The sequence below is a fragment of the Haliotis cracherodii genome, unplaced genomic scaffold (genome assembly GCF_022045235.1).
Source record: "Haliotis cracherodii isolate W230 unplaced genomic scaffold, xgHalCrac1.p SCAF_6, whole genome shotgun sequence".
In the NCBI taxonomy this organism is placed as follows: Eukaryota; Metazoa; Mollusca; class Gastropoda; order Lepetellida; family Haliotidae; genus Haliotis; species Haliotis cracherodii.
The window spans coordinates 57,612,535-57,756,713 of NW_027266319.1; the positions used below are offsets into that span (position 1 = coordinate 57,612,535).

The 144,179-nt window shown below is 39.4% G+C and overlaps 4 protein-coding genes and 1 pseudogene across 12 annotated transcripts in view; 1 reads left to right on the forward strand and 4 right to left on the reverse strand.

Annotated features, from left to right (window-relative positions):
* Positions 1–12,595: 12,595 nt before the first annotated feature.
* LOC139445783 (mesenchyme-specific cell surface glycoprotein-like) lies at positions 12,596–24,878 on the reverse strand. Its single transcript, XM_071227001.1, has 11 exons — positions 24,771–24,878; positions 24,072–24,265; positions 22,317–22,583; positions 21,086–21,290; positions 19,242–19,383; positions 18,810–18,924; positions 18,092–18,256; positions 15,240–15,296; positions 14,570–14,802; positions 14,260–14,483; positions 12,596–12,742 (listed from the first exon to the last, which is right to left on the reverse strand). The coding sequence occupies exons 2-11, from the start codon at positions 24,244–24,246 to the stop codon at positions 12,637–12,639; spliced, it is 1,689 nt and encodes a 562-aa protein (XP_071083102.1). The 5' UTR covers positions 24,247–24,265; positions 24,771–24,878; the 3' UTR covers positions 12,596–12,636.
* An 11,615-nt stretch (positions 24,879–36,493) lies between these two features.
* LOC139446527 (uncharacterized) lies at positions 36,494–63,807 on the reverse strand. The gene is made up of 3 exons (XM_071227830.1): positions 63,706–63,807; positions 37,402–38,196; positions 36,494–37,105 (listed from the first exon to the last, which is right to left on the reverse strand). The coding sequence occupies exons 1-3, from the start codon at positions 63,805–63,807 to the stop codon at positions 36,494–36,496; spliced, it is 1,509 nt and encodes a 502-aa protein (XP_071083931.1).
* Positions 63,808–81,702: 17,895 nt separating this feature from the next.
* LOC139446528 (testis-expressed basic protein 1-like) lies at positions 81,703–82,509 on the forward strand. Its single transcript, XM_071227831.1, has 2 exons — positions 81,703–82,249; positions 82,376–82,509. The coding sequence occupies exons 1-2, from the start codon at positions 81,703–81,705 to the stop codon at positions 82,507–82,509; spliced, it is 681 nt and encodes a 226-aa protein (XP_071083932.1).
* A 6,827-nt stretch (positions 82,510–89,336) lies between these two features.
* On the reverse strand, positions 89,337–116,210 carry LOC139446529 (uncharacterized; annotated as a pseudogene).
* A 12,661-nt stretch (positions 116,211–128,871) lies between these two features.
* Positions 128,872–144,179, reverse strand: part of LOC139444918 (neuroglian-like) — a 301,741-nt gene continuing 286,433 nt past the window's right edge. For 7 of the 9 annotated variants that reach the window (XM_071225929.1, XM_071225927.1, XM_071225926.1 and 4 more), the window contains 4 exons: positions 143,816–144,001; positions 137,300–137,422; positions 136,562–136,723; positions 128,872–134,276 (listed from right to left, as the gene is read on the reverse strand). In XM_071225929.1, coding sequence (XP_071082030.1) covers positions 134,167–134,276; positions 136,562–136,723; positions 137,300–137,422; positions 143,816–144,001 — 581 coding nt within the window. In that variant the 3' untranslated portion in view covers positions 128,872–134,166. The remainder of the gene's footprint in view (positions 134,277–136,561; positions 136,724–137,299; positions 137,423–143,815; positions 144,002–144,179) is intronic. The other 2 variants (XM_071225935.1, XM_071225934.1) reach the window with 2 other exon arrangements.

A 144,179-nucleotide genomic window follows, 5' to 3' on the forward strand; every position in this document is an offset into this window, starting at 1 on the left:
TATGACCAGCAGTTTCGACTTAGCCATGCTCACAATCCTCACGAACCATGGTCTGTCATCAATAATGCACTCTGGCTTATGTTTGCAACCCCATCATCAAGTGTTAGTATCAATCCAATGAATCCATACTACAGGCAAGGTCAAGGCCAAGGCCAAGATGTTAAGCCCAACATGCGGGCAAAACGCCAGCTTCCATGCTATGACTTCAATCTGACGAAATGTAGCCGCAGTGTGTGCAGATATGCACATGTGTGTACCAGTTCCGACAGAGACACGGTTGAATACCTATGGGGGGGGGGGGGGTTGGGGGTTGTTTCGGTTTTAGTTTGAATTATACAGGTCCAAGGGAATCATGTTATTCCCATAACTTGTAATCATGTACAGAACTACCAGAAGTAGTCAGACAGAAATTACAGAAAGAAATTACATCAGGTAGGATGGCAGGACCATTTTTAGTTTCCCACCACTTCCAAAATTAAGGGTGTCGCAAGGGTGTTTCAAGAAAGAACCAGGAGAATATCGGTTAATTCACCATTTGTCATACCCAGAGGGTACATCAGTCAGTGATTATATTGATGATGAGTATGCCTCAATTTCTTACACAGGTTTTGACGAAGCAGTGGACTTAGTCCACCAATTTGGCAAAGGGGCAATGTTAGCAAAAGCTAGACATTAAAAGTGCATTTCGATTATGTCCAATCAATAAGCAAGATTTTGATCTCCTAGGTATATATTTTCAGGATAACTATTATGTAGATATGTGCCTCCCAATGGGATGCCGCACCAGCTGTGCAGTGTTTGAAAAAGTAGCAAGTTTTATACACTGGGCTACTCAATGCAGGTTGAAACAAGGGGCATTACTTCACTATTTGGATGACTTTCTTTTTGGTAGCTCACCTAACCCTAATCATTGCCAAGACGCACTTGACACCTTTTTGTTGCTATGTTAGAAGTTGGGAGTTCCTATTGCTAGTGAGAAGACAGTACTTCCATGTACTTGTTTGACATTCCTTGGAATTGAAATTGATACAGTAACAATGGAATTGAGAATACCGACAGACAAAATCAATCAATGTAAAAACTGACTTCACGGGTTTGCAGATCGTAATAAAGTGAAATTGAGGGAAATGCAGTCACTTATAGGTTTGTTAAACTTTATCTCCCGAGCAATCCCCATGGGACGGCCATTTTCAAGACGATTTATAGATTCAACAAGAAATATAAAGAGAGCATATCATCATATCAGGCTGACAAGAGGGATGAAGAAAGACATTAATACATGGCTGGAATTTTTAAGCTGTCACAATGGTATTACAGTGTTCCCAGACCAATACTGGATGTCAAGTGACACTCTACAGTTATTTACAGATAGTGCGGGTGGAGAGCATTGTGGATTTGGTTTGTACTTCAAAGGCAGGTGGGCAACTGGATTATGGCCCAGGGAATGGAGACTCCAAGGTTACACCTCCGACATCACATTCATGGAGTTTTTCCCAATATTTGTGGCAGTTCATATTTGGGGGGAACATCTCACAAACAAGAAAGAGATATTTAATTCTGATAACCAGGCAGTAGTTCATATACTGAATAGGTTAACATCGTCATCACCGAGAGTAATGGTTTTAGTCCGTTTGTTTACTTTCAAATGCTTGAAGCTTAACATAATCATGAAATCTCAATATATAGTCCAGGGTGCTACAACAGCATAGAAGATTCTTTATCCCAATTTCAGCTGCAGCAGTTTCGGATTATAGCACCCAAGGCTCGTCCGCAGCCAACCCCAATACCAGATTCTCTATGGCAGATATGGAAGACGAAGCTAACAGGCTATTAAGTATGTCAGTATCTCAAAACACCAATAAGGCATTCAGGTATGCGTTGCGTGGATTTCAACAGTTTCGTTTCAGCAATAACCTAGATCAGACCTGGCCGGTTCCAGTTTCGCAGATTGCTCATTACATAGCCAACCTATCATTAGAGGGTAAGTCTCCAGCAACAGCTTATCAACATATCTCAGCTATCAGTAGATATCATAAATTAGCCTCATTATCAGACCCTACAGAAAATTTTGTCATCAAGAAGTTGTTACAAGGAATAAGAAGAGATGCTCAGAAGCCAGATACAAGAGCTCCTATCACCTTACCATTGTTAAAACAGTTAACGGAAGTCTTGCAATCTGTTTCAAAGTCGGTGTACGAGACTATTCTGTTTCAGAGTATGTTCTCCTTGGCATTCTTTGGATTCTTGCGTGTAGGTGAACTAGTGAGTAACAGAGGCCCAGCGTATCAGGGACTACTGCTATCTGATGTCATATTAAGTACATCAAGTATTGTTACAGTGGCATTGCTGAGATTGTGATTGGATATCAGACCCCATTCATCATCCCAAGAGAGTTTTTTCATACATATTGATGGTCTTCCAGTTACAAGATACCAGTTTTCTTCAATGTTATCAAAAACATAGGGGTTTGTTGGTCTGGAGCACAATAAATACAAGTCTCTTTTCGCATTGGTGCAGCTACCACTGCATCTAATGCAGGGTATCCCGACTGACGTCATCAAGTGTTGGGGAAGGTGGAAATCGGATGCGTTCAAACGATATATCAGAATAGCTTTAATATAAGAAACGGTTACAAATCATGTGTATGCTTAACCTGTCAACTAAGTTTTTCAGACATTTGGTTCGTCGGATCTTCCTATGTGTACTGGGCTCAGAAGAATTCACAGCGCTTAGGATTTGGGAAGAATTTGCGACTAGACCAGCTGGGTGCTGAGGTGAAGTGGCTTGGCAAGCGAGGAATGAAGGTGGACGACTTGAGACCATGCATCAAGAATAGACTCAAGACACATCCTCCTCCAAAGGTACTTGTATTACATCTTGGATCAAATGACTTAGTGAAGGATAGTTGTGTAGACTTAATTAAGAAAATAGAAAGGTTGGTTTCTGGTATCACAGAGTCTATGCCTGAAACACTTCTGGTGTGGTCGGAAATCCTACCTAGAAGGGTGTGGCATGGTGCACAGAACGGGGCTGCTATTGAAGGGAAGAGGAAGAGAGTAAACCGTTTCGTTACGAATCTAATATGCAAAAAAAGGGGGACGTCGAATTAAGCTTGATATAACAGCAAGCGATTCCAACTTATATGGCAATGATGACATTCACATTTCCGATGTGGGATAGCTATTTTCTTACAGGAAGTACTGGAGAGTATCTGTTTAAACAGTTCTACTTGACTTACATTTGTGGTATGGAATCGGTGGGGGGACCCTGGGGGACATGAATATGATTCAGGTAATTGTTAGGTTAGCAATCATAAGTATAGTGCTTTCACACCTGTCTATGCGATACCCTAGCAGGCCTAAAGGACTATTGTTATGATCTGAATTGGAGAATGGATTTGTTGATGTGAGGTCCCTCACAGATAACATTCTCGAATAAGGTAGGTTGGTGGTAGCCTGCGGCTGGCTGGGTGTGGCTTTACCGGCGGCTGGCCGGAGGGGTCTGTTACTGGCGGCTGGCCGGGTTGTGCATATTTACCAGATTGGAGTCGGCGGCTTGTCGACTCTAGCTCGGGGGGGGGGGGGGGGGGGGGTACTCATCTGTGGTGACCCCAGTGAGACAAGCCCCTCCTGTTTATGCTCTGAGCTGCTCACGTCTGATATATCGGCGCTCAGTTATTATTTTATTATTAGTCTTAAACCTCTCCCCCCCAGGGTTTCGTCACAAATGTTGTAATAAACTGCGCCCATATTCTATTCCACACAAATATTGCGTTTGTTGTTTTTACTGTTTATAGTGAAGCTTCACAAAGGACCATATGTTGCTCAAGGTTCAATATTTGTTAAGTTTAGCATATTACCTTGTCAGGATGATAATTTATTATGGTACTTGTCTTTAGGTTTTTAATGCCATGTACTGTTCAAATGGTGAAACTATAATAAACTATTTTGTATTGTATTGTATTGTATTGTATTGTATTGTATTTTATTGTATTTAGTGAGTTTAATTTTACATCGTATCGGCAATATTTCAGCCATATAGCGATGGGAACTAGGTATTAAATCTAAAATATCTGCCAACAAAGTACAGTAAAATAGTAAGGTATCACACAGTTTTTAATAAAACAAACTAGATCATAATTTCTTTTTAAAAACATATAGCTATAATAGATTAAGTCCTATCAATTGAAACAAGGCTATAGACCACTAATAACCAAAGTTAGACCACCTTCCTGGAGATCATGGGGACTTACAGTACCTATACTTCCTGCATGACTCCCCAGCAGGAGTTATGCCATCCCTTTGGTTACCAGTGTCTGTACCGTATGCTGGCCAATATTAAAAAAAGACAATACAATTTAAGTTCTAAAATACAAGTCAATATTATTTACCTTGATCAAAAATGGATTTAAGTGGCACTGGCAGGAGGACAATCTTTTTACTCTACTTTTACCACCCGAGTTGCACCACCATCAATAATCTCAGTTGATGATAATATGTAACTTAGTTAAAATGCATATCATCTATTCAAAATATATCCATTAGCTCTATCTGTCTTAAACATTCAAGCATTAAATGAGTACTGACATTATAATAAAAAAGATTCTTTAAAGAAGATGAATGATAATATTGTGAGAGAGAAATCGACATAATCAAGCAAAACATGCTTGACGGTGTTTCTCTCATCACAAGGGATACAGAATAGAGGATCTTCACCTTTTAACAAATAGTGAGTGAGTGAGTTAAAATTTTAAGTCACATCGGCAATATTTCAGCCATATCGTGACTATCGATAGTTAAGCATAATCAATAAAATTGAACTTATATAAAAACCTGCCAAGAAGGACAGTAAAATTACTAGACTTATCACAGAAAAAGTTATAAAACTAGTACGGAAGCATTAAAAAGAAAAGCACTATATATAACGATACAAGATAAAAACGGGCTATAGATCGCCAGGAATTGAAGGTAGATCACCATATTAGGGACCATGGGGACTTACAGTACTTTTGCTTCCTGCATGGACCCCAGCAGGATTTACATCATCCCTTCAATTGTTGGCGATTATTGGCAGAGTTAGCCTAACACATTAAAATGACACATATTCTACAATTAAAAACGTGGTAGTTCTAAATTTACTTTGAAAGATGTGGAACTTGCGTATCCTCTCAGGGGGACAATAATTTTACAGTACCTTAACCCCCTTCGAGGATACAGCCACTAACAATCGCAGTTGTTAATTTAATCTACCAAATTTAAAACATTGTGTTTATACAAACCATATCAGCCAAATTATTCATACAATTCAATATTCTTTAAAAAACCTATAATTAAACGAGAATTAATACTAGTAAAAAGATCCTTTAAAGAAGATGATTTGAAATATTGTTCCCTCGAGTTGGAAAAATCAATACAGCCAAGCAGGACATGCTTGACTCTGATTCTTTCATCACAAGGGATACAAAATGGAGGATCCTCGCCTTTCAATAAATATTCGTGAGTATATCTACTATGGCCAATACGACATCGTCACATAATAACCTCTTCAAATCTGGACTGATATCTCAAGTAGGTGTAACCGATATTTGGTTTAATTTAATGTAATTTATCGATACCTACTTGGGTGTCCCACTTTTTTCGCATCAGATCAAGAATATAAGATCTGATTACAGGTTTATAATCAGTGTATGGGATACGTAGTGGTGTCACAGATTTAGTGAGTGCTGCTTTTGCTGCAGCTTCAGCTATTGTGTTGCCTTTAATGCCCACATGACTGGGCAACCAACAAAAGACGATGTCGTATTGGCCAGTAGCAAGTTCATTAAATAATTCAATAATTTTGATTTAAAGTGGATGTTGACATATGTTATGGATAGCCTGCAGGCAAGAAAGAGAATCGGAAAATATGATACACTTTTTATATTTTGACTGTTTACTGATATATTGTAAAGCTGTTAAAATGGCATTGGCCTCTGCTGTGAGAATAGAACTATTATTGGGTAACCTGGAGGAGATAGTCCTGGATCCAAAGACAGTGGCTCTGGCAACAGCGCCACTATCCTTGGATCCATCTTTAAATATAGATTTGTAAGTATTATATGTGTTTCTTAATTCATTATATTTTTGTTGATAAATATGTTGATTTGATTCCGATTTCTTTAATTTAGTTAATGTCAGATCCACATCTGGCTTTATTAACTGCCAAGGTGGAGAAGACGAAAGTTGCGTGGGGGCTATATCTTCAAGATTAGTGAGTGAGTGATGAAGTAAGACGAGTTCTATGGATTTACAACTTCTTTATTACAATTAGTGCGACGTTTCGGTGTAGATCCTAACACCTTTATCAAACATTTGATGGATAGGGCTAAACAACATAGGTATATATACACTTATTGACATCTAAGTTGTTACAGTGACTAGTTGATGGACACAGAGAGGTGATTAAGCTAATTGGAAGCCACTGTATGACTAATGAACACAGAGTAAACAAGCAGACTGATGGAGATGATGGAAGCCACTGTATTAATTGGATGGAAAAAGGGATTTAACAATTAGGTGATGGTAAGCAGGCGGGATGTAATAGCCTTGGTCTCTGTTCATTGCTGGCTGGATCCTTTTGATGTAGGTGGCTTCTACGAGTTTCCTGATTTTGTAGTCTGATTGGTTGTTACTCTGAGATTGGTTACTCTGTGTTCATTATTCATCCACTGGCTTCCAATTAGCTTAATCATCTCTCTGTGTCCATCAACTAGTCACTGTAACAACTTAAATGTCAATAAGTGTATATATACCTATGCTGTTTAGCCCTAGCCCAGTTATATCCACACAATCTTACCGACTCCCTAACAACCAATCTATATTCACGGCCGAACTTATGGGCATGGCCTCAGCCCTGCATAACCAACAATCTAAAAACAACAAAAAAATCCTAATTCTCACTGACTCCCTTAGTGGACTACAAGCCCTCCAAAACAAAAATACCAAAAAACGACCTAAATTAATAAACCAAATACTTAAAAGCTCCAACGACCTAACAAAAGCAGGCAAACAAATAACCTTCTTGTGGATCCCCGCCCACGTAGGAATTTACGGCAACGAAAGCGCCGATAAAGCAGCTAAATTATCTCTCAAAATACCAGAAATAAGCCTAAACCTACCCATCTCAAAATCAGAAATTAAAAGTGTAAACAAACAAAAAATAACCAAAAAATGGCATAATCAATATCAAAACTCAAATAGCCAAATCAAAAAAGTGCTCAGAAAACCACTAGCCAAACCTAAAATCCTACACCCCTCTAAAAAAAATCGACAGATTAATTACAAAACTCCAAACAGGACACACTAACCTAAATAACCACCTAAAACAACTTAAAAGACACACCACAGGCAACTGCCCCCACTGCAAACAACCCGAAACCACAGAACACGCACTCATTCACTGCACCCACTATCAAACACACAGAACCACACTACAAACCACCCTCAATCTAAATAAGGTTCCTACTCTAGATGAAATACTAAACCCTCAAAATAAACTAGAAAACTTCAAGGCCCTAGGCGTATTCCTAATCAAAATAGATCTAATTAAGCGCATCTAAAAATTAATTAATCTACCAATCCAAAATCCAATAAACCTACAAACACCCACCTCACCCGGCTCCCTTAGTTCCCTCCTCCACCCACCTCGGCATTTATTCCAAATTTAAAAATTTCAAAAAATCAATATAAGCAACCCCTAAAAGCCCCCCCTTGGGTTGCACACACCACTTTCACCCTTCTCGGAATACACTAAATGGTCCGGCCAGGCCCGTGTGCGAAATACGCTGTAGTCGGAAAGCGCACGTTAAATCTTCTATATCTATATCTATATCTAGCCCTAGCCCTATTGCAAACAACTAGAAACCCCAGAACACGCACTCATCTACTGCACACACTACCTAACACATCGAACCGCATTACAAACCACCCTCAATCTAAACGAGGCTATCACTCTAGAAGCAATACTTAACCCACAAAATAAACTAGAAAACTTCAAGGCCTTAGGCGTATTCTTAATCAAAACGGAACTAATAAAACGCATCTAAAAACACTATAATCTACCAAATCAAAATTACATAAACAAACAAACATCCACCATACCCAGCTCCCTTAGTTCTCCTCCCCAACCCCATCGGCATCTATTCCAAATCTCAAAATTCCAAAATTCTATATAAGCAACCCTTAAAGCCCCCTCTTGGGTTGCACACACAACTTTCGCCCCTTTCGGAAACACATTAAATGGCCTGTCCGGGCCCGTGTGCGAAATACGCATCAGTCGGAAAGCGCACGTTAAATCTCCAAAGTAAGTAAGTAAGTAAGCCCTATCCATCAATTGCTTGATAAAGGTGTTAGGATCTACACCGAAACGTCGCACTAATTGTAATAAAGAAGTTGTTCATCCATAGAACTCATCTTACTTCATCACTCCAACTTCTAAATGCCACTGAAAGAAGTGAGTGAGTGAGTTACATTTTACATCGCATCGGCAATTTTTCAGCTATATGGCGATGGGAACTAGGTATAAAATCTAAAAAATATATAGCTATAATATATTAAGTCCTATCAATTAAAACAAGACTATAGACCACTAATATCCAAAGTTAGACCACCTTACTGGAGAGCATGGGGACTTACAGTACCTATGCTTCCTGCATGACTCCCCAGCAGGAGTTATGCCATCCCTTTGGCTACCAGTGGCTGTACCGTATGCTAGCCATTATTAAAAAAGACAACACAATCTAAGTTCTAAAACACAAGTCAATATTATTTACCTTGATCAAAAATGGATTTAAGTGGCACTATCAATAGGACAATCTTTTTACACTACTTTAACCACCCGAGTGGCACCACCGTGAATAATGGCTCAGTTACGGACAGGTGTGTTTGGATATTTCAACGATCTGGCTATGGAATGTATGTGCACAACTGCCTATTTTAGATTTCTTCATTGTGGAGAATTTATTCGTCGTTTGATCCAGATGTACATCTCACAGTGATCGATGTGCAATTTGAACAGACACACCATAAGTGCATCTTAACCTTAAAAGCTTCCAAAACAGATCCCTTCAGAAAGGGTGTGCAACTAGCGTTGTTCGCTACATCTAAGACTGTGTCCTTGCACAATCCTTGTGGCATGGCTTCAAGTTAGGAAGTTGAACGGAGCAAGACCCAGTGATCCTCTCTTTGTGGAATCGGACTCTAGAGCTATTACTAGAGCTGTCTTCTTGTCCTGGCTGAACATTGCTCTCACCAGGGCAGGCTTAGAATACAATGCTTATTCTGGACACTCGTTCCACATTGGTGCAGCAACTACAGCTCCTAGTTCCAGTGTGGAAGATCATTTGATTAAGACATTGGGCAGGTGGAATTCAGACTGTTTCACCAGATACATGAGAACACCAGGAGAGACATTAAGTAAAGCCTAACGAACATTATGCTTTGAGTGACTCGCTAGAGGCTTGACGATCTTGTGTGTTGTGACCTCCTGACTCTGTTCAATCTTGTTCTTCGACATTACCCGGATAATATAACTCATTGGACAATATTGGATTCAGTTTTTAATTCTCATATGTATTATATTTAACATTATCGTTTTATATAATCAATTTTATACTTTTCTTATCACTTTGGGGGCTCTCGGTTTTTACCTCGCTTTGGGCTATGCAAGTCAATCATTCTGTAAACTATCATTTTATGGCTTGCAGCCCCCAAAGTATTTTCATTTTCACTCATACCCGCAGGGTATCACTCTTTCTAATGATTTTCATTTCACTCACACACGCAGGGTATCACCCTTTCTACTGACCCGCATTGTCTCTAAATTACATTGCCCGCAGGGCAACCTTTATTTGGTATAACCTTTTTAGATCTACGCACATGTAGGTAAGTATGGGGTGGCCAGTGGTATGATCACTTAGAACGAGTTCATCTTTTGGCATGTAAAAGTTTTTTAAAGGTGGGAAAAACAAACGCCAAATGCCATTGGCTGTGGTGAATGTTGTCGCTACCCGCTTTGTGTCAATGCACAGGTCCGCATGATAAAGTCTTGGTTAAAATTAACCAGAATGCATGAAGGGCGTATCCCAAGAAAAGTATATAACATGTTGATGTATTTCAACGACATTGGTCATAATACTTGGGTAGCATCTGTTCGTAACCTTTTCGCATGGTTTGGGATTTGTATGGTTAAACCATTCTGTTGGGGACAATACAGCTTTCCCTGGGGTATTTAAAACGTGTCTTGTAGATGAATTTCGTCAAAACTGGATGTCAGCACTCAACAATAGTACCCGATATGTGATGTATAAAGAATAATAAAACACTGTTTGAACCAGAAAGATATTTGAGTATTTACAATAACAAACATGTACGCAGTGTTTTTTATTTAATTAAGATGTAATGTTTTGCCTTTATGACAGAACGAGGGTAGATGACAATCTATTGAATCATGTTTACATATGTGTCCTGTTTGCAATATGTCTGTTGAAGATGAATATCATTTCGTATTGATCTGTAAACATTAAAATGAACTTCGTAAAGTTTATTTGCCAGAATTGTATAGGAAATTTCCAACTATATAGACATTAAAAAATAATATTGTTTACAACTCGGGATGAGGTTTCAAAACGTCTGCAATATTATGAATATATTCATACAAACAAAGACATGAAGTCGTAAAATCCATGTAATGTGCTTCACACTGTATTACTGGCATTGTATTTCTTGTATATGGGCCAATGGCCTACACACAAAGAAACTAATTTTGACTTTGACTTGACTTGATACTTGCAAAGGGACACTCTGTTGTGGGTATGCCAGAATAACGGTGCTAGTTGAATTTGGCAACACTTTTGCCTGGTGTACAAAGACCCTGTCAACTCTGGCACTGGTCTTCCGTGGATGTCCTGAATTCTAATGAGTCGACTGATTAGCGAAAACGTGATCAAACAACACGGTGGCAATGGCCCGACATGACATGCTAGCTTGGTCCATGATAATGATTATCTGTAGTTTCTGTAATCAAATATGAATTTCTCTTTGCGACCCTTAAGTTGTGCATACGGCTCGCATAAACACACCTCATGGTTGGGCTGGTAAGGGGCTACCATTCCACGGGCAGATGATGTTACAACACACAGTGTACCATCTGATAACTTAACACATCTTCCCGAGGCAAGAGAGTTAACTGACTTTAAAAGTCCAGTTTTCCCCCTTGCCGAACTAGGCTGGTATTCCTGGGCTCGATCGTAGCGCCACCAGTGGCTGTTACGAGTTATGTCCTTTCTATGCCTCTCCTATTAACCAATCAGATTCAACCTCTCGTATCACTTGCATTTGCTTCAAGCAAAACGGTGGCGCCCAGTCAAGACGATCTGATCGAAAATCAAGATCTATATTGTGATAAAACGAGTCCTACAAAAGTGCATCAAATCACGTGAGCACCTTGATTAAAAACATCAAAAGATTTAGAAAATATCTGTTGACAACGAGTTAGCGGTTGACATGCTTTGCAAATCCTGCAGTCGACCGAAATCTGCATTACACTTTACGAACCGGATTTCAATTTCGATGAACGATTTTGATTGGACTATGCATTCTCCTTAGTCCAGCCAAAATGTAACTCCATAATACCAGCCTAGTTCGGCAGGGGTGGAAACTTGACTTTTTATATAGTCAGTTAACTCACTTGCCTCGGGAAGATGAACTTAACATTAAAAATGAACTCGCAATTACACTTCAAATTTGACGAGGTGTATATTAGTCTATAGGGATACGTGGATGTTTCTGGTAGACTATAGTGCAAGGATAGATGTTTCTGAGAAACAATAGTGTAGGTGTAGATGTTTCTCGTAGACTATAGTGTATGGGTAGATTTTTCTGGTAGTCTATAGTGTAAGGATATATGCTTCTGGTAGACTATAGTGTATGGGTAGATGTTTCTGGTAGACTATAGTGTATGGGTAGATGTTTCTGGTAGACTATAGTGTATGGGTAGATGTTTCTGGTAGACTATAGTGTATGGGTAGATGTTTCTGGTAGGCTATTGTGTATGGGTAGATGTTTCTGGTAGGCAATATTAGAGGGGTAGATGTTTCTGGTAGGCTAAAGTAGAGGGGTACATTCTTCTGGTAGATTATAGTTGGGGGTAGATGTTTCTGGTAGTCTACAGTCTTGGGTAGATGTTTCTGATGGACTATAGTGTAGGGGTACATATTTCTGGCTGGTTATAGTGTTTCTGGTGGACTAGTGAAGGGGTAGATTTTTCTGGTAGGTTATAGTATATGGGTAGATGTTTCTGGTAGACTATAATGTATGGGTAGATGTTTCTGACAGACTATAGTGTATTGATATATGTTTCTGGTATTCTCTAGGGTAGGGATAGATGTTTCTGGTAGAATAAAGTGAAAGAGTATATGTTTCTTGCAGACTTTTGTGTAGGTCTAGTAAGCTGTTGGGTGGGCATTTATGTTACTGGCAGGCTATTTTGTCGGGGTAGGTTTTTTTCTGGTAGACAATGATCATGTGGTTGGTGTATCTGGGAGTAAATTACAAGCAAAATCTGATGATATGTTTATTGTAAAAGTTGTACAATGAGGATTTACAACTCTCTTGCTGGCCATGTTTCGTCAGCTAGGGTATAGACAGACACGCTGCCACTGGCCTCAGATGTCACGATCACCTTTGGAGTTCCAGTACTCGAGAACCTGAAGAACAAAGCATTGTGACTTAATGGTAATATTAATGTCTCTGTAGTTCTACGTCCACTCAACTACAACTCAACGTGATATCTTGTGCACAATAAGAACGAACAAGTTCTGACCTTCTATACATAATTGGCATGCCATATGCGTGTTTGTGGGAATAATACAACCTTCTGTACAGAAAAGAGATGTAAATTGTGAAAAGACATTATAATAGGCGTCTTTAAACACATAAGCGCGATGCGTTGGCGTCTGGCGTCGCCTTTTTAACATGGAACGACACGTGGTCGCGAAGCATGAAATTAGCTGCAAGCAGATGATTTCTAATTTCTGGTTCTTAAACCCTTTTTCATTAAACGACCCCATACTTGTGTTGTTGACAAAAGGCGCCCTGTGCAGGGCGAACATTTCCAGAGACCTGTTCTAAAGATTGCAACATATTTGCTACCTCTCGCTGATTTCTACCAGTCTGATCACAATTACTGCATTAAAGCAAGTATCGTAGGCAGTTTGGGGGCGGTCGGGTAGCCTAGTGGTTAAAGCGTTGGCTCGTCACGCCGAAGACCCGGGTTCGAATCATGGGTACATTGTGTGAAGCCCATTTCTGGTGTCCCCCGCCGTGATATTGCTGGAATATTGCTAAAGGCGGCGTAAAACCATACTCACTGACTCGTAGGCAGTTTGGCAGGGTATAGGCTTTAACAGGGAGTTTATATATGTCTTATATATTCCCTGAGATAAGTTAGTAAAATATATCTATCTTAATATTCACAAGGCTGCCCAATACAAATTATTACGGCAGCGGGTCAGCGGCTTCTATTTAACACTAGAGGATGGCCGGTTGGCCACTGAAGCTTAACATTGTGAATGCCCGACGTGATGCAGGTTTCAGACGTTTACCACTTCGGTGCACGGGTTGGTGCTGACAAACCTAGAAACATAATTGGGGCGAACCGGGATTCGAACCATCATAGGTTTCTGGCGTGCCCAAGGGACGCAACTCTGCACAGCGGATGGCGGCGCCTTAGACGTCTGGGCCACCCGTGCCCCCGCCAGCACCACGAACACGGAGTCATGTGCGGGTCAGTGGCTTCTATTTATTACTAGAAAATGGCCGTGTGGCCACTGAAGCTTAACATTGTGAATGAGGTGCGGGATATTGCAGGCTGACAAGAGAGGTATCATATTCGATACGTGGCGGCTGGTCTGTGATTTGAAAAACTTTCTGTTGGTCGAGACCTGACCCTAGGACAGTGGCTAGGCAGGTTGGATCTCTGACGCCTTTGAGATGCTGCCTGGCCACGTCTGTCTCATCTAATCATGATTATATAGATGCTGTAGTTATCACATCACAAATAAAGTGATGTGGACCCATTGATGGACTCCTGTGATTGAAGGACAGATATCTCACACAACCAGCCCAGGATACAATAGTTAAAGCTTACGTGTTACTGTGGATAATGAACATCAATAATATTAATGGCTCCGATCGATTTGAGGATCTTTCACTTAAGGCTTACTTGATGTCAGATATAATGGCATCTCCCATGTCCTCCCTGGCGTACAGATTTGTCCAGGTTGCATCTATTTCCCCGGCTCTGTGCACACTCTGGAACTCTGGGGTGGGGGTGTTCACATTAGGCTGCAACGTATATACATACAGCATACCGTTCCTGCCGCTTCCTATCACCAACACTGTACGCCCATTGAAGTCGCCAACAGCCACTGAATTGGGTTCCGGGCCCTGGAATTGATATTTAATAAAATAAAACATAATTCTTTCCGATGTTTATAAATCATGTACAAAAGTACAGTGGTTGGTCCTCTCACCATCCATGGTGATCTGGTGTCCATCTCTTGCACAGGGGTTTCCAAAAAGGTAGCGCAGTTGCCATTGAATGTAGTCGGGAAGTGCTGCTGACTGAACCTCTCCAGCTCGTCACCGCTCTCCCAGGTTCGCTCCATCGACTGTGTGTTCCAAATTGAGAACCCACGTCCACCGAAAGCATAGGGAACGTTCGGCGTGTCATCAAACCCGTCAATGTTAGAGACGTACAGGCGACCTGCAAATATTGAAAAAACAAACGGCATACAAGCATAATAATCTGTTTGCACTGGACGGTACTTCTGAATCCTCCACCTTTGACACTGAACATCCCATTGCTGCTATAGCTAGAATCCCTCGAATAGTTTCGGCACTCTGTAAATCGAGCTTCAAATTAGTGTTGTATTTGACCTGCTGAGTTACTACATAACACATCACAATTGGTCAGAAATGGTCTTCAGTAAGAACCGCCTAATGAGGATCAGGTGGTCAGGGCCCGTGACATGCCCGACTATGTGGTCATCGTGTCCAGTGACGTGACCGTTACTCAATCTGTCACTGATTGTCTGGTTAATATTCAGTTATTTACAGGCCGCCGTGATATAGCAGGAATATTGTCAACTTGGGCGTCAATCCACTCACTCACGTATAATATAACCTTGCTATTGTCTATACCTAGTTCTGCGTTATTGGTCAACTCGGAGCCCAGGGTGGCGTCGTCAATATTCCAATCTGGAAACAAATAGAGACAAGATTATATCTGTGACATGAACACATAGCAATTTTCGTTCGTTAAACAGAACACCCGGTCACAATGAGAATCAGAAAAGAGAACAGTCATCTCCACACGGTGTTGTACGCTACAGCAGACACCAATATGGTTGGTTGGTGCGTTTGTTGTTTAACGCCGCACTCAGCAGTATTCCAGTTATATGACGGCGGTCTGTAAAAAAATCGAGTCTGGATCAGACAATCCAGTGATTGACATCATGAGCATCGATCCACGCAATTGGGCTCGATGACATGCATCAACCAAGTCAGCGAGCCTGACCACCCGATCCCGTTAGTCGCCTTTTACGACAAGCATAGTCGCCTTTTATGGCAATCATGGGTTGCTGAAGACCTATTCTACCCCGGATCTTCACGGGTCGACACCAATAGGGAATGTTAGTGTTCACATTTCTCCAAGGCTCGCATTTCGGTAAACCCCTGGACCCATCCTCGCAATCTCAAACTACCCGCCCTTGATTTCCATTTGCCCGTTTCATTGGCTACATTACTAGGTCTAACGGACCAATCCGAATGCGAGTTACAAACCAGCCTCCATGTTGGGTTGGCCAGTCTCACTGACTATGACCGAGTTTGCGAGAAATTCAACATTGAAGAACTGCCTGACATGCAATTGAATGAAAGCCCTCAAGGATATTTAATTGAAAGAATGTCTTCATGTCCAATTAAACTGGCGGTGGCTTTAGTTTCTAGGTAATACGAGTTACTTCCCTTACCCTTTCCCTTTCCCTTATCCCGACGTTTGATTGGTCGATAAGATGCTAATTATATCAAGGGCGGGTCATTTGTGATTGCGAAAACTACGGGAATGGATCCAGAGGTTTGGGTACGTTTACCGAAGGCTAACCCTGGAGATATAGAGGTGGCATGCTCACAGAGACGACGATCTCTCTGTAGTCGTACATGGCTGATGTAGATCTATGCAGAAGTAATAAAGACTGCAAAGCGATTTTTATACTTGTGACGATCTTGTTTGGTTTAAAAAAGTGTTAATCTCGAACAGTTTCGTATTTTTTTAGGAATGAAAAAAAAATATTCCGGCGTTACCTTTCACGAGGGACCTAAGCTATGTCATGGTTATCCAATCAAAACTAATAAAAGGTAGGTCAGCCTTGTATTACATGCGTGTGGCGTACGACTTTAGTATGTCAGCACCTGCCTCCACACCTGGTGAGCAATAGAACCATATACAGAACTGATGGAATACTGAGTGTGTACCATCTTCTCGAGGCAAAGGAGTTAACTGACTATGTCCAGTTTCCACCCCTGCAGAACTAGGCTGGTATTGTACATGTGGAGTTACATTTTTGGCTGGTCTAACGTGTCTATGCGTAGTCCACTCAAAATCGAAATCCGGTTCGTAAACTGTCGAGCAGATTTCGATCGACTGCAGTATTTGCAAGCATGTGCACCGCTAACTCGTTGTCAACAGATGTTATTCCAAATCTTTTCATGTTTTTAATCAAGGTGCTCACGTGATTTGATGCATTTCGCGATGTAAGACCCGTTTTATCACAATATAGATCTTGATTATCGATCAGATCGTCCTGACTGGGCGCCACCATTTTGTGTGAAGCAAACGCAAGTGATACGAGAGTTGGAATCTGATTGGTCCATAGGAGAGGCTAAGAAGGGGCATAACTGGTAATAGCCACTCGTGGCGCTACGATCAAGCCCAGTAATTTTAGCCTAGTTCGGCAAAGGTGGAAACTGGACTTTTAAAGTCAGTTAACTCCCTGTGCCTCGGGAAGATGAGTGTGTACATGGACAGACAACGTTTAACACAGGCTTCCCGAAATGTTTACTGGGACCATACAGCTACAACTTTATTGGTACATCACTGACAAGAAATCTGATGCATGGCATCGGCACGGCGGCAAAATCTTTGTTTGTAATATTATTTTACAATAAAATAATTTTCACACAATGTTTAATCAACACTGGTATGTTTAACACAATAAGAACCATATTGGTTTTAATTCATTCCCTAAATTGCATCTTACACATTGTTTTGACAACTGTGCGATTACCAGCTTTAAACTCTCAATTTGATAAACAATGTCTATCAAAAGTAAAGAAGGGCAGAAGCTTATTCAAATCGGAACTAGCTCAAGCCACATTCAGCTTGTGATGACCCGGCACATAACAGTATACCCTCTCATTGTTAATGTAAACGTTCAAACAAATGTCATGCATTTCAGGATGTAAATAAAACTTAACAACATATTGGTAATTTTAAGAATTAGTTGACCAAATATGACGTTATGAATAATTGTTAAAAAATAGAAATGCTTGTACTTTCTGTTCAGTTACCCATCAATTGAACATAATTTTTAGAAAACTGTCTCACTCTCATTATTATGGTAAACCGTCATAGAAATGTCCTGCATTTCAGGGTTTAAATAAGCAATAAACGGAACAATTAACAACATATCGGAAATATTTAGAACTAGAAGAAGGCATATGGCATGATATAAACAATTGTTTAAAAAAATATAGATAAACACCTTGTGGACACAGTGAGCGCATATGGTGATCAGTCAGTATCACCTATATTCGAGGTAGATAGACACCTTGTGGACAGTGAGCGCATATGGTGACCAGTCAGTATCACCTTTATTCGAGGTAGATAGACACCTTGTAGACAAGTCTTTAAAATAAAATACTGGTGCGAGTTTTTTTATGTTACGTTGACGAGTATCAACGGAAATATTGTTATTGAATTTTACTGTACATACTCAGTGATGCCGCTCTGGCGTAGTCTTGGAAGTTGACCCCGGGGATGGTTGATGGTCTCCCCTCGTCAATTGTCAGCAGGTAAGGTATATCATCCCCCCATGTGAAGAAGGCGACTTTGTCTGGCTGGTACAAGCTGCGGATTTTCCTCGATGCCATCGCGATACCTGCAATACCCGTGATATAAGTACAATATCCAGAAATCTTGCTCCTTGAGTGACTGTCATATACAAACATGTACAAGATCAGTGTATGTATACTGACTCCAACAACAGACAAGTTTGTGTCACCAATGTTGTATTAAAGTCACCGAGTTGGTGTATGCGATAATCAAACTACGACATTTCTCGACTGTAAATCGTTTATTTCATAAACTGTCAGATCCTTTGGGTCATTCCCAACCCGTATATATTAGAGAGATTGGCTATATGGGTTGTAGTCAGGATACAAATACATCCCTTGGGGGTTGGGAATCAGCAAATCAGTTGAGGAACAAGGGATGTATGTGTATCCTGACTAGAGCCCATATCGTCAATCGGGGTTCGCTAATAGCAGACGAAGTATGCTGCCAACTTAATAAAAACTAGTTTACATGTAGTCTTGTGTTAAACAGTTCTGGTATACTTATGTATGTAAGTTTTTAGTTTCACGTAAAGAAGAAATGTTGTGAGTAAGCCAAACGAAATCCAACACAATTTGAGTCTACGTCATTGTGCTCACCGTTGTCGCTGTCGCTTGCGTCCAAGGAGAGGAATTCCCAGGACTTGTTACCCATTGGGTAAAGGCTGGTGATCACCGAGTTCTCCAGGTCGATCCTCGCGATAGCATTATTTTCCTAGAATGATCTTCTCGTGTATCATTTCATGTTCCCATAATATCTATTCTATGTAACATAATATTACATGGCCATTTTATGATACGTCTGTTAGAACAAGCATTCTCCCAAAGGCATTCTCTACATGTGATGTGACGGGCGCATCAAAAAACAATAATCAAAACAGATGCTGAAATGTTAGAAATACGCTTCTTCGATATGGCCATTCTTATACAATCAAGATGCCACCACGTTCAAAGTTCTCTCACTCACTTAAACAAATGTACTTGTTTAGACACAGATATATACATTAATGGGGTTGTTACATGTTGACTTACCTGGAGGGTAATGTAAGCGAACCCATTGCTGGGTGAGATGGCCACATATTCCGGCTCCACGTTCTGGGAGAACTGGATGATGTTGCTAGCGTCAGTAGGGTCACGGCGAAGCCAGTAGCGGACGCCCCTATCAAGTATCGGGCTGAAAGAAGTTATCTTAAATTTAGTGAGAGACCATGTAATACGCACATTGAATCAGGTAATCCTCAAAATGCACCATATACAAGTGTATGTTAAATTCACTAAGAAAGGCTAGAACATACTAATATACTATTCTAAAAGTAGGGGATAGCCGGAAATAACTTAAAATGTCCCAAATTGTAAGATATATTAGCTTCTAGTAACAGTTGTATGAATGAATGAATTTGGAACACATACAACCATTAGTGTATGTAGTATGAGAGTTGAGGTCATGACCACCTACAATCTTGAATGATAATCGGGCTAAGATGGAAAATTTCAAAGTTGACACTTTCGGTTCAGTAGTGCGTAATACCACAATGATTTGTCAAACATTCATTCAGTCTCCCAGAAGCGATTTGAGAAAAAGGTCTTGGCTCATTGCTTGCCATGGCATGGTGAAATGGGGTTAAACGTCGCGTCCAAGATTATTGCACTTACATAGCTATGTGCATGTACGTGTGTGTGTGGCTGCTTGTACTAGTCCGGACTGATGCCAATTTATAGTGCTAGCTCACTGAGATACTATGCCGCAGTTTAACATAAATACCCCACTCAGACACAGTATACTGACTCCGAGCCGACCAGTCCTTGTTTTAGACCCTTAAGGCCGAGCGCCAGACAGGGTAACAACAAGTACCATCTTTTAACGTCTTTTGGTATGACGCGGCCGGGGATCGAACCCCGGATCTTCCGCTCCCCGGGCGGACGCTCTACCACTAGACCACGGAGGCGGTCTGTGCTGCTGGAGGTGAGCATTGATGAGTCGAGCATGGTGAGCATGGGAGTTGTCCTGGAAGACAAAACGTCGACCCACACAGCTTGCAAACGGGACAACAAAGGGAGTCCCGATAATACTGTCCAAAACTGACCCAATGTCAAATCTGACGTGGGTTCTCAGGTGGACATTGGTTTGACGCTCATTTCGACGTCCAGATACTACCACGCAATGAAGCGTAGAGTGTAAACATGACACGTGACCAGGGATCATTACCCCAGTTTCGAGGTTGTATTCACCATTGACATCTGTTAGCAAATGGCGATTTGTAAGGGATGCCACACCAAGTGGCCGTCGAGCATGGAGATAATGTGCATGTTGACGATTTCTAATCGTCTGACCCGTATCTCATATTCCAGTTTAAGTTTGCAGTAATTGGACTCGCGCTTTGAGCTCAGCTTGGTTTCCGATCAATCGATGTTTCACTCTTGTCGTTTAACTGAGACGCCCTTAACAGGGTCGATCGTCAACTATTTGGGTTTTTTTGGTACCTGTTCCATAGTCTGCTAATCATAGGCTATGAAACATTGAACGCATTGGCCATTGCACGCTGATTTCTGCCAGTTTCGTTCATGTCAGCAGCCTAAAGATTCTCCGCGCTTTGCAAACGCAACTTCGCTAGTTCATACACAAACAATGAATGAAATCAAGTAAATAACAACTGAATGATAAGCAGAATCAGTAAAATTGACAGAAACAATGGTCCACAGAGATTATTCGGCCTTCTGTCAAAATCAGAAATAAAACATTATGCACGTTCTTACACAGGATGCTTATCGTCAACACTTATCTTTGTTCTAACACTTGGTATTAGCATTTATAGTTCACGTTCCCCTACTTTTTTAAACAGTATATCAGTATAATGTCTTTTGCAGTATGAAATTACACAAGTTCACTCTGGTCGTCGAATTTTCTGAAGTCGATGGTTGCGACTGTTGGTATAGCGCCAGGCGTTGGGGAGAATGTAAGCACAGAAACTGTCCCCTCGGGGTCAAAGAAGGTGCCGTCGACGACCCGGGGCTCCCCCTCGTTAGATACGACCAGACGACGACAGTCGCTGGTGAACTTCATGTTGTCAGGATGGGCTCCCACTGGATGGGAACAGATCATATTACAGGTCACATCTATATCGATAGGATTATATTTTTTTATATCAAGCTCTTCAAAGTTATTACATTGACTGCTGATTTATTATGAAGAAGACCGCCTCCGTGGTCTAGTGGTAGAGCGTCCACCCGGAGAGCGGAAGGTCCGGGGTTCGATCCCCGGCCGCGTCATACCAAAAGACGTTAAAAGATGGTACTTGTTGTTACCCTGTCTGGCGCTCGGCACTAAGGGGCTAAAACAAGCCCTGGTCGGCTCGGAGTCAGTATACTGTGTCTGAGTGGGGTATTCATGTTAAACTGCGGCATGGTATCTCAGTGAGTTAGCACTATAAATTGGCATCAGTCCGGACTAGTACAAGCAGCTACACAAACACACACACGTACATGCTCGTCGCAATATAAGTGCAATATGCTTGGACGCGACGTTTAAACCCTTTTCACCTCACCTATTATAAAGAACAGCATTTATGACAAGAGGGAGACCCATCCGATTATTGTAGCTTATTATTGTGGACCTGAAGACTGGTTACCCAGGAGTCAGTGAGTTGGGTTTAACGCCGCTTCGAACTGTATTCCAATTTTATTACGGTGTGTCAGCTTAATGTGCGGGTGAAGCCCGAAGTGATGCAGGTCTCAGACGTTTACCACTTGTTTTAAAAGCCACGATAACGGGTATAGTGCTGACGGACCTAGAAACATAATAGAGGCGAACTGAGATTCGAACTCCCAATCAAAGGTTTCTGGAGTGCCAAAGGAACGCAACTCCTCACAGCGAATTGCTGTGCCTTAGACGACTGGGCTACCAGTGACCACTGATTACCTATAGGAGACGCACCAGGCATCAGATGTAGGCATGTCTGTCTATTCACATTACACTACGGCAAAGTCTATATTCGCATATATTGAGCGACTTTTCAGTGTTGATATGTTACGAAAATAGGTAAATCTGCATAGTATTCTGAAAATTGTGATGGGACATTCTACATTAAGTTACCAAGATATTCAACTGACCGATAATCCTGGGATCTGTTGGGTTGAGGGGAGTAAGTGTATCTGAGCTGCTCTCAAACAGATTGTAAAGAACCAAATGTCCCTCAAAAGCCACAGAATCTTGGCCGTCAAAGGTGACGGCCAGTGTGGGTGTAACCCCCGCGGCCCGACACAGCTCCACATCCAGAGGACGGCCGTCGACGGCGATGTCGAAATTGTAAGAGTAGACTTCCTGCGGGTTGGCGGGGTCAGCGAGGGAGATGATGTGCAACATAGCCGTGTCACGACCTGACAATACAAAACTGACATGTAAAAAAAGGGGCAGCTGTCTCTCGTGTTCTTTTAAATAAGTTAGCTTCGAGATAAATCGCAAAGAACAATAATAAAATTTTCGCTGTGTTCATTATAACTCTTGCATTGTGATTAGCTGAATTGGTCATTACATTCATTTCCCAATGTAAAATAATTAGCCACGCCCACCGAAGCGGACTACTTTTATTACTATGGATTGTCGGAGAATCCCAATATTACTGTCGAGGGAATTCCTTTTCTGCTTACCTGCATCGTTATGCACAGGCCTTTTTAGCGACATTTATTTACATTTAGTACTAACTACTAAATGACTTTATCGCGAGTATCCAAACCATTGGCTAATTACGCCCGTAACCTAATCACTTCTTGTAACTGAATCGTCCCCTGGTCAGCACCCTGCACCGTGCCCGGGGCAACAGATCCCGCGCAAGTGTCCCTCCTCCTTCGTTACATCCTAGAGTCCACAATTCGCGCACCGTCTGTATTCAAGTACACACGTGTTTCACTGTATCTAATCGCTTGTGGGCTACACTGCTAGTAACAAATTCACTTGCTTCCAAATTAATACTCGTGCTTAAGGCTACCTTCTTTTCAGCGGGAACCTTTCCGGGGTTACCTGCCTCTCAGTGGGAACATTGTCTTTCCCAACTTTTCAGCCGGAGAATCGTAAAATAACTTAGGTCGGGCAACCAATTGCCATGTATATGGGCCGTCTAGCGGTAGCAGTTGACAGTTGGGTCAGCGGCGGTAGTGGCGACAATGGTTTTACTAATGGGGCCAGGCAGTGGGAACTGCTTTGACCAGCTACCTATGTAGTCTGACTTAGGCCAGCAGCGTTAGCTGCTTTTGGCAGCGTGATAGTTGCCAAGCAATGGTAGCATTTAAATATGCTACGGTTGGGGCCGGACAGCGGTAGCGGTCTCAGGCCAGAAGCGCTAGCTGCGAATCGCCGTTGGCCACGCTAGCGGCCATGGCAACGGTAGCATTTTGGTATACAAAACTAGCAGCGTATTAGTCCACTAGTACCTGGACATCCTCGGCCATTTAATCCAATCTCATCTTGTGTTTTATTATTGGCACGGGAATCCACAGCTTGGTGGCCCGTGCCTCTCCTTGGCATATTGCGGGATAAGCATAGTCATGGTCCAAACCACCCATTGAGGCCGAAGGCCCAGTATGAATGGAAAAGTAGGATCGCTCCCCTGTTGTTGTTTTTCGCACGCTCATTCCAAAAATTTCATGTCAATTTCAAGTTTAATTTCTAACCTGCATCAAACCTGTGGTTTATATCACAATAAGCCTCGTTCTGTCATAACGTCATTTCTGGAGATTGGAATATGCCCGGTTATTTTATAAGTGTCTAGTAAGTTGTTGCCCGTAGATGTAGCTGGACTACGTAGATAAACGCAGTGTATCCAAAACTGCATCAGCAGAACAGCAAGGTATACAAAAAGCTTGACTCACCAACAACATAGAGGTAACTCCTGACATCATCATAGGCGCTCTCCCTGGCTGTTCTGCTGTCGACGACGTACTGGCCGTTACGGTCGGGGAGTCTCAGATAGGATGCCTCTTTCAGTACCACCACACCATAGGCCACGCCCACTAGGGCAACCATTCCCACCAAACACACGTGCATTGTGCTGATGTGTAAGAGTCTGGTATAAACAAGAGATGATAGATGTTGCATTCGAAACCACCACGGTATTATACTTCATTTCATTTCCGTCACAATTACTTAAAGAAACATATGTTTTCATATTTGCCTTTGCCCTCTCGCGTTAGGGGGTAATGGCAACAGCAAAAAAATATGCAGACCTCATAGCAAAATAAGCCATTGGTCCTCTGATGTGAGTGAGCGAGTGAGTTGGGTTTAACGCCGCTTTTAACAATATTCCAGTTATATCACGGCGTGTCAGCTTAATGTGGGAGGAAAGCCCGAAGTGATGCAGGTCTCAGACGTTTACCATTTCGGTGAAACCCACGGGCACGGGTATGGTGCTGACAAACCTAGAAACATAATCGGGGCGAACCGGGATTCGAACCCACAATCATAGGTTTCTGGCGTGCCCAAGGGACTCACAGCGAATCGCGGCGCCTTAGACGACTGGGCCACCCGTGCCCCCCCTCCTCTGATGTATTGTGGTAACACAAGGACCTCACCTGATCCGGACTTTAGTTGAGTGGACTGTACAAAGGTCTCACCTGGAAGAAGAAAGCACAGACTACTCCAACAATATGTTTCAAGTATGCAGCTGGACGTTCCCAGTGCACCCACGCCTTGAAATGTACAAACCTGCACGTCAGCCACCATCAGCTGTCACGGCGCCCCACCAGTCTACAAACTAGATTAAAGCCCCTATCTCACATACACGATTTAAGACATTGCAAACACGATTTAGGAAAAGTTGAAAAATCGTGTTGATTCGTGCTCGACCTTGTGGTTTATGCATATTTCTTAATGCTACCATCACACCAAAGTTGTTCTATCCCGTTCTACCACGTTCTATCGTGTTGATTCGTGCTCGACCTTGTGGTTTATGCATATTTCTTAATGCTACCATCACACCAAAGTTGTTCTATCCCGTTCTACCACGTTCTAAACAAAATACTAGAATGGGCTGTGATCACAGTAGAACGCATAGTTTTGCAAGTTCGGTCATAAGCAGTCCTCAATACGTCTATCTCATTCTTAGCCAGTCTGCAGTCCGTTTGCATCCAGTTCAGATCGTGTAAAAGTGCCCGTCCACCTTATCCCGACAACGTATCGAAGAAAAGAACGTCCATAGCCGTTCTCAACCCGATCTTAACCAGTTCAACCTCGTTCTACCTCGTTCAGAATTCGTCCAAGCCAGTTCTAACTAATTCTTTCGCGTCCTTGCCCTCCTGGCCCGTCATTCAAGTTCAGGGCTCCGAGCTGTACACATCATGCCTCCAAAGAGAAGTCGACCCGGTCGGTGTGCACACGTACTGAAATTTATGTCGGACTGCACCACGTCGTAACACGTCCCTAGTAGGTTCGAAGTACGGCAATTCCTTTCAAAGTACTTTGTCAATCCGACTAATTGAGGAACGGGATGGACGGGATAACATTTTGAGCAGACTCAAAGTTCTGGAGCACCCTCCCCGTCCGAGCCCGTCCATGAAGTTCGTAAAAAGACTGTCAATAGTTGCTACTACGTCCACTACGTTCATACACAGTTGGAGCCCGCTCGACAACATTTTCAAGAACGTATTGAGAACTAGTTTGGTGTGATGGGGGTATAACCAAACACGACCCTCATACGACCAAAAACGACCCTCATACGACCTTCATGCGACTGAACACGACATTCATACAACCGTCATAGGACCTTCATACGATGCAACACGATTTAACCTCATTTAACAAGACCCGAATACGACTGTCATACGACCAAACACGACTGTCACACGACGCCCATCCGACTTAACACGACCGCCATACGATTAAACCAGAATCATTACGATGTCCATACGACTACAAAAATAAACACGATCTCCATACGACTGAGCAAGACCTTCATACGACATATTTTTGTTTATTTTGGTCACATGGGACATGTAGTATATAAGCTGCATTGCTACAGCATTTCTGTGTCAGTCTTCACCATGTTCAACAATGAACAAGACCAACAAGACGCAGCTTTGGAGTAGGAGGAAGTACTTCTGGTAGCTATGGCTTTGATGGTGAGGGGTAGGAGGCAGCGTAGGCGTCGCAGAGTGAGGAACAGGAAGTGATTCTGGGTTCGACCATGGTTGTTGAGGAGACCTCTGTATGTGAAGTATTAACACCTAATGCAAGAACTGTATTTTGGTGGTGGTTCAGAGGTTTCAGCTGGCTCATCTTGTCCCTTTGTACCAGGTGGATGTTCATCCATGGTTGGTGGTGAAGGATGTTTCCATTTCGAAGGTTTTGCTTGGAGGAGCTTCCATTTCGGCCGCCTGGGGTTTGGCATGGCTGAAGAATGAGCTTTCACTTTCAAGGGGTTTCCCATGTACTCACTCAGTCACATGATGGACTCTTCAGGTCGTATGACAAACGTATGGATTTCGTGTTCATGCGTATGGGGGTCGTATGAAAGGCGTATGAAAATCGTGTTGAATCGTGTTAAAACGTATGAAGGTCGTATGAGTTTCTTCCCACGCTCCCCAACACGACTGAACGCGACTGAACACGATCTTCATACGACTGAACATAATCTTCATACGATTGAACACGACTGTCATACGACCTTCATACTACTGAACACGACTTTTCAGCTCGGCTTAAATCGTGTTATAAATTTTTTGTATTGCAAAAAATTATAACACGATTTACCGTATTTTCTTGAGTATAGCGCGCACCCATGTATAATGCGCACCCCACTCTAGCGGATTCAGTATTTTTGAGAAAAAAATCACCAGACATGTTTATTTACCGTTTAAATTGTATTTTTTGTTCTGCAAGGCATTGTTTTACATCCAGGGATTAAGATTACCTTGTGTATTTTCTCGTAAACTAAGCCGGAAACAGCAATCAGCTGTACACACGTTTTCTTGGAATCGACCGGTGATTCGTTCAAGACACACCCAATGATATAACTTGTATCTGAAACTATTTTTTTTATCAGGAATAATATATCCCAATATCTCGTTAATTAAGTTGCACCTTTACTAAACATATTTTAAATAATAATAACCCTAAGCGAAGCAGCTGATCGCTAGTGCCTGTTATCATTTTTCACATGGAACCAGTCTAACCAGCTAACGTCAAGGCTCACCTGCACGTGATCGCATGATCGCGATAACTACGTGTTGACATAGAATCGTCAAACTATAACAAGTATGACTTTTAACGAGTCAAAGTAACACGAATGAGTGCGCGACCTTCATACGTTCTAAACACGAGTTAAGGAAAAACGTTAAATCGTGTTCATTCGTGTTCAGACTCGTGATTGTGAGATAGGGGCTTGACTGAGGGTTGGGCACTGCTTAACGGAGTAGGTCAAGACCACCCATGTTTTAAGAATTGAAATGATAACAGTGGTAAACCTGAATAGGTCAGACTCATTTTAAACTTTACGGTTACGTCATAGCTACATGAGTACTGCCCCTTTGATGGTTATACTGGTGAATAGTTTGGCTAAGTGCAGTGTATGTCCTGCATCAGATCCTTACCACATGGGACTGGACTTGCGTCCGGCAATGAAACGGCCTGTCCTCATTTCGCCTACACCACATTTCGCCTACACCCTTATCAAAACAAATTTACAGCTGAGTGCACATAAGTCAAGTGCTGTGTTACCTCTAAAATAATGAACTGACCCAAAAGAAGGTTAAACAGACAAGACAATCTTGAAGCCTCATACATTGTTTAATAGCTGATATTTACATTATGCAGTAATGATAATAATGACTCATGATTACTGTAGCTTCAGTACATATCCAACGGCATCGAGAAATTGCATTACAGTTTTTCTTCCACTAAGAAGCTGTGTCTTTAGTCTTTCAATTCTTTCGTCCCTTTGTCTGTTAACACGAGCTCGGGGTCTGCATGATCCTCCAAGATCAATTTGTTTCCTGGAGCGGCTGTCTGCCTTTTCAATATTCTTATTCTCCTTCTAGAACTGATAGATGTTAGGGTGAGATCAGGGCATTCTCTTTTTTAGTCCACAGTGGAACCCTTCGAGATGGTTGTTGGATCGGAGACCGGTGTTGTCGTGCTGGTTCCAAATATGGCAGGGGAATCTAGCGTCGTCATCTACCCATCTGCTGGTGACATAGTCGTTAAAATCAACAATCTGTTGATCATCAGGTCCTTGCTCCATCACCCCAACCCATGCATTCTGTACCTGGTCAAATGAGAGAAGTGGCAGGGCTGCGGCACGTCGAACATGGGGCTGAATTGCTGGATTGTTCGTGTATTCTCGTACAAGACCTCTCTCAACTACCTGACGCCACAAAACTTCACTTTGAACCTCTATGCCGCTTGGATTAGATTAGAGCTTGGATTAGTAAACAGCCTGAGATGGACAATGCCCATTCATATAATAGGGGTGAGGCAATTAAGCATATGAATTATTGTAGGCGAAATGAGGTGTAGACGAAATGAGGGCAAGCCAATGAAACACCTGAGTTGTCAGGTTTTCTTTATCCGTTAGTTGGTTTGTACTAAAACGGTTTCGTCAATACTAGCCAGCTAACCCAGCTGGATGAAAATGACACGTGTTACTTGTTAGTGGGGCCTATGAACATGCCAATGAATCATCAGGCTTGAAGAAATTACTTAATAAACCTAATATATAGCTTGTCTTTTTTTCTATGCGTCATAACAACCTGTTCGTGACAACCTCATCGTCTCAATTGAGTAAAAAGTCTAATTACCATGGAGCAATGTCGTGTATATGTCCTGAATCACTCAACTGCCATTATTTGAAATAATCCCAAATGTTAATTACCACCTTACATTGTACATTGGCTATAATTATAGTTGCACGTAATCAGAATACAATGTAAACGTAACGAGAGTTTGTGACGCACACGCAGTGTGTGTGCGTGCGTGTGTGCGTGCGTGTGTAAATATGTAATTTTCCCCATTGTAAATAAGTATGGGCTGCTTAAGACCTATTCTACCCCGGATCTTCACGGGTGTTATGAAGTGGTGCGTCACAACTGGAGATGACACATGAGAGAAACCTAATTAAATGAAGTGGCGCATCACAACCGGAGCTGAAACATATGAGACTAACTCATTATACCAGGAAGTGGCAAGACTCATTAAAAGACTAAATCATCGTTACTGGAGGTGGTACATTTCAATATAGACTATAGAGTCTTGATTTTGTTTTCACAATGATCCTTTAGTAGTGATAGGCAAATCGTTATAAAACTCTACAAAAGTTACTTGCCGGAACGGGTATGCAGAACAGCGTTCCATAACTCCAAATATTTGCATTGACTATTGTGCTAAACTAATGGTCAAACGGAGACAGCGTATCTCTTCATTTTAACCTGAAGCTTAGAGCTTTTTAATATCTATCAGTATATGTGCTCTAGAGATCAGACTTCTAGACGACCTCAGTTGACACTACAACTGCCTTTCTACGGTAACTGGGGCATCATTGGGTGTGGACAGCACCCGCAACTCATTCTTACACTTCACCATGAATGCGGAAGGTTATACTTTCCCTACTACTCGGAACATTCGGACCAGCAAAATACACCCCTATATCTACTGACCACATTCTTCACGGGGAAAGTCCAGCATAACATGGCTTTCTCAGAATGGAGCCCACGTGACCACGGACAGTTGCAATGTGTAACCAATGTCCAGGCACCTTGGTCGTCTAGGTATAACGTACAATTGTAGAAGGACATGCTTACATTCAGTCACCGTGACTATGGAAACTATATGGAGCTAACGTGGCACCGAGTTTACACCATAATATTGAAAAAGATGATTCTGTCAAAAAATAATCTGATGCGTCTCAACTGGACATAAATCATAAAAAGCCCCAGGTCATAGTAGTAGGAAGTGGCGCGTCACAACTGGATCTGAAACATAAGAGAACAATTCATTATATGAAGTGGTGCATCGCAAATGGCGATGAAACATAAGAGAACAACTCATTATATGAAGTGGTGCGTCACAACTGGAGCTGAACCTGGACTGGACTGGATTTGGGGGTTTAACGTCTACTTCACATTTAATGTCTTTCGAAGACGGGATAGGTGGAGAATGATAAATATGAATAATATTATAAATATTGATAAATCACCATACCCTAAAAGCTTTAACTGAAGGGGAAAAACCTATTTTATAACACCTATGTCTATAATGTTTTCATATAATGTGTTTATACTTATGTATTATATCGTAAGTTATATACTATAATATATATACTGACACGCAAAAGAAACGTCACCCAAAGTAACATTGCTTTAAAAGTTGTCATTTAAATATCAGGTTAATTTTTGTCAAAGTTTCTGAAATTTAACGTTATCTTGTCCGGAAAAATATAATTTGATGATAAAAAACCAAAGCAGATGACGATAAAACCGATCGCCCAAATGCATCACGGCAACGGCCATGGTAACCCGATGCACGTGAGTTCCGTGCAAATTGAAATGCACATGCGTTCCCCCATTTCTTGCCCTATAAAAATCCAACCAGATCGGATAACATTCATTCGTTATTTAATTGCTACCACATGCCAAGATTGACAAGAAATCAGCGACTCCAAGCCCTTGGCTGATTGCAAGCTGGGCAAACCGCCCGGCAAGTAGCCAATGCATTTCAAGTCTACGTGAAGACCATATGCAGGCTCCAGCAACGGTACCAGACCACCAACACTACAGATGACCGACCACGTAGTGGAAGGCCAAGGGTCCACACCTGACGTCAGGATCGTCAAATTGTGCGACAGCATCTTCAAATCGCCTTGTTACAGCTGCAGAAACTGCTCGACAGACCATGGGGACACACCATCGACACATTAGTGCGGACACCGCGCGTCGACGATTTACGAGCAGACACCTCCACTGTCACATGCCACAACGAAGACCCATTCTGACACCTCGTCAACGCCGGGACCGTCTTCAGTGGGCAACAGCACCAACATTAGCGCCATCAGCAGTGGAGATCCGTTACTATATCTCAACAGCAGATGGCGGAGAGAGTGAGAGTCTGGCGCCGCCGTGGGGAACGTTATTCGGATAACTTCTTTGATAGGCATTTAGAAGTTGGAGTACAAAGTAAGGATAAGAATTTATGGATGAACAACTTCTTTATTACAATTAACAGCGACGTTTCGGTGTAGGTTCTAACACCGTTATCAAGCAAGTGATTTACAGAGTGTAGTTGACAAGTATATATACAAGTAGGAGGCAATGTTTATACAGTAGAGTAGATATTGTTAAACCGTTATTCGGATGCTAGTGTTATTGAGAGAGACTCATGGGCTGGTCCGAGCATCATGGTATGGGGTGGAATTGGTCTTGCACAGAGTCTTGCAGAACATCGGTCCAGGGAGAGGCAATGGTGTCACAGAAGCTCGGTACATTGATCAAGTCTTGAGACCATACGCCATAACTCATTTGCCACGTCGCCGCAACCACGAGTTTCAGCAAGATAACGCCCGTGCCCACACTGTGAGAGCAACAAGAGACTTCCTCCAGCAGAATGGCATCAGAACCGTGCAGTGGCCTGTCCTCGGTCCCGATTTAAATCCCATTGAGCACCTTTGGGACGAGATTCAAAGACGGCTGAATGACATCCGACCAAGGCCGACAACTGCAGCTAAACTGCACCAGGCGTTCCTCAGAATCCTCCAGTGCCTATGACCTTCATCAACAGCCTCATCCATTCCATGTATCGACGTTGCACGGCAGTCATCAATGCACATGGCGGACACACGAGATACTGACTTGTGATGCCATTTTCTCAAAGACTAGTGTTGTGTTTCACTTTAAGAACATTTGACACTTTAATTTCAACCCTGATGATCAGTTTTGCCAAGTTTCATCTTAATGATATATCTCAAAGTATGTTTACTGTTTTTTGACAAATAATGTTTCTCACATATATGTCCATGGTGACGTTTCTTTTCGGTTCAGTATATATATAACGTAAGGCATAATGGATTATAAATATTTTAAATATAGGTTGTAGTTAGAAATGTGGCCTACTAAAGAAAGAAAAGGAGAATAAGAGCCTAGCCTCAGTCTAGAATCGTTTGCGTGGGGAGTCGTGGTGGCGGGGTGGGGAGGCGATTGATGGCAGTGAGCGTTATTATTGTGTCCATTGACAGTTGGCTGGGTAATTGATGTTCTACGTTAGTGTTATGGATAAGTGGAATCGTAGAAGGGACTTCGCGCTGGATATTTCGATCCCGATCCTAAATGTGAAAATGTTTGTTCACATTATAAAATTTTGAAGCAGAGTTTGTTTGGGATGCTCTACAATTTGTCCGTGAGTTTAGAATTAAAAATGAAATTGATAATGGAAGCGTATATTGCTGGAGGGTTGAATGGAGTGAATAGTAAGGAAATACTGTGCTGATAGTGAGATGGGATAGAGTGATATAGTTGAGAGAGGACAGTGGTTAAAATGTTATCTAGATCTTCGGGAATGAAGCAGTTCGTACAGTTACCATTTAGATGTCTTTTAGGCTTCAATATGATAGTTAAGATTTGTATTACCACTGATAATACGGAATATTATGTCATCGAAAAACGGTCGAATTGTTAAAATTGTGGCATTCATGGATAGGTTTATGACATAAAGTCTTAATACAGGTTAACCCATTGAAATTTCGAATTTTGATGGATTGTTTTATTTTAGATTTCAGCTCGGCCTTGGAAGTGTGTGACTGGGGATGGATGAGTTATGGCTATTTTAGCTGCTATGTCTGCAATGTTGTAACCAGGTGTGTTGATTGGCCAGGTACCCATAGTAGACTTACAGATTTATTTTCTGATTTTAATTCTGAAATGAAATGGATGATGTTGTTTGTTTAGTCTGGTCGGGTTTGGGAATATTTGTTTTAAATTTGTTTTAATGAGCCAAGAGAGTCTGACATAATTAGAAAGTTGTTTTGTTTAGGGTTTTTACTAGATGGAGGGTTGTAAGTATGGCTAATAGTTCAGGAGTATTAGCATAATTTTTAGAATGATAATTAGGGGTTATTGGTTTGGCCTGGTCTACATAGATACCTAGTCCTGTGTCATTGTTCTCATCTTGTGAGGCGTCAGAGTATATATGTGTGTGGATGGCCAGTTGGTATGTATGTGGTTAAGTGTTAATGATGTTTTTCTTCTGTAGGGGAGATGTTGGGTAGTGTATGTAGTACACTGTGTAGTGAGGTGTGTGTTTCTGGTGCGGGTTGATCAAGTATATAATGATGGGATGGGAGAGTGTGTTTAATTTTGATGAGATTGTGGGTATGTAATAGTTTGAATAGGTGAGTAAGGTATGGGACTTCTTCTGAGTGGGTTTTGAATTTTTAGATTGTAGATTTTTTCAATGTTGTCATATTTTTGCATGAGTGTTTTGTATGATGGGTTGTGATGGCCCCCGGCCCAATAGTTTAAGCTAGATCGATGTCTGCGGTGTGTGAATGAGAGTGTGCCTTGTCATTAAAAATAGTGTATTGTCGGCCGTTCCAGTCCTGGTACCTGTGGCTTTTCTTAGGGCTTTATATTGTATATATTTTAGTTTATTATGATTTGTACTTGAAATGCCACTTATGACCAGAGTGGCATGATCTATTTTTGATTGTATTTGTGTTTTATATATACTAAAAGGGGTTTGTTTGTCTGATCCCCAGTCGGTGTCTCTCATGGCCCTCATTAGGTTTAAGCCTAGTTCGCAGTTTTGAAATATGGGGAGTCCAGGTGAGGTGTTGGTCAAATGTGACTCCTGGAAACTTTGCTTCTTTTTGAAATGTGATTTCTTCATTGTTTATTTGAAAACCCCACTTGGTAGACCATTATTGAATACTGTTAAGTGCAAACTGTATTTTGGTTTTAATTAGGTTTAATGAAGATGAGGATGTCCAGAAGGAAATGTCGTCTGCAAATTTGGCTGATGAAATATTATTGTTTTTAATAGTTTTTTGAAAAATGTCATCAATCATGAAATTAAATAATGCTGGCGACAATATGCTACCTTGTGGGGTGCCATTTTCTTAAGGGTGGGTATCTGATGTTTCATAGGATTTAACTGCGACATTTCTGTCTGAAAGAGTGTATCATATTTAAAATTCTCCCATTAATGGATATATTTTTTAATTTTTGAATGAGGCCATTATGTCAAACCATATCGAAAGCTTTGCTGAAGTCTATAAATGTGGCCAGTGTATATTGTTTTTGTGCTTGTGCTGTCTTCATGTCTTGTTCCTAATGTAAAACGTGGCCTAAAGTTTGTCTATGATTTGTGAAGCCACTCTGGTCTGGGCTAATAAGATTGTTTACTGAAATATGGTACTTGACCCTGTTATTTATAATGGATTCCCTAATTTTACATAAATGGGCAGTTAGTGAAATGGGGCGATTTGAGTCAGGCTCATTAGGGGGTTTTAAAGTACCTTTTATGGCTTTGAATTTTAAATTCAGAGCTCCACCAGGGGACAGGAGAATTGATGGGGCGGGGTCTGTCTTACTGATAGAATTGAAAGCTTGGAATTTTGAAGGCCATTTTAGGGGATAGTCGAGTTGCCTGTTAAGCTGTTACTAGCAGTCGGATTATATTTTGGCCATGAGGGCATCAAGTTCAAGCCCATTGGCTCGGAGATCATTGCACCATGGCTGATAGGGTAAGAAATGTACTTATAAATAATATGGTGGTGGTGGGTGGTGTGTGTGTGTGTGTTGGGGGGTAATTTTGATTTTTAGGCAATAAGAATTAAAGTTCGGTATTTAGTTAATTTTAAGCTTTAAGGTGGCTGTTTGGAGGGAGGAGAAGGACTTTTGGTAAACTTTGGACATGGTAGCCAGATTGTGTAAAATCTTTTTACAGTTGGTAGTTTCAAAAGGATTAAGGCAACTATACACTCAACTATTTTGTTCATGCTGCTGTTTAGTTTTTGTGGGGTGATGTTTGCAGAGGATGCTGTTTTCGTGTTTTGTATCTTGATGGCTAGATAGGTTTACCTTGTTTTGGTGATGTAGTGGGGGATGGGGCGGGGGTTGAGTATGGTTCCTGCCTCGGTTGTTATTTCGGGTTGTTGAGTTGGTTGGGTGGGTGGGGGTGGCAGAGAGGTGGTTAGGTTATAGTGTGTTTGGGACTGGGGGGTAATTGTGTCGGTTTCTGGTGTTGGGAGTAGTGCCCAGTGGTGGGGTGGGGTGTTATGTGGGGTGGATGTCAGCTGAGACCATTGTGTTAGGAGTAGTGCCTGGTGGTGTGGTGGGGTGGGTGGATGTCGGCTGAGACTATTGTGTTGGAGTAATGCCTGGTGGTGGGGTGGAGTGCGGTGGATGTCTGCTGAGACTATTGTGTTGGAGTAACGCCTGGTGGTGGGGTGGAGTGGGGTGGATGTCGGATGAGACTATTGTGTTGGGAGTAGTGCCTGGTGGTGGGGTGGAGTGGGGTGGATGTCTGTTGAGACTATTGTGTTGGGAGTTGTGCCTGGTGGTGGGGTGGAGTGCGGTGGATGTCAGCTGAGACTATTGTGTTGGGAGTAGTGGTGGGGTGGAGTGCGGTGGATGTCAGCTGAGACTATTGTGTTGGAGTAACACCTGGTGGTGGGGTGGAGTGGGGTGGATGTCTGCTGAGACTATTGTGTTGGGAGTAGTGCCTGGTGGTGGGGTGGAGTGCGGTGGATGTCAGCTGAGACCATTGTGTTGGGAGTAGTGCCTGGTGGTGGGGTGGAGTGCGGTGGATGTCAGCTGAGACTATTGTGTTGGGAGTAGTGGTGGGGTGGAGTGCGGTGGATGTCAGCTGAGACTATTGTGTTGGGAGTAGTGCCTGGTGGTGGGGGTGGGTGGATGTCTGCTGAGACTATTGTGTTGGGAGTAGTGCCTGGTGGTGGGGTGGAGTGCGGTGGATGTCAGCTGAGACTATTGTGTTGGGAGTAGTGCCTGGTGGTGGGGGTGGGTGGATGTCTGCTGAGACTATTGTGTTGGGAGTAGTGCCTGGTGGTGGGGTGGAGTGCGGTGGATGTCAGCTGAGACTATTGTGTTGGAGTAACGCCTGGTGGTGGGGGTGGGGTGGACGTCGGCTGAGACTATTGTGTTGGGAGTAGTGCCTGGTGGTGGGGGTGGGTGGATGTCTGCTGAGACTATTGTGTTGGGAGTAGTGCCTGGTGGTGGGGTGGAGTGCGGTGGATGTCAGCTGAGACTATTGTGTTGGGAGTAGTGCCTGGTGGTGGGGTGGAGTGCGGTGGATGTCAGCTGAGACTATTGTGTTGGGAGTAGTGGTGGGGTGGAGTGCGGTGGATGTCAGCTGAGACTATTGTGTTGGTAGTAGTGCCTGGTGGTGGAGGTGGGTGAATGTCGGCTGAGACTATTGTGTTGGGAGTAGTACCTGGCGGTGGAGGTGGGGGAATGTCGGCTGAGACTATTGTGTTGGGAGTAGTACCTGGTGGTGGGGGTGGGTGGATGTCGGCTGAGGCTATTGTGTTGGGAGTAGTGCTTGGTGGTGGGGTGGAGTGGGGTGGGTGGATGTCGGCTGAGGCTATTGTGTTGGGAGTAGTGCCTGGTGGTGGGGTGTGGTGAACGTCGGCTGAGGCTATTGTGTTGGGAGTTGTGCCTGGTGGTGGGGTGTGGTGAACGTCGGCTGAGGCTATTGTGTTGGGAGTAGTGCCTGGTGGTGGGGTGTGGTGAACGTCGGCTGAGGCTATTGTGTTGGGAGTTGTGCCTGGTGGTGGGGTGTGGTGAACGTCGGCTGAGGCTATTGTGTTGGGAGTAGTGCCTGGTGGTGGGGTGTGGTGAACGTCGGCTGAGGCTATTGTGTTGGGAGTAGTGCCTGGTGGTGGGGGTGGGGTGGATGTCGGCTGAGGCTATTGTGTTGGGAGTAGTGCCTGGTGGTGGGGTGTGGTGAACGTCGGCTGAGGCTATTGTGTTGGGAGTAGTGCCTGGTGGTGGGGTGTGGTGAACGTCGGCTGAGACTATTGTGTTGGGAGTAGTGCCTGGTGGTGGGGTGTGGTGAACGTCGGCTGAGGCTATTGTGTTGGGAGTTGTGCCTGGTGGTGGGGGTGGGTGGATGTCGGCTGAGACTATTGTGTTGGGAATAGTGCCTGGTGGTTGGGTGGGGGTGGGGTGGATGTTGGCTGAGACTATTGTGTTGAAGTAATGCCTGGTGGTGGGGTGGAGTGCAGTGGATGTCGGCTATGACAATTGTGTTGGGAGTAGTGCCTGGTGGTGGGGTGGGGTTCGGGTGGATGTCGGCTATGACAATTGTGTTGGGAGTAGTGCCTGGTGGTGGGGTGGGGTTCGGGCGGATGTGGGCTGAGACTATTGTGTTGGGAGTAGTGCCTGGCGGTAGGGTGGGGGTGGGGTGGATGTCGGCTGAGACTATAGTGTTGGGAGTAGTGCCTGGTGGTGGGGTGGGGTTCGGGTGGATGTCGGCTGAGACTATTGGGTTGGGAGTAGTGCCTGGCGGTGGGGTGGGGTGGTGTGGATGTTGGCTGAGACTATTGTGTTGGGAGTAGTGCCTGGTGGTGGGGGTGGGGTGGATGTCGGCTGAGACTATTGTGTTGGGAATAGTGCCTTGTGGTGGGGTGGGGGTGGGGTGGATGTCGGCTGAGACTTTTATGTTTGGAGTAGTTCCTGATTGTGGGGTGGGGTTAAAATGGATGTCGGCTGAGACTATTGTGTTGGGAGTAGTACCTGGCGGTGGGGTGGGGTGGGGTGGATGTTGGCTGAGACTATTGTGTTGGGAGTAGTGCCTGGTGGTGGGGGTGGGGTTGATGTTGGCTGAGACTATTATGTTGGGAGTAGTACCCGGCCGTGGGGTGGGGTGGATTTGGATGTCGGCTGAGACTATAGTGTTGGGAGTAACGCCTGCTGGTGGGGTGGGGTGGATGTCAGCTGAAACTATTGTGTTGGGAGTAGTGCCTGGTGGCTGGGGTGGGGTGGACGTCGGCTGAGACTATTGTGTTGGGAGTAGTGCCTGGTGGTACGGTGGGGTTCGGGTGGATGTCGGCTGAGACTATTGTGTTGGGAGTAGTGCCTGGTGCTGGGGTGGATGTCAGCTGAGACTTTTGTGTTGGGAGTAGTGCCTGGTGGTGGGGTTGGGTGGATGTCGGCTGAGACTATTGTGTATGTGACTGAGGATGAGTGTGTCTGGGCTCGATGGCGAGGTTTGTGTGGAGGTTTTTGTGGTTTGAGCTGAATGATGAGTCTAGGGTTTGGTCCTTGAGTGGGTACAAGTTGTCCTCTTGATCATCAGTTGTGTAATTGTATAAGGGGATGGTTGATGATTTTGGGAGATCTGCTTGTTTAATATATTTGTTGAGTTTAAGGATATGTTGTTGTTTGATGGGACGTGTATTTTGGTTGGGTGTGTGGCCTTCGTCATGGCAATTTATGCAGTAGGGGGCCTAAGTGCATTCTTGAATGGCATGATTTTGGGACCCACACTTGGGACATAGGGATTGATTTATGGCCGAAAGAGAGACAGTGTTGACATTGTGTGTTTTTTTCTGATGGGGTGGACTTTAAATTTTAGTGCGCTGAAGGTGATGTGATTTGGGAGTGTTGTTGTTTTGAAGGTGATGAAAACTGTTCGTGTGACTGTTTTACCTGGTGATGATTGTTTTTTGCTTGACTGCTTAAAAGTCTGTAATTTTGGGTTGTGTGTGGATTTGGTTGGCTAATTGTATGCATTCCTGGATGTCTTGTGTAGTGTCTTTGCTGTCTAGATATATAACTACCTGTATTTATGATTGCCAGCGAGGGGTTTGCAAATTTATGTTTCACCCGTTTATGATAGGGGATCTGGAAGCTGTATTTAGTGAGGTTTGATCAGGGAAAGTAATTTTGTTGGGAATGTTTCAAATGTATTTGTTGGGTAGGTTTCATTAAGTGGGGTGGATGAGTAAGCTAAAAAGGCAAGAAGGATTAGTAATTTGTTAGTAGTTTGAGGGGGAGTTTCTTGAGCACATGTTTATTTGGTGTTTTTTTTTAATGTCTGGGGGAGGGTTGTGTGTGTGATCTTTTGTTGTGTGGGGGGTGGGAAATCATTACTATTTGTGGTGGAGAAAACAGTCGTTTGAAAAAACCGAGTTGAGGGGGCTGTGTCCGTGGGCGGGTCAGGCGGAATAAGGAACTTTAGTGGTGTTGGATAATAGTAGCTTGAAGGTAGTTAAATGATGTTTGATGATTATGATACGCGCTAACAGGCTGAAGACTATGATGGAGAGAATATGAATGGGGAGCTGAAACATTACATAACAACTCATCATATGAAGTGGTGCATCACAACCGGAGCTGAAACATTACAGAACAACTCATCATATGAAGTGGTGCATCACAACCGGAGCTGAAACATTACAGAACAACTCATCATATGAAGTGGTGCATCACAACCGGAGCTGAAACATAAGAGACCAACTCATTGTATGAAGTGGTGCATCACAACAATGGAGCTACAACACCAGTGACCAGCTCATTATACCATTATATCGTTACTGGAGGTGGTACATTTCAGTATAGACTATATTTTTATTTTTGTTTTTGAAATGATCCTTTGGTAGTTATACGCAAATCGTTATAAAACTCTACAAAAGTTACTTGCCGGAACGGGTATGCACAACAGCGTTCCATAACAGGAAATCTTTGCATTGACTATTGTGCTAAATAATGGCAAAACGGCGTAAATGTATCTGTTCAATTGAACCTGAAGCTGAAAACTTTTTAATATCTATCAGTATATGTACTATAGAAATCAGACTTCCAGACGACCTCAGCTGACACTACAACTGCCTTTCTACGGTAACTGGGGTATCATTGGGTGTGGACAGCACCCGCAACTCATTCTTACACTTCACCATGGATGCGGAAGGTTATACTTTCCCCGCTACTCGGAACATTCGGACCAGCAAAATACACCCCTATATCTACTGACCACATTCTTCACGGGGAAAGTCCAGCATAACATGGCTTTCTCAGAATGGAGCCCACGTGACCACAGACAGTTGCAATGTGTAACCCATGTCCAGGCACCTTGGTCGTCTAGGTATAACGTACAATTGTAGAAGGACATGCTTATATTCAATCAAAGTCACTGTGACTATAGAAACGTTTTGGAGTTAAAGTAGCGACGAGTTTAAAGCACAATACTGAAAAAACGATTCTGTCTGGAAAAATAATCTACTTCGTCTATGTCATGCGTCTCAACTGGATACGAATCATACAAAATCAGCTCATAATAGTAGGAATTGGTGTGCCACAACTGGAGCTGAAACATTTGAGACCAACTGATATGAAATTGCACATCACACCTGGAGCTGAAACATTAAAGACCAACTCATTATATAAAGTGGTGTGCCACAACTGGAGCTGAAACATTGGAGACCAACTCCGTGTATGAAGTGGTGCATCACAACCGGAGCTGAATCATAACGACTAATTCATTGTATGAAGTGGCGCATTACAAACGGAGCTGAAACATAAGAGACCAACTCATTGTGTGAAAAGGCGCATCACAACTTGAGCTGAAACGTAAGAGACCAACTCATTGTATGAAGTGGGGCATCACAACCGGAGCTGAAACATAAGAGACCATCTCATAAAATGAAGTGATGCACCGCAACTGGACCTGAAACATTTGAGACCAACTGATATGAAGTTGCACATCACAATCAGAGCTGAAACATTAAAGACCAACTCATTATATGAAGTGGTGCTCACAACTGGAGCTGAAACATTGGAGACCAACTCATTATGTAAAGTGGTGTGTCACAACTGGAGCTGAAACATAAGAGACCAACTCATTGTATGAAGTGGTGCATCACAACAATGGAGCTACAACACCAGTGACCAGCTCATTATACCAGGAAGTGGAGCTTCTTAAATGGTTCTGAAACATTAAAAGACCAAATCATTAAAATAGGATTTTGAACGTCTGAACTGGATCCAAAACATTAAAAGACTAAATCATCGTTACTGGAGGTGGTACATTTCAGTATAGACTATATTTTTATTTTTATTTTCGAAATGATCCTTTGGTAGTTAAACGCAAATCGTTATAAAACTCTACAAAAGTTACTTGCCGGAACGGGTATGCACAACAGCGTTCCATAACAGGAAATCTTTGCATTGACTATTGTGCTAAATAATGGCAAAACGGCGTAAATGTATCTGTTCATTTGAACCTGAAGCTGAAAGCTTTTTAATATCTATCAGTATATGTACTATAGAGATCAGACTTCCAGACGACCTCAGCTGACACTACAACTGCCTTTCTACGGTAACTGGGGTATCATTGGGTGTGGACAGCACCCGCAACTCATTCTTACACTTCACCATGGATGCGGAAGGTTATACTTTCCCCGCTACTCGGAACATTCGGACCAGCAAAATACACCCCTATATCTACTGACCACATTCTTCACAGGGAAAGTCCAGCATAACATGACTTTCTCAGAATGGAGCCCACGTGACCACGGACAGTTGCAATGTGTAACCCATGTCCAGGCACCTTGGTCGTCTAGGTATAACGTACAATTGTAGAAGGACATGCTTATATTCAATCAAAGTCACTGCGACTATAGAAACGTTTTGGAGTTAAAGTAGCGACGAGTTTAAAGCACAATACTGAAAAAACGATTCTGTCTGGAAAAATAATCTACTTCATCTATGTGATGCGTCTCAACTGGATACGAATCATACAAAATCAGCTCATAATAGTAGGAATTGGTATGTCACAACTGGAGCTGAAACATTAAAGACCTACTCATTATATAAAGTGGTGTGTCACAACTGGAGCTGTAACATAAGAGACTAATTCATTGTATGAAGTGGCGCATTACAAACGGAGCTGAAACATAAGAGACCAACTCATAAAATGAAGTGATGCACCGCAACTGGACCTGAAACATTTGAGACCAACTGATATGAAGTTGCACATCACAATCAGAGCTGAAACATTAAAGACCAACTCATTATATGAAGTGGTGCTCACAACTGGAGCTGAAACATTGGAGCCCAACTCATTATATAAAGTGGTGTGTCACAACTGGAGCTGAAACATAAGAGACCAACTCATTGTATGAAGAGGCGCTTCACAACCGGAGCTGAAACATAAGAGACCATCTGATTGTATGAAGTGGCGCATCACGACTGGAGCTGAAACGTAAGATACCAACTCATTGTATGAAGTGGCGCATCATAACGGGAGTTGAAACATAAGAGACCAACTCATTGTGTGAAGTAGCACATTACAACCGGAGCTGAAACATAAGAGACCAACTCATTGTATGAAGTGGCGCATTACAACCGGACCTGAAACATAAGAGACCAACTCATTGTATGAAGTGGCGCCTCAGAACCGGAGCTGAAACATAAGAGCCCAACTCATTGTGTGAAGTAGCCCATTACAACCGGAGCTGAAACATAAGAGACCAATTCAATGTAAGAAGTGGCGCATCACAACTGGAGCTGAAACATAAGAGACGAGCTCATTCTATGAAGTGGCGAAACATAACCAGAGCTGAAACATAAGAGACCAACTCATAAAATGAAGTGGTGCACCGCAACTGGACCTGAAACATTTGAGACCAACTGATGTGAAGTTGCACATCACAATCAGAGCTGAAACATTAAAGACAATCTCATTATATGAAGTGGTGCTCACAACTGCAGCTAAAATATTGGAGCCCAACTCATCATATAAAGTAGTGTTTCACAACTGGAGCTGAAACATAAGCGACCAACTCATTGTATTAAAAGGCGCATCACAACCGGAGCTGAAACGTAAGAGACCAACTCATAAAATGAAGTGGCGCCTCAGAACCGGAGCTGAAACATAAGAGACCAACTCATTGTATGAAGAGGAGCATCACAACTGAAGCTGAAACATAAGAGACCAACTCATTGTATGAAGTGGCGCATCACAACCAGAGCTGAAACATAAGAGACCAACTCATTGTATTAAAAGGCGCATCACAACCGGAGCTGAAACGTAAGAGACCAACTCATTGTATGAAGTGGCGCATCACAACCAGAGCTGAAACATAAGAGACCAACTCATTATAGAAAGTGGCGAAACATAACCCGAGCTGAAACATAAGAGACCAACTCATAAAATGAAGTAGCGCATCACAACCGGAGCTAAAACGTAAGAGACCAACTCATTGTATGAAGTGGCGCATCAAAACTGGAGCTAAAAAAAAGAGACCAACTCATTGTATGAAGTGGCGCATCACAACTTGAGCTGAAACGTAAGAGACCAACTCATTGTATGAAGTGGGGCATCAAAACCGGAGCTGAAACATAAGAGACCATCTCATAAAATGAAGTGATGCACCACAACTGGACCTGAAACATTTGAGACCAACTGATATGAAGTTGCACATCACAATCAGAGCTGAAACATTAAAGACCAACTCATTATATGAAGTGGTGCTCACAACTGGAGCTGAAACATTGGAGACCAACTCATTATGTAAAGTGGTGTGTCACAACTGGAGCTGAAACATAAGAGACCAACTCATTGTATGAAGAGGCGCTTCACAACCGGAGCTGAAACATAAGAGACCATCTGATTGTATGAAAAGGCGCATCACAACTGGAGCTGAAACATAAGAGACCAACTCATTGTATGAAGTGGTGCATCACAACAATGGAGCTACAACACCAGTGACCAGCTCATTATACCAGGAAGTGGAGCTTCTTAAATGGTTCTGAAACATTAAAAGACCAAATCATTAAAATAGGATTTTGAACGTCTGAACTGGATCCAAAACATTAAAAGACTAAATCATCGTTACTGGAGGTGGTACATTTCAGTATAGACTATATTTTTATATTTATTTTCGAAATGATCCTTTGGTAGTTATACGCAAATCGTTATAAAACTCTACAAAAGTTACTTGCCGGAACGGGTATGCACAACAGCGTTCCATAACAGGAAATCTTTGCATTGACTATTGTGCTAAATAATGGCAAAACGGCGTAAATGTATCTGTTCATTTCAACCTGAAGCTGAAAGCTTTTTAATATCTATCAGTATATGTACTATAGAGATCAGACTTCCAGACGACCTCAGCTGACACTACAACTGCCTTTCTACGGTAACTGGGGTATCATTGGGTGTGGACAGCACCCGCAACTCATTCTTACACTTCACCATGGATGCGGAAGGTTATACTTTCCCCGCTACTCGGAACATTCGGACCAGCAAAATACACCCCTATATCTACTGACCACATTCTTCACAGGGAAAGTCCAGCATAACATGACTTTCTCAGAATGGAGCCCACGTGACCACGGACAGTTGCAATGTGTAACCCATGTCCAGGCACCTTGGTCGTCTAGGTATAACGTACAATTGTAGAAGGACATGCTTATATTCAATCAAAGTCACTGCGACTATAGAAACGTTTTGGAGTTAAAGTAGCGACGAGTTTAAAGCACAATACTGAAAAAACGATTCTGTCTGGAAAAATAATCTACTTCATCTATGTGATGCGTCTCAACTGGATACGAATCATACAAAATCAGCTCATAATAGTAGGAATTGGTATGTCACAACTGGAGCTGAAACATTAAAGACCTACTCATTATATAAAGTGGTGTGTCACAACTGGAGCTGTAACATAAGAGACTAATTCATTGTATGAAGTGGCGCATTACAAACGGAGCTGAAACATAAGAGACCAACTCATAAAATGAAGTGATGCACCGCAACTGGACCTGAAACATTTGAGACCAACTGATATGAAGTTGCACATCACAATCAGAGCTGAAACATTAAAGACCAACTCATTATATGAAGTGGTGCTCACAACTGGAGCTGAAACATTGGAGCCCAACTCATTATATAAAGTGGTGTGTCACAACTGGAGCTGAAACATAAGAGACCAACTCATTGTATGAAGAGGCGCTTCACAACCGGAGCTGAAACATAAGAGACCATCTGATTGTATGAAGTGGCGCATCACGACTGGAGCTGAAACGTAAGATACCAACTCATTGTATGAAGTGGCGCATCATAACGGGAGTTGAAACATAAGAGACCAACTCATTGTGTGAAGTAGCACATTACAACCGGAGCTGAAACATAAGAGACCAACTCATTGTATGAAGTGGCGCATTACAACCGGACCTGAAACATAAGAGACCAACTCATTGTATGAAGTGGCGCCTCAGAACCGGAGCTGAAACATAAGAGCCCAACTCATTGTGTGAAGTAGCCCATTACAACCGGAGCTGAAACATAAGAGACCAATTCAATGTAAGAAGTGGCGCATCACAACTGGAGCTGAAACATAAGAGACGAGCTCATTCTATGAAGTGGCGAAACATAACCAGAGCTGAAACATAAGAGACCAACTCATAAAATGAAGTGGTGCACCGCAACTGGACCTGAAACATTTGAGACCAACTGATGTGAAGTTGCACATCACAATCAGAGCTGAAACATTAAAGACAATCTCATTATATGAAGTGGTGCTCACAACTGCAGCTAAAATATTGGAGCCCAACTCATCATATAAAGTAGTGTTTCACAACTGGAGCTGAAACATAAGCGACCAACTCATTGTATTAAAAGGCGCATCACAACCGGAGCTGAAACGTAAGAGACCAACTCATAAAATGAAGTGGCGCCTCAGAACCGGAGCTGAAACATAAGAGACCAACTCATTGTATGAAGAGGAGCATCACAACTGAAGCTGAAACATAAGAGACCAACTCATTGTATGAAGTGGCGCATCACAACCAGAGCTGAAACATAAGAGACCAACTCATTGTATTAAAAGGCGCATCACAACCGGAGCTGAAACGTAAGAGACCAACTCATTGTATGAAGTGGCGCATCACAACCAGAGCTGAAACATAAGAGACCAACTCATTATAGAAAGTGGCGAAACATAACCCGAGCTGAAACATAAGAGACCAACTCATAAAATGAAGTAGCGCATCACAACCGGAGCTAAAACGTAAGAGACCAACTCATTGTATGAAGTGGCGCATCAAAACTGGAGCTAAAAAAAAGAGACCAACTCATTGTATGAAGTGGCGCATCACAACTTGAGCTGAAACGTAAGAGACCAACTCATTGTATGAAGTGGGGCATCAAAACCGGAGCTGAAACATAAGAGACCATCTCATAAAATGAAGTGATGCACCGCAACTGGACCTGAAACATTTGAGACCAACTGATATGAAGTTGCACATCACAATCAGAGCTGAAACATTAAAGACCAACTCATTATATGAAGTGGTGCTCACAACTGGAGCTGAAACATTGGAGACCAACTCATTATGTAAAGTGGTGTGTCACAACTGGAGCTGAAACATAAGAGACCAACTCATTGTATGAAGAGGCGCTTCACAACCGGAGCTGAAACATAAGAGACCATCTGATTGTATGAAAAGGCGCATCACAACTGGAGCTGAAACATAAGAGACCAACTCATTGTATGAAGTGGTGCATCACAACAATGGAGCTACAACACCAGTGACCAGCTCATTATACCAGGAAGTGGAGCTTCTTAAATGGTTCTGAAACATTAAAAGACCAAATCATTAAAATAGGATTTTGAACGTCTGAACTGGATCCAAAACATTAAAAGACTAAATCATCGTTACTGGAGGTGGTACATTTCAGTATAGACTATATTTTTATTTTTATTTTCGAAATGATCCTTTGGTAGTTAAACGCAAATCGTTATAAAACTCTACAAAAGTTACTTGCCGGAACGGGTATGCACAACAGCGTTCCATAACAGGAAATCTTTGCATTGACTATTGTGCTAAATAATGGCAAAACGGCGTAAATGTATCTGTTCATTTCAACCTGAAGCTGAAAGCTTTTTAATATCTATCAGTATATGTACTATAGAGATCAGACTTCCAGACGACCTCAGCTGACACTACAACTGCCTTTCTACGGTAACTGGGGTATCATTGGGTGTGGACAGCACCCGCAACTCATTCTTACACTTCACCATGGATGCGGAAGGTTATACTTTCCCCGCTACTCGGAACATTCGGACCAGCAAAATACACCCCTATATCTACAGACCACATTCTTCACAGGGAAAGTCCAGCATAACATGACTTTCTCAGAATGGAGCCCACGTGACCACGGACAGTTGCAATGTGTAACCCATGTCCAGGCACCTTGGTCGTCTAGGTATAACGTACAATTGTAGAAGGACATGCTTATATTCAATCAAAGTCACTGCGACTATAGAAACGTTTTGGAGTTAAAGTAGCAACGAGTTTAAAGCACAATACTGAAAAAACGATTCTGTCTGGAAAAATAATCTACTTCATCTATGTGATGCGTCTCAACTGGATACGAATCATACAAAATCAGCTCATAATAGTAGGAATTGGTATGTCACAACTGGAGCTGAAACATTAAAGACCTACTCATTATATAAAGTGGTGTGTCACAACTGGAGCTGTAACATAAGAGACTAATTCATTGTATGAAGTGGCGCATTACAAACAGAGCTGAAACATAAGAGACCAACTCCTTGTATGAAGTGGCGCCTCACAACTGAACCTGAAACATAAGAGACCAACTCATAAAATGAAGTGATGCACCGCAACTGGACCTGAAACATTTGAGACCAACTGATATGAAGTTGCACATCACAATCAGAGCTGAAACATTAAAGACCAACTCATTATATGAAGTGGTGCTCACAACTGGAGCTGAAACATTGGAGCCCAACTCATTATTTAAAGTGGTGTGTCACAACTGGAGCTGAAACATAAGAGACCAACTCATTGTATGAAGAGGCGCATCACAACCAGAGCTGAAACATAAGAGACCAACTCATTATAGGAAGTGGCGAAACATAACCCGAGCTGAAACATAAGAGACCAACTCATTGTATTAAAAGGCGCATCACAACCGGAGCTGAAACATAAGCGACCAACTCATTGTCTGAAGAGGCGTAGCAGAACCAGAGCTGAAACATAAGAGAGCAACTCATTATATGAAGAGGCGCATCAACACCAGTGACCAGCTCATTATACCATCAGGTGGAGCTTCTTAAATGGTTCTGAAACACTGAAAGACCAAATCATTAAATTTAGGATTTTGCACGTCTGAACTGGATCTAAAACATTTAAAGATTAAATCATCGTTACTGGAGGTGGTATATTTCAATATAGACTATAGTTTTATTTTCGTTTTCGAAATGACCCTTTGGTAGTTATACGCAATAGTTATAAAACTCTACAAAAGTTACTTGCCGGAACGGGTATGCAGAACAGAAGTCCATAACACGAAATCTTTGCGCTGACTATTGTGCTTAATAATTGCCAAACGAAGTCAATGTATCTGTTCATTTGAACCTGAAGCTGAGAACTTTTAAATATCTATCAATATAGGTGCTATGGAGATCAGACTTCCAGACGACCTCAGCTGACACTACAACTGCCTTTCTACGGTAACTGGGGTATCATTGGGTGTGGACAGCACCCGCAACTCATTCTTACACTTCACCATGGATGCGGAAGGTTATACTTTCCCCGCTACTCGGAACATTCGGACCAGCAAAATACACCCCTATATCTACTGACCACATTCTTCACAGGGAAAGTCCAGCATAACATGACTTTCTCAGAATGGAGCCCACGTGACCACGGACAGTTGCAATGTGTAACCCATGTCCAGGCACCTTGGTCGTCTAGGTATAACGTACAATTGTAGGACATGCTTATATTCAATCAAAGTCACTGTGACTATAGAAACCATTTGGAGTTAAACAAGCGCCGAGATTAAACCATAATACTGAAAAAAATGCGGAAATGGTAGTCATACAACCACAATCCCTGATCGCCAATCCCAGGATAGTTTCGACATAGGACAGTTGCTACTGTACCCGTTCCGGAGGCTGGGTTACGTATATTCCTATGAAGATGTGAAAAGCCGTCGTCCACGCTCTTACGCCGAGATATTTTGGTGCTTGTAATTGAAATGGTTTAAATATAACCTAGTCTGAACTATCCGATACTAACCTCAACAGAATTGGCAACCGTGAACTGAAATCAACATGCTCACCATTAATTATCTTTTGTCGAAGGGCGTCCTTACCCACTTGGTGCCACGGGACCATATATGGTCCCTCTTTTTTCACACCCTCTTGTTGCCACGGGTGTCCCTTTTCAACTGTAAATTAAGATGTCAAAGAGTGAGTGTGCACAATCAAAATTATAACCATCATCACCCTAATCATCTGTGCTTTAGCATCGTATAACTCATATTTTAGACAGTGCTACGGATTGCGAAATATGGCGAGATTTGTATGGTCTTTTTTCTGCCATGTTGAACTTCATGCGAACGAATTTATTATGCACCCATGTCATATACACGTAACTATTATTATATCAGACAGCCTATTTGAAAAAAAATATATCAACCTGCCCAGGACAATTTGCTGTTCCCCACTGTACAGTTATTGGCGTGAGACTACCAACGTTTAGTCGGCAACGGAAGTTATCGACTCTGTACGTGTCATGGCGATTTAGCACAGCACTAGAGACGAAACGACAGAGCAGATTGTCTTTCTGTTTATGATGTTGATTTACAGAAAATATTCAAACCTAAGATATGGAATGGTAGCTATACTCGTTAATATTACGGTCGTATTGTGTATATTTATGGGCAGCAAGTCCATGATCAAAACGTAAACCTTGAATGGACAAGCCCCAAGTCATCGACAGGGCAAGTTCGCATCATAGCAGCGATTTCTTGTCTTCCAGTTGTCCTACATGCTCGCCCGTTTCGACAAATAACTGCTGCTTTTTTCATATAAAATGACTAACAGTTATGTGGTATTGCTCCAACTACCTGCCCGTACGAATGAATTGCCCTAACCGTTTCACATTTTGTCGCAAAAGGAGATTTCAAAAGTGTGGCCACGACATCTAACGTTAGTCGACGCCATTTTGTAAACAAATACGTGGTAGCTCAGCCCTCGTTTCTGTCCATGGTACAAGCGATACAAACATAAAACAACTATTGAGTACATCGACATAACTTCTAAAATGATGACAGCAATACCTTTTTTTGCATTTGGGTTAACCGCTTAAGGATACGATGTGCTGTAAAGTTCGATTTCAATTTGTTTTTCCTTTCATTGAAACTGTGATAATATGGCGCTATGATTGGTTTGCTGAAATAGTGTTTTCTGTGAGTCATGGTACATGCTGTGATTGTACAAGATAATTGATAACCAATTATGTATGTATATACATCATAAAGTATACATTATAAATCTCCTCAGAAAATGAAATATATTATCATACGACGACTGCTCGTATTTCCAACATTCTGCCATGGATATTAGATCCGATTTATATCAAATTTTCAAATTATTGATGTAGACTGTCCTCTCGATTAACGTATGATAATCTGTTTCAAGTCTTCAACTCTAATTTGATATGTTATCTGAAAGTCAGCAGTGATTAAACGCTTTATTTTATTTTTTGGGGTTCACTGACGTTACAATCTTCAATTTTATTTGTGTAGGCTAAATAGACGGTCGTTGATTTCCCGCCGCTGTGATTTTGTCCTCTGGTAATTGCGCGTGATTTCACCTCGCGTGTTTCGACGTGGATGGCGTCACGTCAAACATCTGATCTAATGTTGTGGTCGTATAATGGATACACGTGGTTTCAGTTTCCAAATAATAATATATTCTTTTTGACAGAACTAGAAAGTAGACCAGTACATCACGAATGGGAAGATTGTCCCACGAATGAATGAGACCGTTTATACCTATACTAACACTGTTCGAATATTTTCGTTTTCTAATTTTGGTATGTTGACGAATGTGCTTTTCATATCTGTTTAAAGGTTTGATATTCCAAGAAAATAATGTGCATTTAGTTGAGTAAGGGAATGGAATATTTTACAGTGAGAAAGCTTTCGAAATGGACCCTATATTAAAACAACATTATATTTGATATGAAAAGACAAGAGGTTGAGATTTTATTTATCATCCAACATCATTCATTTCACTTTTTCAGTCTGTAGACAGTAATAAGCAGTGTCTTAAGTGTAAAATGTACTGCTAACAGCTTCAGTAGCAGAGCCATTAGTGATGTCATTTGAATGTGACGTCATGGTAACATTGACGTCATTATTCCAGCGATATCTACAATGTAGATATCGCTTGATCTCATCCAAGCGATATATCCTGTGGGAGCCAGTTTTGGATGATACATCTACATTTCAGTGTAGACTAACTGTGATTTCGTTTTGATGTTTACAATAGTTTTCGTTTAGTTGTTTTTTTCACTGTGCATATATAAACTATAAAATACTTCGATCAGTGACATACGTATTTAGTAATAATAACTTTGTTTTGCATCCTTAGTAAGAAATAGAAAATCTTGTCTAAGAGCAAGATGAATGCGTTCTTCTGGTTCTTTTTTTTCACATTTTTAAATTGGGTATGTTCCCTTCAAGCTGTAGTTTAGCTAGGCCAAAAGAAAAATAGGGAAAACATAATAACAGGAAAAAAAATAATTATTAAAGATTGTCTTCCCGCGCGCAAAGGTGTTAACTGACTTTATGAGAAAGTCCAGTTTCCACTGTCAGTTAACACCTTTGCCGCGTGAAGATGCAAGAATATACGACAAATAATTCCATTACTTTCATTCACCAACGATCATTATCTATTTCAAACTTTTCCGTCTGTAGAATGGGATGCAGTGGAAAACTGTACTGGAAAATAACAATCACGAATGTCGTTGAATGCGCATGTACATACCTAGGTGTAAAATACTCTTCTAAAGTCGTATTTATAAAACAATATGAACAAAGGTTGTATTTTAAGGACTGACCATACAAGTATATTTTGAGCAAAGGTCTAAGAGAGACAACCAAATTCGAAATACATGCTGGGACGAGAATGTACGGTTTCTAGTGGTCATTGTTTTGAGCACATGAACTGTATATATATTGAACACTACTTCAATCGAAGTAATTCATATTTTCGTAATTTTCTCTTTTACATGATCTAGATATTACTAATAATTGTACCGACAAAAAAGAATATTGCCTTCTTTCAGCTGTGCAAGTTATCGTTTCCTTGTGTAAAATATAGCCTCTATATACTCTCCTTGTGCTTTCAAATTCAAGTATTAAAGTTGTCCAATTACATATTGTTTCAAGCTTTTTGCAAGGTAGATTTAAAAATTAACAATACATCATAACATCCGAAGTATAATTAAACGGTCTGTGTGATTGCATGGCGAAACAATATGCTTGTAAGACATACAGCGCCCAAGTTACGAGTGATCGAAAATAGGTTTGTTGAATAGATTTGTTGCCCATGAAAACGTTTCAACGATTTTGATTGAATCTACATGTACTTACTCTTGGGTGGCAGTAAGTTAATAATTAAGAAATAATAATGATGTCAGATATTGACCGATGTCAATTTGAGTATTTTTAGGGCTGTTTAGCGATCTGTCCTATGAAAATGTGGGATGCCAATTACCTCGAAGCTGTTTGTATCACTAATACAAGAGCACGGACACTTAAACCTACATGGACGTAATCGGGATTTCTTCAAGAAATACATTCCAAATTGTCAGTCGTATTGTAACATTCTCTTTGACAATCTGCGTACAAACTAATAATGACCACTTCCGTCAATTTTGTTTTGATTAAAAGAAAACACGTCAAATTTCATCGGGATTTTATACCGTTACTGACCAGTTATCGCTGAGGACCAGCTATCGCCAGCTCCCCGTTATAGCGCACGTGATCGCATCTCATTTTACTGTTACTCATTTTCATTAGAAGAGAGAAATATTTACCGAAAATGATGAATAAAGTGGACTCTTGTGAAGAAATAATTAGAAAAAAACACCATAATCACCTTGCTGAAATACAACTTTAGAAAAGACGCGTGGACTGTGTCAAGTGAGTATTTCATTCGAAAATATAAATCAAACAACATGAGTGACAGTACGTTCAATGCCACATACATGTATGTCCAATATGTAGACGTTTTGTTCTTATGATAAATGATACCATGACTACCAGAACACAAATGGCATTCGTGTGTCATGCAAAGTGAGTGAGTGCGTGAGTATGGTTTTCCGCCGCTTTCAGCAATATTCCAGCATTATCACGGCGGGGGACACCAGAAATGGGCTTCACATATTATACCCATGTCGAGAATCGAGCCCGGGTCTTCGGTGTGACGAGCGAACGCTGTGCTATGCAAAGGCATTTTTCAAACGCGATAAATTTTATAATCAAAAAGTGTAGTGTTACCACATTATAGTTACTAGGATTGAAATATATATAATGTGCAAAAAAGATACTTCACTAGTTTACCTTCTAATGACCCTTTCGCGAGCGCGCAGACCTTTATGTAAACACATCGCGTACAAAGTCAAGGACGAAAGTAATTAAGGAACGTTATTCTAAATGACAATGATGAGACCTATGATCGAATAGCAGGCGTTCAGCATTTAAGATGCGTGTTCAGGTCCGATGTTACTTGATTTTTGCTGGGTCAGTTTCACAATACTGTTTGTTTCTTGTGTTTATGTCAAAAGTCAAGTTTATAGAGCAATCACAAACATTATACCTGGAAACACTTAAAACAAACATTTTCAGGAAACAGAGCACCCACGAGCGAGTTATAATGACAATGTAAGTTTCTTTTGTGATTTACATATCCAATATATTTCACGAATAAACAAAGGACTCAGATACAATACCAAGCTATTTGTATTTAGATGATGTAAAATTCTTAAAAACTTATCTAGATCCATAATTCTTATGAAAATTTGAAAGTGACACTTTCGTTCACAAAGGAGATTATTTAGGAATTGTCAAGTTATGTTGTCTCATGGAACACGCCACAAGTTAACGTGAACATAAATATAATGTAGTCCTTTTTTATCCTTTCAAATTAAGTAGAGCTAATAAATTGATTTGTCTGATTTGATTTAGATCTGGCTGAGGGATGAAATATCTACATGGTCAATGTGTTAAATCTATTCCAGAACGTAGTTTGATGATTGCTGAGGGTCGATAAATAGAATTTGTCCGTTGACCCTATCCTTTACAATGATATTATTGTTGGAATGGTCTCAAGTATCTATATTTTGGGAACATAAAACGGGTAAATGAACACTTAAATTTTAAAAACACCAACATCAATTATAATTTAAAAATCGGTCCATTGAATGCAAAATTCAAAGATTATTGTGGTGAAAATATCTATTTTATATTGATTTTCTGCGAAAGTATATTGGGAAGTGAATTTTGGTCAATGTTAAAAAAACTTACTTCTTTACGACATTTTAAACCCAAGTGAGCAGGGGAACCCATTTTTTACTTGATTTTTCAAATCGCCATTCTCGAAAATGCGATACGAAAATATGTGTTTAACTTTTGATTTCAAAATATCAATAAATTGCTTTATTTAATGGAATACATCTATGTCGTTAATCACCTGTTTTTAAAGAATGCAATTATTCAATAGACAATATTTAATCACTTAATAAAATAAAATAAACAAATATTTGTCTTTCAGTAATAGAGATAACTTAGGTGTTGTTTTTGTCAACAAAACCAAACAAAATTATATTTTGCCAGAAAAAACATTAAATGTACTCTTTATACAAATTCACTATACGCATATTTGATCTCATGTATTTGCTTGTTAAATCAATAAGATTAGCTGCCCCTGAGTTTTCAATGAGATCACGGTCATTACTATAGAGCCTGTCGACACCTTCCGTTTTAATCCTTCCCAAATTCTAGAAAAGTTATGTTGTTTCACACTTCTTCAGCATGGACTCGGACTGAAATATATTGTAAGCTATCGTTGGTTGGTTTTTTGTTTAACGCCGCACTCAGCAATATTCCAGCTATATGACGCCGATCTGTAAATAATCGAGTCTGGACCAGACAATCCAGTGATTGACATCATGAGCATCGACACACGTGTTTTTTCGTGTGAATTTGAATTACAAAGTTTAACAAAATGAAATGTCAATCTTTGAACGTAAAGCAGATTATTCGTTTGAAAAATATATATGGCAAAGTATGCCGCCATCTTGGATGAAGATAACATAAACTTACGACAGGTGTGGGGCTATCTTGGATTTATGACAATCTTACGATATCTTAAGGCTACGATAGTTTCGAAAAAAGGCTACGATAGCCTACGATTTTCTTACGACAACTTTACGATAATTTTAGGGCTACGATCGTTTCGCAAAAAGTCTAGCTCATTATAATAGTTGGAGCTAAAAATGATACACTCAACTTAATAAAAAATGGGGCGCCTCAACTTTGACTGACACATTAAAAGACCAATTTATTTCAATAACCATACAATTGAAACTGATAGTGTCTGTATGTGCATCGTCTAAGAGATCTAGATGGATCTCAACTTGAGCTAAAACACAAAGTACAACCCATTTTGATAGGAAGTGGCGCCTCCTAAATGGAACAAATACATTAAAAGACTAACTCGTGGGATGTCACAACTTAAGCTAAGACATACGAGACGAACAGATCATAATAAGGTTTCACGCATCTGAGCCAAAACATTAAAAGATGCTCTCATTATGATTCATTCATTCACATAATTTCATGGTATAATCGGCTGTAGCAAGTACTATCAGCGACAGCGACAGTAACACCAACATCAGCAGGTCCGATTCGGCAACAGCTTAAAAACCTCCACCACCAAAGTCTCCATCTAAAGCCTCCGACCCTACTACAATCCAACAAAAGTCCTGCCCCGTTCTTTTTCAAATATATAAAAGCGACAATTCCCATACCTCACATTCAATAGAAATCGATTGTACGATTCCGACTGTCATGAGCATGTGTTTATGAATCACTCGAGAATATTGATGATACCAGATGTTCGCGAAAAGGTGAGCGTATTCTGCACCACCGGTGGCACCCGTCACAAACACATGCAAAGGCAAGTTAATTGTTCACCTGAAACAACACGGGAATATACCCCATGCAGCCATCGCACCAGCCTCCACTGCTGGTGCCAGTCGAGCTCCGACGTTCATTCAGTTTGGACCACTCTATGAGTGAGTGAGTGAGTGAGTATGGTTTTACGCCGCTTTTAGCAATATTCCAGCAATATCACGGCGGGGGACACCAGTAATGGGCCCATACTCTATGAAGGTTCATACTTCAATGAACTCACACAAAGTGAAAGTCCATTCTTAAGTAATTAAGTAATTCCTAAAGGTAGCAAGAGGGCAAGAACAGGAACCTTCCTTAACACATTACTTATATTATCTGACCTATTATCTGCCCCGCCAACTCTAAAACTCTTTAACTTAGCAAGTGGATCAAAACATTAATATAAATTTGCATCTAATTTCAAAATTTCAAAATTTATATTCCAGATTGTTAATCTATATGAACATAAATCCCTTCACACTAAAAGTATTACTAAATGGCACATTCTTTTTTAACTCGACCCATCTAGACATAATAAGTTCAAGAATTCACAGAGCCATTGCAGATCTAAACTCTGCAACTAAACACCACAGCGATCAATGTACAAACTGCAAAACAACCCATTACCTTGACAACTGATCTTTATATCCGATCACTAACAAACTTCTGATCAAGCTCTATACATCAACATATATAATCAATTCAAGCAATTTAATGCATCGACAGTATTCTCGGCAATTTCAAATTCCATTATAATATACAGCAAATATTTTAGATTAATCTATGACAGATAAAATTTCAAACAAACCAATTGCCATATATATTGAACCTATTTCAGTTATTTTATTTAATCTGTATATGCATGTAGATGTCGGTCAATGGGTGCAGGGGTTTAGCAAAGTACCACCTTGTCAAGATTTGTTGATACAAAATTCCGAAGGAAAAAGTGACGCCTAACCTCACCCTCCCTATTTAGACACTGGTACTAAGTTTGCGGTTGCTTACAGCGGACCAAACAACTACCCTCGTCCAAGTAAGACTGCTGAATCGACGGAGCTAAACTCGTTTGTATTGCAATTAATACCAAGTTTTACTGATATTAAACCAACAGTTTTCAGGTGTCACAAAGAAAACAGCATGTATTGATGTTACTACACCTTTCATAGCTGAGCTGGACAAGATAGAGCTGCAATGAATGGTTAGAACATACTCTGTATGTATGCATATGTTGTTGGCCAATGTGTGGAGGCGTTGGACAAAATTCTCCTTGTGAAAATGTATTGAAAAAATAATTCGGCGTGTGTATAACGTATTAAAAAATAATTCGGCGTATGTATAGTGTGGGTTCGATTCCCGACATGGGTACAATGTGTGCAGCCCATTTCTGGTATCCCCCTGATATTGCTAAAAGCGGCGTAAAAAACCATACGCATTCTTTTATTCATTATCTAAAAATACTGATAAATGATATACCACTTGTTCGTACGGGTGGAATTTAGAAATGGTACATTAACACTTCATAATTGTGTTGAGCAAGCAGGTATGACGGCAACGAAACTGTTTTCTCTTTACGGCACTGGTGTTGTATTGAGAAACCATGAACATAAACAGAATTTAGAATCAATATGTTTTATGTACATGCTGTATTCTTACGTTAAATAATATGCTTCATTCATTGACGACATGGGACATTCTCCCACACCCCTCACACACACACACACACACACGCACACGCACACGCACACACGCACACACGCACACACACACTCACACGCACAAACAAATTGACAGAGAAACGCTCTTTCCGGCCTGGTGCCCTGGTTTTGTATCAAATAAAACATCACATAATCTGTGAATCGTTACAGCCACAGCGATTATTCGTTAACATAAATATATGTTCACCAACAGATTGTTTAATTAAATATTTCTGCACTTACCATGTCGTTCAACGTCCTTTCCAGAGTGAAAACATACGTCAGGGCAGGAAATCACGCTGAAAAATGTTTCTTCTTGAAAAGTCTTCATAATGCACATGACATACTAAAGTTTTAAACGCAGCGTTCAAAGTAGCGCGTGAATAATATAAACATGAGAAACAGGGGTCTAAGCCCATTGTAATCTCGATTTTAAATGAATTCGAAACAGCTTGTTGAAATTAATTTAACATGCACCGGTGCATTTGATAAAGTAAATGTCGTCTGCTTCGATCCATAGAGTTTTGATTACGCGCGTGCACCGGAAGTGTTTTCCGATCGGCAAAACTCGTAACCTTGACATCACGTGACTATTCTGGTGAACACCTGCATGAAATATACAACACTTCTAACCTGATTTGACATTTGTTTATATAATTCATCGTAACTTACAAAGCCATTGGCGGTGGGGTTTGACTAGCGAGGCGTTGGCTCGGCACACCAATTCACCACATGGATACACCATGTAGAGCCGTAATATGGCTTTGTTCCAAATTTCGCAAATGATTTTGTAAACCTAAAAGGTAATTTTTAGCAGTATTCATCATAATAGAATGGAGATGTAATACAGTGGATGGTCGACCAAGAGTTGCCAAGTGAATACCGCCTCCGTGGTCTAGTGGTAGAGCGTCCGCCCGGAGAGCGGAATGTTCGGGGTTCGATTCCCGGCCGCGTTGTACCAAAAGACGTTAAAAGATGATACTTGTTGTTACCCTGTCTGGCGCTCGGCATTAAGGGGATAAAACATGGACTGGTCGGCTCGGAGTCAGTATACTGTGTCTGAGTGGGGTATTCATGTTAAACTGCGGTATGGTATCTCAGTGAGCTAGCACTATAAATCGGCATCAGTCCGGACTAGTACAAGCAGCCACACACACATACACACACACGTGCATGCACGTCGCTATATAAGTGCAATAATCTTGGACGCGACGTTAAACCCCATTTCACCTCACCTCACCTCACTTCATGCAGGGCTATGGCGATACTCATCAGCTGATCATTGCAGTATGGAGCAGATCTCATTGAAATCAGATCTAAGTTCTCGCTGCCATGGAGCTAATTCATGTTGGTGGAGTAAGTTGTGTCACATAATTTCCATGTTTTTGTAGCGTCTGAAATTAACACAAACCATCTTCTCATTTCGGTAATTAATAAACTTCATAATAACAAAAGTAATTTTTTATATATATTAAGGGTGGTGTGTGTCTGTGGTGGTGGTGGTGATGCAATTTACACACATATACAACTTATAGTACATTGATACATGAAATAAATTAAGTTACCATTTTTTATTTTGTGATAGTGAGATATAGATGACAAAAGTGTTAATGTTTCTATGTTGTATCTTTCAAATATGTAGTTTTGAGCCAAGTCACACCATACACTGATGCCCAGAAAGTACAGGTGCCCAGAAGACCCGTCCCCACCAGTCCATCATGGTACAGTCGCTGTCCAATGTACACCAGAAGCATGGCTTCACAGTATGAGGTACAAAATAATATTCTGACAATAAATAATCACACAATCTAAACACTATATGCAAATAATTTATATTCTACATTGTAACATGATTGCCTTTTGGTTTTTGGTTTTGTTTGTATGTTTGTTGTTTAACGCTGCACTCAACAATATTCTGTTAATAATCGAGTCTGGACCAGACAATCTAGTGATTGACATCATGAGCATCGATCCATGCAATTGGGATACAATGACATGCATCAACCAAGTCAGCAAGCCTGACCACCCGATGCCGTCAATCCCCTCTTACCACAAGCTTAGTCGCCTTTTATAGCAAGCATGGGTTGCTGATGTAAAAGTGTAGTGTGGATGACATATAAAAGTATAGATCTGATACAATTTGTACACTGTAAACTGATGACATTTGTATTTAGGCACCCAGTGAGGCCGGAAGTAAACCTGACACAGCTGATAAATATTACCGCCTTTTTTACAATTATTTAGTCAGTGTACATATCATTTTGACAATCAATATTACAAAATTGTTTTATTTTTCAGATTCCTCAATGATTATATGGAAGAAAATAAAAGCGACAAAACCCTTTCCATATTCATAAGAGATCTCTGTCAAAAACAGAGTCGATTGTGCTATTCTGACTAAATCATGAGCATGTGTTAATGAATCGCTAGCAAATAGTGATGATTCCAGGTGTTTGCGAAAGGTGGGAGTATCCTGCCCCACCGGTGTCAGAAGAAATTCCTGGTGTTGAGATCCATTTTCATTCTGTGCAAACTGTGTTTATTTTCATGCAGAGTTACAAGTCACAAAATATTAAAGTAACTTGTGAGGTACAATGCTTCAGACAAGAGAACTATGCTTTTGAAATAGTAAACCAGTGCACTAACAAGTTGCGCTATTTTCTTCAGTCTTTTCCCCCAGCCTTCATTCTTGGCAAAAACTCTCTCATCCAGCATCAACCAGCCTGTATTACAGAAACTTATGAAAAGAAACTTCAAAGGCTGATTGTTGTCAGAGACCATAAAACAAGATTTCAATGAAAAAAGTTTATTTTAGTGAGCATAGAGAAAAACAGTACATACATCAGATGGAAATCGTTCACGAATCACCACGACAACACAAGATGGAATATCCTTCTCTGATTCTTCAACTATGTCTGCAAATCCCAAAAGTGCACCGCTTGTTTATGAGGTGTAGATAGATTCTGAAATGAACAGGTGTCTTTTATTAGTTGCAAAATACAAAACATTACAAAAATATCTTACCATCTAAGTATAGATTTTTGTCATTTAATCTGGAGCAATGCCTATATAAGAAGCAACTTGTATCGATGACATACCGTATTTGACGTATTAAGCGCCTCGCTCTAATAAGCGCCCACGGCGATATTGGCTAGCGAACAATCCCTTTCCGATTGAGTGAAGTCCATTTCTGGTGTCCCCCGCCGTGATATTGCTGGAATATTGCTAAAAGCGGCGTAAAACCATACTCACTCACTCACCCTTCCGATTGATCAATGTACACGTCTTATTTCTTCGTGTATAATACGCACTCGCACTCGTGTGTTATATGCATCCTTAATTATGGGCAATTAAATTCTGGAAAAATATATCTGTCATATATAATAATTTCAGGCAGTCAGCATAAACCACAAAATTTACGATCTTTGAACTCTGTTTTTTGTCACCCTCTTTCTAATTTTGAGAGCGCCCTGGGCACTTATTGCATCGAATACGGTATGCATAATTTTTATATCACGTTAATCATTCAATAACAACCAAAAAATAGTATAGTTTTCTGTCATGTTGACATGATATGTGTATAACTATTGGTTTGAATACTTCTTGAAATATTGTTGACATGTTTAAATATCACTGATGTAATTCAGTAACCTTACAAGTTACATATGTTTTCATAACTGTCTCGCAAATAAATATTTAGGTTACTGGAGATTTATTTTACTTGTCAGATTTGTTTGTTTTGCATGATAGATCTTCAAATACACAATAAAATAAATTGAAGAAAATAAATCGTATTATATGTTTTCTAAACTATATTTCAAGTATTCAGATAAACAAGAGACCCATAGGGCCTGTATCGCTGACCAGGATATCTACACAATCATGGCAAAATATACATTTGCATTGTACATGTATATAATACTGCAATTATTTCGTAATTTTGACTCTGACAGCATTTAAAATGGGGGGATGGCAAATTTGACAGCATGAACATGAATTTCTCTGGATACAAATGTTGCATAAAGATCTGAACCGTTTCCAGAGGCAAGGCTGGATCCCAGGGTGAATCCTGTTGGCATAAATGTATTATTTTCGTCATAACAAACAAATGTATACAATGTATCTGTTTATTATGGTATGGGGATAATATCGGTTTGCATGTTATGGTCAAGGTTCTAACTCCTTTGGGAATGCCGGGCAGATGAACAGTAGGTCCAGTCCTGGTAGCATATGTGCATTCCTCTCATTATACTCAGCAATTGTACATATGGTTGTACGGCGGGGATCTTAACTGTGTTAACATTTGTAAAATTTTGAATCCTCGCCACTGGAGAATGCTTCCAACCAAACATGATTGATATCTATCTCTTAGTGCCATCGTTTAAAGCAATGACGCCAAATAACTCCTATTTGGACCCGCCCCTGAGCCCCTCCATTTGTACAATTCTGTATCCTCGCCACGGGATAATGCTTCCAACCAAACATGATTGATATATATATCTTAGTTCCAAAGAAGAAGTCGCTTAAAGCAATGAAGCCAAATTACTCCTATTTGGCCCCGCCCTTCAGCCCCTTGGGGGGTCATCCCCTCCATTTGTACAATTGTGAATCCTCTTCAACCGAGAATGCTTCAAACCAAATATGGTTGATATCTATCACTTAGTTCCACAGAAGAAGTCGTTTAAAGCACAAAAGGCAAATTACCCCTATTTGGCCCCGCTCCTCAGCCCCTTGGGGGGTCAGCCCAACCAGTTGTACAATTTTAAATCCCTACCACCTAGGGATGCTTCCAACCAAAAGTAGTTGATATCTATCTCTTAGTTCCAGAGAAGAAGTTGTTTAAAGCAATATAGCCAAATTACCCCTATTTGGCGCCGCCCCTCTGCCCCTTGGGGGGTCAGCCTCAGCATTAGTACAATGTTGAATCCCCACCACCGAGGGATGCTTCCAGTCAAATACCATTCATTTTTAATTGGTGGTTCAGAAGAAGAAGTCGTTTGAATAAATTGTTTGCGTACCGACGACGGACACCATAGTGTGGCATAAGCTCACCTTGGTCCTTCAGACAGGGTGAGCTAAAAAGGGTGGTGGAGTGGCCTTTTGTTTTAAGCGTTCGATCCTCACGCTGAAGACCCAAGTTCGATTCCCCACATGGGTACAATATGTGAAGCCCATTTCTGGTTTCCCCCGCTGTGATATTGCTATAATATTGCCAAAAGCGGCGTCACACACTACTCACTCACTCATAAAAAATGATTGCATATTTCATAAATCTGAACTGATTGAAGATGCAAAACCATTTTAATCTGAAACTGTTCCAGATGATTGCTGAAGGGAACACCACCAAAGAATTATAATTATGATTTACTCATTCCTTGATTGTGGGGTTCTAAGGTAATTCCTTTGAGACATATACATCTGCTTCCACCTTTCCTTAGTATTTGATTCCTGAAAACTTCATTTGGAGCCACAGCAATACATTCATAAAGCAAAGAATTTTATCAAAGATTTCAGGGCATATTTTCATATGACATTTGAGCTCTGGTTTATCTCCTACTGGTCCACTGATTGGTGTTGTTGGTGTGTTGTTTAACGCTGTACTCAGCAATATTCCAGCTATATGATGGCGGTCTGTAAATAACCGCGTCTGGACCACACAATCCAGTGATTGATATCATGAGCATCGATCCACGTAATTGGGACCGATGACATGCATCAGCCATGTCAGCGAGTCTGACCACCCGATCCCGTTAGCCGCCCCCGACAAGCACTGGTGTAAACAACTCATTGCATAAGACCTACATACTGTATTTGCTGGGGGAGGCCTCATGGTGGCCCAGGTGAGTGATGATGCAGCCGTAGCAGTCAGAGGTTCTTGTATCAAGCTTGTTGCTGATGGTAGCGACATCCAGACAGCACAGCTAATCTCCCTTGGAGTGCATACCCTCACAGTAACAAGTGCAGCAGTAACATTGTTGCATCAGGATAATAATATAGCATTCAATATATCATATATCACACAGTTGATCCTAATAACCACAATAGTTTCATTATGTAAAAGTACATATATAACAGATTTATACTCTACACATACTGTATTTTGTTATGAAATTGAATTTTTATCACATGATATAAGGTATGTTAACATTTAGAACACACTGAACACAGGTAATGGGGTTGATCTGCATGTGATTATTTCCAGTCAGTTAGGACAGAGTTTTAGGGGGTGGTTGTTATAGATGTTTTGCCCAAAAAGTCAGGTCAAGAGGTCCAAATTTCCAAACAAATATTTACATTTTCAAATATTTTTTATATATTTTCAACAAGTTTTAATTATAGTTTCTTAAATAATTTATATGTATTGATAGTGACAGTAAATGTGATTTTTGTAAACATTTTACATATCTTTGGTTCACTCAATTAAAGAACCTACTGTTTTAAATAATTAATTATATATTAAACATTTCATATATTTTTTAGTTACATGGTCTAAAAATCTGGCCTCATAAAAGATGATAAATAGTTTCCCGGCAAAGTTGCAATGCATTTTCTTTGAATAGTTGTCAGAACAAACCAATAACCAATTATCTATTAAAAAGACATAAGCCAACTGTAGTAACTGGTTCAAAACACTAAACATATCCATGAAGTGATCTATCGTTTCACTTTCAAATGAGGACGGTTTTGTTCGGCTGGTGCTGGTGTGAAGTTACTTATCCATAAAATATGACAGTAATTTTGAATGCGGATAGAAGAAATCAAAGAGAAACGCCATAACCCCCCCCCCACCCCCCCCCCCACCCCCCACCCCCACCCACCCCCACCCCCCCACCCCCCCCGACACACACTCGGCAACAGACTTTCGAAACGTACTGGGACGTACCCCTTTTTTGTGTTACTCAAAGCATATGCTCTCGTAATCAGCTGGTAATGTGTAATCTTGTTGCGACAACCTTTGACGACAGATCGTATTTGTTTCTTGATATTGCCAAGTAGCACTGATCTGTAGTCTATAGGTGGTGGCAAGAGTTATATAACTATTCCCCTATATATAGACAAACGTAGATTGACGACAATGCCGATGCCGGCGATAGGGTCGTAACAGGCAGGATGGGACGGACAGGATGAATAGCCCAGCTGACGAAGCATGCGGGTTACCAGGCGTGACAAAAATGTCTTAGAATATTCCGTGTCCGCTTCTGAAAATGTAATAATGAGCAAATACATACACACATCAAAGTGTTATTCTTACCACGTTGTCATGGGTGATTGTGTGGACACATCAGGAATCTTGTTTCCACTTGATTTTTATCGTTTCCATACCGCGAAACTTCCTCTGTTGGTTCATTAGCGTATGGTTTTCCGATTTCTTGACGGGTCAAGGGAACTTCTTCGGATCAGGCAATATATCGGATGCCATATGTTGTCTCGTCATAAACTGGTACTTGATATCTCTTGCGTTATGACAAGACAGAGACCAAGTTAAATTGGCACCAATTACGTCATCATCATCAGGCCTGTTTAGCTCGGAAACCGAAGGCCTCATAACCGTGTGATATTTTCACACTAATTGTGAGCTTCGTCCTTTCACTGTGAGAAAAATGAGGGTATATTTTGAGACACTGATACAAGCTAATTCCAAAATAGCGTTTTGTTCAAAATAAAGAAAGAAAATGATTGTTGCGTGTAAACGTCCCCTTTAAGCCTCATGTCCGTTTTGCTCGCATGCCATTGCAGTTCCTTTGTAGTATCGCCATACTGAGAAAAGGTTATGAAAAACATGGTCAGGGGGCTAATGTGGAGAGACGTTGACTTAGTAGAATTATTTAGTTGATTTCAAGGCTGTGGGTGGCAGTTAGGAAGCAAGCCAAAGATTTTTGGCACAGTTTTGACCTGTGAGCAAGACTGGTCATTTTCGTATTTGGTTTTATAATGAGTAGGGCAGCTGCTTTATTCCATGAGTTTGTAGATATTGTTTAATTTGTGTTTTGTTATGGTTGCTGAGGGTGCTGTTTTAAGATTTTGTATTTAATTAGCGAGAAAGGCCCTCCTCTATTTTGTTGAGTAGTGGAGGAGGGGGCGAGTTTGTGCAGTAGTTTGGGTGGTTGTGCCTGCTGTTTGAGCTGTTGGCTGTGTCTGGGTGGTAGGGGGATGGGGGAGGGCAGACTTAAATGGGTTTCTTTAGCACATGCCTTTTGGGCTTTTGTTGTAACTTTGATGGTGAAATGTAAGATCCCTTGTTATTTCTGTTTGTTTTAAGTTGTGCGTTTTGGTGTATTTGCAGGTGAAGGTGTATGGTGTGGGTTTATGGGTGGGGCTGGAGTTAGTATTTCCAGGTCTAAGCCCAAATTTAGGGGATTTATATTGATGTTTTTTTTGTGGTTTGGACACCTGGAAATTTGTTTTTGTCTGAGGTGAAAAATAGGGATGTCCAATGTAGGGGGAGGACATTATTACCATTATGATGAAAAAGTTGAAACCAAATAAAGAAAAAGCAGGAAAAAACTCTACTCTCCATGGTATAACCAATTTCCTTTACTATTAAACTTTTTCCTTTGGTATCCCCATAGCAGCAATACTCAGTATATGCACATTGGGCTATCGTAAAACGCCTAAACCCTAATGAGATTATGATAAGTTAAGATAATATTTTATTTGCGTGTCACGCAGTATAAAAATCATACATTCAAAGTACATAACAAAATATAAAATATACCACCCGGCCAGTTGGCCTATGAGACACGAGAGATAAAAAATAACTCCGTTTTATGTAAAGAGATTATACTAGTATCGTTTAGTGAGATACAAATGCAAAATATATACGAACGTGAGGTAACAGAACTATTTTTATACATACTTATTTGAAAATGTCCAATTGTTAATATCTTTTGTAACTGTTGAGGAATCCTTTAAGGAAGAATACCATTAAAACTGAATATATATAGACTTGTATAAACATGTGGTTAAATCCTATAAGGAAGAATAACAATTACTTATGGATCAGAAGTGCACTATTTACAATGCAAATTGAAATTTTCTTCTTTTATACATAGCAGTAACAACTGCGGCTAGGGGAATAGCTAGACTATCATTCTGCATAACATATATAAATTGGTCTTCTGGGGTTAAACTTCTTAGACAAGTATGTATTGGAGGAAACAAATGAGAATAGTCATATCGTAGATCAGAGTAGTATTCACATTCTGTTAGGAAATGTACTTCTTGTTCGACACACTGGCGGTCACATAACCTACATAAACGGAGGTGTAGTGGTGTCTTTGGACGGGAGTACCGACCAACTTCAACCTCCAAAGGGAGAGAACTGCAGCGAAGTTTTGCCAAGGTAATACGTTGCTGTCTGTCTAAAACATGTCTAAAACATTATGTCTGCATGCTCACACCTATAGTGATTGTTAAGATCACAAATTCTATCTACAACCAGACAACATGGTAGTTTATGTTCATTTCCAATATCCTCAACAATACTTCCCCTTATTGATTCTTACAAAAACAAAACACAAAGTGAGGCTTGGGGAAAGGAGGATATCCCTACGTGTGATAAATATAGAATACTAAACGAGCTCCCGTGTAATACCAATTTTATGAAACGAGTGAATAGTTCTGGTATCTGACGAGCGAAAGCGAGTCAGATACCACAACTATTCACGAGTTTCATAAAAATGGTTTTACACGAGAGCGAGTTTAGTATTTTATTTATTACTTGTCATTTATAATGTTTTTAGAATTATACTGTTGAGTGTAAATAGGCCGACACCTACACGATCCATGGCATAATCCAATTGAGTTTAACAGAATAATACTTCAAACACGTCAAAAGTTGAAACGTATGAATTTAATATCATACAATGGTCCACCTTTAGAATTCAGGCGTTCGTCCCACAAAATTATCGTAGTGCTAAGGCTATCACAACTCACATAATTTAACTTAGACTAAAGACTCTCGTTGCGCTAGAGTACGATCGCCTTGTGGAACGGGGCCTTGCAGCTCAAAGTTTACAATCACGTCACAGTACCCGATGACGTAATTTGTTGAATTTTGTTGCAAGATCCATCGGCGAGTCAAAGCAATGTGACGTCAGCCTAGCAACAAGGTTGCTGGGGTCATCGAGTGTCCATTAGCTCCTCCCAGTGATCTATCATCTCCACACGCAATGTCGTTGAATACGCCAAGGGATGTTGAGAGCTTTCAATATTTGTTCGTGAAACGTGTTCCGAGAGTACATAAGCACGCGTTTTGGTATTACACAATGTGTAATAAAGCTGTATGTTTATTAAACGGGTGATCTCTTCACGGGCAAGTAATAATAGGACATTAGTGGTGGTGATTGCTCTATCATAATTGTACCATCTGGAGCATAAATGCGGCGGATGAACATCATTATATTTGCAATCACCTGGAATCACTCACACAGGCAAAATTTAAACAAAAATTACCGCAATCCACAAACACAAACACTACATGCAATTAAAATTGCGAACATTTAGTAACCGGCGACAGTCGTGTCCCGAAGCAATGAACGGGCATCTTATTTCACTACTGTTCTAATGTCGGTTTGTCACAATGGCTATACTGGACCCTGGTGAAATGGCTCGCGCATATAAGCCCAGCAAACGAACACTAATAAAGACGGGCCGAATTGTGTTTATGGTCTGTTGAACGCAGGTCAGTGGCCACTCATTAACTCAAGATTTACATGTCATTTTTCTGTTTCATCTCACTATTCATTTGATCTATTTGTCAAATTCAACTTGGTCGTTAGCACCTGTTCTCAACACGTGTAATGGGAATGTGCTTCTAGGCAGTAGCGTACCTTTGATAAATTAAAGCCATGCCAAAAACAAATTAATTTCATTTTATATTTTATCATTGAAACTTGTTCCCTGATTTAACACTTCCGCCTAAATTGGCTTCAGAGCGGTAAAAATACAGATTTCACAGCAAAAGTTTCTTTGAAAGACAAATATACCATACTGCAGATTTTATGACCAACGTTTTGCACTTAAAAGTAACATGAAAATTAACGCGTCTGTCCTCGATTCCTGTATCAATTGAAATGTCTTCAGAATTGGTGAATTCCCAGATTAGTGGTCCTGGTGACATTTTTTATCAGTCAAGAAAGTATATTTGCAGGAATAAAGCTTTCCATCAACAAGCAATTTTTCACCCGTGTCTATGATAAAATCGTGCTAGAAAGTTTTGAGGAGTGTTATCTACTTCCACTTACCACAGCTGCAGTCGCTTGAATCACACCACTGGACAATGTGGTGCTAAATATCTTGCTGACATTGAAAACATCGCGTTTTGCACGAGCAGTTCATGCAAAGCGAGATATTCAGCGGTGCTCCTGATAGAAAGGAGTGCTGGCGTCGCCTGACACGGTTTGGGAGGCAGCACGTGTATATCACAAGAATCATAATATACTGTTATCCAACTACCATCCATTACTTCATGCAGCTACCGTATTTGCCATATTAATCGCTGCACCGATCAACTTTTCTAAAGACGATTTGCAAGTAAACTGTATATGCGCCACAATCACATGACACACAAGTCCGCGCAACTCACGCATGTATTTGAAACATGATCTTGCCCTGTTGAAATGAAACAACAAACTGGGCGTCCACAATGGCTGACATGACTGGGTGTGTAATGGTGTATATACCCGCCGTAGACACCGGGTGTTGTGCTTTTAGTGATATACATCGCAGACACCAGGTTTTACAATAATTGTAGCGCTAAGATCGCTTTGTGCAAGAGGACCCAGGTGTTGTTCTTTCAGTGATATACACCAATCGTAGACACCAGGTGTTGTTCTCTCAGTGATATACACCAATCGTAGACACCAGGTGTTGTTCTCTCAGTGATATACACCAATCGTAGACACCAGGTGTTGTTCTTTCAGTGATATACACCAATCGTAGACACCAGGTGTTGTTCTCTCAGTGATATACACCAATCGTAGACACCAGGTGTTGTTCTTTCAGTGATATACACCAATCGTAGACACCAGGTGTTGTTCTTTCAGTGATATACACCAATCGTAGACACCAGGTGTTGTTCTTTCAGTGATATAAACCCGCTGTAGACACCAGGTAGAGTGCTTGCAATGAGTGAGTGAGTGTGTGAGATATAGTACACAGAGAAGCCATTTGGTCATGTTGAGGGAGAAATAGGGAGTTGATGGCAACAATGCCTCTATATAGAGGATATTTAATGTGTTTTCTCAAATACCACTTTTATCTCATCTCGTTAATTGGAGAGAGTCTAATATTTTCACTCGTGATTGCTTTGCGTCACGAGTGAAAATATTAGACTATCCCCACTTCACTCGATGAGATAAAAGTGGTATTTGAGAAAACACATTGAATTTTCTATTTATTATATACATGTTTTATTTTTATTACTTGCAATTTATATATTTTTTCGAAAACAGTGTCTGATAAATTACTAAGTTCTCCCTGTCGCCCCTTTACCACCGCCGTAGAAAGGGGGTTTGCGTAAAGAATATAGTTCGTGAATAAAACTAGCCCTGTTAATATATGTTATGCGAAATATATTTTTTCATATCGAGTATTAAGTTCCGTGGACATTTTTGTTTGTCATAATTAAACATTCCTGTTTAAAATGGATAACTCTTTATGTTTTGATTCAAGAGAAAGTAGTTCCGGCACCTTGTTCATATCAGTCACTAGTGACTGATAACTTGATCTATCGTCACTGATAAATTCCAGTATTTCATTCATATGTATATAATAAATGGTATTTCTATATCATTGGCTAGTGTATCTGGAGACCTGTAGGGATCGGGGTAGAATAGGTCTTCAGCAACTAATTTTTGCCTTAAAAGGCAACTATGCTTGTCGTAAGAGGCGACTAACGGGATCGGGTGGTCAGGCTTGGTTGATGCTCATGATATCAATTTCTGGATTGTCTTGCCCAGACTCAATTATTTACAGACCGCCGTCATATAGCTGGAATTTTGCGTGTATCTGACGCAGGCTAGATTACCTACAACATTACCTTTTATCAGGTGGATGAATCATTATGTTTTATTCCATGTCTGCAGTATTGACCGAACTGTTCTCGGGAAGTAATCAGTATGTCTACTGGTTGTAAAAGAAGGTTCGTTTGTAGTTCGACCGTCGCTGGAGTCGTGAAGCCGATAAGGCAGGGCGGGACAACTTAGGAATGGCCAGGAGTCCGAACTTGACCACACAGAAGGAAGCGAGCTACAAAAACATGTTTTATATCATTGGAAAGATCTCGAGGAGACAAATCCAAATAATGTGTGTCCCGGTGTGTACACATGTTTACAAGCTCAAAAATTGGCTCAGAAAATGCATTACTGCAGAAATTTCTGGCAGAATTTTGTTTTTCTGCAGAAATTTCTGGCAGTATTTTTTTTTTCTACAGAAATTTCTGGCAGAATTTTGTTTTTTCTACAGAAATTTCTGGCAGATTTTTTTTCTGCAGTAATATTTAGCAGGATTGTTTAAATTCAGGAGAAATAAGGTTCAATCATTGGATAGTTTAATCTGGAGTTGCTTTCAATGACCTTTTTCTACAGAAATTTCTGGCAGATTTTTTTTTTGTACAGAAATTTCTGGCAGTTTTTTTTTTCTGCAGTAATATCAAACATCAATCTTTGGAGAGTTTAAATTGAATTCAGCAATTGAATATATTTATCTTGGTATTATATTTACCAAATTTATCAGGAAAAGTTGACGTCACTCGAATTAAACAATGGAACAATATGTTGGCCTCATACCTTTGTATACTAGACAGATGCAAATCCTTGAACCTTGAGCTTACCATATAATTATCTAAATTATTATGAGAATTTCAGTGACCATCTTCAATGGCCTTTTTACGACTTTGAAGTGTACAACATTAAAGGATGTTGGTGTGGCCCAGACAGTAGATGTGGAGATACAACGTCTGTTGTAAGGGCCATACAGTCTTCGGCAAGTCATCGCCCTAGATACAGTATGTTTGTATTACAGATTCATGGGGCCAAAGTGGTATTTTCTTGTGTATAGTGTGCACTCGAGATAACAAACTTGGTCAATGAAATGTTAAATTTGCGCTACCACACCAACAGACATGATGATTTACAATTTGAATTGTATTTATTGTGTGCCTGGCCATGTTTTTATATGAAGAAATTAACATGAAGATGTCTGTAAATATATTTATTACTTGCCCGTGAAGACATGACCCGTTTAATAAACATACAGCTTTATTACACATTGTGTAATACCAAAACGCGTGCTTGACAATGTGTACTCTCGGAACACGTTTCACGAACACATATTGAAAGCTCTCAACATCCCTTGGCTTATTCAATGACATTGCGTGTGGAGTTGATAGATCACTGAGAGGAGCTTATGCACACTCGATGACCCCAGCAACCTTGTTGCTAGGCAAACGTCACATGGCATTGTTTCGCCGATGGATCTTGCAACAAAATTCCACAAATTAGGTCATCGTGTATTGTGACGTTTTTGTAAACTTTGAGGAGCAAGGTCCGTTCCACAAGGCCATCGTATTGTAGCGCTCGTCAGATACCACAACTATTCACGAGTTTCATGAAATTGGTATTACACGGGATCTCGTTTAGTATTCTATATGCCATGAAATCACTCTCCTACCCAGAGTTCCATGCGGCCGGCAGCCAGCCAGCATAGTACCTCTGCCACAGGCCAGCGCCATGTGACGATTCGTCACATCTTTCACAGTCCATTCAAGACATTGAATATGCTTTTCATCCGTTTCATGTTTGACAAGTCAACTCATTTTCATAAACAAACGTCGAAGAATGGTTAAGGTTCATTAAGAAAGTATCCTAATACGTGAAAATATATTTGTTTTTGCGTAGTTATTCTTTGTTTACATTGGTTGTAAGGCTCCACGTGCTGACATCGAAGCCCAACGGAGAGCTTGCGATACGGTCACTTGATGTATAAATATATATTGTCATGCAACTCACTGTCGCAGTTGTAGTAGCATACCTATATAATTATGCAAAACAATATATTAAGCGACCCCAAATACTTTAAAGGAGTCCGTTTTACGCTGATTTCTGAAAAAGGGCATTTGTTTACAAACAAGTGAAAAGTCCGGTCACGTGATATGCAAATTAGCCTGTGGCAGTGGTGTTATGCTGAGTCACCACTGACCCGGAGTTCGGCCTGAAATAAGCAAGCAGCTGTACACACGAGAACAGGCGGTATTTTAGTATTGTTAGCCAAATATCTAAAGAAACAATCAGTGAAAAATCAGTTTCAGTGAATCTGTAATACAAACAAAAACGTTGGTTTGCCTTGTTATTGTTGGTGGTTGTTGTGGTGGTGTTGTTGTTGGTGGTGGTTTTGTTGGTGGTGGTGGTGCTTTTCTACCGCGCCGTTGACAATGCACGGTAGTCTTGTAAGTTTCCATCCATTCATTACGTTGTACGTTTCATAGTTTCATGTTATGGTGCCTTCTTGTTTCTGTCCACATGCGCTGTACGGAGCTTGAAAGAGGGCACCTCATGGGTTGAAAGCAGTATAGCAACAGGCGCCCTCACATAAGGTATAGTCAGGGGCTCAAATGTATCAGCATGCAAACTTGATATACAAGTATTATATAAAAATGCTGAAAGAGACTTGCTATGTATTCTATATCTAACCTTCTGTTTTATCTTTGAGATTAACTTATTTCTTTACCTAAATTTGAATTTAATTTCAATTTTTGTCATGTAATTTCATTTATCCAGTAAACAGCACGCCATGCAACACGCGTTGACCAGCCAATAAGTATGCAGTCCTTTAATTTGACAGGCGTAACTGAAGAAACAACCAGATCTCCCGGCAGCCCAAGTACCTTCACAGTGAAGTTCACGGCATATAGCAATGAGTTATGACGTGTTTATATAGTGCGCCAAGGTATCCAAACTTAATGCAGCTGGTTTTGTATTCCGAAATTTGTTACGCAATGTTCTAACTTACTTAAATTCATCTTCGATTGGGGTCAAACTACCAACCCTCACATTTTCTAAGTTTCTAGATTTTTTATCTACTATATATGATCATATCAAACTGATCACAATATAGATTAACTTCCGTTTTTTTACATCTGTGGATGACACGCCATCCATTCCTGAAAGTGTACGCAAGTCTTCTTCTCGGAGTTATAAACGCAGTGTGTGTCGTGTTTATTGTGAAATTGTCAATAAAGTGTTGCAAGCTCACTCACGTTTCAGTGTTAATTGATATCTGGATAATCCTGGAAGTTTTTAAACACCTTAAGTGTATGTGTAAGCGGGTGGTAATATGTTGTAACACTTCAAACACTGTTACACATTTTGAAAATAGTAGACACTGGCCACTGAACTCCCAGGGTTGAGGAACACATCCCTTTAGTCGCCTCCTTCCACAAGTGCAGTCGCTTCTTACCACAAGCATAGGTTGCTGAAGACCAATCCTTGCCCAGATCTTCATCGGTCTCGCGATGATTTATTAACGAAGATAGCTGCATGTGTACAAGCGGTAGAAACTAACATTTATAGTCCACTAGTCCTTATAATCATAACATATAGCAAACCCCTTATAATGGCAAATTTCTAAATTTCGATTTCTATTGGTCAGTTTTGCCAGGGCCTAGATTTTCGAAACAATCGTAGCCCTAAAATTATCGTAAATTTGTCGTAAGGAAATCGTAGGCTATCGTAGCATATTTTCGAAACTATCGTTGCCCTAAGATATCTTAAGATTGTCGTAAATCTAAGATAGCCCCATACCTGTCGTAAGTTTATTTTATCTTCATCCAAGATGGCTGCATACTTTTCCATAGATATTTTGTCAAACAATTAGTCTGCTTTACGTTCAAACATTGACATTTCATTATGTAAAACTGAGTGATTCAAATTGACACTTCGAAAACACAAAGAACGCATCAAGGATTTCACGTTAAAAATGTTCTTAATCGCCACAGCGATCCACATAACTGTGGAGTCGATAGCTTACAATATATTTCTATCCGAGTCTATGCTGAAGAAGTGTGAAACAACATACCTTTTCGATATTTTGGGAAGGATAAAAATGGAAGGTGTCGGCAGGCTACAGTAATGACCGTGACCTCATTGATAACTCAGGGGGAGCTAATCTTAGTTCAAACGCTAGTTGAGAGTGGTTTCCCTTTGTATTCGCCCGGGATACCTTCCTCAATGTTACAGTTTTCATAGTTATATTTCGGCAGAGTTCCACTGTTATATTTTCTGGATCGCATTTATCTCAATGCTTTAGTCTTTATTTTCGCAGTTTATAAAATTATATCAATCTCCATATATAAAAAACAATAAAGTTTTCGCATAAGTTTTTACATCTAAAATCGTGTGGGACGGGTGGTTTTAATAATTGAATTTTAACTATACAGTGTAGTATTTATTGACTTAACAAGGAAATACATGTGATCAAATATTTGTATACAATATCTAATATTTTTGTTGCTGTAATTGTAATTTGTTTCGGGCTCGCGTGTGGAGATGGTCATGAATATGCATGAGGGCGTCTATTTTTAGATACGGACTCCTGTGTATAAACACATCGCGTACAAAGTCAAGGACGAAAGTAAGGGACGTTACTCTAAATGACAATGACGAGACCTTTGATCGAACTGCATATGCGTTCAGCATTTAACATGCGTGTTCAAGTCTGATGTTAAGTGATGTATACTGTATATTTTTGTGTTTATGTCAAAAGTCAAGTTTATGTTAGTGTAAACACCAACATTATGCGTGGAAACACTCAAAACAAAAATTGTTCAAGAAGCAGCGCACCCACAAGCAAGTTTTATAACAATCTAAGCTTGTTAAGTTTCTTTTGTTACTTATGTATCCAATATATTTCACGAACTAACCAACGATTTAAATACAATAATAAGCTATCAGTATTTAGATGATGAATTTTCATTTTTTTTATCTATCTGGATCCATAATTATTTTCAAAATTTAAAAGTGACACTAATTTTCATTCGCATAGAGAGATAATTTAGGAATTGTCAAGTTATGTTGTTTCATGGAACACGCCACAAGTTAACGTAAACATACATGTAATGTAGTCATTTTCTATCCTTTTAAATTAAGTAGAGCTAATAAACTGATTTGTCTGATTTCATTTAAATCTGGCTGAGGAGCGAAATACTTTGTAATGTGTCAAATCTATTCCAGAACGTAGTTCAATCATGTTTGGCTTGTCTGACAGAATTGCTAAGTATTTACTAGTATGTGTCCGTTGACCCAATACGTTACAACGATTTTATTGTCTGAATTGGCTCAAGTATATCTATATTTTAGAAGATGTAGACTTAAATATTAAAAGACAAAAAATATTTTTAAACCGGTTTATTGAATGCAAAGATTATTGTGTTGAAAATGTTTATTTTATATTGATCAGTAAATTTCATTAAATAAACTTTTGCAATAAAATTAGCAAATATTGTATACAAATATTTGATCACATGTATTTCCTTGTAAGTCAATAAATACTACACTGTATAGTTAAAATTCAATTTTTAAAACCACCCGTCCCACACGATTTTAGATGTAAAAACTTATGCGAAACCTTTATTGTTTTTTTATATATATAGAGATTGATATAATTTTATAAAATGCAAACCTTCATTGTTTTTTTGACATATGGAGATTGATATAATTTTATTAAATGCGAAAATAAAGACAAAAGCATTGAGACAAATGCGATCCAGAAAATATAACAGTGGAACCCTTTCGCTTTATGAAAACTGTAACATTGAGCGAGGTGTCCCGGGCGAATACAAAGGGAAACCACTCTCAACTAAGTTTGAACTAAGATTAGCGTCCCCTGAGCTATCAATGAGGTCACGGTTATTACTGTAGCCTGCCGACACCTTCCATTTTTATCCTTCCGAAATTATCGAAAAGGTATGTTGTTTCACACTTCTTCAGCATAGACTCGGATAGAAATATATTGTAAGCTATCGACTCCACAGTTATGTGGATCGCTGTCGCGATTAAGAACATTTTTTACGTGAAATCCTTGATGCGTTCTTTGTGTTTTCGAAGTGTCAATTTGAATCACTCAGTTTTACAAAATGAAATGTCAATGTTTGAACGTAAAGCAGACTAATTGTTTGGCAAAATATCTATGGAAAAGTATGCAGCCATCTTGGATGAAGATAAAATAAACTTACGACAGGTATGGGGCTATCTTAGATTTACGACAATCTTAAGATATCTTAGGGCTACGATAGTTTCGAAAATATGCTACGATAGCCTACGATTTCCTTACGATAAATTTACGATAATCTTAGGGCTAAGATCGTTTCGAAAATCTAGGCCCAGATACGTATAAAACAGGCACTGGCATCACTGAATAAAAAACAAAGTTAGTCGATATCAGTTTTATCTAAGCGATTCCCCACCCATTTTGATTTTGAGCGTTGTTAAGTGACTTATTCATAATCAGCTGGAGAATTTCACTTTGTAATTTTAGAACTTCTTTTTATTATTATTGTATACACTAAGTCTAGAATAGCATTCACTAGGTTTAATTATGAATAAGTTACATATGAACGCTCAAAATCAAAATGGGTGGGGAAGTGGGGTAGGACCCCTGGGTGGTGGGGGAGGGGGACCCTGGGTGGGAGTGGGACCCCTGGAGTGCTGGGGGGGGGGGGGGGGGTGACCCTGGGCTGGGGGAGGGGGACCCTGCGGGTAGAAATCAGCCAGTGAGAGGGCTGCAATTAAAAAACGGGCATAAGTGCACTATATACTACTCATAGCTGTTATTTTTATTTTCATACCTCTGCCGCTCTGATCAGTTTTAGATGAGCGTAAACGTACAGTTATCTGACCTATCTGCTGCCACATGCATATCAGACAACAGACACGCCTTATGCGAGAAATCCTTGGCTGACTCTGCCACCAGCTCACTGATTCTAAAAAATCCAAAAATGCAAGCAAGTATGCAGCTGTGAAAAGAGACGTTTCGTAAGTTGAAGCACAAACTACCGGTAATGCTGTGACAATAACAGGCAATAAGTCAATTGTAATGTGGAGTCAGGTGTCAGCTTTCTTTTTCTGTCTGACAAATACGATCAAGGCTTTCTGAATAAGAAAATGGGATGTTAGGTCAAGCATACCATGTAACTTTTGCCATGTTGTTAATGCCGATGTATACGACTTTGCCGTGCGAGGAGATTTTCCTGTTAAGGAGAGATGAGCGATAAAATGCATTAAGTGATCAACCGGGGCGGGCCAAATGTGTGGCAGGCTGAAAGAGATGCGGAAAACATTATGCCTTTAGTGCAGACTCATACAGGTTCCATGTGTTTAGTGCTAGAGAAGACTGCACTAGACGTTGCACCTCTGTCGTCAGATCTGCCATATGTCCTGTGGTATATGCTGGTATCTCGTCTGCCCGCGACGCTGCTTCCTTGAACCTGGACCACTGAAATCTCGAAAGTGCATCAGCTATAACGTTTGCATTCGTGGGAATACACGATGCTTTGAACACGATATTATGTCGTAAACAGAGAAGTATCAGGCGGCTAAGCAGCGGCATAACTCGTGGTGGTTTTGCTGTTTGTTTATTGATAATTGCTACCATTGCTTGGTCGTCACAAACAAACAACACTCGTTTGTTTCGTAGATGTCCGCCCAACAGTCTTACTGCCAATACAGTTGGAAAAAATTCCAGCATATGTCCTTAGTCCATCCACTCTGCACCCAAAGAAACTATCATATCGTGAAATAGTGGTGCTGTAAATGGACCTGCAATTCTACCTAGATCAATTTCTTTTTGTAACATTGTTGCCACCATGTTTGGATGTTGTTGGGCGGATTTTAAATTGTGATTGTTTCGATGAAGGCAAGCAGGTCCTGTATCTTATCTCTGTGTTTTCTATGTATACGCCCATGTAGACCTTAAACGCCCACGTCCATGCACCAATGACTAATGGAAGCATTTGTTGTTGTTTGGGTTTAACACTCTGGATGCCGAGGGTTTTTTTCTGACGCACATTTTCCTAAGATCGGAAAAGTGAAGGTTGTTCGAGAATTGCGCTCACGCGGCACTGGATCTACCTCTGGCTATAAAATTACGCAGAGGTGGCGAAAATCAGATATCCTATTTGATGGTGTAAATTTAACTGCAAATATTAAACCGGTAACCGGCTTTTCACCGATCATTTTTTTATTACTTAGGAGCTTTACGGAAACTGTGAGCGAACAAAATACTGCGTAATATCTGAGCGACATAACTATATATCAAATGGAGTTATATGCGTATGTATAACGACATACATTCAATGCCAAAAATAGCATGCCGTAAATGACGAAAACTGATTTTTCTCTATGACGTCAAAAGGCGACAAACGAAAAATATTATCCATTTTGTTAAAGTAATATATTCAGTTTTAGTTATAAAATAAAATGAAACGGCTATTCATGGACATTGGTTATTTATAGAATAACCCATGAGGTACGAGTGATTACGGAAAATATGTCACGAGTTAAAGGGGAAGTGTACACGCAAAAATCACTTTCTTTCTTTTTTTAAACAAAACGGAATTTTAGAATTAGGTAGTATCAGTGTTTGAAAATATACACTCATTTTCCTCACAGTCAATGTAGCGAGCTCACAATAAGTGTGAAAATGTCATGCCGTTATGAGGCCTTCGTTTTCCGAGCTAAACAGGCCTGAGTTATCCCCCTTAGATTATGACGTAATTGGTGCCAATTTAACTGGGTCCCTGTCTTGTCACAACGCAAAAGATATCAAGTACCAGTTTATGGTGAGACAACATTGCATCCGATACCTTGCCTGGTCCGAAGATGTTCCCTTGACCCTTCAAGAAATCGCAATACCATACGATTTTGAACCAAAACGAGCAAGCTTCGCTGTATGGAAACGATGAAAATCAAGTGGAAACAAGAGAAGACCCACATCACCTAATTTTAGTAATTTGTCACCCGACCTCGACATCTACACAATTAGGCCTACCAGTGACAACGTGGTAAGAATAACACTTTGATGTGTGTATACCTAAATTACCTATATGCTCATTATTACGTTTTCAGAAGCGGAGACGTAATATTCTAAGAGATTTTTGTCACGCCTGGTGACCCGCATGCTTCGTCAGCAGGCATATTCATCCTGTCCCACCCTGTTACGATCCTATTGCCGGTCAATCTAAGTTTGTCTATATTAGGTATAACTATTCCCACCACCTATAGGCTACAGATCAATGTTACTTGCCAATATCAAGAAACAAATGGGTCATTCTAAAAAAAAGTGAAAATTTTAGTCCGAGTTGAATAATAATTAAAATATTTATTTTAGATATGTTTAAACACTAGTGTTTTTCGTAGAACATACCATGGTGTCTGAAAGTTAAGTTTCGGTAATTCTTATTTTAATTAAAACTGCTTAATTGCGGTTAAATTGAGCTGAACAGTGTGTTCGTAACCCCCAGTTTGCACATCAACATTGTTTAATGTTGCTAAAAATTAAAAATATTATGTAAAAAATGTTTACATATTGTACATTACCTTTCTAACTCATGGAATAAAATTATCTTTTAAAGATACACACTTTTATTTATATTGGTTTTTGGTAAGAAACACTTGTACATAAGAAAGTGTCTGTCCTGTTACCAGGATGGATCAAAACTGAAAAATAAATAATCCTTCAAGATTCCCATAATTCAAAATATACAGAAATACAGCTTACTTCCTGTGCTATCATGGCAGCAGTGTCCTTCAAGTGAGAGAAGACCTTGGATAATTCTGCTTGACAGGGAAGTTTATTCCTATCATGAATACCCTTTTCTTATGTCTGTGCTGTTACTGCTCATTTTTGCCAAAACAAATATTTTTTTCTAAAACCATTTTTTCAGAATCTTAGAAAATATGAACTGTTCACAATGTCATGTGGTCTCAACATTTCAAGAGAGGTCTCATTAAAAAAAACTGTAATTAATGTCAATTTGTCTATGCTGTTACTGTCTGTGCTGTTACCTTCAAACATGTAACAGGACAGACACTGGTGGTAAGTGGTAACAGCACAGACTTATCATCATCTTAAACTGTCTTTCCTTGTTTAACCAATCAGTAATATAATTACCATAATAACTCAAATAATTCCTTTTGAAATAACACAGACATTCAAGAGGCTATAGTTGTACAAAGATGAATAAAAACAAGTTGCTCAAGACTTAAAAGTAACAGCAGAGACAAATATTGGTAACAGCACAGACATTTGGTCAGCTTTTTCTAACTATTCTTGTCCATTCACTCAATATTCAAATTTTATGAATTATTAAGACTTATGTTTTCACATTTTAGAAGAAAACATATACATAAAAAATAGACTACTTTGTTGAAGATGTTATCTGATGAAAAAGTAACAGCACAGACATTCCGTGATAACAGCACAGACTTATCATCACCTTAAACTGTCTTTCCTAGTATAACCAATCAATAATATAATTACCATATTAACACAAATAATTCCTTTCAAATAACACAGGCATTCAAGAGGCTATGGTTGTACAAATCTTCCAAGCTAAATAAAAAAAAGTTGGTTAAGATTTAAAAGTAACAGCACAGACATTTTGTCATCTTTATCTAACTTTTCTTATCCAATCACTAAATATTCTGATTTTATGAAATATTAAGAGATATGTTTTCAAATATATCACAGTTTAGAAGAAGACATATATACATAAAAAATAGACTACTTTGTTGAAGATAGTTATCTGATGAAAAAACAGCAGAAGGGTGAGGATGAGAAAAGCGTGGAGAAGACAGGTGATGTGGTTGAGAAGGGTGAGGATGAGAAAAGTATGGAGAAGACAGGTGGTGGGGTGGAGAAGGGTGAGGTTGAGAAAAGTGTGGAGAAGACAGGTGGTGTGGTGGAGAAGGGTGAGGATGAGAAAAGTGTGGAGAAGACAGGTGGTGGGGTGGAGAAGGGTGAGGATGAGAAAAGTGTGGAGAAGACAGGTGGTGTGGTGGAGAAGGGTGAGGATGAGAAAAGTATGGAGAAGACAGGTGGTGGGGTGGAGAAGGGTGAGGTTGAGAAAAGTGTGGAGAAGACAGGTAGTGTGGTGGAGAAGGGTGAGGTTGAGAAAAGTGTGGAGAAGACAGGTGGTGTGGTGGAGAAGGGTGAGGATGTGAAAAGTGTGGAGAAGACAGGTGGTGTGGTGGAGAAGGGTGAGGATGAGAAACGTGTGGAGAAGACAGGTGGTGTGGTGGAGAAGGGTGAGGATGAGAAAAGTGTGGAGAAGACAGGTGGTGTGGTGGAGAAGGGTGAGGTTGAGAAAATTGTGGAGAAGACAGGTGGTGTGGTGGAGAAGGGTGAGGTTGAGAAAAGTGTGGAGAAGACAGGTGGTGTGGTGGAGAAGGGTGAGGTTGAGAAAAGTGTGGAGAAGACAGGTGGTGTGGTGGAGAAGGGTGAGGTTGAGAAAAGTATGGAGAAGACAGGTGGTGTGGTGGAGAAGGGTGAGGTTGAGAAAAGTGAGAGTGACATTTTAATATCGGTTCCAGATGATACAGAAGAGTGTCTTTGAAAATGTGTGGTTGTGTTATATGATGGTTTTCCATATCCTGGATACATAGATGTTTCTACCTATGATATATATGGGCAATGCATGCACAAGCCTGGCAAAAAATGGGATCAAAAATGATTCTTCTGGCCAAGACTCCTGAACGAAAGAAGATTGAAGGCACTGCTTCCCACTTCACTTTTGAAAATTTTTACTGGGAAGCTATTACAGATAAGATAAAACAAGAAACAATAAACAACCTGTGGTTTCTGGGTGAATGAAAGGCATCATTTAATTCTGTCACTAATCAAAGAATCATAGATACAAGTGAATTGTACTTTTAAGGAAATTATAATTCACCCATTCAGACCGTTTATTTCAGTATTTGCTAATACAATTGCAAAAGAATACAGCTTCAACAGGAAATCTTCTGACAAGTTTTTTTCTTCAGATTATGTTGATTTTTGTCTTTGGCGTTACTTCCGTCTGTGCTGTTACCTACCAGTATCCTACATTCAAATTACATAGAAGAACATTCAGTTTATAACATCCATATGATCAGATACTGTTAAACACATGAATTAAGCAAAACATTTTCTTATTTGTCAGAGTTCAAATCTTTGAACTTCTGAACAGATTATTTGACTGCAAACATAAGTTTGTCCGTCCTGTTACTTTCAATTGTCCGTCCTGTTACCGACCGGTTTCTATAGTTCAGATTACATACAAGAATATTCAGTTAATTACACCTTATATGTTCAGGTGTAATCAATTGCACTTACTTTTTTCGTATTTGTCAGATATTTCAAAATCTTGAAACTCCTGAACGTTATAGTTATCTGCAATCAAAGCCGATTGTCCGTCCTGTTACTTTCAATTGTCTGTCCTGTTACTACGTTGTCTGTCCTGTTACCAGCACTTAAAATAGAAATATACTGATTTTTTTTTTTTTTTTCAGAAGAACATATTTGAATTCAAACATATATCATCTAATGTCGATATGTGTCAAATAAATGATGCAATACTCAGGGTATGTTTGTCATATTGGATTTGAATGAATTCAAATGTTTTCATTTGACTCAAATGCTGGACAAATCTGTCCATAAAATAATGTATCCAATCTCTTTTTAATTGTATTCATTGAAATATTAAACAATACATTTAAAAACAAGAACTGCCATGATTTGTGTTGAACTTTGAAAAATATTGTTTCAGAAAATATAATTGTTAACATGGTAACAGGACAGACATTTTTCCTATTCAGTGTTAATTAATTATCATAATTAAGACATCATTGATTATTAAGGTGTCATTTTGCTTAATATTGTTATTCAGAAGTTACTTTGTGTACTGAGTCGATGAAAAAGGTATTTTACAAAAGACAATTTTGATGTTTTTGCTTAGTTGAAATTCTGAGATTTTTTGAGAATGACCCAAATACGATCTGTCGCCAAACGTTGTCTCAACAATATTACACATTAGGCCCACCAGCTGATGACGAGACCATATGCTTAGAGTAACACGAAAATGGGGTACGTCCCAGTACGTTTCTAAAGTCGGTTGCCGAGTGGAAACGTACTGGGAAAAAAAGAAGATTCTCTTTGATTTTTTCCCATCCGAGTTCAAAATACCTGCCATATTTATTGATAAGAAATTGGATGTCGTACTTCACACTTCACACCGTCCCCATTTGAAAGTGAAAAGATGGATCACTCAATTGATTTGTTTAGTGTTTGAAACCAGTTACTGCAGTAGGCCTACAGTATCTTATTCTATTTAATAGATAATTGCTTATTGGTTTGTTCTGACAACCATTCATAGAAAATGCATTGCAACTTTGCAGGGAAACTATGTATAATACTATTATGGGGCCAGATTTTAAAAAAAATGTTTAGAAACTATAAAAAGAAGAAGAAATATCTAATATATAATTAATTATTAAAAACAGTGGGTTGTTTAACTGAGTGGAACAGATATATGTAAAATGTTTACAAAAAGCAAATTTACTGTCAAAATCAATACATATAAATTATCTAAGAAACTATAAGTAAAACTTGTTGATTATTAGTGAAAAATATTTGAAATTGTAAATCTTTGTTTGGAAATTTGGACCTCCCAACCTGACCTTTTGAGCAAAACGTCTGTAACAACCACCCCCTAAAATGCAAATGCTTTTAGCAATATTCCAGCAATATCACAACTGGGGGACACCAGGAAAGGGCTTCACATGTTGTGCCCATGTGGGGAATCGAACTTGGGTCTTCAGTGTGACGATCAAACGCTTTCACAACAAGGCTACCCCACCACCCTTTTTTATATGAACACTTGAAATTAAGTTCAAAACATGTAATACGATTTATTTTCATCATTTTATTTTGTTATGCATTTTAAGATCTATCATGCACAACAAACAAATCTGACAAGTAAAATAAGAGACTCGAGTACCATAAATGTTTATTTGCCAGCAAGTTGTGAAAGCATATGTAACTTGTAAGGTTATTAAATTACATCAGTGATATTGAAACATGCCCACAATATTTCAAGAAGTATTCAAACCTACAATAATAAACACATCATGTCAACATGATAGAACTGTCATAGCGACTGATTTACGACATCCATTGTCTGAAGAACATTTGATTGCAAAGGCTTATTACCCTGGATCCATGACATCTATATGCCTTGAAACACTTAATTGCTGTTATTTATTAGATGCTAATCCTATTTGTTAATCCCCATTTTAGTGTACATCGACCGTCTGCCATCCTGAACAGGATGTGCAATTCAAGTATGTCACTGATGATTTACTGTTTACATTTATATTTATTACTTACTAAATATCAGGTGACCTTGGCTATATAAGCCTTGGTCCAGAGAGATTGATAAAGGAGAAAAGAAAAGAGAAAGGTCTTACCCTTAGCCTAGCTAGGGTTAGGCTGGGTGCTCCGGGGCACCTAGACAACAACCACTACCACTATGTGCTGACCTGGCACATAGTGTCTTTTGTATGTCTATATCTACATGTATAAAGTAAAACTGTATATACCCCAAGCCATCGTCTCCAAGTTGTCACTTCCTACTGAGAACCATACGTCGGCCTCTTGCATATACGAGTATGCAAATTGTTCATTAATCAACGTCAGACCGACACGCGTTGTTAGAACGATAAACTGTTTTGGTATTTATTGAATCATTAACATGTAATAAAAATTATGCATATATCATCAATACAAGTTACTTCTTACATAAGCATCCCTCCAGATTTAATGACAAAAATATATATGTAAATGGTATGATATTTTTTTGTAATGTTGTGCATAGCTTGACAAATAAAAGACACTTTTTCATTTCAGAATCTATCTACACCTCATAAAACAAGAGGTTCACTTTGGGGATTTGCAGAAATAGTTGAAGAATCAGAGAAAAGTTATTCCATTTTGTGTTGTCGAGGTGATTCATGAAAGATTTCCATCTGATGTATGTAATGTTTTTTCTCTATGCTCATTAAAATAAACTTTTTCATTGAAATCTTGTTTTATGGTCTCTGACAACAATCAGCCTTTGCTGTTTCATTTGATAAGTTTCTGTAATACAGGATGGCTGATGCTGGATCAGGTAGTTTTGGGCAAGGGCGAAGGCCGGGGAAAAGAACATATCACAAGCACTGGCTAAATGCTCAGTGGCAACTTGTTAGTGCACTGGTTGATTATATCAAAAGTACAGCTCTCTTGTTGTCTGAAGCACTGTACCTCACAAGACACTCTAATATTTTATGACTTGTAACACTGCATGAAAATAAACACAATTTGCACACAATGAAAATGGATCTCAACACCAGGGATTTCTTGTGACACCGTTGGGGCAGGATACTCTCACCTTTCGCGAACACCTGGACCCACTTGCACAAAGCGAACTTAGCGCTAAGATGGTCGTAACTCCCATACTTTAACATAGGCTTACAATAGTCTTAGCGCTAAGATCGTTTTGTGCAAGTGGGCCCTGGTATTATCACTATTTGATAGCGATTCATTAACACGTGCTCATGATTTAGTCAGAATCGTACTATCAACTGTTTATTACAGAGATTTCATATGAATATGGAAAGGGTTTTGTCGCATTTATACTCTTCCATATCATTGTGGGACCTGAAAAATATATAAATAATTTTAACATAGATTTGTCAAAATAATATGTACACTGACTAAATAATTGTAAAAGAAGGTGGTAATAATCTTCAGCAGTGTCAGGCATGTCACTGGGTGCCTGAATACAAATATCATCAGTTAACTGTGTACAAATTAATTGTATCAGATATAAACTTTCATATGTCATTCACAGTATACGTTCATTTGTCATCCACACTCCACTTTTACAACAAAAGACAACAATATAGAATATAATAGATACACAAAATAGTTCAATACAGAAATTATTTGCATATATTATTTACATTGTGTGATTATACATTGTCAAAATATTATTTTGTACCTCATACTGTGAAGCACGGTGTGCCATGCTTCTGGTGTACATTGGACAGCGACTTTACACCATGATGGACTGGGGACCTGTACATTCTGGGCATCGGTGTCTGGCATGACTTGGCTCGAAACTTCATATTTGAAAGATACAACATAGAAACAGTAACAATTTTGTCATCTATATCTTACTTTCACAAATTATAAAATGGTAACTTGATTTTTTTCATGTATAAATGTGCTATAAATTGTATATGTGTGAAAATTGCATTGAACATGAAATTTGAATATTTTGGGTGGTAGGTGGGCGATGATTTTGGATAGTGACTGGATATTTTGTCAGCTACAAACCAGCAAAACCAGATATCTTTTTGAATAAAAAATATATAAAGCCTAAATATAAAAAATAAACATGTTGCAACAATGTATTTTTGCGGATTTTTGCTTCAACTGTCTGAATCAAAATTATTGTACATGATTATTTAAACATTAGGTACACACACAAACACACACACACAGAATTTCAATGAGTTTATATAATTAATCATTTGTTTTCCTGTGTTATTATAAAGTTTATCACCTGCAAGAAGACTCGTCCCCCTATCGATGCATGTTATGTGCGAAAATACGACAAACCAATCAGAATGCGCGTATGATTTCAAGTTCTTCGTCAAACAATCCCTCAGAAATATTTTTTGATTTTACATATGTCTTGCATCTAAAAATATACCCAAGATACAGTTCAATGTGTTCAATCATACTGTATAATTATGCATTATATATAATATACGGGGAAATATATGTGAACCATTTCACAACGAGTTGACAATTGTCTTAGGTATGCCCGTTTGCGGTAAGACGGAACCCGGTCGCAAAAATGGCCACGAGAGGGGCACGAGTCGCTAATCATTCGTGACCAACTCGTGTTATTCTGGGACAAGCCGAATAGCAAAATAGCGAAATGGTTCACATATATTTCCCCGTATACTATATATATTTCAGATGGAATTTAAAGCACATCGGGACATGCATAATTATACAGTATGATTGAACACATTGAACTGTGCCTTGGGTATATTTTTAGATGCAAGACATATGTAAAATCAAAAAATATATCTGAGGGATTGTTTGACGAAGAACTTGAAATCATACGCGCATTCTGATTGGTTTGTCGTATTTTCGCACATAACATTCATCGATAGGGGGACGAGTCTTTTTGCAGGTGACGGAAAGGGGCGAATGGTGACGAATGCGCTCAGCGCCCTACTTTGCAGACGTCGCGGTTACGAAAATGTATGCATTGTATATAAAAAAGTGTCACGCTCTTATTTCTTCACACAACGTTACAAAATTGTACGAAATATTGTATCTTTATGATGTCTTTCGGAAAGTCTAAATGTTGTTGCAAAATGAATTTGTTTTTATTCTCATGCCATCGTTGAAAGTGTGAGTAGTCATATTTTTCGTGCTTTCTTGATTTGATTTGCGGAAAACCAAATGGATTTGGACACAAGTGACACACTTACGATGCCTTCTCCTATGTATACAGTATTACACACAAACACATATACCTACATACTCTCACACATACATCTACATATATACATATGATGAATTTACATTTTTGGTATACAATTGTACATGACATATTTATAAAATAACAGAGTAGTTAATAAACTACATGTAATAGACATTTTAAATTTATGTGAAGGGCGGGAAATCTAGAATGTAACTAAGGTGTGATAGTTACAGGGAATGCTATTGTTTTACATCAAAATCAGTGTGTATACAACCATGTATTATATGTGCCAGTCCCAGACACAGATAATTTGAAAGTAGCTTGTGAAATATAATTCTTGTTATAATTCTTGTTGTATTAGGATACAATTTAAAATCTGTTTGTTTCTACAATAAATTTATGGACATATTTAAAAATTAAGTTATTTTGTTCTTCAGATAGATTTTTGTTACCACAAAGAATTGTTTCTAAATTTGGCTGAGTCCCTATATTCCCTAATGTTGATAAACAAAGATTCTTATTAAAGAATATTTTTTACATTCAAGAAAAAGCAGTTGAAAAGCATTTTCGCATGGGGAACCGCAAAGGCAAGAAATAGTGTCTGACAAATTAACCCTAAATAAATCATCATTTAGATTAAAATTGCTACATCTATGTTTAAGTCTTGTGTGGATAATATTAATTTGACGCTTACCATAACTGAAATAATTTGGAGATTTAATAACAATTGGATAAATTTTAGTTTTTAATTCAGCTACAGAGATACTATTTTTAATATTTTCTTTTTCTTACCTGTACACATTTGTGAACTAAGTTCATGTTAACTAAGTTTAGTCTTTTCCATTGTGTTTTCATTTTCATTGGCAGTTATCGATGTCATCATCGTTCACAAAGGCAAACCTGTCTATACGAAGTCCGGTTTTGGGATTCGGGTGGTAGAAAAATTCATCAAACAGCAAACCCTCTAACACAGACGCAAACCCGGACTTGGTGGTGATGATCTTGGCGCCCTAGAAACAGTATCTGGCAACATCACAATCTGAATCTTGGAACTTCAATCTGGCCATATGCAGTTTTGACAACAAAGACATTAAATGTGTTCAGAGGTTGAATTATACGAATAACTTTTCATGTCAGTCAGATCTCCGTCCGCTTTAACGAGGTCATTTACTTTGACAGGTCTCAACCCCCTGGATGCCAGAGGGACATATATGTCCTTCATCTACAACCCTCACTTTGAAGTCGAATATAATTCAAAATACATCACCCACACAAATACACTTCACAGTTTTGAATAAGGTGGGAAATTCCGTGTTCTGTGATATCATCCACTGGCATTTTAGGCCAAGCAAAAGTACTGAAAGTGATCTCTGAAAATTAGGTACATGGTACATGTCGCCATTTTTTACACATAATGGGATTATCCTTACCCACAGTTACAATAAACTAGTGCTAAGCTTAGCGGAGTTATGCCCCCTTTTCATTGTACGTGTGTAACCTCTCTGTCGCCTTTTGACGTCATAGAGAAAAAGTAAGCGTAAGCGTCACTGAAGAGGTCAGAGAGAAACGTAAAGGAAACAAGATGTTACATTTGAAGCGAACGATTATACGGAGAGAGTCAGAAATATAAGAGCGGGGCTTATCCCTTATATGGTGGGTGCACGTAAAAATGATAAGACTGCTTACCTCTCCTATTGACGTAGCGAAGTGTGAAAAAGGTCAGTGACAAGATAGTGATAAACGGCGAAGTCTATGTCCTTGAAAATGATGACCTCAGAAAGATCAGTAATCGACCACCAACAGGGGGTCACCTAGTCGTAATTGTGGGGCACATGGAGGGACGCCTCATGGGACCAGGGGGAGCGGCGGTGGGGGTTCTCATTGGGGAGTCTGTTACAGCCTAGAAAGACGGCCGTGGCCCAATTTCAAAGACCGATACATATCTACATGTACGGACACAACACCATCTACACTGCTCAATCTTAATGTGTGTGTGTGTGGAACATACAAGAAATACACTCCCATCTGCAAGACAACACCTTCATGGCATTTTGTGTTCAATTCTATGTGGCAGAGTAATATTTTGTACATACAAGTTAGGTTTTAATTCTATTTTAGCTATAGTTTTATACACATTCTTTTTCATATTTGAATTAAGTACATAGTTTATTTACCTGCCTTACTTTTGCCATATAATTGTATTTCAACTTAAACATTAATACCATAGCTTATCTGTTTCATTCAGTCTATTATTTATCCAACCTTGACTAACCATACCACTGCATGCTTTTCACCCACAGCACTTAGTATCCCACCCCGCGCATAGAGCACTCTATTGTTCTCTGTGGTCACTCACAGCTGACCACAGGTATTCCTTTGTTTGCTTGTGATCTGAGGCAGTTGCCAGATTACACTTGATGTATGTACATCATAGTCATTTTGTATATATTGTGAATGGATCTTGAATTCATGGATCTAATCATGCTAATGGATGTGAATATTTCATGGATTTGAAGGTTAGTCATAGTATATTTCTTGTGTGATACTTTATATGTATTTGTGTATTTCTAATTCTTAAAGTTAGAAATAAGTTGTGCTTGGTTTATTTCTAATCAGGTTGTGTATTGAATCCACAGTTTAGTGTTTTCTGATCATGATTATTTTATATGATAAAGTATTATAAAGCAGTTTCTTTAATTGATAAATAGCTAATTTATCCTAGGCTATTATCATCTTAACTTGAACAATAACTAAATAAAACTAAACCCTAAATAAACTGTAGTAATTCTATACCTCATACCACATTAAGGTAATTGTGTCAATTGTGTACAAGAATGTATGCGTATGTGTGAAAGTGCATTATTTAAGTAATTTGATCAATCCTTATTTTAAATACCTATTTTACTTGTGTGTTGTGTATAATTATAGTGTAAATAGTATCTGCATTAGTTTATACTTTGTCAATGCAGATGTAACTGGCACTATCTTAGAAGCCTTGGTGACACGGCACAGGTTTCACCAATCTGGTATGTATTGTCTATGTGTTATTCATGAATGTATAAATGTATGTATCTATATATATGCTGATATATCTTTGTAATTACCATGTATACATAGTATTATACCGTCTAGTGTTATGACAGTAGACATGGTTTATGTTTAGTTTAAACTGATTATAGGGTCATAAGCAGATATAATATATATATCATTGTACAGGTTACTTCCTACATGAGTAACATTGGTTTCTTGCTAATTGAATGTCCATTAGATGTAAGACCATTATGTATATTAAAACAATGTCAATGTTCTATGTCTTGTATGCAGTATGTCTCATTATTTATACATTGTTGCAGGTCGTATTTATTCACCATTCTCTTCTAAGAGAATAAACAGCCATCAGCTCACACCCTGTTTGTTGTGTTTACCACCCCGACAACTACCGCTACTACATAGTATTTTCGGTTATGTCGAAACTATGCAGAGTGACACTAGTAAGCTAGTAAACTTATTTCCTGATTATTTATGTTATGTAACCCCAGCAAAGAGAAAACGGCAGTTTGGTCGGTTTTCCGGTGTTTTTGCTGTTTATATACGCACGACATTTGAACACTTGTTTGAGAGACTATTTCCAGAACAGCAAATTGTATATTTTTTAAAGTTAAGGAAATTTTCATCATTGGGTTTCTATACATACTCCCTGAAATCCCCGTTATACGAGGACCCTGAGACTGATGGTATTGAAGAGTTGGACTAAAAAATATCAGCTATTAAATCACGATATTGTAGTGATATTAGAGGATGTCAATGCCAGAGTCGGGTTGAATGACGATTTTTTAATTGAAGATGACTTTAACGAGACAAGATCAACGCAAGACCTTGTAGTGAATAAGTATGGGTTAGCTCTATGGGAAGTATGCAAGTTGTGGGGAATGCACATTGTAAATGGTAGGAGAAAATGTGATGAAGTTGGTTCAGTCACGTGTATTACAAGTAATGAATGGATCAAGCCTAGATGACTATGTACTAGCAAATACTAACTGTTTTCAATCTGTGATAGATATCGTTGTCCATTCCAGAATGGACTCGGGCCATCTTCTAATATATTGTATTTTACAAGTTAAATTAAATTCAAGTGCTGTTAAGGAGCACCTTTAGAATACAGTACCACAACTTCTCGTGAGGACGATCTCTGCCGTAGGTCACATGTCTCAAGACATGCAACCAGTTGTTGCGAGAATCCGTTGAACGCAAACCCGCGACCTTCGGATTGTTAGCCTGACAGCTAACCGACTGAGCTACGTCCACACTGTTAAACTTAGTGCAAAGTTACCTAGTCATGCCTATGACGTTACGGAACTGAACGAAAAGGGTCGAATAGGTGACGGACACTTACGAAGGTTACGGGTAGGCATTGTGTCTCGTGCCTCTAGTCTACGGACACTTACGAATGATCCCGATGCCATTTGGCACACTCGTACCATTCTGTAATCTACAAGATACCAAGTGGTGAGGAATGAGCCGATATGCCGGGAACTGAAAACGGCTCCAGGCGTCAGACGTCAGACGTCGATCTCGCGAGTAGGCATGAATGATATGGTATTTAATAATTCGTCGGGTGATTTTTGTGACAGAAAAGTGTGGTAGGGAACACTGTAGTGAGTGAGTATGGTTTTACGCCGCTTTTAGCAATATTCCAGCAATATCACGGCGGGGGACACCAGAAATGGGCTTCACACATTGTACCCATGTCGGGACTCGAACCCGGGTCTTCGGCGTGACGAGCGAACGCTTTAACCACTAGGCTACCCGACCGCCCCAGGGAACACTGTAAGGATGATGTGGATAATAATAAGGAATGAGGGAGGAATAAGCATGACTAGTGACGACGCAACGGTGAGTTAGCTTTTGAATCAGTACTGAAAAAATGTAGCCGGTGAAAGTCGCTTGTGTGAATGCCCCAGGATAGTTTCCAGTAGCCAAAATATTCGACACAAAACCATTTCATCCTTTGTACTCGACGTTTTTGTGTTTTCATATAATCTATAATAGCCACTAAACGAGTATCTAACCCTAATGATCGTAAAGGGGTGATGGATCGTAAAGGGGATCCAAGGGTTAAGGATAGACTTAGGGTGATCTAAAAGCGACTAAACGGGTTCCTAACCTTAATGATCGTAAAGGGGTGATTTATCGTAAAGGGGATCCAAGGGCTAAGGATAGAGAGTTCGGGGTAACCTACCCTAACACTGGAGACATTAATAAACTGCATTCTTGTGCATAATAATGAAAATTGATGAACTGGAAAAAAATATACGTATTTTATTAGTTCCCATTTATCCACTTCAATTACGAGAAAAACGAAATAAAAATTATACAAAACATAAAAGTGCTTTCGTAAACTAGCGTTTGCTCTAAAATGCGCAGGCTATAATCAGTAAACAAATACTCAAAACTCACAACACCGCAGGGCGTATTCAATGACATTGCGTGTAGAGATGATAGATCACTGGGAGGAGCTTATGCACACTCGATGACCCCTGACGTCACAGGGCATTGTTTCGCCCGTGTGACTGGCAACAAAATACTACAAATTACGTCATAGGGTATGATCACGTGTTTGAAAATTTTGTGGTACTGTACTTTAACCCTCTGGATGCCGAGTTTTTTTTCTGACGCACATTTTCCTAAGATCGGAAAAGTGAAGGTGGTGCGGGAATTGCGCTAACGCGGCACTGGATCTACCTCTGGCTATAAAATTACGCAGAGGTGAAGAATATTAAATTTCCTATTTGATTGTGTAGCTTTAACAGTAAACATCAAACCAGTTTTAAAAATAGACACTCTTAAGTGTTGTCCGAGAATATATTCTGCGTTGAAAAACAGTAAATTTCTCCGCTTTTTATCGTACACCGATAAAAGTACTGTGCGACAATTTTTTTAATTAAGAGGCTTCACGGAAACTGTGAGCGAGCAAAATACTGCCTAATATCTGAACGACATAACTACATATCAAATGCAGTTATGTGCGTATGTATAACGACATACATTCAATTCCAAAAGTAGCATGCCGTAAATGACGAAAACTGCTTTTTCTTTAATTCAAATATGAAAAAGAATGTGTATAAAACTATAGCTAAAATAGAATTAAAACCTAACTTGTATGTACAAAATATTACTCTGCCACATAGAATTGAACACAAAATGCCATGAAGGTGTTGTCTTGCAGATGGGAGTGTATTTCTTGTATGTTCCACACACACACACATTAAGATTGAGCAGTGTAGATGGTGTTGTGTCCGTACATGTAGATATGTATCGGTCTTTGAAATTGGGCCACGGCCGTCTTTCTAGGCTGTAACAGACTCCCCAATGAGAACCCCCACCGCCGCTCCCCCTGGTCCCATGAGGCGTCCCTCCATGTGCCCCACAATTACGACTAGGTGACCCCCTGTTGGTGGTCGATTACTGATCTTTCTGAGGTCATCATTTTCAAGGACATAGACTTCGCCGTTTATCACTATCTTGTCACTGACCTTTTTCACACTTCGCTACGTCAATAGGAGAGGTAAGCAGTCTTATCATTTTTACGTGCACCCACCATATAAGGGATAAGCCCCGCTCTTATATTTCTGACTCTCTCCGTATAATCGTTCGCTTCAAATGTAACATCTTGTTTCCTTTACGTTTCTCTCTGACCTCTTCAGTGACGCTTACGCTTACTTTTTCTCTATGACGTCAAAAGGTGACAGAGAGGTTACACACGTACAAAGAAAAGGGGACATGACTCCGCTATGCTTAGCTCTAGTTTGTTGTAACTCAGGTCACTTGGCGAGAATTAGCTGTGGGTAAGGACAATGTATTATCGTGGTGTTTTGTTCAGGAGGAACCAAACTATTCCAAAACAAATATCGATATTGAAACTGTACACGTTTAGTTATAAAATATACCCATAAGAAATTTTGAAATCGTTCTTCATAAAAAGGAGGTAATAGAGAAATGGATGGCCCTATCTAACCTATAACTTAGTCCTTAGATTCCAACATTCTCCTGATTGTGTAAGTGTAATTTGGCTAATGTTGCATCATTATTAATGGAGCACTAGCCTTATCATCAAATGTAATGAAATACCCTAAAAATAACACCATTCCTTTTGACGTCATGGCTGGTTTTATGTCTTTGATAACGTCGGAAAAAGACGACACTGGTATTTTGATTAATATCTATCTCCCCTAATTTTCTTGCATGGTATGGAAAATCTGGATGTGTGGAACCGAATTTGACGCTTTTTCGACACAACATAAAATGACTGCTCTCACCTAGTAAATAATGTCTTGAATATGTAAACAATTAGATAGTTCAGGTGTATCTTAATTGGACAAGACATGCACCTGTTTAGCATTAATTTACGTAATAAAATTCCCAAATAAAAATATTTCAAAACAACCAAACTTATTTTCGATATCGGACAATTATATTTGTTCATTATTATGTTGTTATTTCTTACACAACAAAAGATAGGAAGAAAGCTCTATTGGTATAGAATTATGAGGATAGTCGTATAGTCGTTTGAACCAACGGCCGGGTTACCTGGCATGGGTTATATTTGTATACATTTTACAATTCCTGGAGGAATAAAGTAAACTGTTTACTATCCTGTGATCACAATATTGAAAAAAAGAATGAAACCATTGATTATATAATGCAAAACGAGAGGAATAATTCGTAAATTGTTTGTGACTAACGCGCACCTGGCGAATCGTTAGATATCACTGTTCTCTGTATCCAACGACATAAAAAAAACAATTCCAAGACCAAGACATTTCAGAAATGTGTGCATATATTTACCGAAAAATATTATCCATTTTGTTAAAGTAATATAGATCTATTCAAGTTTAGTTATAAAATAAAATGAAACAGCTATTCAAAGACATTGGTTATATGAACTTATGATATTGATTATTACACATCCCAAGAAATACGTACATGCTGCAGTTACCTTTACGCTTCATCTTGTAACACTTGTCCAAAGGAAAGAAACATCGTAATTGACACTAAAAACCTATCAATTTGTTATGTAAACAATGTTCAAACAAACAGAAGATTATCAAAGTTTCGATCATATATGTTGTGGCTTATATTTGCGTATGATATAATTTTGAACATTGACAAATATCCAAAGGGAAATTAATAGTGTGAAAAAATGTATAAAACATATGCAAAATCTACATCATTACTGAAACTGTAAACAGCATGATACAGTGATTGTGTGCACTCTCATTCAAGGACCTTCACCTCAAAGAAATTACCAAATATGTACAACAATGTTGACGTATGACATCACTACCTGTGACCGACTTTTACAAAATGGCGTGTTCACTGTCAACAGTACGCGGGATTTTACGAGGGGACTTTCGTTGATTCAGGGATCGCATATACATAAATGTGACATGTAAGTAATCAGAAACATTCTGACAATCTATGTACTGTTATTTTTTGTTATAACTTTCATTGAAAAGAAACGAAATAGGCAGAAATTCCGATAAATACCGTTGTCGTTGTGCGTGATTTTGCGTCAGTCATGGCGTCACACAGGACGGTAACTTTGACAATTTCTGTTGAAAATATCAAATCATTGCAATGTATCTATTTTTGTTTCCCTAATTCTTCCTACGATTCTCTTCCCATGCATATTCTGACAATGTTGAGCCTATATCTTGAACGAATAGACGAATGGATAGCTCAAAATAGGAGGAAATGCTACACTGTGTAAAATCTGAATTTTGCTTTGTTTACATTTCAAACAAGTGCAGTTTTTCGAGCACAGCGTTCGTTTTCACACCTAACATATTTTGCTTGATTTAATCCAGCCACTTTGTATTGGTGACAAAGACCATTGGTCATTTGATTCTAAAATGTATGAGGAATTCAAGGATGTAGGTATCGCAGCTAAGTTTGAAATATACGCGATGTTACAGGCGCCTCATAACCGGTCTACCTGAAACGTGATTTTGTAAACACTAGCCAATATGGCGGAAAGTTCACTTCGGCGTTCGTGTTTGCGTCTTTTCCAAAACATTCGAAACGATTCTCAGGTTATCGGAGACGTTTTGGAATGATAATTGGTGATTTCATAAAAGACAGATACCCGTGATCACTAATATGCTATTTTTGAAATTCATTTCTCCGAGTAAATATCCTAAATATAGATTTCAAAACATTCTGTAAATAACGCCGTGAATGGTGATTTAGTAATGTGTAAAAAATGGCGACATTTACAATGTACCTAATTTTCAAAGGTCATTTTCAGTACTTTTGCTTGGCATAAAATGCCAGTGGATGATATCACAGAACAGGAAATTTCCCACCTTATTCAAAACTGTGAAGTGTATTTGTGTGGGTGAAGTATTTTGAATTTTATTCGACTTCAAAGCGAGGGTTGTAGAGGAAGGACATATATGTCCCTGTGGCATCCAGGGGGTTAAAGGTAGGCCAAATATTGTCGTCTAAACACGTTTCAGAGATGTCGAACAAATGATAATTTGACCAGGTATATTCAGTCTAAGAGACACTTCCGCCTTTTGTGCAAAGAGAAATGCCAACATTTCAACAATATGATCGCGGACGAAATTCGTACAGCAGTTGCAGATGGCGATTGTAAGAAGTTTTGGTTTATAATAAAAGCACTGCTGCAGAACCGTAATGAGAAGATACATATCTCGGCAGAGAAGTGTTATACATTTTAAGGATTTACTAAACCGAACTGGTTGTAAAAGCAGTGATGGGTTTGATGCAACTGTCAATGATTATATGACACATCTCGATGATGAATGTACTTATTGTAACAGTATGGATAATCTGTCAAAGTATTACCAGAGAGGAGATTGAGAAATCAATCAAGTCACTTAAAATGGGCAAATCCCCGGGTATTGATGGCATACCATCCGACTTTTTTAAACACGCTAATTCAATTTTACCATATTTAGAAATATTATTCAATGCTATATTGGATAGCGGTGTTTTTCCCGATAGTTGGAATGTCGGCATGATTATCCCATTGTATAAAAAAGGGGACGTTTATGATCCAAATATTAACCGTGGTATCTCTTTGCTAAATTTAATGGGTAAAATATTCACATCTATCCTTGAATCCAGAATAAAAATATGGCTACAGGTTCATAAAGTATTACATGAATGTCCAGCAGGTTTTAGACATGACTATTCTACAATTGATAATGTATTTGTCCTACAATCTTTATGTCAAAAGTATTTGAGAAAACAAAACACAGATTCCATGCAGCTTTCATAGATTTTCGTATAGCATTTGACTTTGACAGAAATAAGCTATTGTATGTACTTCTCATGAAGGGTGTATATCGGAAAATGTTTAGAATTCTAAAAGATATGTATGACAATCGGACATAATGTATTCATACGCACGTTTTTTTGTGAAAAAGCTTATTATATTTGAAAGGGGTTTCCGTAGAAAACATTTTAACCAATCAGAATCAAGCATTCATCAATGACATGGTAGAATTGATTCTAAAATGTATGAGGAATTCAAGGATGTATGTATCGCAGCTAAGTTTGAAATATACGTGATGCTACAGGCGCCTCATAACCGGTCTACCTGAAACGTGATTTCGTAAACACTATCCAATATGGCGGAAAGTTCACATCGGCGTTCGTGTTTGGGTATTTTCTAAAACATTCAAAACGATTCAAGGGGTTATCGGAGACGTTTTGGAATGATCATTGGTGATTTCGTACAAGTCAGATACCTGTGACTACTAATATGCTATTTTTGAAATTCTTTTCTCCGAGTAAATATCCGAAATATAGATTTCAAAACATGCTGTAAACAACGCCGTGAGTGGTGATTTAGCAATGTGTAAAAAATGGCGATATTTTTCCCCACAGTTGCTGGGAAAAGATTGATCTGATGTGTTCCGCTCTAACATCTGATTTGCTTGATTTAATCCAGCCACTTTGTATTGGTGACAAAGACCATTGGTCATTTGATTCTAAAATGTATGAGGAATTCAAGGATGTAGGTATCGCAGCTAAGTTTGAAATATACGCGATGTTACAGGCGCCTCATAACCGGTCTACCTGAAACGTGATTTTGTAAACACTAGCCAATATGGCGGAAAGTTCACTTCGGCGTTCGTGTTTGCGTCTTTTCCAAAACATTCGAAACGATTCTCGGGTTATCGGAGACGTTTTGGAATGATAATTGGTGATTTCATAAAAGACAGATACCCGTGATCACTAATATGCTATTTTTGAAATTCATTTCTCAGAGTAAGTATCCTCAATATAGATTTCAAAACATGCTGTAAATAACGCCGTGAGTGGTGATTTAGCAATGTGTAAAAAATGGCGACATGTGCCATGTACCTAATTTTCAGAGATCACTTTCATTACTTTTGCTTTGCCTAAAATGCCAGTGAATGATATCACAGAACAGGAAATTTCCCACCTTATTCAAAACTTTGAAGTGTATCTGTGTGGATGATGTATTTTGAATTTTATTCGACTTCAAAGTGAGGGTTGTAGAGGAGGGATATATATGTCCCTGTGGCATCCAGGGGGTTAATATGTATCTGGCTTGTTAGTCTTTGTGGCTTCGAGCGCCAATGTAAATGCCGACATTTCTTGAGGTGCCCGATTTTGGGCCGATAGTTGTTGTTTGAGCTCAAAGAATTCGCAGATGGATATTTTTCCCCACAGTTGCTGGGAAAAGATTGATCTGCTGTGTTCCGCTCTAACATCTAACTGTAAACAGGATATGTATTTGTTGCGGTTATGCCAAAAACAGTTGAATAGTTTAAATTCATAGTTGCGAATGGATTGAGTGTTTGTGCTTGTTGTTGGGACGGATGCATGTTATTTATGTTCACGATGCTTTCGTATCCTTCTCTGTTTGCAAAACTTCTCATGCAAATGTGTCAATGTTTATGTGTCCTTGATTGCTTGAAAACCTATCCAGAGTCGGTGTCTGAATGCGCTCAGGCATATGCGCGTCTCCGTTTGTGAGCGTGCTGTTAGCCAGCATTGCCGTATTTGTGTTTGTTATAGTAGGAATTAAGCACTGTCGTAGCCAAGTTTGTATATGCATAATATTGCGCAAATTAATACAGACTAAATCGCTATCCAACGTACCTGCTGTGTTTTGGACTACTCCGTCTCCACTGATGCGCCACGTCTGCTCCAACCACATAATTTCTCCTTATCCCCGTCCTACTGGCTTTCGGACCCTTTACTAGTCGGTGGGCCAGCGCCGCTTTCCTGTTGGGAGGCATCCCTCATACAGCAATGAAAAAAAGGCATGAGGTGAGCCACAGGTGAAATCGCAAGAGGTGAAATCGCTAACGACCGGACGCGTTGTGTTGTTATGATGACTTGACGGTTGGGGAGTAAAAGTAGTGACGTCATAAGACCAAGGGTAGTGACGTCATGGAAGTAATGACGCATGGTTGCTATGGGGAGTATTTACAGCATTGTTTTAGCGGGCCAGAGGCGAATGTTTGTAAAAAAAAAAAAGGTAAAATGGGGATAGTTACATTGAGGTTATCACGCGAGTGTGTTTGGGAATGTTAACCCCCTGGATGCCAGAGGGACATATATGTCCTTCCTCTACAACCCTCACTTTGAAGTCGAATAAAATTCAAAATACATAACCAACACAAATACACTTCACAGTTTTGAATAAGGTGGGAAATTTCCTGTTCTGTGATATCATCCATTGGCATTTTAGGCCAAGCAAAAGTACTGAAAATGACCTTTGAAAATTAGGTACATTGTAAATGTCGCCATTTTTTACACATTACTAAATCACCATTCACGGCGTTATTTACAGCATGTTTTGAAATCTATATTTAGGATATTTACTCGGAGAAATGAATTTCAAAAATAGCATATTAGTGATCACGGGTATCTGTCTTTTATGAAATCACCAATTATCATTCCAAAACGTCTCCGATAACCCGAGAATCGTTTCGAATGTTTTGGAAAAGAGGCAAACACGAACGCCGAAGTGAACTTTCCGCCATATTGGCTAGTGTTTACAAAATCACGTTTCAGGTAGACCGGTTATGAGGCGCCTGTAACATCGCGTATATTTCAAACTTAGCTGCGATACCTACATCCTTGAATTCCTCATACATTTTAGAATCAAATGACCAATGGTCTTTGTCACCAATACAAAGTGGCTGGATTAAATCAAGCAAAATATGTTAGGTGTGAAAACGAACGCTGTGCTCGAAAAACTGCACTTGTTTGAAATGTAAACAAAGCAAAATTCAGATTTTACAGTGTAGCATTTTCTCCTATTTTGAGCTATCCATTCGTCTATTCGTTCAAGATATAGGCTCAACATTGTCAGAATATGCATGGGAAGAGAATCGTAGGAAGAATTAGGGAAACAAAAATAGATACATTGCAATGATTTGATATTTTCAACAGAAATTGTCAAAGTTACCGTCCTGTGTGACGCCATGACTGACGCAAAATCACGCACAACGACAACGGTATTTATCGGAATTTCTGCCTATTTCGGTTCTTTTCAATGAAAGTTATAACAAAAAATAACAGTACATAGATTGTCAGAATGTTTCTGATTACTTACATGTCACATTTATGTATATGCGATCCCTGAATCAACGAAAGTCCCCTCGTAAAATCCCGCGTACTGTTGACAGTGAACACGCAATTTTGTAAAAGTTGGTCACAGGTAGTGATGTCATACGTCAACATTGTTGTACATATTTGGTAATTTCTTTGAGGTGAAGGTCCTTGAATGAGAGAGCACACAATCACTGTATCATGCTGTTTATAGTTTCAGTAATGATGTAGATTTTGCATATGTTTTATACATTTTTTCACACTATTAATTTCCCTTTGGATACTTGTCAATGTTTAAAATTATATCATACGCAAATATAAGCCACAACATGTATGAACGAAACTTTGATAATCTTCTGTTTGTTTGAACATTGTTTACATAACAAATTGATAGGTTTTTAGTGTCAATTACGATGTTTCTTTCCTTTGGACAAGTGTTACAAGATGAAGCGTAAAGGTAACTGCAGCATGTACGTATTTCTTGGGATGTGTAATAGTCAATATCATAAGTTCATATAACCAATGTCTTTGAATAGCTGTTTCATTTTATTTTATAACTAAACTTGAATAGATCTATATTACTTTAACAAAATGGATAATATTTTTCGGTAAATATATGCACACATTTCTGAAATGTCTTGGTCTTGGAATTGTTTTTTTTATGTCGTTGGATACAGAGAACAGTGATATCTAACGATTCGCCAGGTGCGCGTTAGTCACAAACAATTTACGAATTATTCCTCTCGTTTTGCATTATATAATCAATGGTTTCATTCTTTTTTTCAATATTGTGATCACAGGATAGTAAACAGTTTACTTTATTTCTCCAGGAATTGTAAAATGTATAAAAATATAACCCATGCCAGGTAACCCGGCCGTTGGTTCAAGCGACTATACGACTATCCTCATAATTCTATACCAATAGAGCTTTCTTCCAATCTTTTGTTGTGTAAGAAATAATAACATAATAATGAACAAATATAATTGTCCGATATTGAAAATAAGTTTGGTTGTTTTGAAATATTTTTGGGGGAATTTTATTACGTAAATTAATGCTAAACAGGTGCGTGTCTTGTCCAATTAAGATACACCTGAACTATCTAATTGTTTACATATTCAAGACATTATTTACTAGGTGAGAGCAGTCATTTTATGTTGTGTCGAAAAAGCGTCAAATTCGGTTCCACACATCCAGATTTTCCATACCATGCAAGAAAATTAGGGGAGATATATATTAATCAAAATACCAGTGTCGTCTTTTTCCGACGTTATCAAAGACATAAAACCAGCCATGACGTCAAAAGGAATGGTGTTATTTTTAGGGTATTTCATTACATTTGATGATAAGGCTTGTGCTCCATTAATAATGATGCAACATTAGCCAAATTACACTTACACAATGAGGAGAATGTTGGAATCTAAGGACTAAGTTATAGGTTAGATAGGGCCATCCATTTCTCTATTACCTCCTTTTTATGAAGTACGATTTCAAAGTTTCTTACGGTTATATTTTATAACTAAACGTGTACAGTTTCAATATCGATATTTGTGTTGGAATAGTTTGGTTCCTCCTGAACAAAACACCACGATAATACATTGTCCTTACCCACAGCTAATTCTCGCCAAGTGACCTGAGTTACAACAAACTAGAGCTAAGCATAGCGGAGTCATGTCCCCTTTTCTTTGTACGTGTGTAACCTCTCTGTCACCTTTTGACGTCATAGAGAAAAAGCAGTTTTCGTCATTTACGGCATGCTACTTTTGGAATTGAATGTATGTCGTTATACATACGCATATAACTGCATTTGATATGTAGTTATGTCGTTCAGATATTAGGCAGTATTTTGCTCGCTCACAGTTTCCGTAAAGCTTCTTAATTAAAAAAATTGTCGCACAGTACTTTTATCGGTGTACGATAAAAAGCGGAGAAATTTACTGTTTTTCAACGCAGAATATATTCTCGGACAACACTTAGGAGTGTCTATTTTTAAAACAGGTTTGATGTTTACTGTTAAATCTACACAATCAAATAGGAAATTTAATATTCTTCACCTCTGCGTAATTTTATAGCCAGAGGTAGATCCAGTGCCGCGTTAGCGCAATTCCCGCACCACCTTCACTTTTCCGATCTTGGGGAAAATGTGCGTCAGAAAAAAAACTCGGCATCCAGAGGGTTAAATATCCTGCATTAGGAATAAACATTGTATTTAGCGAGCCTTGGCGAGCTAAATACGTAGTGGCTATTCCTAATACAGAATATGTATCATATAATGGGTAGGTTTCTCAATCGGATAAAGCCAACGGATAAAAACGATATCCGTTGGGGTCATATGCAGATAGAGATACAAATATCAAAGGTCAAGTAGGACTACTTTCACTGTTTATAAACAAACATGACCTCTGCGGCTTGAAACCTTCTCCACAGATCAAAATAAAATCTAGTTGGATTTGGCCGAAATATGTTTGAATTGTTACCGTGTTTCTTTTTGTCGCTGTGTGTACATCTGACTACACTTCTTAACGTTATGACAGGACAGACCGACTGTCAACAACGTCTGACTGTGGCCGTGAGCGTGGCCGTCTCATAGACTAGGGTTCGAGTAGCTTCCCTTTGACAAAGGGCAGTTACTCAAGCTGTCACTGTCACTTGCTGACACATCACTTACCCTGTGACGTACAAATATTAATGCGCGCATTCCAGGAAAACTCCCAATGTTTCGGTAATGTATGGTGGCCGAGAGGGGACATCGCTTTCTCGCTTTATCGCTTTATCGCTTTATCGCCTTATCGCTCTAATAGCTCTATCGCTCTTTTGCTTTCTCGCTCTATCACTTTCTGGCTTTATCCCTCTATCGCTTTCTCGCCCTATTGCTTAGCTTCTTCTAATGACTAGCCATAGTCATATGAAGGAATCGGGTGTTCTTTAACTTCTTTTGAATAGTATGTGCTGTAAATCTTGAAATTAATGTAAATTATAAATGCAAAAAAATTAGCGTAGACATAATTACCGTATTCGACGTAATAAGTGCCCAGGTCGCTCTCAAGAATAATATTTTGGCGAAAAAAAAAGTTGAGTTGAAAGATAAATTTCGTGGTTTATGCTGACAGCCTGAAATGTTTATGTACGACAGATATATTTTTCCCGAATTTAATTGCCCATAATTAAGTGTGCATATAACGCAGGAGTGTGTATTATACGCGAATAAGTCTGGTGTACATTAATCAATCGCAAGGGGTGCTAATTGGGATTGTTCACTAGCCAATATTTTAGCAAATATCGCCGTGGGCATTGATTAGAGCGGGGCGCTTAATTATTACTTTCGAATAAGGTAATTATACTTTGCATTTATGTCTCAGAAATGACTGTTGATAAGACGGCCTCACTGAACACTTTGAATAGCGGAAATACCAACTTGAATATAAAACCAATCAACTAACCAATTTCCACATTACGCTTACTGAGAAAAATATGTCATCCAAAAACTAGAAATTACATAATGGACATCCGGTAGTATTAACTATTGCTTGGGTGAGGACTTCCACTTTGATGACATCTACTCCGCAAACAGAATAAACGTTGATATAAGCGTTGTTTTTAGGAAAATACTATTGCTTTTTAGGAAGTACGTACTACTCAGCGCTACTGAGCGGTGTTATTTGCTATTTGGTTTGATAACTTGGCCTGGGGGCGGGGGATCCAATAGCTAAATAGGGTCATAAATCAATCAAATTCTTTATTACGCAGAAATACGTGGATTGTTATAAAAGCACATATGTCTGTACTGTTAAATCATACTACTCAAAATTTGATAAGGATCGTAGATATTTTTCTTAATAAAAAAACAAAATAACTGCATAACTGGCAATATTGTGTTCAAGTGAAATCAAAAACGTCTCCAACACACTTGCACGTGCATTTCATGCCATGGGAAATGCGTTTCACATCACAGTTCATGCTTTTGTTACCATTGCACGATTTCCAATCAGGCAACGGTGTCTGATTCATTCTGAAACTTTAAACTCAATTGAGTGTTTACACTACGTTTATCTACGCAATGCCCCCTCAACGTGTAAGGCGTCGCCTGACGACAGAACAACTGGGCAGATGTATTGGAATGCTTGATGCTGGCTATTCACAACGTGACGTTGCCAATGCACTAAACGTCAGCCAGAGCGTTGTAAGCAGGGCCTGGTCCCGACAGCAAAATTTTGGTACAGCAGCACACCGACATGGGGGTGGTCGTCAGAGGTCGACAACCCAACGCCAAGATCATTTTGTGGCTCTTCAGGCACGACGTCATCCCTTCTGGACAGCAACCAGCCTACGTAACGACCTCCTGAACGCCTCGGGGGTGAATGTGTCCACTCAGACGATACGGAATCGTCTTCACAATGCAGGTCACTACTCGAGAAGGGCATGTGTCCGAATCCCCCTGACTGTTCGACACTGGCGGGAGCGATTGGAATGGGCTGAAGATCATGTCACTTGGACACGGAACGATTGGGTTCCAGTTCTGTTCACCGATGAGTCCAGGTATTGTTTGGACTTTAGAGACAGGAGGCAGCGGGTGTGGCGACGACAACGTGAACGTTTCCATGATGCCAACATCAGTGAACATGACCGTTATGGTGGTGGTTCCATCATGGTCTGGGGTGGAATCAACAGAGATGGAAGGACAGATCTTCATGTCCTGGAGAGAGGAACACTGACGGGGGTGAGGTACTGGGATGAGATCCTCGATGTGCACGTCAGACCCTACGCTGGTGCTGTTGGCCCTGAGTTCATCCTGATGGATGATAACGCCCGTTCTCATCGCGCCAGGGTGGTTGAGCAGTACCTTGAGCAGGAGACAGTTGTCCGCATGGATTGGCCAGCGCGCTTGCCGGACTTGAACCCGATTGAGCATGTCTGGAACATGCTGCAGGTTGCCCTTTCACGCCGTAGAGCACAACCCACGACTTTGGCAGAGCTCGGACATGCCCTCGTGGAAGAGTGGAACAACCTTCCCATTGGGAACATCCGGGTGCTTATTGAAAGCATATCTCGACGTTGTCAGGCCGTCATTGATGCAAGGGGGGGTCATACCCGATATTGACACTTCATCGACTAAGTGTAATGATGGACTATCCCTCATAACTGTGTCATTCTTTCTCTTGTTTGCTGTTAACATTTTTTAATGAAATGCCTTTTGGTGTTTGCAGATTTCAAACATTCCATATTGATACAAGTTCGTGCCGTTCATGAATTTTCATTCATAACATGATTAAACACTGAGTCAGAGTCATGTCTTTTGTTATGTTTGTGGTAACTTACACACATATCACCTAGTGATCCTTATCAAATTTTGAGTAGTATATATTTAAGTAGATAGTGAGAAAATTTCAACATTCCGTCCATATGTATAATTTGAAATCCGACTGGAAAAATCTCAACTCTCTTTTATGATTAAAACCCACAAGAGGGAATATTGCTATACCGCGAGAAAGCGATAGAGCGATAAAGCGATAAAGCGATATTTCCCATAATGCCGTACATTAAAACGTTTTTTGTTGATATTTAGTGATCCTGTAATTCTCAACGCTATTTATGATTATATTTTTTAAACATCTTGTAGTAGATAGATATGTTACAAAATACACACGTAATATTTCTCGTTTAGCTTGCATATTTTCTTGTAGTGTAATAAATAAGCAAGATTCAAAGAATACAGATAGTCACTGTTCATATTTTGTTCATTATGCATACATGTACACAGTTATGTTTCCCTTACAAAATACAGATGAATTAGATATATGTCTCTACCTTAAGTCACATATACGACTTTCGAGAGCGTCATTAACCCGTAACCCCATTCCTTGGACAATAGAAATGAAATGCGTTGTAAATATTTTTTTTAAACAACTCATTTCTTATAATGACTTTCGATCAAACTGTCTTTGGGAATTAAATTTAATGCTTAAGTGCTTGTAAAATAAAGTTTAACTTTCCCAGAAGGAGAGACTAGATATCCAATTATAGTATAGGCTCAGGCAGGAATATACATATTCATGTAGCAATTCTCTATCCATTTAAACTGTATGGTTAACAATTGTGCGTTCTGATGTGAGTTATGTTGTTATCTACTACCTTTTTACACAGACAATGTGTCGGAAACACACACACACACACACACACACACACACACACACACACACATAATTTTGACAAAATACTATACTTCAGATATACATAACATATCACAATGATAGCTGATTTAATATATGTTATAGATAATCATAGTAATGCATTTCATATTGTTATCAACCTTAACTATGTGGCCATACCAATTATGTCTCTCCATATGTGTAGTTTACACAAGTACACATATCAACTGTGGTAACGCCACAGCGATGGGGGCAGTGGGGTAGCCTAGTGGTTAAAGCGTTCGATCGTCAAGCCGAAGACCCAGTTCGATTCCCCACATGGGTACAATGTGTGAAGCCCATTTCTGGTGTGACCCGTGATATAACTGGATTATTGTTAAAACGACGTGAAACCATTCTCACTCACTCACAGCGGTGTTTATCAAATTACTATATGCAAGTACATATATTTGTAGATTTGCACAAGACAAGAAACACAATTCAAGTTAAACATACATCAAATGTCAAAAAGAACATTTACGGACAAGCTTACGACACACAGTAACATCATATACTACCGAAAACAAGTTATAGAACACCCACAATTATAAGATTGTATTTTTGCAAAACAATCAGCCATGACTAATTAACCATAGTCTTTTAACTCCTTTTGAAAAGAATATATTTAGATTTTAACCTGATTTATTTAGAGCGTATTGCCATGATCTGCCACGCGCTTTCGGCGTGATGGTCACATACATCTGAATAGGGCCGTAAAGCAATCAATTACATTTTACGCAAAAACCGGTGGATTGTTTTGAAAATCACCCACGTCTGTACAGATAAATTATGTTTTAAGTAAATAGTGAGAAAAGTTCAACATTACCTCCCAATTGCAGCAGATAGCACATGCGGCCCCTGTAGTGGTCAAGAGGGGATACTGCTTAACCGCAAGAAAGCGAGAAAGCGATAGAGCGATAAAGCGATAGAGCGAGAAAGCGATGTCCCCTCTCGGCCACCATAGTAATGTTTGTGAGAGAGGGATAGCGATTTTGAAGCACAGAATTAAAGAATGACACATGATAAAGATGTTATCACGCTTGTGTGTTTGGGGATCATAAATATCCTGTAGTAGGAATAAACACTTTGTATTTAGCGAGCCTTGGCCAGTGGGGCTAAGGTGAATACCTGACCAGCCCCTAGAATTTTCCCGCCACGTTACAAAAACAAACAAATGTTAAAGTAACTTACAGGTCCTCTGAAGCGTAAAGACGCTGTCCTGACGCAAGCAATAGGCAATATACATACTTAAAAAATAGCACAACAAGGGTTAAACTAAAATATTTATTCAACCACACTAATTCTACATACGTGAGCACTGAACACTTAATCACTGTGAAATAGGAGACACTTTTATTACATCCAAACTCACCAAGAATTTAGACTATAAATTCTTTTCAATACCGTCCAACATCCAACCACGTGTAACAGAGCACATGTTGCCCGCCTTGCACGTGCGTCCCACTCAACTCCTGAAAGTTGTACACTCTTTGAAAACCAAACGCCGAACCCTGAATCTCAATCAATCAATCAATCAATCAATCTGGGAGATTTAACGTGCGCTTTCCGACTAATGCGTATCTCGCACACGGGGAAGCACTTATACTATTGGGGAAAAACAGCTTAATGAATAAATAAAGAATTGCAACCCCCCAAAAGAATACAGTCTAATCTAATAAAGTTAAGGGGTTGGCTGGGTAGGAGTGGGCGGTAAAAGAATATTCGATAATGCGGAAAAGTTTGGGCATGGGATTTGGATGGGGGGTGTCAAGCATGGGAAGGCACGGCGTCGGCTGGCGAGCGTGTGTGGCGGTTTCGGGTCTGCTGCTGTCTATGCCTGTTGGCTAGGGCAGCTTCCTGGGGGCTGAGACCTCTGAAGAGTGACTTGGTCGGTCTGGCGGCGCAGTGGACGGTGAACTATATATTTTGTCTTATCCATCAAATTTGGTACAAGTTTTTCTACGTTAGCTAACCTTGTATTACCCATCAAAGAGTGTTGATATTCCGACATCCCATCTTTATTAACCATTAATCTTTCTGGAGCTAGGGGATAACTGTTATGGTCTTAATGTAACGAATTTGGATATTCCAAGTCAACTTCTAGTATGTACCCTTTATTCACATCATTCACATTGATATCATCGACCCACTCAAAACCACCCGTGGGTAAAGGTTGACTCATAGCCCATCCGTACAAATTGTTGGCGTCGAGATATAATATGTGCGTGTCGGGTTTACTCGGATCGTATCTTTCCACTAATTTATTATTAGCCTTAGAATACCTTTTTGCTGCCATCGGCATACCCCCTCTTAATCCTTTCTCAATAAACAAGTGCATATCATAATCTGTGAGTAGTTTTAGTTCTACGCCGATCTTCTTCAACAATGCATCCCACGATAGTCCCGGACTGGAATAGTACCATGCCGGGTCCAAGCCGTATTGTTTTAAACATGTCTTTCTAAATATCTCAAATATATCTGCGAATAACAGTACATCGGTTTTTAAGTACAGATCGTGATAATCGCCTAAATTCTTACAACCTAATTTATCCCAGACCGTCGGAGCGTGTTCATAATCGGCATCGGTTATTTTAGATTCTGTTAAGTTACTATAGAATGATTCAAGGGGTGGTAATTCAGTTTCTTCGAATCTTGACCAATCATCCATATATTCGTAAGGATATACACCTTTTCTCAGCAACAAATGACAAGTTATCTTATCGGTATATTGATTTGTTATCGCAAAGTCATCGGGATTGTTCACATTAGCTAAATTGTCCAGGGAAGATAACAGAAACTGTACGGAGTCTATGAATCTAAGCCCATTACTTTGCTTTATTCTAGATTTCCCATTCTTGTCCCTATAATGTCAACGAGAACGATATGTATTTTTCCATATTGTTAGGAATGCACGTTAAACCGCCGTCGGTCTTTGAGATAGCTTGCATAATGAATGTGAATCGTATCCCCTAAGGTTATGAAACACAACGGGGATGGGTATTGTTTGAGAATTCATTTTTAGTTTCAAGTTACACTCGTTATGATCGGCCCCCCGATAATTACCCGTGACGTGGCAATGATCTCTTACGGAATCCCCATTCAGGGGTTTGTTACAAACATGACAACTCAACTCGTTGACTTCTTATAGGCCCTCCAATCATCCCTCGTCATACACATGGGTTTCTTACGCGATAAATTTTCCCTGATTATTCTCTCTTCGTTTTGTAGATATTCTAGGAACTTTCCCGCTGCATCGGGACCTCTGTAAATCATGGGCTGGTTTATTTTCCCATCATACCTTACAACTATATATCCAAACCCACAAGAAACATGTTCTTGAGTTTTGTACGTAAAACTATTATCTTGATTGCTACGGTTTGTATTTTCTATGGGTTTGATAAGCGCTTCGAAGTCGGCGTAAATTACGTACGGTACTGGCATTTGATAACAATAATGTTCAAATTTTAATATATTTTTTCCCTCTTTAGGCATATGGATCCTGATAGCGGTCTGTCCAACACCTCTACAGTCTTCTTTATGCGCTTCTAATAGATCTTGTCTGCTGTACCCATGTAGGCTTCTTTCGCAGAAATATTTCTTTCCCTTATATTTAGTTTGATCGTATAATAGCCTGTTTAAACTCTTTATCCACTTATAATAATATTTTCCATCTTTTTCGATCAGAAATGAATTGATTCTGGGAATATGTTCCAGAGCGGAGCTTATCCTGTGTACAACAATTCCTTTAGAATGTCCGAAAACATTTATAGCTAAATTATTTTGCTTTTCCACCTTATCAATTTGTGATATTGGTGTAGGTTCGTCTAAACCATCGAAGTTGGGTCCATCATTTTGGTGATAGCTAGAAGGTCTATCCGGATGCTTGTCTACGGGGAACAATGCAGATCTTATCATTCTTAAACAGCCATCGGATTTATTTTTTACATTAATTATGGCTTTTTTCTTCTTATAATACGGGGGTAAATCTATATAAGATCCACCTTTGAAGGGCATATGATTTGCTATATCTAAATATAAACTACCGATTTTATCCACACCCCAACCCGAACCTCTATTAGTCCAGCGTTCTAAAGTTTCCTGTATCCTCTGAATTGATGTATCTAATGATGCGTTTCTAGTATCTTACTTTTACTCAATAACATTTTAATCATCAGCTGGTATTTTGTACTATGTAAATCATCTAACTCCTCGTTAATTTTACTCGATATGATGGGCTTAATATCGTTAACATCCATGTTGGAATTAATATCCATCTTCCAACCTCTTAGATATTTACCAACGCCGGCGGATGTGGGTACAAATATTAATTCTTGTTGAATATTATCATCATCATCATTATCATCTAGTAAAGCGATCAATTCAGCTCTTCTCATTCGAGAATAACCTCTCAGCCCACTGTTTCTTGCTTGAGCTTTGAGTTCTCTAACAGTCTGGGGTTTGTTGTATTCCAAACCGAGTAAGGTAATCAATTCAGCTTTTCTCATTCGAGATTATCCATGTACACCATGTTGTTTTGCCATAGCCTTCAACTCTCTGACAAAAACCATTGTGACCATGGTATATACAAAATGATTCATTTGTCTAAATGGTTGTTTTTCATATATAAATACGTATTCTCCCCAACCTATTCCTCTCATTGATGCAATCTCTCTTCCTAGCATAAATAATCTGCTTCCTGACCTTATCAGCACCGTGACTCATACATAAACTGTAACTACATTTGACTCCAATCCCACATACAGAACAAACATAATTTTTAAAACCCTTTCTGATGTTATAAGCTTGAGTGCCACAGTAAATACCCACAGATGGCTTCTGACATTGAATCGATTTCCCAATGAGTGTATATTTGCACAGATTCATGGTTATACACATATCATATCATTTGTCTAAAAGGTAAATCACATCTACACTATTGATTAGGCAGTCAGCCAACGCTATTTTTAGATTAGCTGTCATGGTGATTTATAGATTAGCTGTCACTCTGACTAGGTCATGGTATAGTTGACAATTGCAACAGCTAATAACCCCATTATCACAAATGCGACCTCGCGGTCTTTCTGAGCCTCTGATGGTGTGTAAAACTGAATCATTGTTGGTCTCAGTATTGGGTCAAGTTTTTTCCCATAAACGAGGAAGTATTCGTGCATGGCAGATTCGACATCCTTAAACGTTTGAATTGAATGTCCTTCCTTTACACATTTCTTCATGAATAAAGTCTAATCTCTTCATTCTCTGCCGCGTATATTGTGACTGAGCTGCTTCGAGTTGTTCTAAAGCTTTGTTATGTCGTTTACGCTCCTCTTCAACTTCTTTAGCGTTTGATTTCCTCAAAGTAGAAAATAAATAATTACTCCCCAAAAAAGCTAGAGCATTAACAATAGCTCCACCGACCATTATAGCAATTGTTGCCATGTTTATATGAATATAAAATATTCAAATGTTCAATGATATAAAATATTCAAATGTTTAATTAATTACTTCATTATGTCTTCCGGGATACGTTTTGGTTTGATGAGCATATCTTTTGTAGCCATAGCCAATCCAATATCCAGAATCATCATACCTATAGCTATATCATAACCATTAAAATCTAGCTTGGGAGGTGTGGCTTTAGTAATCATTTTAGCTATACGGGCATAGCCAATGGCCAAGCCGGTGACCACCGCTGAATGATACGTTGCGTTTACCAACATTTTACCGTCTGTAACTGGAGTAGTCATGCTTCTTATAGCATTATATGGGGGCTAACCTCTAATTGAAGTTGTTGTTACATTGGTGCTGACGTTTTCTCTTCTCCGGTCTTATAAAAGAACCATACAGCCACTATACCAGCAACTCCTACTAGTGCCCATGTTTTAATCGGATTAATATTTGAATTATATATTAATTTCGCTTTCCTCGCCAGCCCTCCCTTTCTTCCTGTGGCTATTTTCAAAGGATTCTTTGTCACTCTGGCTTTTAGTATTTTCTCATTCACATGTGGTGGTTCCTCATTCACTCGTTGTTCCGCAATCTGTTGTGCAGTTATTTCCTCGTTCACAATCTGTGGTGCAGTTATTTCCTCGTTCGCAATCTGTTGTGGTGTCACCTGTTGAGTCTCCATTATTATTAAGTGGGCACGTATGTTTAAATTGACAATACCTAGCTGTTATTAAAGCTATGGTGAGTGGAGCTAAGAACATTCCGTATCTATGATAAAACTCACAGCTCACTGAGCTTATGGCGTGTTCAATGAATGGGTCTTTCACGAGAGATTTGCATAAATACAAGCGATGTTCTGTCGGGATAGGGAGAAACGTACTAGCTACGACTGTATAGTTGTAATATAGCCGACCCTATCATTTTAGTCATGGTAGCTCCCAGTCTAGACTCGAAACGCGCGTACAGTTTTTTAATTTCTTCATCGCTCATGTTATCAATTTTTTCGATGGTATAATTTTTTCCCAAATATTGGGAACATTTTCCACCGGCTACCAAAGCTGCGAGTCTTTCTCTATATTTATCTAAAGATTTAGCTGTCATAGGTTCTTCTGCATCAGATTCTTTGAGCATTTGTTCGATGAGTTCGTCGCATTCCATAATGTAATACCTAAGGAGATATTTAAGTCTAACATAATATTAGGCATATCCAATACATCCCGTAATAATGAACTGTTGCGAAAGAATGATGATTTCGAACCACATTTTATGTCATATTGTTTTCTACCAGTACAGTAGAGCTGCCCTTGCACTTGAAAGAATTATGGCTTGCTTTTGTCAAGGGTAAGTTTTCCCTCAGATACGTTCAAATAGGGAACAGTTATCTCTGAGATTAGGCGGTCTTTAGATGCAAATGGACATTTCACTTCAATGGTAGTATCATCAACGAGAAGTGAATCTGGTGAAGCTGCGAGAAATGGATGAACATCTGACACAAACATGCCTCATGGTGAGGTTTTGAAACCACTTGACCTTTCAAAAGCTTTTATTGCCACCTTTTCATATTTTCTGCCATGTCTAAGTGGTGGACTTTGAATGTCCTCAAAAGGCTTAGTCATTGATCTAGCAAGTTTATGAAAATCAGTTTTGTCTGTTGCCAAACAAATTTTCCCAAAATTGGAAGAAGAAATTCTCTTTGTGTGTTCAGTTTTCCATTCCTCGCTCTTAGACTGTTTACGGGTTATTATTTCAAGGTTGGTTTTATCCAAATCTGATATTTCTGATATATTCTGGGATTTCAGGTATTGGTCAGCTAAAGATAACTTAAGATAATCATGATCATGATTAACAGCAAATGGATTTGCTGGAGGAAACATTTGAGAAACTGGAAATGTATTGACACTAGGGTGGTTTAACCAAACATTGCGAAAAAAGTCAGGGTAATTTGGCACTTTGCGATACTGAACTGGTCGTGGGTCAAATATAACATTCAGTTCACTGTTGCATAAATCAAGGTCAGTCGCCTTTATGGCATCGCCAGTTGTTGAAAATTTGTGCATAGCATATAACACTGCACAAATATGTTTGCAATGTCCTGATGGACCCTGGCCTGCAGCACACTCAGACTGCCCCTCCACAACAGAACCATTGTCATCAATTGCAATATCAACTTTGTAAGTCACATGCTTCTTCATTTCAGCACGGCACTCAGACTTCAGGAAACACATGTAACCAGGTTTTGAATAACGAAAAAAATTCAAAAACCTACTAGTGTACAGATTCTTTGAACTTGAACCAAGTTTCTTCTGAAAAGGCTGTAAGTAATAATTTATAGCTTCATATGCTAAAAAAGGAAGATGACTGTCACCATTTACATCCCTATTAGTTTCGACTGGGGGCAGTGTCATTTCGAACTCAGCTTCAAGTTCAGTCTCTTTCCCAAAATTGCAGTTTCCGTCATAGCTCTCGAGTCTGAAAAACATTTGAAATAAACAACTGTAAAAGAAAGAACCTGATTGAAAAAAATGACTGTAAAATAAATGGACTATTAAATTATTTTTGGAGTACACAAATGTCATAGTTTACAATTATTAAAATAACAACAGATCCCTGTAACTCCAAAGTCAACAAATCAGTATTTCTGTCAGAAAGGAAGCTTAAGCCATCTCTGCACTGTTATCAGTACTAAAACAGTAATAATATCTTTACTTGCACTTCAGTAATTGTATATAATTTTTTGTTAGAAAACAAACAACGTATAATAATATGGATATTAATGTTAACACAAGAATAAGACATTGTGTCACAAAATATAAATACATGCAGTGAATAAGGATTCTCGATGTGTTTGCCTTCGACTGGAATCGAACCGATGTCTAAAGATTACTCTGTTAGACTACCATTCAAAAGCTTCATTACATCTAATTTTGATATTAGAAATAAAAACGCTGTTATGCACATCAAAGTATGGACCCATCATACTTGTGAAGAAATAATAAATGTGTGAACCTTTCACACTTGAGGATGAAATAAATGTTCTGGGTGAAACGATACAGAGATCACATCACAGTACATAAGGTCACCTTTTTATGTCAAATTGTGTGGAAACTTCTTGACTAAATATTTCAGAGCAGGTTCAAAAGGAAATTTCTAGTTGTGAATTTGAAATGCTAATTACATCATATTTGCAGTATTTGACTGACACTTGGGTGTCATAAAAGAAGTAGTAAGAAACTTAATTTAGCAAGTGTAAAAAAGTACTGTGTATCATGCATGAAAACTTGATGCAGCAATGCACCAATATATCGTTTCAGTCCTAATAAATGTGTGAACCTTTCAAACTTCTGGCTTAAATAATAAATGTGTGTACCTTTCACACTGAGGAAATAATAAATGTGTGAACCCATCACACTTGCTAAAATGAATAAAAATATATGAAAATCTAAACACACTCACTGTAAAGGACGATGAACGTGATAACCCTCAGTCTTTCTTCAGCCATCGGATGGTGCAGAGCTCAAGCACTTTTTAATGTTTTACAAATATTTCAGTACCTACCTCACGCTTTGTTACATCATGTTTTGGCCACAGATGAATCACAATTCCAAATATGTGTATAGAAACGAAGAAAGGGACGGGGACATTATGATTATTTAAGATACATTTTTGGGGACTTGTCATTTATTCGGGGGTGGGGGGGGGGGGGGGGGGGGGTTGAGTTAAATGCGATGCAGTCCTTAGACCGCTTCCAAGAAACGGACAACTAAAACGGACACAGTCGATCGTCGTCACACATGACACGGACACATTCTTCTCCATCTGATTGTCAAGGAGCAGACCAGTCCATTCCGAGAGCGGGAGGAGTAGGTTTGTCAGCTGTCACCTTGACTTAGTGTAAGACGGACACACAAACTCATGAATCAACATTGTTTACAATACAATTCAATACAACATAATTCAATCTTAGGCATGTTACAACTTCATGCGCTTATACAAACAGTACTGCAACCATTTTACAACATCAATTACAGTTCCATTTACAATACAATTACTCTTATGATTATATTTACAAATATATAAATAAAAAAATAAAAAATGAATGTGGAACGGCATTTGGCAAAATTAAAATAAAAACATGAGGGTAAACCAACCCCAACCAAACCCAAGAAGTTCCCCTTTTAAAAATCTGCCCCAAAATGAAAAACTACTTAAACGGAATATATGAAAAGAAATTTACTTACCTCTCAGCGAGTTGACGTGCGCACGTTTTGAAATAATTACCACACAATTATTTTTTTAAGAGATTATTTTTCCACTTTTGATACATTTTTGGAGTAAAGATGTGAATTCTGTGGTCAACCATGAAGGGTCAATATATTTGGGACAATAAAATGACACCAATGATAAACTAATCCTTTGTTTAACATTAGCACCAACCCACTAAAACATGAGGAATGTATTTTGCGGTCAAAATCAAATCAAAATCAAATCTGCAAACACTACAACCAATAGACGAATTGGTAACACGGTGAAAACAACTGTTCTATAATCACATTCATCCAGACATTCACACTGGGATCCGAACAAACTGCTTGAAAATGAAAACTAAACCTATGTGACATAGTCTCTGTATCTGCGATTTGGTATAACCCTTCGTCCAACTCACGTAGTCCTGTTTAGATCTCCACTGCTGGAACTAAGTCATCACTCACATAATTCACCTGTCGTTACAATAACCTAATCATCGCGAGTTTTCCTGGAATGCGCGCATTAATATTTATTACGTCACAGGGTAAGTGATGTGTCAGTCGGACAGTGACATTCGTCACCACTCGCCCCTTTCCGTCACCTGCAAGAAGACTCGTCCCCGTATCGATGAATGTTATGTGCGAAAGTACCACAAACCAATCAGAATGCGCGTATGATTTCAATTGAAACATATTTCGGACAAATCCAACTATTTAATTTGTGGAAAAGGTTTCAAGCCGCAGAGGTCTACAAGCACAGACATGGCTACTGATTCCGCTTGGCTATGCCTGGTGCCCTCGCAAAATTGTTTCGAAATTCATACCTCCAAAGTTGCCAAAACTTAGAAAATGCCTTAGCTACGACACAGTTAGACACTAATTTCCAGTATATTAGACTGTCCTTTTGATAATGATAGCAATTATCCCTGTAGTTTATCCAGATTCCCGATGGTTAATTCTGACTCGAATGACAAGGGTGACGCCATGTTTGTTTATAAACACGGAAAGTAGTCCCTACTTGACCTTTGAAATTTGCATCTCTATCCGCATATGACCCCAACGGATATCGTTTTTATCCGTTGGCTTTATCCTGCCGAGAAACCTACCCATTATATGATAATAGAATTTATTATGCGGAGCTGACCACAAACCGATTTAGCTAAATAATGCTAAATATTATTAATACCTAACCTGAATAGATTGTTCCCTAAGGTTTCCAAAATAGAAAAATTCATGACTCCCAGCTTATGCCAAGATAAGTTTGATCCAGTTCGTGAAGGGTTTATCTATCTTACATCCCCCAGCATAACCCCTGAATTGTGTTTATCCTACACATAACGCTCTGTCCTTGATAGACTAACACTTATACCCCGTTCACATGCCACCTGATACTCATGTGAGTATCTTTGCATATGTGAGTAAATTTACTCCTGGTGTGCAAATGGGTCATGTGAACGCATGTACTTGCACCTGATACTCATGTGAGTATCTTTGCATATGTGAGTAAATTTACTCCTGGTGTGCAAATGGGTCATGTGAACGCATTTACTTGCATATGTAACATTACTCCTGGAGTATATTTACATGACCTAAAGAGGTCATGCAAAAGTATATTTACTTATAAGGATATTTACATGGTATGTATTTTGTGCCATGTGAACGCAAAATACTTTTGCTTAGGTACGCAAAACTGTTTCATCATGACTAAAAATAGCAACCAGTGACAGGATCTCTATGAATAGCTCGGATCAGGCGATCATTCAAAACATGTACACAAGTCAGGTTGCTTACAAGCCGAACAGAGGTAAAATAACAACCAGGAAATATAAAAACGAGGTTCTTCTTGGACTGATGAAGAAACCGAGGCTCTTCTCAGCGTTTGGAGTGATGAAAACATAGAAGACCATTTGGACGATCCAAAACGGATCAAAGGTGCAATATATGAACATTTGTCATCTGAATAGCAGAATCGGGGCTTTGAAAGCGGAGATTGATCGAATCTGATGATACAGATAACTCTGATACTGGTAATGGTGATGATCTGGAGATGGAGACAGACATAGTAGATACTGAAGCAAGAGAGACCGGTACAGATTTAGTAATTGAATCCAGAGAAGACGAACAGAATGAAAGTCGTGGAGAAAATACTACAGAGGTTGGAGAAATAAAGGCAAAGGAAACTGAAAGGAGATTCCTTCTATATATTCTATACTGTTCGGATATCCCCAAACCGATTCAAAGTCATCCAGCACTGCTTTGGAAATTTGACATAGTTCAACATCATCGTGTCATTAACTGCTTCACACACATCTCTCAGGCACTTCCAAACAGTTGATTTCCCAAATCCAAAGAGATTTGCAACTGTCCTGAAATCTGCAGAGGATGCAAGCCAGAAGACTGCTACAGCTACTTTATGGTCAATGTCCAAACTTTCCCTAACTGGCACAGGCTCATTGGATAGGGATTCCTGCAGTTCCAGACAAAGGAAGTAGAAGGTTTCCTTTGTCATCCGACCCGTGCAGATCCGGAGTACGATAGGTCTTAGCAACCCGTAAAAGTTGACTATGTCTGTCGTAAGAGGGATCGGGTGGTCAGGCTTGCTGACTTGGTTGATGCATTGATCCCAATCGCGTGGATCGATGGTCATGGCGTCAATCACTGGATTGTCTGGTCCAGACTGGATTATTTACATACCGCCGTCATATAGCTGGAATATTGTTGAGTGCGGCGTTAAACAACAAACCAACCAACCAAATCCTTTGTCATCCGAAAATTTTCCATCCAATCTTTCTCTGTCAACTTTTACTTTTACGATGTCGTTCCATGTTTTACCTCTGTTGTATCCACCCTTTTCTACCATGAGTAAGACCCAGTACTAAACCAGTGCATAGAAACATAGGAAAGTCTCGTCTTCTCTTCACAATAAGTAGCCTGTTCATCTTGGTTTTAAGAGCGAGTGAGTGAATGAGTTGTAGAGACCGAATTACTCTGAAACTTACATCAGCAAATATATTTTGCACACGGCGCATTTTCTTCATGTGAACGCAAAGTATTTTTACTTTTGCTTATATGTGCAAATTTACTCTGTATGTAAAGATACTCGTGTGTATATTTTGGCATGTGAACAGGGTATTTGTCTGTGGAAATAATGATAACTACATATACACCGAAAAGTAGCCCCAGTGATATGGGAAAACCGAGGCGTGCTTCATTTAAGGCTGTAGCATTACAATATTACAATGTAATACTGTTGATTCAAACTGGTCATTGGCTCGTGTATTTTTTCTAAGTTGAAAAAAACCCCATGTAGGATACACCTTACAAAATATTTAAAAAGTTGAAAAATTCTCCTACTTTATACGCACTTGTATTTCCTGTGTTATATTATATTGAAATGGTAATAAAATGAACTATACTACAACAAAATCGCCAAGACAGAAATGTTAAATTTAAGGGTAAAAAATGGCTTTTACATTTTCGCAATTTTTCTCTCCATTTTCACGTCCTTTCTCCCACGTGGTTACTGCTCTTGTGTAACACGGAATGTGTTTTGTAGGTGTTTAATTTAATTTTTCGTTTGGTTGGTTGGTTTGTTGTTTAACGCCGCATTATTCCAGCTATATGGCGGCTGTCTGTAACTAATCGAGTCTGGACCAGACAATCCAGTGATTGATATCATGAGCATCTATCCACGCAATTTTGATACGATAAAATGCATCAACCGTGTCAGCGAGCCTGACCACCCGATCCCGTTTATCGCCTCTCATGACAAGCATACAGTCCGTTTGACTCCAAATGAGAACGATGAATTGCAAAATAACTCGAAATCCAGAAAAGTGTATGAAACATCAATACGGTACTTGACCATGAATACCCTGTACCAAACAAAATCTGAATTTTGTTTAATTTAAGACCCATGACGGATGTAGTTCTTTAAGAAACTATCATGTAATTTTGTATAGAAATGTGTACATGACACGTAGGGGGACAAACCGTGGAAGGAACAGCGCAAGCACGGTCTGCACGTGCTACACAGTGACCGTGTTCATTCAATGACAAGATGCGCTACTCAGCAGATGTTAAACAGTTGATGTTGAGTGTGTATGATTTCTTTAGGAGTGAATCAGAAAGAGCAAAGCCTTTTTATGCAATTAATAAATTCATGAAACGAGCTTCAAAAGCTCTTGGTATGTCCCCTCAGAAAATTAAAAATGTTGTTAGTCGACGAGATACAAATAGTCAGGCCAAGGAGGTAGGGAACATGCCAAAACCACGCAAGGTTGATAAATTAGATAGTTTTCAGAGGGATCAAGTCAGACGTGCAATTGTTAAACTGCACTCTGAAAATAAGTACCTGTCCCTAAGAATTTGGAAGAAACACCTTGAAATTGACCATGATTTACGTGTTACAAAGTACAAACTATGGCAGCTGTTGCATACATTTGGTCACAAATACAAAAAGATAACTGGAGCAAATAGGGCTGTGTTGTGTGAACGGTCTGACATTGTTCGTCTCCGAAATCATTACCTTCGTACCATCAAGCAGAAACGTGAAGAAGGATATGAGCCCGTCTTCTTAGATGAGACATGGGTAAATGCGTCACACACAGCCAGCAGTCAGTGGGTACCCAGTGGTGACTGTAAGGAGTCTGGTAGAAAGTTACCAATGGGAAAGGGTGAAAGACTCATAGTTCTCCATGCTGGTTCTGCTAGTCAGGGTTTTCTCCCAGACTGTGACCTCGTCTTTAGAGCCAAGGCCAAAGACAACCGGGACTACCACACAGAAATGAACGGCAATTATTTCTGGAGTGGGTGAAAGATAAATTAGTCCCTGCTTTGCCTACCAAGTCTCTCATCGTCATGGACAATGCACCGTATCATAGTGTGCAGGATGCAGAAAGCAAGACTCCAACCTCTAATAACCGTAAAGGAGACATGGTTACTTGGCTGCACCGGAGGAACATTACCTTTCCTTCTCGAGCGACGAAACCACAGCTCTATGAAATCATCAAAACTATGAAACCTGACCCCGTGTATAAAGTTGACAGTTACATCAAGGGTCAGGGTCACGCTGTCTTACGACTGCCATCTTATCACTGCGACCTGAATCCAATCGAGTTGGTATGGGGCATCGTCAAGGGTGACGTTCGACGATCGAACACAACGTTCAAATTACGAGACGTTGAACAACTCATAAAGGAATCCCTTGGTCGGGTAACAGTAGAAACATGGAGGCGTTGTGTGGCCACAGTCGTTGACGAGATAGAGCCACGTTATTGGTCACGAGATGGACTATGGCCAGCAACAGTCCAACCTATAATAGTGGCAGTCGGTTCAGTCACCAGCAGTTCCGACGACGAGATCTATGGCATGAGCGAGTCAGATTGCGACTGAAATTATCATGAGACGGCCCCTCTAAAGCTCTGTCATTTCCCCTACCACAGAACGTGCAGTACGTGCGTGCTTGTGCTGTGCCTTCCACGGTTCGTCCCCCCCCCCCCCCCCCCCCCCCTACGTGTCATGTACACATTTCTATACAAAATTACATGATAGTTTCTTAGAGAACTACATCCGTCATGGGTCTTAAAATAAACAAAATTCAGTTTTTTTGGGTACAGGGTATTCATGGTCAAGTACCGTATTGATGTGTCAAGTACCGTATTGATGTTTCATACATTTTTCTGGATTTCGAGTTATTTTGCAATTCATCGTTCTCATTTGGAGTCAAACGGACCTTTTGTAGTCGCCTTTTACGGCAAGCATGGGTTGCTGAAGACGTATTGTAGAGGTGACCAATGACCAAACCAGTGAAGCTGTGAGACAACTGGTTGTCAAAGACAGGCGAATGAAGGACATTTCAGCGGGCAGTGTCCATACCATTTAGCATGATCGTCTGGGTATGAGGAAGCTGTCTGCCCGATGGGTCCCAAAATGTCTGAGTGATGATCAGAAGGCTGTACGTACGTCAATGTGTCAGGCACTTTTGACGTAATGCAGTCGGGATGCAGACAACTTTATGGAGAGAATTGTTACTGGTGATGAAACCTGGGTACACCACTATGACCCAGAAACCAAAGAACAGAGTAAGCAGTGGACTGGCTTTGCTTCATCCCGTCCCAAAAAGTTTAAGACTCAACCATCGGCTGGCAAAGTCATGGCAACCATCTTTTGGGATACCAAAGGGGTCTTGCTCATTGACCACTTGCCACGAGGCCAGACTATTACTGGAGAGTACTACTCCGATCTCCTGGACCGTTTGCGGACTGCTATTCTAGCTAAACGTCGTGGAAAGATCACAAAAGGTGTGCTGCTCCAACATGATAATGTCAGAGTGCACACCTGTCGACTTGCGATTGCCGCAGTGAAGTGAAATGGGGTCTCATCCACCTTACTCACCAGACCTGGCACCAAGCGACTACTTTCTCTTCCCAAACTTGAAGAAAGAACTGCGTGGACGTCATTTCCGGTCCGATGATGAACTCACGACAGTAGTGGAAGGGTGGTTACATGAACAACCCCATGGTTTCTATCACAACGGGCTTTTAGCTCTCACACATCGCTGGACAAAGTGCATAGACCTAAATGGTGATTATGTGGAAAAAGAAGAAGTGAGGAGCAGTAGCAAATAGGTTAGGCTGGTTATATATTGAATGGCCCTCGTACCATACGATGCATCTACTACACATAGTGGGGGCACGGGTGGCCCAGTCGTCTAAGGCGCCGCGATTCGCTGTGCAGGGTTGCGTCCCTTGGACACGCCAGAAACCTATGATTGTGGGTTCGAATCCCGGTTCACCCCGATTATGTTTCTAGGTTTGTCAGCACCATACCCGTGCTCGTGGGTTTCACCGAAGTGGTAAACGTCTGAGACCTGCATCACTTCGGGCTTTCCTCCCACGTTAAGCTGACACGCCGTGATATAACTGGAATAATGTTAAAAGCGGCGTTAAACCTAACTCACTCACTCACTACTACACATAGTTATACAAATACAAATATCATCTATGAGGTCACGTGACCTCCGCCATGACGCTCCCTGGCATCTCGGGAAAAGAATGTTGATTGGTTGGTTATCTTCATTTCAAAGTTTTGGATCGTGTGTGTGTGTGTGTGTGTGTGTGTGTGTGTGTGTGTGTGTGTGTGTGTGTGTGTGTGTGTGAGTGTGTGTTGTATACACCTCATACAGTAATGATTAAAATATATATGAGATCTGTAAATGAGAACAATCTAATCATTGACATCACAAGTTGCAATCACTGTGTGAAGATCCGGGGTAGAATAGGTCTTCAGCAACCCATGCTTGTCGTGCTCCCAGCTAATACATAACATTTTCAAAACATTTTCAAAAGGTTTCATTATAGTTTTTCAAAAACATTTTCGTCAAAACATTTTATTAACGTTTTAGAAATGTTTTACAACTGTTCAAAATGTTATTGAAATGATTTCAAAATCTTATTCAAGAACATCATGCTATAACATAGGCGAAACTATTTCATGACATGTTATTAAAATGTTTTGCCAGAACATATTTTATGAAATGTTATCATCATGTTTTAAATACATTGTGTACACATATGTACAATCATACGAATAATTTTTGACGGTGTAAATGTTCAATAGTTATTAAATTGTTATTGAAATGTTTTTAAAATGTAATTTAATAACGTAACATCATATCATAATATAAGCAAAACTATTTCATAAAGTTTTATTACAATGTTTTCAATACGGTGCAGAAATGTTATGCCTGAAACTATTTCATGAAATGTTATTGAAATGTTTTTAAAATGTTATTCAAGAACATCATGCTATAACATAGGCGATACTATTTCATAACATTTTATTGCAATGTTTTCAACACATTGCAGAAATGTTATGCTGGAACATATTTCATGAAAAGTTATCACCATGTATTAAAGTGAGTACCGATTACGACCCCAACAGCCTAAAAGTTCGCCAGATAGCACACTACGTTTTCATAATGTTGTGAATTGGTAATATTGACATTTTCACAATAGTTGCAGTTTCATCTGTAGACTAAATGTCTAAAAAATTAAGACGTGAGTAAGACAAAATTTCACATGATTTGTTTGCTACTGGGCACACAGAGAGAGAGAGAGAGAGAGAGAGAGAGAGAGAGAGAGAGAGAGAGAGAGAGAGAGAGAGAGAGCTCTTGTCAAGCGCCGCTTCTGCTACTCAATGTTAGATAGGGATAATGGGATAAGTTTTTACTGTAACTTGAAATAACTATGCTGCTCAACGTCACATACGGATATTGGCATAGTTCTCACTGTAACGAATGAGAAATACCTATACTGCTCAACGTCACATAGGGATATTTGGATAGTTCTTACTGTAACCAGAAATACCTATACTGCTCAAGGTTAGATAGGGATATTAGGATAGTTATAACTGCAAAGAGCAATACCTATACTGCTCAACGTTATATAGGGATATTAGGATAGTTATAACTGTAACGTGAAATACCTATACTGATCAACGTTAGATAGGGATATTGGGATGTCTTACTGTAATGAGAAATACCTATACTGATCAACGTTAGATAGGGATATTGGGGTAGTTCTTACTGTAACAAGGAATACCTTTACTGATCAACGTTAGATAGGGATAATGGGGTAGTTCTTACTGTAACGAGCAATACCTATACTGCTCAACATCACATAGGGATATTGGGATAGTTCTTACTCTAACGTGAAATACCTATACTGATCAACGTTAGATAGGGATATTGGGATAGTTCTTATTGTAACCAGAAATGGTGGGTCACAGATATTGATCCAGCAACAACTCAGTAAGGGCTTATGCTGTTTTCAGTAATATCACACTTAGTAACAACAGCAATGGCCTTCACACATTGCTCCGACCCGTGTAGATCCGGGGTAGAATAGGTCTTCAGCAACCCATGCTTGTCGTAAGAGGCGACTAATGGGATTGGGTGGTCAGGCTGGCTGACTTGGTTGAAGCACATCATAGATCCCAATTGTGTGGATCGATGCTCATGATATCAATCACTGGATTGTCTGGTCCAGACTCGATTATTTACAGACCGCCGTCATATAGCTGGATTATTGCTGAATGCGGCTTAAAACAACCAACCAACCAAATCACACATTGCTCCCATGTGGGGAATTGAACCCAAGCCTTCTATGTGACAAGGAAACAATTTAACCACGAGGCCACCCCATGGCCTAGTACATCAGTGAAAAGGAAAAACATAACACTTAATCTTTGAATAAATAGTGATTTATTTACACTATGAACAGTTTAGAAATAATAATTTCATAATGGTATTGCACAAATGAGAACAAAAAAAGAAAACAACAAATTGTGACCTTACGGAATGTATGCTGCTAGATCTACAATTCATTTGTCAATTCTTATAGATTGACAAATTCAGATCTGCTATTTTCCTGAAATGAATATGATGAGTTGTCTCTATAAGCACAAGTGAAGACTCAAATTAATTCCTGATGAGTGAAAGAAACCATAGAGACTCATCTCCCTCTCGCTTAGGAAGTAAGACTTACCTCCCTTGTCACTCTCATGGCTTATCTCCCTTTTCACTCTAATGGCATCACATTCTGTTCACTAGTTCTAACATATTTCATTCAACAACACCTGCCATATACGCTGCCCTGAAATGTTTTGAGTCAATTAAATATTAATTTTTTAAAATAGTTCTGTTAAATTTTAATTACTGATTTTTTTCCTATTTTTTATAAAACATGACTAGTTACACATTTGTTACAATATTCTAACTGGATTATACACTGAGGAATTATTTCACCCAAATTGACTCAGAACACATCAAGGTGCAACATACATGACACAATCAAATATCTGTTAATTTGACGAGAATTCATTGATAACAATAATACTATTAAATAAAGTATTGAGTACTTGATAGGAAAAACAAGAAATTATGGAAAGAAGTATTTTCAATTTGGGTTAATCGATATTAGACATTTGTATATTGTTTGTCTTTCATTAAAATACTTAGTACAAAATTATTCTTATTTTTCTATGTTGTATTATATATGGAAACTAATTCAAACCGTGTTATTGCAGAAAAAAAGAAATTCCTGGAATTAGTCAGACATATTAACCATGTAACAACACATATTCTAATAGCCATAGAAATAGCACCAGTAAGTGATACCCTTAATAAAAAGCATCCAATCTTCAGATGAAGATGAAGACAAAATTTCTATCAATAACAACTCAAGAGATAGGTCCTCAAAGAAAACACACATTTAACAAAAACATTAATCAACTTCAACTGCATATAATTACAGAAAAGTAAACATTTGCTTCTGAAAAATAATCATAAGTTTTCCTTGGTGTGCTTGGGCAATTAGCAGATACCTTGATGTCAAGTTTCACAGATCTTGATATGATTTCAGTAACTAGTGTTTATAGCAATTACTGTATTTTCCAAGAAAGTAACTTGTAATTGTTTTTCAGAAACAAACATGCATACATTTAAAACAATCATGAAAAAGTTGACATTAAAAACAATCAATGAATAGACATTAGCCAAGATTTTGCAGAGAAAATATGCAAATTCTTTCATTTCTGTAAGCTAAGAGGTTGATAAGCTGCTTCTATGTCTCCTATACTTCTCTGCAAAACCCAAATGTATTTGTCCATCCATCAGTTGTTTTTTATCTGCAAATTCCTGAATCTCTAACAATGCATCAGCTGAATTGGCAACAACATCTTCAAGGTAACACACAGTTATTGACCACAGCATCTCTGAGATTTGTTCAACAGGCATCTTACAACTTGTCAGCCATGACACCTTTCTTCTGCTCAATGCACATTTCCACATTGCATATTTCCACATTTTACCTCAGGGGATAAGAAGGATGTGGTCTTTAAAATATTCTATTTCCACATTTTACCTCAGGGGATAAGAAAGATGTGGTCACTTTTCAAATGTTTTTTAAAATATTCTATTTCCACATTTTACCTCAGGGGATAAGAAGGAAGTGATCACTTTTCGAATGTTTTTTAAAATATTCTATTTCCACATTTTACCTCAGGGGATAAGAAAGATGTGGTCACTTTTCAAATGTTTTTTAAAATATTCTATTTCCACATTTTACCTCAGGGGATAAGAAAGATGTGGTCACTTTTCAAATGTTTTTTAAAATATTCTATTTCCACATTTTACCTCAGGGGATAAGAAGGAAGTGATCACTTTTCAAATGTTTTTTAAAATATTCTATTTCCACATTTTACCTCAGGGGATAAGAAAGATGTGGTCACTTTTCAAATGTTTTTTTAAAATATTCTATTTCCACATTTTACCTCAGGGGATAAGAAAGATGTCACTTTTCAAATGTTTTTAAAAATATTTTTTTTACTTTCAGGAAACAGCTGTTAAGGCTTGACGTATGTATTTTTATAATTTACTTATTTTCCGGATTTATGTATTTCCCAAAGTCACCCCTTAAAAAGTTTTTAACCCAAATAGAAATAAAAATACTTACAAAAAAAACAGCCTTTCAATTGGATTTTCTTTCTTCTGAAAATTTAGGATAGATTTGCATGTGTCTGCAACAAGAAACTGAACTGATATAGTGTAAGAAATCATTGACTGGGTGTTTTTGTACCAGTCCTAGTTGAACAACTCCCAGCTGAAGTGATATGTTGAACCTGTGCTAGCCATGCATGTGTTCAACATCCCACTACTATTTCTGCACTCCTTACTTGAGCAAACTCGGATGAGATCACACAGTTGGGTCAAAGGTCATACAAATAATAATTCACTGCATATGCACTGGTTTCCAATTCAATACAAACATAGACTGATTCTAATTTGTCTACACAGGACTAGGGTCACTTAGACAGAACAGAGTACTTTGTCACAACCTTTGAGCAAATGGCTTGGCCACCAATCTGGTTTCCTTAAACGAAAGTGTTAAACGTGTGGAACAGAACTGGGTTGATTTTTGAAGTTTTCATATCCAAGTACCATTGTCTGAAGTCTGTGTTATAGTCATGTATTGTTCATTATGATATTAGTTTAAAAAATTACACCTTTGGGGTCTGACCATTTGATATTCTGGAGCGGGGTGGGTGGGGGAATACTTTGATAAAGCATGTATCACTGATCTGAAAAATAATGTGGTGTGGTCCCTCACAAACTAGTTTGACTCTTCCTTTCAGAGTAAAAGAACTGTATTTCTGATAGGCAAAAGTATTCTGTCTCAAACAAAAATTCCAGAAAGACCATTCCCCCACCCCACCCCCCAATAAAGAAAATAATGTGCCCACCCCATTCCAGACAGAATAAATCCCAGAAAAGCTCCAAACCCCACTGAGACAGAATAAGTACCAAAAAGCTCCCAACCCCACTGAGGTGAATGAATCTCAGAAAGCTCCCCAACCCCACTCCAGATACTAAATCCCAGAACTCCCCTACCCCTATCCAACATACATCCCAGAAATCTATCCCCCAACCCGAAAGCCAGGACCATGCCCACTTAGAATAAATCCTAGAATGCCCCCACCCACCACCTCCGGAATAAATCCCAGAAAGCCCCACCCAAAAAGGTTACCTGGTCTGACTACCCCTTCTTGACAAGGTGATTCAGGATGCATAGTATTAAAGGCAAATTAGACATGTACATCTGTCACAGGAATACTTAATGAGTAAGTGTCAAAAATGTGTAGAGAATGTGCAGTTTTACATTGGCTGTAAATAGTCAGATTAGTAGCAGATGTGTGGCAGCCATTTTGAATAGATTGAATCACAACCAACAATGGCCTGCTGATCATGGAAAATGTTTACACATTTATAATTACCATCTTCAGCTGTAGATTCTATAATAAATTGATACATTGTCTCCTATGAGTAATTTGATTTAAAGTTTCACGAAAGTTAAAGAAGTGATAGGTATTGTACAAACTGGAAAGTAGCAAACTAGTTTCATAGCCAATGGTAATCTTCCAGGCAGTATTAATACTAGGGCTGTAATGATACACTTAATATTTGATACTCAATTATACTTGTAATGTTTCACACCATAACAATCAAAGGAACATCCAATCTACTGGCCCTGTTTGAACTCTGGAAAATGAATGAAACATTTGCAGTTGTCATGTAACAGCGGCTTATTCCTTCCTAAAAGGAATAGACTTGAGACTGAATTTAGACACATTTTGCATAATAAAGTTATAGTTATAACAATGACAATGAATTCTTTAAATACCACTAGAAAATAACATGCACTTCCATTAGTTGTAACGACCCGATGGAATAGAAAGTTATTCAGCTATAAGCTTATGAACACAAGCCATTGAATCACTACAGTAACAATCCTGACCATCTGAACAGCTGTAAGGTTTTTATCCCACTATGTCACCTACACTTATCACTACAGCCCCATGTAAAAACTATCCTGACAATCTGAACAGCTGTAAGGTTTTTATCCCACTATGTCAACTACACTTATCACTACAGCCCCATGTAAAAACTATCCTGACCATCTGAACAGCTGTAAGGTTTTTATCCCACTATGTCACCTACACTTATCACTACAGCCCCATGTAAAAACTATCCTGACCATCTGAACAGCTGTAAGGTTTTTATACCACTATGTCACCTACACTTATCACTACAGCCCTATGTAAAAACTATCCTGACCATCTGAACAGCTGTAAGGTTTTTATACCACTATGTCACCTACGCTTATCACTACAGCCCCATGTAAAAACTATCCTGACCATCTGAACAGCTGTTAGGTTTTTATACCACTATGTCACCTACACTTATCACTACAGCCCTATGTAAAAACTATCCTGACCATCTGAACAGCTGTAAGGTTTTTATACCACTATGTCACCTACACTTATCACTACAGCCCTATGTAAAAACTATCCTGAACAGCTGTGTGTTCATCTTCCATGATCAGCAAATCCTGGACAAACACCTTGAACACGGAAAGCTGATGGTGATGACATAATGTATGAGGAAAACCTTAAATGTGTCAGCCCTTATGCATGTACTCACATCAACCTGGTTTACTTCAGATGCTAACACACACATTTCAAGAACACCAGTGAGCCAAGCCCTAAAGAACAGGGCTCCTGTTGGTTCAGTCTTTAAGAAACTTCTCTGGGCAATAAATTCTAGCATCCAGCAAATATCCTATCTCTGGCATCACCTCAGTTCATGAACCAAATTTGTAAGCAATCTGTACATGGTCATTTTGCTCATCCTACAATTGAACACCTAGCTTTATTATGACTTAGTTATTTTCAAAGATGCAAGGTTTCTGTACAACATTGCTCACAGAAATTGTTCTTGATTAAGTTGTGGCAATGTCTGAGGCTTCTTTATCCATAGCTCTGGTAAAGTGAGTCCACTGGTGCCCAAACACTATCCTCCATGGAAACCAATTGTACACGTCATTTGTTTAGATAGAGCTGGCAATATGTTCTGCAGCCATAGCTCTGGTAAAGTAAGTCCACTGGTGCCCCAAAAGATGTACTCTCCATTGTTAGAGACTACTGGTCAGAGCTGAACAGAACAAGATGACTTGGTGTGAGAAGTTCTGCTGTTGTCTGGTACAGGTCAATGCATGGGCTTCGGTAAAGGTGATTTACAGGATGATGTTGTCTGAGAAGCATAACATTGAAACACAAAGGTCAAAGTTGGAACAACCTTGACCTTAACATTAATTGCATGAATCGTGTGCACATGACTGTCAATGCATCCAATAGTAGTAGCAGTCGCCCACAGAAACATGAGGAATAGTTGACCTTGTATGCGTTCAGATGCACTGGCCTACATGTATCACATTGTGTTCAAGGTCTGCTCCTCAAGAACCTGTCCTCTTCTACTGGAATCAGACCTACAGCGGTCCATGGATCACTACTGAATGCTTTTGTATCAACAGTGTACATCTTCTTCAATACAACACACAAACATTTTGGGTCAGTTTTGCATCAACATTCATAATATTCACAATTATGACCCCAAATCATTCATGTCCTAAATGAATTATTGCATTAAAAAGACCCTACACATTGAAAAATTAATGCTTGGGAAAATGACAAAAATGCATGAGAGAAGCACTCTGCATCTATGCACAGGAACAAACCAACATCTGCAACATGTCTGGTTAGATCTGAACAGATGTAACCAGAATACAGTTTTTTACCAACCAGATTATTATTTACACATCAAGAAAATCTTTGACATCTCACACTTCTTAAAAGGAAATGTCACCAGCAGAACCAAACCGTTTCAATCTTCAGGAGACTGCAAACATCCTAAGAGAATATAATTCCTGGTTTGTACTGCTTCCGTTCCTTACAGCATCATTCACAATGCTGGATGTCCTTTGTCACACACCAATTCTCCACAATAGATCCACTTGAGTATTTGTCCATCTGATACTGAATTGAGTCTTGCACAGGTTGATATCTAGATACAGTTTTTAGAGATGTCATTCTGTACATATATTCACATCAGAAATAAAGATGGATCAGGTGACAGTCTTCAGGTTTGATATCTGCTCAGAGAAACACAATAAAAGGTCCTCCTTTCAAGAAATTTAAAAATGTCGTTTTTGTAAATGCAGGCTATGTACACAGCAGCAAACAGAATTGGATAACATGCCATTTGTTCAAATTACTATAATTTGGAGCAAGCAGACATTTTGTGCATAAAGTATTAATGAATCGACTGCTCATTTTTTAAGCCATCATATTTTGAATTTTCACAGAACTGTACACCAATGATGTGTAATGATCTTATTGCAAAATTGTCTCTTCTGTTTTTTTCGGGGACTGTATTTTCTGTAAGGTCAATTCATTCATAATTTCGATGCTTCGAACCAGGGAAAATGGTGCATGAATAGTCACAAAACTGCAAAATATTCTTCATATATTCTTGCAAAGGAACCACACAAGTGTCTGCATTCATCACCGTGAAAGAAATCCAGGTTTGCCAGCCCGAGATTTTCTATTTACACTTTCAATGTTTGTGCTCATATCTTTGCATACCTGGAATCACGATCTGTCTGTCACCACAAAAATACCCAGAAAGTTGTGTTTATATGAATCATTGCATTTTGGGGCTGGCAATATCCCCTGAACACTTCATGAACAGATGACTGAGCCTTCTTGTGGGGAACTCAACCAGCTACAGATGAGGTCACCGTTGGAAGACTTGTGTGATGAGGAGAACAAACAACAACAGGACTGCGGACGATGTGGAGTGTTGGCAACTGGCGCCATCGGATGCTCTGTAAAAGTTTTGGCCCTCTGAAACATAAAGTTCAATCATAAGGAAATGAATAGAATTCTACCCTAAAACATATACTGAACATTCTTCAAGGTAATATAACGTTCACATCATATTGCAGTACTGTATCCATGACATCATGTCAATAAAAGCAACATTTCATTCAACAGAAAGTCTGCAATGGTGATCCAAGTAATGGTAATGCCCTACATAAATGACTGCCTATACATACGCAGCTTCCCGAGGCAAGGGCATTAACTGACTATAACAGTTTCCACCCTTGCCGAACTAGGCTGGAATTTCCAGGCTTGATCGAAGCGCCACCAGTGGCTATTATGAGTTATGTCCCTTCTATACCCCCACTATTGACCAATAAGATTCCATTGCTCATATCGCTTGCATTTGCTTCAATCCAGATTGCTGGTGCCTTGTCTAGACGATCTGATTGATGATCAAGATCTATATTGTAAAAATACAAGTCTTACCACCTTGATTAAAAACATGGAAACATTTGGAAAATATCTATTGACACCCAGTTGATGGTACATATGCTTTGCAAATCCTGCAGTCGATGGACATCTGTACTCTGAAACCCGTGTTGTTTATGAACCGGATGTCTGGTTCGTTACGCTATTTTGACTGGACTATGGATAGACTTGTTAGTCCAGCCAAACTGTAACTCCGGAATTCCAGCCTAGTTCGGCAAGGGTGGAAACTGGACTTTTATAGTCAGTTAACGCCCTTGCCTCAGGAAGATCATATATAAGCTGAATACACCAGGTCAGTTTGTGAATATATTGCCATTTGCCTTTTTCATCAAGTTGGTCTTATATGTCGTGTTGTGTTAGGCAGAATAAAATAATTGGTACTTTTTAGATTGACATTGTTCTAGGGTCAGCAGATCCGTCAACCAATGTTTTCAAGAATGTATTGTCATCTGCGTACTTCACCTTAAACTGAGGCTGACTATGTGTTACATCAAAATAGAATATTATTCATTTTTCCATCAACTAGTCACATTAAGTTCCTACTTTGGATCTTAGAATATTCCTATCAAGCATTGAGTCATATTTGTTCAGTATGTTTGTTCTTGGTAGGAGTGAATTTTCATAATATCAAGACAACTTCACTTAACATAGACAGTTGTATTGGGTCTCTCTAAGTCCAAATGGGGGACATTATAACAAGAACAACATCATGGTAACACCTTGCAAATATCACTCTGGGTACAGAGTGTCTACATTTTCAAACTGCTAAACATGGATACCAAGTCACATGAAGTACATTCCCAGGGACAGTGTCAACTCATGCAGAACCACAAATCATGCAAATATCTATAAACATACAGTTGATTGCACACACATCAAGTCTAAAACATCCATCAATGTCTCCCAAACCAGGAGAACTCTCTCAAGTCAAGGGAGACAATCTGTGTAGCTCAACACATTCAAGCAAACACGGAACATGTATACCATTTTATTCTTAGACACACTGACATCACTGTGTGAGAAGCACACCTCTTAATTGTCTTTGTCGGCTTGCTCCAAGGAGGACTTTGATATTTATTTGTTTCTTGCTTGGTGACAAGGTGTATAGTGTACGTAGCACCACATGACTCAGTAGGTATATCGATAAAGTAATAAATGTCGGTATGACACAATATTCCTGTTCATAGTATTTCCAATATGACAAAACAGGTGAACATTCTTGGCGACATTTAAAGGTTAAATTACTGATATTAACTACCAGTTGAATAATTCATAACCTAAACAAACAGTATTAAGTCATAATCTACTTTCACATGCAATATTAAAATGCTTATTTTAAATCTTACTATTCACTTACATTAATTTAAATGTAGGGTATTTACAAATATTGTCACATTTCAACACTTGCTAACTCAATTGAGATGCTTCAATAATGTCTGTAATCTAGTCAAGTACCTCAATAATTAGCATCTGTACCTCTGTCATTAATTTGAATATCACCAGATGTGGTGAAGGTTATTAAGTAGCAGAATGTCTGACCAAACATGGCAGACATTTATTGTTCCTTCACATGTTTTTCTGTGTAAAGGAATGATTTGGAAACACTGATCATGGCACAGTCCGAGGCAAAGCAAGTTGTCCATGCTGATGTTAACATCACCATGTAGCACATACCAGTTGGGCACCTGCCCCTCCATGAGAGATGAAGGAAGGCAGGCAAGCCTTGATCACGCAATAGAACATTGACTATCTAAATCTAAAACGGACAACGTTAGACATAGGCTTTGGAACTAAACTAAGGTGGTAACAATGCTTACCTGGCCATTGTGTTTTCACCAATAAAGACTCGCTACTAGCCGTGTCACCTAACCGGTTTCGGGCTACGACACGAACTTCATACTTTGAGCCTGGGGCTAGATTATTAATCATTGTCCACGGTTTACGCCACTCAGAATCAGTGCTCTTCCAAGTATTATCTCCTGATCAACCAATCACAGCAAGGCAGCAGGGAAAGTAGGCGGGAAAACGAGAGAAAACAGACGTAAGATGTGGAAAAAGTGACAGAATAAAGAATGAGAAATCATGAAAATTCATACATCTTCTATAAAAACAATGCAACCAAAGAACCTACAACTCATCTCCTGTGGACAATAAATCAATCTTGGATCTTCTTTAAAACGATACGATCAAAAGGTTTCTTTTCTTTTCCCGAAATGCACTTTGTAAGACAGTGGTGTTCCAAAAATTATTGAAAATAAAGTAGGCATGGCAAATTTGAAATCAGCCCAAATCTCGCTTTTTTCAGCATCAGTCATTATGACCTACAAAACATCTTTACTGCATTCAGAAGGAAGTACAGGCTTTTTGTTAAAACTTCCAAAACTCATGTAAAAAAATATAGCAACCCACATTAAATTAAACCAATAACACCCATCTGGTCTCTGAATTAAACATCAACAAGAAATCAAGATTGAAACTGAGTTGTTAAGTTGTTACTAACGCCCTAAAGATTTGCTGACAACTGAGAATAAGAAACCAAGACAACCAATCCATACCATATCGCCTGTACTGGAGGGTCAAATGTAGGTCTTTCTTGTGCAAGCTGTGAGCAGTAGCCCAAGAGAAGTTAGCACTGGCCGGGTGCACGGCTGACAGTAATGGCTTTGGTACTACAGGTACTGAAGATGACAGGAAGACAGAATGAAAGAATGTGACACAGAATGCATGGAGCTAGCTGTGCTGCTACATGGGCAAGGTATTTGGCAGTCAGGTCTATCAAGATCTAAGCCTTCTCGTTGGTGCGGCTTTATGCATTTAACTTGTACTTCCCAGCAATTGGAAATCCATTTAGTCTCCAACCTTTTCTTCATTTCATATATAGAATCTTGAATCAGTGAATCTCAAACATGAAATACTGTAGAGTATCAGCTTGTTTCTACACAAATACTGAAATTGCTGCTTAATATGTTGTCAGGATTTTAATTCATTCAGCTACATGCAGAGCATGTTTTCCTATTTTGTTTACTGTTGTTGTGGCCAATGGTCTTTGGACTGAATATAATCGGTTTTAAGATTATCACTATGTATTCCCATTGTTAAACATTTATAGAGCAGTTGAATAACAATGGTTAGCTCTTAGCTTTGTTGTCATATATGTCATGCTTAGATAAAACCTATTGAAAAATAAAAATAAATGTCCTTTTTTTATTTAAAAAAATGAAAACAAGAATGATGATGTCTTTCTCATTTTTCCCTAAAGCAAATGAACATCACTTTACCCAATGGGGACCCATTTTAGCTATTACTTAAACATGGAGAATAAGTTATGAATGTAAAGACTTCTTAAAATCATGAAACCCACTAATCAGTCATGTGGTGTACAAATGATAGAAATGTTGCCCTAACCCACAGGGTAAAGTACTGGTTAGTAAAGCACCATTACCGCTGCCTCCTGTTACAGTCCGGTATATTGTGGTATGGCAACCAGGAACTGATGGATTCAAAGTGTAATTACAGTAGCACAGATAGAGAGATATATCTTTCAAAGCATCATTGCCATCATTGGTTCAACTACAGTTGCACAGGTAAATTGATTCCCAATATAGAAGCCATGGTTTGTATGGTCCTGAGATCTTCCGTGGTGTTCATCACAGAACGAGCATGTTCTGGAACTCATTATGTCCACAATATCAAAGGTCTGTATGTCCGATCTGTCAGTAGTCTGACCATTCTTTAGTGGAAGAAATGATGATACAAGAACATCTCTGTAGTCCTTCTATACAAGAACATCTCTGTAGTCTTTCTGTACAAGAACATCTCTGTAGTCTTTCTGTACAAGAACATCTCTGTAGTCCTTCTGTACAAGAACATCTCTTTAGTCTTTCTGTACAAGAGCACCACCTCTGTAGTCCTTTAGTACAAGAACACCTCTGTAGTGCTTCTGTACAAGAACATCTCTGTAGTCTTTCTGTACAAGAACATCTCTGTAGTCTTTCTGTACAAGAGCACCTCTGTAGTCCTTTAGGACAAGAACACCTCTGTAGTCCTTTAGTACAAGAAAACCTCTGTGGGCCATCTGTACAAGAACACCTCTGTGGCCCTTCTGTACAAGAACACCTCTGTAGTCCTTCTGTACAAGAACACCTCCCTAGTCCTTCTGTACAAGAGCACCTCTGTAGTCCTTCAGTACAAGATCACCTCTGTAGTCCTTTAGTACAAGGAAACCTCTGTAATCATTCTGTACAAGAACACCTCTGTAGTCCTTCTGTACAAGAAAACCTCTGTAGTCCCTCTGTACAAGAACACCTCTGTGGTCCATCTGTACAAGAACACCTCTGTAGTCATGTAGTTCAAGAACACCTCTGTAGTCCTTCTGTACAAGAACACCTCTGTAGTCCTTCAGTACAAGATCACCTCTGTAGTCCTTTAGTACAAGGAAACCTCTGTAATCATTCTGTACAAGAACACCTCTGTAGTCCTTCTGTACAAGAACACCTCTGTAGTCCTTCAGTACAAGATCACCTGTGTAGTCCTTTAGTACAAGGAAACCTCTGTAGTCCTTCTGTACAAGAAAACCTCTGTTGTCCTGTACAAGAACACCTCTGTCATCCTTTAGTACAAGAACACCTCTGTAGTCCTTCTGTACAAGAACACCTCTGTAGTCGTTCTTTATGAGAACATCTCTGTAGTCCGTCTGTACAAGAACACCTCTGTAGTCCTTCTGTACAAGAACACCTCTGTAGTCCTTCTTTACGAGAACATCTCTGTAGTCCTTCTGTACAAGAAAAACTCTGTAGTCCTGTAGTACAAGAAAATTTCTGTAGTCCTTCTGTAGAATAACATCTCTGTAGTCCTTTAACACAAGAAAACCTCTGTAGTCCTTCTGTACAAGAAAACCTCTGTGGTCCTGTACAAGAACACTTATGTAGTCCTTATGTTCAAGAAACAACCTTTGTAGTCCTTTTGCACAAGAACACCTCTGTTGTCCTTCTGTCATGAAAACCTCTGTAGTCCTGTACAAAAACACCTCTGTAGTCATTTTGCACAAGAAAACCTGTTGTCTTTGTGCCCCAGAACACCTCTGTAGTCCTTCTTTATAAGAACACAACTGAAGTCCTTCTGTACAAGAACACAGCTGTAGTCCTGAACAAGACCACCCCTGTGGTCCTTCCGTACCAGAACACCACTGTGGTCCTTCCGTACCAGAACACCACTGTGGTCCTTCTGTACAAGAACATCTCTGAAGTCCTGTGGTACAAATACAGATCTGTAGTCCCTTTTTACAAGAACACATGTGGTCCTTCTGTACAAGAACACCTCGGTAGTCCTTCTGTTCAAGAACACCTCCGTAGTCCTTGTGTACAAGAACACCTTTGTGGCCCTTCTGTCAAGAACACACTTGTAGTCCTGTGCAAGAACACCTCTGTTGTCCGTCTGTACAAGAACACCTCTGTAGTCCTTAAGTACAAGAACACCTCTGTAGTCCTTCTGTACAAGAACACCTCTGTAGTCCTGTACAAGAACACCTCTGTTGTCCTTCTGTACAAGAACACCTCTGTAGTCCTTAAGTACAAGAACACCTCTGTAGTCCTGTAGTACATGAACACCTCTGTAGTCCTGTACAGGAACACCTCTGTAGTCCTTCTGTACAAGAACACACTTGTAGTCCTGTGCAAGAACACCTCTGTTGTACGTCTGTACAAGAACACCTCTGTAGTCCTTAAGTACAAGAACACCTCTGTAGTCCTTCTGTACAAGAACACACTTGTAGTCCTGTGCAAGAACACCTCTGTTGTCCTTCTGTACAAGAACACCTCTGTAGTCCTTCTGTGCAAGAACACCTCTGTAGTCCTTAAGTACAAGAACACCTCTGTAGTCCTGTACAGGAACACCTCTGAAGTTGTTCTGTACAAAAACATTGTTGTAGTCCTGTAGTACATGCACACCTCTGTAGTCCTGTACAGGAACACCTCTGAAGTTGTTTTCTACAAGAACACCTTGGTAGTCCTTCTGTTCAAGAACACCTTTGTGGCCCTTCTGTCAAGAACACCTCTGTAGTCCTGTGCAAGAACACCTCTGTAGTCCTTAAGTACAAGAACACCTCTGAAGTTGTTCTGTACAAAAACATTGTTGTAGTCCTGTAGTACATGCACACCTCTGTAGTCCTGTACAGGAACACCTCTGAAGTTGTTTTCTACAAGAACACCTCTGTAGTCCATCTCTACAAGAAAACATCTGTAGTCCTTCTGAACAAAAACACCCACGTAGTCCTTCTGTACAAGAACACCTCTGTAGTCCTTCTGTACAGAACACCTCCACCAAGTGTCACACACAACAAAGGCACATATTCTGTTTATTAGGCAACACATACAGTTCACTGGGTGCAGATAACAGGCATGACTGCCACCACCATCAACTCGTATACACCATTCACCACAGGTGAGAAAGAACGACAAAACACTGTGTAGGGTATGATCACATAATAGTCCATGTTGAATCACACATGCAGAGGTTTGGTTATATATATGATGCAGAATTTGGTTAGTACTCAACAACAGTGAACACAACACAAGACTGTAATGTTCAAGGTGGTGAATATAGCAGACTTTGAGGAGAGGGAATGTATTTCACAAGAACTTATGTAAAAACTGCAATAGTCCTGTCCTAAACTATTTATTTGTAATAATCCCGTTGTTCTAGTCCCTGCATAACCTTAATATCTTAAAAAGGCTAATTCTTGATTTTATTCTTTTCAAGCCAAAATATGCTTAAATATTTTTCAAAAATGAACTAAAATTTCAGCATATTAGGTCATCAATTTTACCAGAAATTGAAACAGTAGGCCCATGATCTATCATGTGGCCAACAGCATATATTTTGTATTTTCCCGTGTGTACAAGTCCCACTTCAACACACCACTCTAATGTCAGGTATACAGTCAGATGGTACACATTCATTGATATTAAAATGTTTGTTGTTTTCAGAAATGCATTCTAACATGTCCAAGTGTTCTAGCCTCAACAGAGGGTGGTCGGGTAGCCTTGTGGTTAAAGCGTTTGCTTGTCACGCCGAAGACCCGGGTTCAAATCCCGACATGGGTACATTGTTTGAAGCCCAGTTCTGGTGTCCCCCGCTGTGATATTGCCAGAATATTGCTAAAAGAGGCGTAAAACCAAAACTCACTCACTCACTCACTTTAGCCTCAATAATAAACAAAAATAAAAATAAACTGAGACTCCTTGAGTAACCTTAGTAACAGGGGCACTGGGTTATCAGGTAATGTTGCTTACATTTAACAGTTCCAAAAGACTTTGAATGGCATTTAGAAGTTTTTACCTTTAATTTGCTGAAGAGGGTATAAAAAAAGTAACAGCTATTGATACTTAAGTTGTCATATACAACTCAACAATCTCTAGATACACATCTCAAATGTTTATCATGTATGTACATGTCCTATGCTCAACAATTTAATAAAGACCATATAAATAATGATTTGACTCATATTTGAGGAATTATGAATCTAAAGCCTGATTACAGGTTTGCTTTGACTGTAGACAGAATAATTAACTCAGCCAAACATCTGACATATGAAGATGCTCTTTAATCTGTCACTTCTCCTGTGTACAGTGTAATGTTGATGACAGTAGCCCTCCTTTATAAAATGTGGATCCCCTGACTTGACATGTTACATGAGGGATATGTATAGTGCAATGTTGATGACAGTAGCCCTCCTTTATAAAATGTGGATCCCCTGACTTGACATGTTACATGAGGGATATGTATAACGCAATGTTGATGACAGTAGCCCTCCTTTATAAAATGTAGATCCCCTGACTTGACATGTTACATGAGGGATATGTATAGTGCAATGTTGATGACAGTAGCCCTCCTTTATAAAATGTGGATCCCCTGACTTGACATGTTACATGAGGGATATGTATAGTGCAATGTTGATGACAGTAGCCCTCCTTTATAAAATGTGGATCCCCTGACTTGACATGTTACATGAGGGATATGTATAGTGCAATGTTGATGACAGTAGCCCTCCTTTATAAAATGTGGATCCCCTGACTTGACATGTTACATGAGGGATATGTACAGTGCAATGTTGATGACAGTAGCCCTCCTTTATAAAATGTGGATCCCCTGACTTGACATGTTACATGAGGGATATGTATAGTGCAATGTTGATGACAGTAGCCCTCCTTTATAAAATGTGGATCCCCTGACTTGACATGTTACATGAGGGATATGTATAGTGCAATGTTGATGACAGTAGCCCTCCTTTATAAAATGTGGATCCCCTGACTTGACATGTTACATGAGGGATATGTACAGTGCAATGTTGATGACAGTAGCCCTCCTTTATAAAATGTGGATCCCCTGACTTGACATGTTACATGAGGGATATGTATAGTGCAATGTTGATGACAGTAGTGCTCCTTTATAAAATGTGGATCCCCTGACTTGACATGTTACATGAGGGATATGTACAGTGCAATGTTGATGACAGTAGCCCTCCTTTATAAAATGTGGATCCCCTGACTTGACATGTTACATGAGGGATATGTATAGTGCAATGTTGATGACAGTAGCCCTCCTTTATAAAATGTGGATACCCTGACTTGACATGTTGCATGAGGGATATGTATAGTGCAATGTTGATGACAGTAGCCCTCCTTTATAAAATGTAGATCCCCTTTACTTCACATAAGAAAAATCTCTAAATGTTTCAAACCACTACCAATAATCGTGAATATATTTTCTCTGATAACCTCAATTACTGACATTCATTAAAACTTTTGTGAGAAAAATTACAAAATCGAAGCAAAAAAAAGTCAGTGGTGTCTCATATACCTCTTTAGATTTTTAAAAAATAAATTTAAATAAATTTTTTTAAATTAGAAAATCCCAAATCAATATTGGGCATGCTATCATGAATTGAGTGCATGCCACTCTACAGCAAGAAACCAAGAGGAAAATTGTAAATCAAGTTTTGAACCTTGCTGACTTCATACTTTAAACTACATCCATGCTGAATATATGTACACTGATACACACAGCCTACTCACGTTTACCGTCAGCTGTCTTGATGTCAAGATACATAGAGTCTCCTCGGCCCGAGTCAGTGCGGGGCCACACATAGAAGCGATATTCATGATCAGGATCAAGGCCCGTAATTCTGGCTCCTAATGTTGATGGGTTCGTTATCTGAGGCTTAAGAGATTTCACTGGCCCAAGGGTATTGTTTGTCATAACTGAAATGAAGAATGAAAAACATTATGTCATTGAGAAACATCAACAGTGATTTATGAATTGCCAAAAAGATCAGAATATGAATGTTTAGATATTGAATGTCTCAAACATGTGAAGATTTAATCAGTATTATTCTTTATGGAATGCATTCTTAGTGTTATTTGCCATATCAAGGAAATC

Excerpts from the sequence above, each read along its gene's own strand:
- LOC139445783 (XM_071227001.1), bottom strand. The coding sequence starts at position 24,246 with ATGCACGTGTGTTTGGTGGGAATGGTTGCCCTAGTGGGCGTGGCCTAT. Across the intron at positions 15,297-18,091 it reads CGCCAGAGCGGCATCACTGA|ATTGGAATATTGACGACGCC; the intron begins GTATGTACAGTA and ends ATTTGTTTCCAG. Across the intron at positions 14,484-14,569 it reads ACACCAGATCACCATGGATG|GGCCCGGAACCCAATTCAGT; the intron begins GTGAGAGGACCA and ends TATCAATTCCAG.
- LOC139446527 (XM_071227830.1), bottom strand. The coding sequence starts at position 63,807 with ATGTCGCTACCATCAGCAACAAGCTTGATACAAGAACCTCTGACTGCT. Across the intron at positions 38,197-63,705 it reads GGCCTCCCCCAGCAAATACA|TCTCAGCCGACGTCCACCCC; the intron begins GTATGTAGGTCT and ends CCAACACAATAG. Across the intron at positions 37,106-37,401 it reads GCACTCCACCCCACCACCAG|CCTCAGCCGACATCCACCCC; the intron begins GCATTACTTCAA and ends CCAACACAATAG.
- LOC139446528 (XM_071227831.1), top strand. The coding sequence starts at position 81,703 with ATGAAAAAACAGCAGAAGGGTGAGGATGAGAAAAGCGTGGAGAAGACA. Across the intron at positions 82,250-82,375 it reads AGGTGGTGTGGTGGAGAAGG|GTGGTGTGGTGGAGAAGGGT; the intron begins GTGAGGTTGAGA and ends TGGAGAAGACAG.